The sequence below is a fragment of the Aedes albopictus genome, chromosome 1, assembly GCF_035046485.1.
Source record: "Aedes albopictus strain Foshan chromosome 1, AalbF5, whole genome shotgun sequence".
Taxonomy (NCBI): Eukaryota; Metazoa; Arthropoda; class Insecta; order Diptera; family Culicidae; genus Aedes; species Aedes albopictus.
In genome coordinates this window covers 301,993,373-302,137,551 of record NC_085136.1, presented here as the reverse complement: position 1 = coordinate 302,137,551, position 144,179 = coordinate 301,993,373, and the positions used below count along the sequence as shown (strand labels likewise).

At 41.5% G+C, this 144,179-nt stretch overlaps 2 protein-coding genes across 5 annotated transcripts; both read right to left on the bottom strand.

Moving 5' to 3' along the window:
• Window positions 1-44,479: 44,479 nt before the first annotated feature.
• LOC115267361 (GATA-binding factor C) lies at window positions 44,480-132,589 on the bottom strand. 2 transcript variants are annotated; one of them, XM_029874331.2, is made up of 7 exons: window positions 131,169-132,589; window positions 88,187-89,029; window positions 79,155-79,306; window positions 76,233-76,367; window positions 57,641-57,812; window positions 57,368-57,558; window positions 44,480-46,584 (listed from the first exon to the last, which is right to left on the bottom strand). In XM_029874331.2, the coding sequence occupies exons 1-7, from the start codon at window positions 131,407-131,409 to the stop codon at window positions 46,561-46,563; spliced, it is 1,758 nt and encodes a 585-aa protein (XP_029730191.2). In that variant the 5' UTR covers window positions 131,410-132,589; the 3' UTR covers window positions 44,480-46,560. The 2 variants fall into 2 exon arrangements, with proteins under 2 accessions (XP_029730191.2, XP_029730192.2); XM_029874332.2 differs by having other exon boundaries at window positions 88,544-89,029; window positions 131,169-132,588.
• Window positions 97,245-102,513, bottom strand: LOC134285721 (uncharacterized). 3 transcript variants are annotated; one of them, XM_062847049.1, is made up of 3 exons: window positions 102,247-102,513; window positions 102,126-102,192; window positions 97,245-102,066 (listed from the first exon to the last, which is right to left on the bottom strand). In XM_062847049.1, the coding sequence occupies exon 3, from the start codon at window positions 101,961-101,963 to the stop codon at window positions 97,245-97,247; it is 4,719 nt and encodes a 1,572-aa protein (XP_062703033.1). In that variant the 5' UTR covers window positions 101,964-102,066; window positions 102,126-102,192; window positions 102,247-102,513. The 3 variants fall into 3 exon arrangements, with proteins under 3 accessions (XP_062703033.1, XP_062703032.1, XP_062703034.1); XM_062847048.1 differs by having other exon boundaries at window positions 102,126-102,513; XM_062847050.1 differs by having other exon boundaries at window positions 97,245-102,192; window positions 102,247-102,346.
• Window positions 132,590-144,179: the final 11,590 nt, after the last annotated feature.

Here is a 144,179-nt window from a genome sequence, read left to right as displayed (position 1 = left end):
CCTAAGGTTGCTCATAGTTTCCGGCCGATACCACGAGGAGGTAGGGATAGGAGTTGCTGGGCAGAGGCTAGTGGATCCCAATGGGATTTGAATTGCGCAGCATACCCAGCCTTTACCGTGCCGGCACCCCTCCTCTTTCCGGATTCCTTCTGGGATTTCACAGGAACTCCATCTCAATTTTCTCTAAGAAATTTAATTTGTTCCAGGGCTCCTCCGGGAGTTTCTTGTGGAATTCTCAGATAGTTCTTTGAGAGTTGAGAGTTCCTTCAGAAGTTCCCTCTGGGGATCTTTCAGGAGTTTCTCCTGAGATTCTTAAACAGGTTCCGTCTGGGTTTCCTTCAAGAGCTCTTGCCAGAATTCCTCCAAAAAGTACTCGTGAGAAAGTTTCCCTGGGATTTCTTATGAAATACCTTCTGAGATAACTTCAGGAATACCTAAATTCCTTCAATATTTCATCCGAAATTTCTCTAGAAATTAATTTCGAGATTTCTGCACGAATTCCTTCTAGGATTACCCCAGCAATGTTTTTTGAGATTCCTCCGGAAAATTACTTCCATAGTTTCACCACAAATTTATCCTAGGATTCCTCTAGATTTCCTTCTGTGATTCCTCAGGGAGCTCCATCTAAGATTGTTCCTGGGGTTCCTACACAAATTCTCTGTGGAAACCTTTCTGATGTCGTTTTCGTTTTTGCGGTGGTGCTACACCGGTGTAGCACTTTTGCACCGAAAGTGTTCGTTTTTGATTTTCGTGCTACACCGGTGTAGCACTTTTTCTGCACCGCTCAAGATAGTGCAGCACTCAAAAATTCGAGAGTGTAGCAGGTGCGCATCGTGTCCACCAATCAGCGTTTGCAAAGTTGTCAATATTTTGGTTTTTATTCACGCACACCAACGCAACTGCACCGAAAATGTTCGTTTTTTCAGTGGAAAGTGTAGCACGAAGCGGTGTACCACCGCCGCAAAAACGAAAACGACATGAGATTCTTAAAACGTTAAGATATTCCGTCTGGAACTTGTAACCACAGACAAACAGACGTAACACTTAAGAAATTTTCATCGACCACGCTTTTAACGATCATTTTAAATTTTCATAGTTGTGGCTTTCACAACCAGAGGCGCACGCATCGTTTTTCTATGCGTTTGACGTTACACACTAGCGCCTTCTGTTGACGATATTGCACAACACAGTGTGTACGCACCACCCAGCATCGAGAACCCGTCAGCAGCAAGTGCCTTCGGTGACGAGTAGGTAGCGCCACAGTGGGATAGTAGGTAGAGAAAAGGTAGGCGAAAATTTGGTAATTCAGGCAGCGTAAAAGATGTAAATAAAGAAATAGTTATAGACTGAATTAGCCAGTGAGAGAATCGGTGCCATTGCAATTTGAAGAAAGTGCATTAGAAAAGTTAATTTGAAGTAAATTTGAGTTTGTTCACGGAGAAAAATCAATCCAGTTTGAAACAACAAACACGTTTGTTGAATTACAATCTAATAAAATAGTAGTTTCAATCCACCTTTTGTTTGTTCCAAACTATTAGTTTTGGTTTGAAATAATCACACTAATTAGTTGTTTCTACTGCCCAAAGTTATCAACAGTATTTGTAGTTTCAAACCAAAGATTTGTTGTTTTCAAATACCGCAAGGTGTTTGTATTTACTAAAATGTAGGTTGTTCCGGTTCAGGTAATAAGCTAAAATTTTGGTTAGATGCAACCGGCTTGGCAGTTGAAGCAAACTACTATGTTGTTTGGCGAAATGTTTACTGCCATTTTAGTTCAAAGCAAACCAGTTTGTTGGGTTGTTTCACTGTCCGTTTTCCCGCCTAACCGTCAACAGCAACCAAGATTTTGTCGTCCGTTCTCTCAAAAGAACAAACAAAAGCTTTGTAAACCATTTAGTGAAAACCATCTTTAAAAAACTGGAATCGCGCATTATGTATTTTCTAAGGTGAGTAATACGATTTGAATATGATTCTTTTTGGGATAATTTTTTTATGTTTTTCAATGTTTCGTAAACAGATTACAATAACTGGTGCTGGGGAGGATGACCCTGCTTTTGCGAGTTCTGCGACTATAAGGATTTAGCAGAAAACGGATCCTTTTGTTGTACCCATCCACCTCATGGTACCGAAAATATACCCTGGAAAACCACCATGCAATGAACCAGAGTGTGCCATGATCGAATTATAAAGCAACACTTCAATCTACAAGAAAAAACGGTTTGTTCGCCGAAAAGTGCGGCGGTCTAAGCACCGACGAAGTCTAAGCGCCGCATCAAACAATGGATGCGAGAGGACTCACAACTGAGCTTTTGAAGTTTTGCCTCGCGGATTTCGGCGATCAAGCATTTATTATTGGTATAAGTTAAGCTAAAAATTTTAAATAAATCTATTCTTTTAATGTTTTCTTTTAATATTTTTTAAAATTTTGTTTACTTTCAAGAAGCACCATTGAATATACGGGTAATTTCGACCGGACAGGTTGTTGTTTTAACCAATATATCGGTTTAATCTGAATGGCAGTCCGGTTTGAAAATAAACCGAAATTCGTTTGAAACACACCACGATATTTTGTTGAAATTACTGCCAAGGCGTTTGTTTTGGTGGCTGTCAAAACTGAAGAACCGACACATTAGTAGTTTCAACTGGATATTGGTAGAATCTAAACAGTAAATCTCCGGAAAAAATAACTTAAAATATTAGTTAACAACAACTACCCCGGGTAGTAATTTCAAACTAATATTTCGGTTGGGTCAAATTCAAACCAAATATCCGGTTAAATTAAACTGAAATTTGTTTGTGTTTACTATTTTTTTTTCTCCGTGTTGAAGAGGTGGAAATTGGAGCTGTATAAAGAAATAGTCCGGAGATTGTTTGAGTTGTTTCGGATTGTTTGTAAGTAGACTAGTATTAAAAATGTGATTCGATATTTATTGACATGAATTGTAGATCAGCTGGTGAGTCCCGAGCAGTCGAATATTACCTGTGAAGAACAAAACGGGGATCAAAAGGAAACTATAAAATGTAAGTTTGTAAATATTTGTGACACTGATAAATGATAATTAACGTTATAAATTTAGTTTTAAGCTGCTGTAAACAAAACACACTGCTGTGAAAATTGGTTTCTAAGTCGTCCGAACACAGTGATTCGTGCAACTTTCCCACCAGGTGATGGTAGTGTGAACTGGCCGATGGATTTCCATGAAAATCGTTCAAGGTGTTACGTCTGTTTGTCTGTGTTGTAACCGTCTGGTTACAAATTGTTGGTGTTTGTTTTGAATTTGATGTTGATTGATGGACCCTTGACGTTTCTTGTGTCAGAACAGTAGATGTATCACAGAAGCGTTACTGCTGTAAATGTGTTGTCGCTACCAAGAATGAAGATGGCTAATCAAATGAGGGTAGCGAAAATATAGACAAAGACGGAATGCGGAAAATTTAGAATTTTAGCGGCCATTGTCTTAATTGGGAAGCGATTCTAATCAGGCGTCCGTGTGCTTTGGATGTATTTCGTGCAGTGGTGAAAGTTATCCGTTTTGAGCAACTAAATACACCCCTTCCACCGGGGTTCCATACCGTCCAGCACACGGGTCGGCCCGCAAAGCCGTAACGCTTCCGCGCCCAACTCATAAAGGAGTTACGCCGTCCTCCATAGGACGAAGTCTCGGGCAAAGGCCCTAATCACCAAGGAAATTTCCCCTCTCGGTCGTCCAAGGTGGTTAGTCCACGGTCGGCCGATGTCGTCCACGAGAGAAGACGTCTGCATCCCCCCAGCGACGCCCGCTGCTCCCGTCGGCCGAGTACCGGCCCGCTCGCCTCGTCATCCGGCGAGATTTCCGGCCGCACAGCTGGACAGGAGTCGCTGTGTCGGCTAACGAACCCACCATCATCAAGCAGCAGCGGTATGTACCGGTACTACTGAGCATAGACAGATTACACTTAACAAATTTACACTAAGTTATTAAACAGAACAACACTGTGAAAGTTCCCGTGTTGTTTGTTTTTGAATTCCGCGAAAGCCCTTGATTACCCTGTAGCTAGCCGACGCTGGGATTGCCTGAGAGTCTCTTGTATCTTGAGTTGGCCCGGCACTGTATAATTGACCGATGCGTTTCACAATTGCAGAGATTTGTTCCGGGATTTCTAAAGGAGTTCCAGGAATCCTCCAGGAATTCCATCCTAGATTCCCAATATGTAGTTTCTTGTGGAATGTATTCAGATATTTTTTTTTACTTTCAGAAGGTATTCCAGGAAAATATGCCTGGGAATTCTGAAAATTTCACCTAGGAATCATCAGGGAATCCTCCAGAAGTTCTCTCGGGGATCGCTTCAGGAATTCATTTCAAGATTCCCAATAAAAAAATACTTCCGAAATTCCGTCTGCATTCCATCCAGGAATTTCATGCGAGATTCCTCCCGGAGTATGGTATTTCTTCAAAAATGTCTCCGAGATTCTTCCAGAAGGTTCTTCTGGGATTTTTTCAGTAACTACTTCTGGGATTTCTTCAAGGATTCCGAGAATTTCTTCATGGGATTCTGTCGGAAATCGCTTCTGGAATTTCTTCAATAGCTCCTTCTTGGATTCCTTCGAGAACTTCTTTCGGGATTGCTTTGGAAACTTTTCCGGCATTATTCCTGGAAACTCTTCTGGAATTCATTCAGAAAAGGTTTCCGGGATTTCTTCAGGAGCTCCTTCCAGAATTCATCTATGCATGTTTTTGGTTGGAATTCCTGCAGATCTTTTTGCTCCATAAGTTTCTTCTAAAGGACATACTCCAAGAGCTTATTAGGGAGTATTTTGAGCAATATCTCCTACAGCTTTTAGTTATGGCATTGCTCATGAAGCTCATACAGGATTTCGTTGAGGAAATACTCCAGAAAGGTTATTTTGGTTTTCCTCCAACAAGAGTTTCTGGAGGAATCTCAGATGGAACCGTTTAAGAATCTCAAAGGAAATTAGGAATCTCCGAAGAAGATTCAAAAGGAAGAAACTTCTATAGAAGTCCTGGAACAAATTTGAGGAGAATCCAGGAAAGATTACCTAGACCTCCTAGACCCGGATTCAATACCTGTGGAATCCCAGAAGGACCTCTTGGAGAGGTGGAACCATACCGTCATGAAGTCATGAATCAGCATACTTTCCCACGCACGTGGACCCCACATGTTGAATTAAATCATGAATAGCTGGCCAAATCGTAAGTCCGAATCATAAACAACACGGCCACGAAACGTCTTAAAAAATATATATCCAAGCAATTTGAGCAGATTTTGATTTTGTCATGTGTTTTCATGCAATCCTATTTTCAATATTAATTAATAAGTATATTCCAAATTGCTTCAGACTGTTCGGGCTGGAAACGAACCCATGACGCTTATGAAGCAATCATGGGCCCGGCTGCATTTATGAAATTTAGAGACGTTATAGGTGATTTCGGTGTCCTTCCAGGGGTATTAGGCATGGTTCAAGGGGTGTCAAGGGTCTTCCAGAGGATATCAACGGTGCTCCAGTGAGCTTCAAGCGCGTTCCAGGTGATTTAGGGGTTTTGAAGGGGTTTCAGAGGTATTCCAGGGGGTTGTCATGGGATTTCAGGAGCGTTCATGGTGATTTCAGTGGCGTTCCCAGGGCGTCAGGGATGTTTCATAGGATATCAGTGGTTTCCCATGGTGTTTCAGGAGCATTCCTGTAGTTTTCATGGGGCCTCAGGGGTGTTCTATCCAGGGTATTTCAGTAGCATCTAGGGGTTTTAAGGGTGTTCCAGGCAATCTCAAGGGTTTTCTGAGAGGAGGGGGGGGGTTAAGAGGCGTTCAAGGGGTTTGCAATCAATTTCAGAGGTTTTTCAGGGGATTCAAAGGGATTTCAAGAGGTTTCAGGGGTTCTCCAGGGCGGTTCAGGGATATTCCAGGTGTGTTTCTGTTTATTTCAGGAGCATTCCAGGGATTTTCAAGGAGTTCCAGGGGTGTTTCAGGAGTGTTCATGGTGATGTCAGGGAGCTTCGAGAGGGACAATTACGTTCCAAAGGATTTCAAATGATTCCAGTGGCTTTTCAGAGATGCGCTAGAAGTCTCAAGGGATTGCAGTAGCGAGTAGGATTTAATGGGATTTCAGCCTGAGCAACACTCATGTCATACGGCACTACAAGTTTCGGTTGTATAGTAGTTAAATTGTGCTGCCGTAACTCTTATATGAAATGTGTCTTGCTTGGCAGGGGCGTCTCCTCAATCAAAGTGTAGAATTAGCAATAAGTTAAAATACACAATAATAAAAAATAAAAAAAAAAAGATCCATACGGAAATTCCTTTAGGAAATTCTTCCAATTTTCTGAAAAGCCATTATACGCCTCTGAAGCCCCTCTTGGCAGCTCCTTTCCCTCTATTCCATGTAACGGTTAAGATGGGTGTGGTCTAGGGTATGGTCGTGAATAGTGACGTTCTTACTTTTGGTATTCTTGTTTGGATCAAGGTTAATTCCTGTGCCTTGTTCCTAAGAGAAGTATGAACAAGAATACCAAAGAGATTATGAATGTTGTTAATATTTCAACTTTGAAGTATACCGCAGCTATCCTAATGCTAACGCTACTTCTTAGATATTTTTAAAGTTGTTTCCATAGTCCTTCCGTGATTTTATCAAAAATCGGTACGATATATTTCAGTCAGTGAAATATTTACAAAATTCCTTGAAAAGTTTTTGATGTTCAAGGGATTTTGTAAGAAACTTTCCTCAAAAGCCGTTTAGGAAGATGGCTGACAATGCAATGCAATTCTTATCCTGAAGTAACTTCAGAGCTCCAGTTTGCCATGAACTTTTACTTCCTCGATGGAACAATGTCTGCTTCTCAGTAATTGGAGCAGTTTCCAGCATCTTATGGTTGGGAACCCTCTACCCACAAGCTTAACCACATTCATCGGTCTACGACAGTGAATGCGGAAAAAAAATCCCTAGAATTGTAATAATGAGAGGGTGAAATTTTTGTTCGGCACTTAATTTTATTGTTTGCAAGTCGTATGTCACGGCTCCGATAGTCCGGAAGGTACGGGCAAGAATTTCGGCGAACATAAAAGAGCACTAAAACGGTGGTGGTCATCATCCTGCCCAGAACACCGCACCGCTGCTGCCAACCGCGAACAATATGGAAGAAATGGCAAATTCGCCCATAATTATCTGATAATTCCTTCGTTAATTATACACATCGGAATACCTGACTGCTGGAAATGGTCGCCATGATTTAATTACGGCTTACCGGAGCGACATTAGATTCTAAACTCAAAACGACCCACAACCGTCAGAAGTGTGATAGCAAATTGATTTACGGAGATACCGAATCGCGAATCATGTAACCAGTCATCCGAATGCTAATTCCGTCGCTAATGATATATTTGCTTTATCCTGACAATCAAAACTGTCCTCCCCCTTCGAGAGACGGTTATATGGCGACGACCATCTAGAACTATGGAGGGAAAGCGACGCAAAACATAAGTCAACCGTCAGTCGACGCGACGCGATGGACGAGGGTGAGAGATTAGGAAAAGAGCATCGCGCAGCTATACGACATCGGAAGATTTCCCCCTTTTGTGGCTTGGAACTGTGTGAACGTCACGTGTTTGTTGGGTTTGGAAAACAATGGGAAAATATTAGTGGCACGGATCAAGCAAAGTCATTGAATCTATGTATTTGGCTGTGAGGAAATGAACAACACGTTCGGAGGATTTTCACCCCACTACTAGGGTAAACAGGTATAATATGCCCCCCTTAAGCAGAAATGGCAATATATCTAAAACTGGCGCCTTATTCCATCTATTGTCCACTGCAAATCATTGTCCCTAAAGTCAGTGAAGTGTTGCATGCGATTTTTTTCTTTGGAGAAGCGGCTATGGAAACTTTGAAACGTTTTTCGAAAACGTTCCAAAATCTACCTTTTCAAAACAAACGGGGCAATACGCCCCATCAAAAGAAAAACGTCCAGCCCCGTGATAAAACAGTCCCAGAGAATAATTCCACCACATGCATATCGTAGGAGGGTCTTTTACCAAGTGTTTAACTGCATAAGAGTTGCAAATTAATCCAAGTAAACAGAACTAGCTTCGTTTACAATGAAGTCAGCTTACAAGAGGTAAAATATTACGTCAAAAGCCTCGATTTCAGACTTTTGATAATTTTATTGCTTTTCTGTACCAATCAACTAACGGACCAGCTTGATGGCAATTATTCTTCAATATTTAAGATTTCTAATCGATCACGCATGTGAAGAACGCTTGAATCGCTAGAAAATGAAGGGGGGCGTTTTACCCCGGTGGGGCGCATTATACCCTTTTACCCTACTAGTGTGTAATTCATCCTCGTGGGAGAGCAATATATAGTAGAGTGCATCAGCGACTAAAGGTTTAAATCTTGTGTGAAGTAATGTTACGATTTATAAACCTTTTTGAAAAAAAATCCGATGTTAATAAAAGCCGTTTCCCATAAAGCCGTTGCGGTAAGCGCAAGGGTCTTCAAAATGACGGGTAACGGATTCGAAAAATGCCCTTCGATGAGCCCCTCCAACATCTCTGGATACTTCTTTGTAGGAGCCGTTTCAACTCTTGTCTTGGCCATCACGATCACCCCACGGACTCGCATTGGCAATCTGACAGAGACCCTCTAAGAAGGCCATTTTTGCTTCCCGGTCTTCAGCGCGAATTTGGCAGCGGCCCACTCAGAAACTGCCTGACAAAGAATTAGCTGCGTCACAGTGGTTCAGGTTCAGTTGCTTTACCTGCACTGTGATTTGTTTACTACGGCTTTCTTGAAGGCCGGGCACCTTAGACCACCCACCCGTTCACAGTGGAGAAAAATCAACCCAATAAGGCACCTAATTATTGCGGCTGATTGTGATCTTTGAAGTTCATCTTTTCCGAATGGAAAAATGTCAAGGAATCGATTGGTGATAGTTTCATTCACCGGAATTGTATGTGTCCATTTTGCCCCATTTTCCCCTAAAAATACTGTTTTTCTGGATTCAAAATTGGTTTCAACTGATCACGGCTAACCATTTTTTTTTTCTTTATGTAGAAATGACATTTGCATTCTGTGGGACACACCTCGGTTTGTGTCATTGACTGAAAGTGCCCATTTTGCCTCATTTTCCCCTAAAATTCTGTTCTTCTTAATTAAAAAAAATAGTTTCAACTGATTGCGGCCAACCATCCAATTTTTACCTGATGTAGAATTAACCGGCGCATTCTTTGGGGTGCACCTCGATCTATGTCATTGACTGGAAGTGGCCATTTTGCCTTATTTCCCCCCTAAAAATGCTGTTTTTCTTAATTAAAAATTAGAATCAACTCACTGCGGCTTACCTACCTTTTTTTTTCTAGATGTAGAATTGAAAGGTACATTTCATGAGGCACACCTCTACCCGTGTCATTGACTGGAAGTGCTCATTTTGCCCCATTTTCCTCTATAAATACTGTTTTTCTGGATTAAAAAATAGTTTTAACTGATTGCGGCTAACCAACCATTTTCAATCTGATGTAGAATTAACCGGCGCATACTTTGGGACGCACCTCGATCTGTGTCTTTGACTGGAAGTACCAATTTTGCCCCATTTTCCCCTAAAATACTATTTTTCTGAATAAAAGAAATGTTTCAACTGATTGCAGCCAACCAATCAATTTTTACTTGATGTTGAATTAATCGGCGCATATTTTGGGGCACACCTCGTTCTGTGTCTTTGAGTGGTGATGCCTATTTTGTTCCATTTTCCCCTAAAATACGGCTTTTCTGGAATAAAAAATAGTTTCAATTGATTGCAACTAATCAATATTTTTTCCTGATGCATGCTATGGGATACACCTTGCGCTATGCGTTAGTCTGAAATTGCTCGTTTCGCCCCATTTCCCCCTAAAATACTGTTATTCTAGGTTAAAAAGTTTGTTCCAATCAACTAAAACAGTGTTTTAGGGGAAAATAGGACAAAATGACCACCGGTGGGAGCGGACCTGGTGTGACGGTTAGAACACTTGACTATCACGCCGAGGACCTGGGATCGTATCCCACTCCCGAAATACTCACAAAATGTGGGTTCTTCCTTCGGAAGGGAAGTAAAGCGTGGGTCCCGAGATGAACTAGCCTAGGGTTAAAAATCTCGTTAATACAGACAAAAAAAAACAAAATGACCACTTCCAGTCAATGACACAAAGTTTGTCTGACAATATGCACTGATTAGTTATGCTTAAATTAGTTGAAATTGTTTCTCAGGCAAGAAAAACAGTGTTTTAGGGGAAAAAATGGGCACTTCTAGTCAATGACTCAGAACAAGTTGTGCCTCATATAATGCATCGATTAATTTCACATTAGGAAAAAAAATTGCTTGATTAAACGCAATTAGTTGAAACTAATTAGGGGAAAATGGGGCGAAACGGGTATTTTCAGACTAACGCATAGCGCGAGGTGTATCCCATAGTATGCATAGGGCGATTCTACATCGGGAAAATATATTGGTTAGCTGCAATCAATTGAAACTATTTTTAAATTCAGAAATTCCGTAGTTTAGGGGAAAATGGAGCAAAATGGGCAACACCACCCAAAGACACAGAACGAGGTGCACCTTAAAGTATGCGCCGGTTAATTCCACATCAAGTAAAAAATGATTGATTAGCCGCCATCAGTTGATACAATTGTTTAATTCAGAAAAATAGTATTTTGGGGAAAATGGGGCAAAATGGGTACTTCCAGTCAATGGCACAGATCAAGGTGTGCCCCAAAGTATGCGCCGCTTAATTCTACATCAGGTAAAAATTGGTTGGTTAGCCGCAATCAGTTAAAACTATTTTTTAATCCAGAAAAACAGTATTTATAGGGGAAAATGGAGCAAATTGGGCACTTCCAGTCAATGACACGGATCGAGGTGAGCCCAAGGGTGAGCCTCATGAAATGTACCTGTCTACATCAAGAAAAAAACGGTAGGTAAGCAGCAATCTGTTGATACTAATTTTTAAATCAGACAAACAGTATTTTTAGGGGATGATGAGGCAAAATATGTACTTTTAGTCAATGACACAAATCAAGGTGTGTCCCATAGAATGCACCTGTCAATTCTACATCAAGAAAAAGTGGTTGGTTAGCCGCAATCAGTTGAAAATATTTTTGAATCCAGAAAAACAGTATTTTAGGGGAAAATGAGGCAAAATGGGCGCTTTCAGTCAAAGACACAGATCGAGGTATGCCCCATAGAATGCACCTGTCAATTCTACATGAATTAAAAATTGGTTGGTTAGCCGCAATCAGATGAAATCATTATTTAATTCAGAAAAAACAGTGTATTTTAGGGGAAAATGGGGCAAAATGATCACTTGCTCCTGTCAGAGCCTTTGTAGTCCCATGACTTGTGTGTCCTGGTTCCTGAGCAGCCTACCTTGAGCTTACTGGAAAAACTTGTAATTAGAAGGCACGAAATGTTGCTAATTGACAAATTGAGAGATGAAATTTGTGAAAAAATCGCGTTCTGGTGGGATTCGAACCCACGACTCCGTATTCGCTAGACTGGCGCTTTAACCAACTAAGGCACAGAACAGGTAATGGTTCTGCGGAATAGAAAGCCATCTAATTACAAGTTTTTCCAGTATGTTTCAGACATACCAGCAAACCTGGTAAAATGCCAGTAAAATGGGCAATATGTATCATTAAACTCTTGCTTGCGTCACATGGCGCAGTTCGGTCGTCCGAGCGTCCGACCGTGCCGAGCTCTCTACGCATACTAATTAGACACCAGCAAAACAAACTGCCTGGTGGCTAGGTATGCGAAGTGCGAGAGTAAGTCTCGGCTTCATATAAATAATTCGCTCGCACTTGTCGTTAGTGGGCACAAACAGGAGTGTGTTGTGGATTGGCATCTAAGCCGAAAAGAGAGATGAGTTTGTGAAATAGGAGTGTTCACGGCGCGGCTTCGGAGTCAGTTTGGCTTTCTATTCCGCAGAACCATTACCTGTTCTGTGGCTTAGTTGGTTAAAGCGCCGGTCTAGCGAATACGGAGTCGTGGGTTCGAATCCCACCAGAACGCGATTTTTTTTTTTACAAATTTCATCTCTCAATTTGTCAATTAGCAACATTTCGTGCCTTCTAATTACAAGTTTTTCAAGTATGTTTCAGACATACCAGCAAACCTGGTAAAATGCCAGTAAAATGGGAAATATGTATCATTGTACCTTGAGCTTCCCTAGTTTAACGGACTTATTTGTGTCCGCCACCAGGTAGCTCTACCAAGGCTACCTGTATTCCTGCCAGGCCCTTCCGTAGCCGAACGACTGCGATGGCCACTTGTACCTCGCACTGTTGTAGCAGTGCCATGACAAGCTCTACCGCGTCAGTGATCTCATCTGGGTTCTTCACCTTCAGAGTCGCCTCAGCTGTCTGTAAGAGCCTTCACCTCGACCCCTTTGCCAAGGACCTCTTCCACCAGATTTTTGTAAGCGAGACCCTTGCGCTCCTTGACACGCTTGAGCTCTAGGATAATTTCACCCGTACGAGTACGTCTAATACTGCGCACTTCGGCTTCCAGATCCACGAGCTTGGCGTCGCTGCGCATCGCCTTCAAGACGTCCGGGTAATTAGACTGCTCGGTCTTGAAGACTAGCGCGCCGCCTTTCTCGCGCTTGGCACCTACTCTTTTACGCCTTCTTGGTTTGGCGTCCCTGACTTCCTCGACATGCGGCTGTTTCTTCTTCCTCTTCCGCTCGAACTTCGTCAAAAGGGGGTCGTCTCCTAGGTACGTTCTACTCTGTGGTTGCTGAGGACCCATCCGTGGTCTTAACTCCCTGTTTCCTTCGATCCGAGACACGCCGACCTTCTCAAACCCACTCTTCCCAGCTTTCCGGGACGCCTGACTGGGGTCCGACTTGCCGGTATTAATGCCGACCTTCAGGGTTAGTATTTTAATAGCCTTGCGGGCACCTCCAGACAGCTCCTCACCCGATGGCTGCCTCACCCGCGTCTGCGAGTGCTTGGACTTCCTGTGAAAGCGAAGGCCTCCACCTGGGTAGACTTCGTAAATTTTACTTTCGCCGGTCCCGCTGCTGCACGAGTCTCACGTGATCCTGTTTGGCATCGTCCATCGACTTACCAAGTCGCAACAGGGCCGTTTTCAAGTCGTTTTATGTTGGACTTCGTGGACGCAAAGTCGATGATCTTGCCAAGATGATGCTCAGCCACCTCTATCGCGGACAACCCGTCTCGCTTTTGGTTGAGGGCCCTCATCAACCACGGTCCGTCCACTATTCCCCTTCGGCAGACTAGCTGGCGAATAAATCGGAGCACCCTTGCTGAAGCTGCGTTCGCAGCTTCCCGCTCCTACCCTTTCGCTTCTCTTTAACGGATACCTTGCCAACTCACTTCTTGTGACGGGGTAAGCCTCGCCACTACCACTACCTCCTATTGTTTGGTTTTGATTTTGATTAGACTTCATTTTTGAATCCCACGATTTGCACGGGAACAACAGAGGTCCACCACATCAGAGCCCTGCATTAACGCGGAAAGGGACGAAATACTGTGGGCGGGGTCTTTTCTTCGGGTCGCGTGACACCTTGAATTGGGGTTAGTAGTCCTATTCTTAGTCGGTGACTACGCGGGGTTCATCAGGCCCCGGGACTGTAATCTCTGTGTCTCCAAGCAAACTGCGGTCTTAAAAGATTCACCGGTGGTCTTCTACGGACACGAGACATAGACTATGCTCTAAGAGGACCTGCAAGCACTCGGAGTTTTCAAGCGACACTTGTTTAGGATGATGTTCGGCGGGGTACAGATGGACGATGTGTGACGGCAAAGGCTGAATCACGAGCTCGCTGCACTCTACGGCGAACCTAGCATCTACAAGGCAGCCAAAGCCTGAAGGATACAGTAGGTAGGGCACATTTCAAGAACACCGGAAAACTTACTTGATGCACGATACTTGATGGGCTGTAACTCATAAGGTTGAAACTACGCCGAATGAAATCTCCACCTCCACTGGTCTTGGTCCTGGATCAATCGCTTCCAGTCGTCGTGAACGTTTAGAGTCCTTAGGTCATCTTCAACTGCAAAAAGCCAACGTGTGCGCGGCCTTACACGAAGCCGACGAACCCTCCCTTGCTTGTCGTACCTCCGGCATACCAGCTACGTGCCCAGCCCACCACAGCCGGCCGTGTGTTTCATTCGCTTCACCTTATCCATTTCTTTATATACTTGGTACAATTCGTAGTTCATGCGACGCCGCCAGATGTCGTCCTCCAGTTTACCGCCGAGTATTGTTCAGAGCTCTTTACGTTCGATGGCTTCGATGGCTCTCCAACCAACTTCTTTCGACGCTCACGTTTCATGGCCATATAGAGCGACCGGAAGAATCAGAATCTTGTACACAACGTGAGTTTTTTCTTCGTTTGCTGTTGATCACAACTGTGATGTTCATCACAGATCCGGTTCGTACAAGTAGACGAGGACCCAAGTAACACACTTGCCACAGAAGAGTCACGGCGGCGCAGGTTTTTGTTGTGCAGAAGTCACTGTGACTTACTTCTAGCAAGTAAGTGTTTATTTGTTAGAAATAAGTCATAGTGACTTCTGCGCAACAAAAACCTGCGCCACCGTGACTCTTCTGTGACAAGTGTGTTACTTGGGGAGTGCAGTGGGTAAGATGGTTGGATCAGGTAGAACGTGATCTGGCGAGTATCGGGCGTGATTGAGGATGCAGAGCGGTTGCCGCAATCCGAGTATTGTGGCGTACCTGGGGGAATTCCCAAAAGAATCTCTTGGGGATATCTCGAAGAAATTACTGAGACAAGTTTCAAAAGAATCCCTGGAAGGATCCCGAAGCAAGCTCTGGGAGAATCCCCGAAACAATCACTGAGTTACTTGCTTAGGGAATCCCTGACAGATATCATGGAAGGAATCTCTGGCAAATATTTTTGGATGGTATCAGATATCTATGTACCTGGATAATCCCTAGAAGAATCACAGGGATTCCCCTAAAAATCTTTGAAAAATTGATAGGAAAATACCTGAGGGGTTTCTTTAATAATTCATGAAGGAATGTCTGAGAGAACCTCTGAGAACATCTCTGGGGGAGTTTCTGAAGCAATCAGTGGAAACGCATGAAATATTCAAATATCACAAATATGAGTTCCTTCTTCATTTTTGAAGGAGGCATACGGATGATGTTGGGCTCTATAACCATTCATATGAACCAGCTAAGTTTTACTTGTTAAAACAATCAAAAACATCTAACTCCGTTGGTGGCAGTTTTGCTGAATCCAGGAACGAAAAAAAATGCAGCAAATACCGAGAACAAACGCCGCTCAAAACAATCGGAACACAGTTGTGAACAATTTGTACAAAATGCATTATATGCATATTATATTTATTCTCCGCGTCCCCCCTCGCTCTTACTTTCTATGCATAAAAATACACACATGCCTCCGCTCATCGCGACGGATGAGTTGTTGGTGGATCCATTTTTCGAAAGCTTGCGCGATTGCACACGCGGTTTTCGTATGGCAAAATGCAAATTGCATACCGCGAGCTCCCGCTCCCGCTTGTTGTGTTCACAAGTATGTATCAGCTAATAAAAAATCAATAAATTCCCAATGGGACAAAAAACGTGCAAAATTTTCAGCATAACTTGCCACGCCATTTTCGGAGGTATTTGTGTGCATGTGCACCGCATGGAGTCCGCGCATAAAATTGCAACGATTTTTTAGTAGGTACGCACACTTGCATTTCTCCATCATTTCCAATGCAAAATTATTATTGTTTCGTCGTTTTGTCGGTAATCAAAGCAGGCTTCGTTTCATGGTTGATCATAGTAAACGCGCGCGCGCGCGAACAGGAAAGTGACTAATCCCCTTAATCCCTAGAACCCATCAACGCCGACTTCCTTCCGAGAGAACACCGACCAGCAATGCTGTCTACTTCAGTCGTCCGCCGGTGCAGTGGCGGCGGCATCGTGCGTTTGAAGTCAATTGCAAATTGTACCCCTGCCGGTGTTCTTCGGAAGATGTCAACAACGCCCATCGTTTTAATTAAAATGCACTTCCACGGTGTGCCGTGTGCATTGGAATTAACTAATTTGATTAATTTGGGCGACACAAAGCCGTCATCAATGTGACGAATACCGGTCGCGGTCGGCGGCGGCAGCTCAGTAGATTATGAATTGCACTTTCGAGCTGTTTCAGCGGGAACCGACGACCATCACTTGGATTGGAGCTTCACAAATGATGACATTTCGGATTGCTGTGGCGGTACCTTAAAATCGCATAACACAATCGTCACAGTGGAAATGATTGACATTTTATGGAGCGGCGCCATCGCCGCTTTGAGACCCTTTTCCAAGCTGGAAACATGTGCCTTAGGAATATCATATCGTATCTTAGTGCTGCAACTGTTGATGCAAATGCTAAATATTATGCCGAAGATGTGTGCCAAATGAGACGGAAAACCCCTTGATTTGACATGTTTTGATCGGTAAATTAAAACAAATGGATTAATGTCGTATTCCTGATCATTCGTATTTCAACCCATTGACGCACATGGTGTCTCGCAATTTCAGTGTTCATAAACAGATGATTTTAGAAAATCTTGCATGAATTGCTTCAGAAATTATTCCATGAATTTCTTCAAAAGTCCTCTAGTAATTATTTCCAAAATTCTTTGAGAGATTCCTCTAGAAAATTTTCGAGGAATTCATTGTAAAACAATGCATTAATGTAATTTTCAGGAATTCATCAAAAAAACTTCCAGATATTTTTTAGAAGTTCCTCCAGAGATTCGTTTCAAAAATTTTCAGGGAATTTTTAAGAAATTCTGTCAGGAATGCCTTCGGAGATTTCTGTTAGAAATCCTTCAGGAATTCTGCAATTGATTTCTGTAGTTTTCACTTCTTAGTTCCTTTAGAAGTGTGACGAAAGTTTTTGTCTTTATCGTACAATACGTGTACTGGAAAGGCTATATGTTCACTTCAAAAATGACTTTTTGATAGAAGGTCCGGAGGATCAAGTCACATATACCAATCAACTCAGCTCGACGAATTGAGGTGATGTCTGTGTGTGTATGTATGTGGGTGTGTGTGAGTTTGTCTGTGTACAAAAAAAACTCACATCACTTTTTGGCAGTAAACCTCAACCGATTTTAATGACCGATGGTTTATGCATGCGACACATCAAATAGCGGCTTTTTCGATAACCTGATGAACAGTGATCTGAAAAATAGCCTTAGATCCAGCAGAGACTACCGGTTGTATTCCGGAACCTGTTCCGGGTGCCCCGCCGGAAATAACCAAATATGAAAGTGAATCAAACCCATGCATGCAACACATCAAATCGCGGCTCTTCAGATAATCTGATGAGTGGTTAGCAATAAAATGGATTCAGACCATATTTAGGAAAACCAGTAGTATTCCGGAACCAGTTCCGTGTGTCCCACCGGAAGTGGTCAAATGCAGATGAAAACCAAACCCATGCATACGATACATTAAATAGCGAGTTTTTTGATAACCTGAAGAACGATAAGCAGGAAAATAGCCTTAGATCACAGCAGATCGTGGAACCGGTTCCGGATGTCCCGTCGGAAGTGGTCAAACATAAAAGTGAACCAAACCCATGCATGCGACACATCAAATCGCTGCTCTTTGGATAACCTGATGAATGGTTAGCAAGACAAATGGTTTCAGACCATATTTGGGAAAACCAGTAGTATTCCGGAACTGGTTCCGGGTGTCCCGCCGGAAGTGGTCAAATGTAGATGGGAGCCAAACCCATGCATGCGACCCATTAAGTCGCGGCTTAACTGATGAACGGTTTGCAAGAACCGCATGTCGCGCTAGAAATGTACAAATGTAAAAATAAATCAAACCCTTGCATGCGACACATTACTTCGATAACCTGATGAACAGTAAGCAGGAAAATAATCTTAGACCATGGCTGAATCGGTAGTGTTCCGGAATCGATTCCAGGTGTCCCGCTGGAACTGGCCGAACATAAAAGTGAACCAAACCCATGCATGCGACACATTAAACCGCGACTTTTTCGATAACCTGATAAACGGTTTACAAGAAAATAGTCTCAGACCACATTAGAGACTACCGGTTGTGTATGTCCCGCCAAAATGTAAAATGAATTCACATCAATTTGCGGCTTTCCAGAAAACCTGTTGAACAGTTAGCATGAAACGAGTCTCAGACCATATTTGAGACAAGGTACTGTCTTTGAAACGGTTCCGGAGATCTCACAGGAAGTGGTAAAGAACAGTGAAAATAATCAATGCAAGCAATAAATATGTGTAAGATAACAAAATCTAGACAAAACTGAAGCAGGCTCATCAAAAAACACCTTTTCAAATTCCTGAGGTGTAAATATACAGTAAGATGGGGGTTGCATGGGAGAATTGAAATTCAATGGCATTAACCTCGAACAAAGTTTTTCAATCCCCTTTTGTGTGGAGCGGATCTGGTTGGATGGTTAGAACACTTGACTATCACTCCGAGGACCTGGGATCGAATCCCACTCCCGACAAACTTACAAAATGTGAGTTCTTCCTTCGGAAGGGAAGTAAAGCGTGGGTCCCGAGATGAACTAGCCCAGAACTAAAAATCTCGTTAATACAGATAAAAAAAATCCCCTTTTGCGTCTAAAATTACTACGCAAAATTTTGATCAGACTGGTTGCTCATCGCGCTCTGTGATATGGTTCAAATTTGAATTTGATCTAGTTAGAAAAAAATCACTTGCTAACATTTTTTGGTCGTATTTTATGAATCCAGTAACCAATGACAATAGAATATAGCCTAAAGTGTGCAGAAAAAAGTTTATCGAAGACTGTAAAGTGATTTTAGGTTGTGAAAAAAGTTAGATGTTAGCTTGTCATTATCGTCTTGGTATTGATCGGCCTTCAGTAATAGTCAACTAAGAGGTCTGATATTTTTCAGCTCTGCCTATACATTGAACATAACGTCGGAATATGTGCCATCAATAAGTTTTCCATCTCGATGATGGTTTGGATAAAATTCTTGCTTTTATAAATACAGTCAGGTTTTTTTTTACGCGGGGAAAAAAGTCTCACCATTTCTCGACGAACCATGTAAAAATAAGACGATTTTTTTTGTATGGAGTTTTACGCAGCCCCGTAAACGAAAACCGCGTGAAAAAGACCTGACTGTAAAGTATTCACAGGATTCAGGACTACGACTTACGTCGACGGAAATATCATGAGTACATATTCGACGTGAAAGGCACTATCACCACTAGGTGGATTAATCCGGGTTTTTAAAGATTACTTCAGTTCTTCCGATATTGCTCCAGGGGTTGCTTCAGAAAACCTTTCTGGAATTATTTCATAAATCTTCCTTCTTATTTTGGGAAATCATCCGCGAACTACAGAAATGCTTTTTGCGATTCTTTAGAAAATTTTATACGGTTGGAATGGAACAGAGAATCTTCCTCAGATTCATTCAGAAATTATTGCAAAGATTTCATCAGAAATTCCGCCATGGATCCTTTTGGTAATTTCCCTGGAGATTTCTTGAAATAGGGAAGTGGGACCATCTCGGCAGGTGTCCTGTTTTGAACAGTTTTCTGCTATAACTCAGCCAATTCTGAACCAATTGACACAATTTTTGAAACGCGATGAGATACGTATAGTATCTAGCCGTGTACAAAATTTCAAGTCAATTGGGTTAGAATTGACTGAGTTATAGCGAAGAGTGCCCAAAATACCGGCCGCTGTCCAAGTGGTTTGCTACCCTACTCTTAATGAGATTCCTCTATAACTTTGTCCAAGGGTTTCAAGTTCAAGGAAATCTTCTATGGATATCTTACAAACTCAATCCATGGATTCCTGCAGAAATTACTTCAGGAAAACGGTCTCATAATCTACCAAGGTTTGTTTTCAGAAATTCTGTCAGGGCGTCTTTAAGAAATTGCTTCAGAGCTTGCTTCAGATATTTTCTCATGAATTTCTCCAAGAAAATGTTTGGGAAGATTTCTATAGGGTTTTTCTGAAACTCCTTCAGTAATTGGTTTAGAATATCTTCTAGGTATTTAGAAAAAAATCATCGGAAACTTCTACAGGGATCCTTTAAAAAATCTTTCATAACTTCTTCCAGTGTTTCTTCAGAAAACTTTCAGGGATTCCTACCAAAACTCGTTCAAATATTTTTTACAGAAAGGCCACCCGATATTTGTGCAGGAATTGTTCCAGGCATTCCATTGAAAATTCCCGAATGATTGTATCCAGGAATAACTTTAGGGATTCATCCAGAAAGTCCTGCAAAAATTTCAAAAATCTTTGCAATAATTGCTTTTAGTGATTCAGGCAGGAATTCCTCTAGATTTCTGCAAAAATTGATTCACAAATTCCTTTCAGGATTTCCTCCAGATATTTGTCCATGTATTTCTCCAAAAAATCATCCAGCATTTCCTCTAAGGATCACTCCTATAATTTCTCCACGGATTCAAAAATAATTCCTAGGAATTTCTATGGAAATTCCATTAGAAATATCTCAAGAGTTTTTTTTAGAAATCCTTGCAGACTTTTAACCATGTGTTTCTCTAGGTAATCCTGACAGATTTTTATTTTCAGAAATTCGTCCACCGAGTTCTCCAGTTATACTTTCAGAAAATCCCCCAAGAATTTAAGAATTTTAATTAAGGATTTCTCTAGAATTTTTCCCATAAATTCCTCTTTTTTTCTAGGAATTCAACCAAGGGCTTCCCCAGAAGTTTCTCCAGGAATTTTGCCCAGAAATTCTTCAGAAATTCCTTCTCAGATTTCTTCAAGAGTATCTCTGTGATTTCATCAGATATTGTTTGTTTAAAAAAGTTTCCTTAGTGAATTTTCGGCAGTTTTGTTCTCTTCGTCAAGGTTTTTTTTTGAAAGCTGTTGAACTCAGAGTTGGCCTTAAATCCTTCTCGATCAAAATGAGTTATACGACCAAGTTTCAAGAAATTTGGGCGACAAAAACCCCACATGACGAAGAGAGTAAACCTACCGATAATACCCATGGTCACCCTAATACTTAAAAAATCTGTATCCATATTTTTTTTTTATTCCTTGAAAAAAGTTAACGAATAGATTCTGGAGTAACTTCTGCACTCTGCTGGAATGGTTGAGAGAATCTTTGGAAACAAAATTCTGAAAGAATACCTGATGAAAGTTCTGAGTAAATGCAAAGCAATGTCTGGAAAATACCTCGAACTAATGGAGAAGCCCCCTGGAGAAACTTTCAGAAGAATCACTTAAAAATTATCTAGGGGAGTTTCAAAATCTCGGTATAGAGAGAGTTATACCTGAAAGAACCTCTGGGGAAAATCAAGCAATAATTTGTGAAAAAAAAATCAATAAAAATTTCTGAATTTCTAAAAAATCTCCGAATCTATAAAAAAATCTTCTTGAATTGCACCTTCTGAAGGAATATTTTGAGAAATTCCTAAAATATTTTTTTGAGAAATTTCTAGATGAATTTTCGGAGAAACTGTACATGAAAACTTCAGTAAAAATTCTGAGAATAATTCCAGAGGAATTCCAGAAATGTTTAAAGAAATACATGAAGGAATATATCACATATATCTATAGCACCTTATGAATTCCCAGGTGAAATTTCGGAAGGCATTTTTGAGTAAATTCGTAGACCAGTTTCAATATAAATCTTGTGAGAAATTTCTTAAGAAACTCCTGAAAAAATACCAAGGAGTATTTGTGGGGGAATCCCAGAAAGAATATGTGAAGGATTCCCTGGAGAAATGTTCAAAGAAAATGCCTTGACATGAAGTGATACTAAGAGGAAGCTTTAGAGAAATTTCCTAAAATCATTATTGGAAATCCTGGTAGGAAATTCTCCCGGTAAAATTCTCGTATTTTTTTAGATAATCCTGTCGAAATCACTCAGAGATTCTTCATAAACAACGTAACGCTATTGATGGAGGGAAAAGGTCTAAAACAGTGTTACGTTTCATATAAAATTTCAAAATTTTCCATACAAAAGATTCCCGTTGAAATCCATGAAGGAATCCCGGAAGGATTCTCTACAGGAACCCAGGAACAAATATCTGGTAAAATCCTGAGTGGAATGCCGGCAGATTATCACAGGATTCTATGAATATGTCTTGACAGAAATCTTTGAATGATTACCAGGAGGAATGTGGAAAGTAATCCCAACAGAAATCCCTGAAGGAATACTAGCTAGAATTCCTCAAAGATATTTTTCAAGATTTTCTAAAACGATACCGGTAGAAATCTCTGAACTGGCTATATGAACATCTGATGATATCTTTAGAGGAACCACGATTGGAATCCCGGCTGAAAACTGAGCAGGAATCCCAGAAAAAATCACAACCCGAGTAGAGGAAAAGAGCTCAATAATAGCATATTTTGATATGGAGATCAAAAAGTGATGTGGGTTGGATTGACATAAGAGATAAAAGATCTAAAAATAAAATCAAAAATTTACTCCTTGAACATCATCATCAAATCATATTTAGATTTTGTAAGATCTAACCAATAGCAGCGAGCTATTCGTATGATCTTGAAATATGAAATTTTGATATTGTTCAGATGTTCCAGGAACAAATTTCAGATATTATTTTCAGAACATTTATCTCTTATGTCAATCAAACCAATATCATGTTTTGATCGTCAGTATTTTACCTCTACCCGGGAGAAGAAATCAAGGAAGGAACTTTTGAAGAAATGCATAAAAAAAACTCGATAAGAATTTATGAAAGAATCTCTACAAAATGCCAGATTGCCTGAAAAAATCTAAGCAGCAATCTCTTTTTTTTATCATTTATCCCTGAACAATGGAAAAATAGAGTGTGCGGTAGTTCGACAGCAGCAAAGCTTCGCGCGCAGGCTTTGCTAGATTTTTGCGATTTTCTTTTCTCTTCTCTCTGCGGGGCTCCGACGGCGGACGAAGTGTACGATGGACGTGTCGTGGCTCGAGTCGGTTCCGAATTTTTCGCTTCCCGTCGGCGCTAGTTCCCAATACACTTTGAGTTGATATTTTTTTTTTTTTGCATTAACACAAAAGAGTGGAAAATGTTAGTTCGGGCTCGCCGGTCGAGGAAAAAATCCGGGCGCCGACAAGTGAGTCGCGTTCAGTGTATTTCTGTGTGGAATAGACTAAAGGTTTCTGCTCCCTAGTGGAGTGGAGACGCGCGATAGAATTTTCTTTTTGGCTAGTTTTTGCGTCGAAAAGTGGTCGGTTGTTAACGGCGGTTTGTGTATATTGATCCATTGTCAAATCATATCACCAACCATAGGTGACTCCCGGACTGACAATGTACCTTACCCTACTAACAAAAAATTCCTTCCTGAGACAAACGTGGAGATGCAGCGATTCGCGGTCTTTTTAACAACGTTTGTCTTACTAACATTCCCTCCCATCCTCGATGACCGTAAGGACGTGGCCGGCGCCGTTATTGACCCTATTAAAGTTGAGAGCTCTCGAACTGTGTACATTGAGAATAGTAAGCTAGTCCCAAGCCCTATTCATTGGTTCCTTGTGCAATTTCGATTGATCTGGTCAATCACGGAGTAGCAACTACGAATTGTGCGGTCATCTATGCTCATGCTCATGCTCATGCTGCAATCCCTGAACAATGGAAAAATAATTACTGGTATATTACTTGGGGAGTTCCCTCAGGATTTTCCTCAGAGATTCTTTTGAAAACTTTCACACTGGTTGCATTGTTTCAGGAATCTTCTCAGGGATTTCTCAAGCTATCTTTCGAGATTATCTACTAGATTTTTTTTTTAAATGCTGCGGAAATTTTTTCAAGTATCCCTTCCAAGATTGCTTTAGCGAAGGTTCGTCCAAGATAATTCCAAAAGATTGCCGAGGCTCAGAGTTAATAATAGTTAATTGACTATGCTTTTATATTACAGAATTATTAATTATTCAGGATTTCAGGCAATCACGCGGTTCCATATAAGAGAATAGCAATCCCCTCGGCTGAAGGAGAAGGAACTCTGATTACTTCTCATTCATAGCACTTTCATTGGACATCAGTGTAGCTCATACGAAACAAGCAAATCCTGGCAGCTTCGGTAAATTCATGTGCGTACCAGCAAATATGCACAAACGGAACACTCAATTAATATTATTAGAACCAGAGATAACCCATGCAAAATTTTATGTCCACATTTACATACCAACATGAACGCCGGCGTACCAAATCTGAAAGCAAATAAATTTCATTTTAATGTGCCCCTGTGTTTAGATTTACAGCTTGTTATGCTCCACCCTGCCCCGCCCCGGTTCTAATCCTTCTGCTATGGAGCTCCACTGGGCTGGGCACTCGGGCTTCCATAACTCATAAATACCTACCGAAGGAAGAAATCTGTGGGAAGAACGCCCCCGAGCTGCCGGCCGAAGCCGAGAAGCGGTGGTGCAGGGACAAACGACGGAGCCTGAATTCGTGCTAAATCTTTTCCGATTATGATATGGAGATTATATGTTGATGCAAAATATTGCCTTTTGTTTCAATTTCGGGCTCCCTGCATATCACTTGATAGGTTAATTAATTATTTACTACACGCAAGAGGGTTGCATGCTCTGGTACCTAGTTGTAGTACAGCAAGTGCCGCCGGTTCAAATTTATATGCAAATTTGAAGCCGGCCGCCCACAACCCACAAGCCAACAAGGCACACATGTCACAGGCCCTTTCTTTCTGCGGCTGGTTGAGGCCTCAAGCCTTTGGAATTCGAAAATTTGAAATTCAATCTCCGAATGCTTCCGTTCCGCCCGTGTCTGTGTCATCATATCACACAAGTTAAATGGTGGACACCGGCCAATTGAAATTAATCAGATCTGACTGCTGGCACTTTCCTTCCTACCGGTTGCCGAGAAAAGGGACCAGATATCTCCATGTTTTATCACCATTTGGACAATGTTCAACCAAAATCATCGTTGTCTTGTAATGCGTTGGCATCTTGTCGTTACCTGCAGGTAATCAATTAACTCAAAAAATTTGCTCGCTTACCTTAGGGGTTGTGGGGGAAAAATGGGCATCTTGAAAAACTTCCTCACAGTGTAAAGTTTCGGAATATCATTCCATGTGGTAATAAATACATCCGAAATCTCCATGATACCCTTGTAACGAACCCTATGTAACGCACCTAACACTCTACAACACCTAAAAAAGCGCTCCTGTAACGTAAGTGTAACAAAACATTTCAAAAGTACATGAAAACTGAGCTTTCGATTAAGGTGAAACGTCAACAAATCCCATTGCAATTTTGCATACAAACTTTAGAGGCACAAAACTGACGAACGAGGCCTCAAACCAAGCCGCACTTGTTTATCCTGGCTTTACTCACTTGCAAAAAGAGGCAGCTTTTCCAAATCGAGCGCATTTGTTTACGAATTTTCAAGATTGGTGCTCTTGAAAACGTGAGTAGCGGTCCAAGTCGGCCATTGTGGCAGCCATATTGGTATTCTCTGAAGTTTCTCCTTAACGGATCGGAGTTTTTGAAATAAATTAGTTATTCCCGCTAAATAACGAATAAACCACTAGCTTTACGATCGACATCTTTAATCTCCGAAAATATGTATAGATGATTCGAAGGACATAGTCAATAATGCTATTTGCATAAATGTCCCAAAAAACTCAAAAGTTCAGAAATTTAGTCCGGGATTCCTTTGAAAATATTTGAATTTACTATAGAATTACTTTAGGAACTACTTTAGAAATTCCTCCTCAAGGGGTTCCTTCGGAAATTTAGAGAATCGTGTCAAGCACTTGATTGAGCTTACTTTATGCACTTCCCAAATCAAATCATCATGCACCAGATTTGTTTTCTGAAAATAATGTGTTCTTTCAAAAGTATCGCAATAAATTCTTTTACGAAATCTGAAATGAATTGCTACACCAATTCCTTTATGTTTTTTCACAAATTATTTCAGAGTTTGTTTGAGAAATTCGTCCAGGGATTACTTAATAAATTTCTCTATGCATTCGTTTGGAAACTTTTTTAGTAATCTATCAACTATGTCTTCAGAAATTCTTCTTAAAATCTTTCTAAAAAAATCTATCGGAAATTTTCTTCAAGAATTTGTATGGAAATTTCCTGTATATGTACTACAAATTCCACAAAGAATTCTTTCAAAGCATCTTGCATGATTTACTTCTGAAATCCCTCAATTTTATTTCCAAAAAATATCCATGAATTCCAGAAATGGCAGAATTTTCAAAAATTCGTTCAGAGATTTCTTCCGTAATTTCCCCAAGCAACACACTTGTTATATAAGAGTTACGGCAGCGCAAGTTGTAGTTATATAGAAGTTAATTCTACGTAATCCTAACATTGTATAAGATTTACGTCAAATTAACTTCTATACAACTAAAACTTGCGCTGCCAAAACTCTAATATGACATGTGTGTTGCTTGGGTCTTTAGACATTTGTTCAGAAATGTCTCCAGAGATTCCTTTAATAAAATGCTCAGCGATGCCTTCAGACACTATTCCAGAGTTTTTCATAACATGTTTCAAAAGTTCCTTCATAAATTTTTACTGGGGTTACTTTGGAAATTTTTTCAAGGATTTCACCAGAAACTCACACAGCAATTTCACCAGAAATTCCAGTAGGGATTCCTGCAGAAGTTTCACAAAGAGTAGTGTAAGAAAGTTATGTATGAGTTTCTGTGGAAACTGCTCCAGGGATTGCTTTAAAAAATCTCTTTTCTCTAGCCTTTTTTTTATTTTTTGGATTTTTTTTTTCGGAAATTTCTTTGATCTTTCTCTCAAACATGCATCCAAGGATTTAATCAACAACTTACTCTGGGGTTTGCTTTAGAAATAGACCGATGATTTTTTTTAAATCTGTATTGCTGTTCGTAAGTTTTCTTGGGATTTATTTAGAAATTCCTCAAGGGCCCCCCCAGGGATTCTTTCAGAAAATCTCCAATAACTTTTACTATAATTTCGACAAATAATGTCTACAGAAATATCCCCGGAATATCCTTCAGGGATTTCTTTACAAATTTCTGCAAAAAATCCTGAAGAAAATCTTGCACAGCTAGCTTCCGGCAAATACTTCAAGAATTCCTTACAAAAAATCCTGCAAAGATTGTTCCAGACATTCATCTACGAATTTCTTCATATTTTTTTTTATCATTCAGAAATTTATCATATCATTCAACACCTTCCATGAATTTTCTGAATAATGCTCCATGGTTTTTTTTTTTGAAAGAGATTCTGATATATTAAGAATCAGAAATTAAGAACTTCTTCAACATTTTCTCAGAAGCTTTCTCAAGAACTTTCTCCAAGGATTACTTTGCAAATTCTACAAGAGATTATTAAGAAAACTCCCAATATTTCTTCATATTCCTTTTTGAGATATTGCTACAGATTCTTTCAGAGATTCTGGAAGACTGGAGATTCTGGAAAGGCTGGAAACCATTTTTCTTCGGAAATTCACACAGAGATTTCATCAGAAACTCCGCCGGGTATTCCTCAATGTATTTTCTCAAAAATTTCTCCAGGATTTCTTTCAAGCGTATCTCCAGTAATTTCTCTACGGATTCCTCCAGAAGTTCATTAGAAACATTGTTTAAGATTTTTATAAGGGGATTTTACCAGGATTTATTCCTCAATAATATCTCAAGAGGTTTTGTTAGGTATTCCATCAGGGCAGTGGAGTAGCCATAAATTTGCTCCTGGGAGGGGTTTTCGATGATCAATAACTCGGGGATTTTTTTTATTAGCCTACGGATTTGGGCCGAAGAGTCTCAGATTTTCAGATGCTGGAGTACAGTCAAAGCAGCCATTAACAACGCAGCCGAGAGCACTATCGAGGACGTAGAACGGAGTCGACGAAACGATTGGTTCGACGAGGAGTGCAGAGCGGTTCTGCAGGAGAAAGATGCAGCGCGGGCGGTAATACTGCAGCATGGAACCCGACAGAATGAGGAGCGATACAGACAGAATCGGAAGCAGCAGACCCGTCTCTTCCGGGAGAAAAAGCGCCGCCTTGAAGAAGCGAAGTGCGAGGAAATGGAACTGCTATGCCGTTCACAAGAAACACGTAAGTTCTACCAGAAGCTCAACGCATCCCGCAAAGGCTACGTGCCGCAAGCCGAAATCTGCAGGGATAAGGACGGGGGCCTCTTGATGGACAAACGTGAGGTGATCAAAAGGTGGAAGCAGCACCTCGACGAGCACCTGAATGGCGAAGAGAATGTAGGCACGGAGGACCAAGGCAGCGGAGGAAATGACTATGTTGGTGCAGCAGAGGACGGGAACGAGCCAACTCCCACGCTGAGGGAAGTTAAGGATGCCATCCACCAGCTCAAAAACAACAAAGCGGTTGGTAAGGACGGTATCGCAGCAGAACTCATCAAGATGGGCCACGGTGTCAAAATTTTGATTATTATCGAACTTTCTTGTACCTCGGATTTTTCTTAATAGAATGTAAGAATTTCGGCTATAATGTATACACACAAAATTTCAAAATATTCTATCGGGGAAAACTTGAGTTAGCTGAGTTTCAATAATAACTATTTTAGCCCAAAAAACGTCCCATACAAAATGTATGGAAAAATTTTCGCCGGTGAAATATTTTCTAGTTTTCCGATTATGAATTTATAGCCCAAATACTAATCATTTTCAAAGAAAAATCCGAGGTACATGAATGTACGATAATAATCGAAATTTTGACACCGTGTGGGCCCGGAAAAGTTGGCCACCTGTCTGCACTAGTTAGTAGTCAAGATCTGGGAAACCGAACAGCTACCGGAGGAGTGGAAGGAAGGGATAATCTGTCCCATCCACAAGAAAGGCGACAAGTTAATGTGTGAGAACTTTCAAGCGATCACCATTTTGAACGCAGCCTACAGAGTGCTATCCCAGATCATCTTCCGTCGTCTTTCACCTAAAGCAAATGAGTTTGTGGGAAGTTAATAAGCCGGTTTCATCGACGGCCGGTCGACAACGGACCAGATCTTCACCGTACGGCAAATCCTCCAGAAATGCCGTGAATACCAGGTCCCAACGCACCACCTGTTCATCGACTTCAAAGCGGCATACGACAGTATCGACCGCACAGAGCTATGGAAAATCATGGCTTACCAGACTGATAACAGCAACGATGGACGGTGTGCAGAACAGCGTAAGGATTTCGGGTGAACTATCCAGTTCATTCGAATCTCGACGGGGATGGAATTTCCTGCCTACTATTCAATATCGCCCTGGAAGGTGTTATGCGACGAGCCGGGCTCAACAACCGGGGTACGATCTTCACGAAATCCGGCCAATTTGTCTGTTTTGCGGATGACATGGATATTATTGCTAGAACATTTGGAACGGTGGCAGAACTGTACACCCGCCTGAAACGCGAAGCAGCAAAGGTCGGACTGGTGGTGAATGCGGCTAAGACAAAGCACATGCTGGTAGGTGGGACTGAGCGAGACAGGACAAGCCTTGGCAGCAATGTTACGACAGACGGGGATACTTTCAAAGTGGTAGAAGAATTCGTCTACCTCGGTTCCTTGCTAACGGCTGACAATAACGTGAGCCTTGAAATACGAAGGCGCATCATCAGTGGAAGTCGTGCCTACTATGGGCTCCAGAAGAAACTGCGGTCAAAAAAGATTCACCCCCGCACCAAATGTACCATGTACAATACGTTAATAAGACCGGTGGCTCTCTACGGACACGAGACATGGACGATGTTCGAGGAGGACCTGCAAGCATTCGGAGTTTTCGAGCGACGGGTGCTAAGGACGATCTTCGGCGGCGTACAGGAGAACGGTGTGTGGCGGAGAAGGATGAACCACGAGCTCGCTGCACTTTACGGTGAACCCAGCATCCAGAAAGTGGCCAAAGCCGGAAGGATACGATGGGCAGGGCATGTTGCAAGAATGCTGGACAACAACCCTGCAAAGTTGGTGTTTGCTAACCATCCGGTTGGTACAAGAAGGCGTGGAGCGCAGAGAGCACGATGGGCGGACCAGGTGGAGCGTGATCTGGCGAGCATTGGGCGCGACCGGCGTTGGAGAGCAGCAGCTACAAATCGAGTATTATGGCGGCAAATTGTTGATTCAGTATTATCATGAATTTGATGTTAACTAAATAAATGAATAAATGAGTCTCAGATTTTCATGAAATTTTTTCCACCGGCAGGGTTTATGGATATATGTATAAAAAAAAAATGAGAAAAAAAAAATCAGAACCGCCTTTTCCGGAAAATGCCATATAAGCCGTTTGTTTGAAAAATCATAACGAAGCAGAAAATGAAAGCAAATTTTCTGAGATTAGATGATTTTTTCAAGCTCCAGATATTTGTTATTCAATCTTGAAATAAGTTTTGTTTGAAAAGCATAAACTGATGTCGTGTTATGCTTTTTTATATCAGCAATACAACAAAACTTAAGACTATGATCGAAGATTTGTCTTTACGATTGAAATATGTCGACTGAAATAAAGGTTTTCAAAGAAATGGCTTATATGTTCATTTTTCACAAAATTGGCCCAATTAACCCTCAAGAAATCTCTTCAGCGACACTTTCGGAAATATCTTTAGAGACTTCTCAAATATTCCTTGAATAACTCCAGAAAACTCAGCAGGGATTTTTCAAAAGTTGTTCCTTAAGGAAGTGCTTAAGAACTATATCGGAAATTAACTATAAACGTTCACAATTGCCTGAAAAATAATCTGTTCGAAATAAACATAACTTTATTTTTGGAGATACTATATAAATCTCTATATATAAATAAAGAATGGCAGTTCCAGTTTTCAAAAATTAATCATTTAACTTGGACTTTTATCTCAAAGATTGCACAAATGTTTTTAAAATTTTGGACACCTCCTAAAAAATTAAAATTACAAAAACTGTGGGAAAATATTCATTTTTTTCTCTTATTTTTGCGCAAATATATTCTTCTCCAGAATGCTCATAATATTTTTAACAAGAAAAATTCCTTCCGCAGTTTAGGGCAATTCTTAAAAATGAAAAAAGGTCATTTTTCGAGGAACTCTTTTTTTTATGCGTCTTCAAAGAGCGATTACGCAAATAAAAAATACATATAGTGGAAAATTTGCATTTTTTTCGATTGGGTATGTATTTAAATCTATTGAAGAGGTAGTTTTACCAAAAAACGAAATTTTATAACCTCTGAAGATATTTAAAACAAAGCGTCAAAGTTCGACCAAAAAGTAGGTGTTTTTTGGGATAGACCATATTCTTAATGTTGGAGGTTTTTCTATCCAAAATAAGAATTTTAAAAGTCAGTTCGGAGTGATATGTTATGTGTACATAACTGTTAGTAATAATCATTATTTTCCAGATTTTTCCCCGTACAAATTTTGTTTGTTACAAATGTTTGAAACGTTAAAAAAAATTAAAATAAAAACTGTTCGTACAGTTTGTTATTTTGTGTGGTAAACTCATAGACCCATATTTTCTATATATTTTCTATATTATTTTCTATTATATTTTCTATTATATATAAAGCCTGTATCCGCAATAATCGGGACACAGAAGCATGGCTGTAGCTCTGTAATGAATCGGTGAAATTTGGCCAAATAATTGACTGAGAGCTCTTTGGTATGTGTTTATTATTTGTGCCAAATTTCATAAAAATCGATGCATTACTTTTATCTGTGGATGAAAAACAAACAAACGTGGTTTTAAGCATTTTGTACAATCATGACTAATTTTCATTCACATAACAGATGGTTCTTTTACGCTACAGTTCAAAGTTCTATGATGATAATTATGAAATTTCGTTAGCATTTATGATACTTATAGATACACTTTCTTGCAAAATTTCATCAACTTTGATCAATTGGTTTGCAAGATACTGGTGTTGATGAAGGTGAGTGTTAGTGAAATTTTTTCGTGTTTTTCATGTGCGATGTTTGCCCATTCATAACTTTTGAATTTCTTTGCCAATTTTCATGAAATTTTCACAAAAGGTAGTTGATCATTTGTATATTATGCCTGCAAAATTTGATGATTATTGGTATAGTATTTTCAATAGTACGATCGAAACAATAAAGCGTGCTGACTAATTGCTGTCTGAGGAGCTAAAATCACGCTCAGTCCCAGTATATGTTTCGACTATAAAATTGTTGATAGTGTATCGATTTTTTTTGAAATTTTGCCTATGTAACAATTGTAGATTGAGAGGTTTGTGTTCAAAATTTCAGCAATTTCCTTTACCAAATTCAAAAGTTACAGCGCTGACAAGCAAAACTAGGGGCTGCATAAACTTCAATGGCGCACATTCTACTCTTTTATTGCTACAACAAAAAGTACTGCACCGATTCACATCGAATTTTGTAGGTAAAATCAACACATCTCAAGATGTTATTAGGCAAAATTTGATCAATTTTGGTGTATACATTGCAGAGTTACAGCTGTATTTCTGTGTCCCGATTATTGTGGATACAGGCTTTAATACTAAACATTTTCCAAATTTCTTGAAGCTGTTCTAAACTTAACTATATTGTAAATATTTCATAGAAGAACCGGAATGAAAAGACCAACCGTGCGTCGAGATAGAGCATATTGAATGTTTATAGTTAATTTCCGATACAGTTCTTAAGCGGTTTCTTCAGAGATTCTTCCAGGAATTCATCCATGGGAATGTACCATTGAAGGGGAACTGGAATCGAGGAACCTTGACAAACTACTACTACCATAAAAATACACTAAAAACAATTTATCACACATCTTATCAGTAATCCGCCGAAGCATTACAATAACAAATGCTGCCATTGCTAATGGATCTGTTAAAAAATATCGCCAGGTGATTACCCCTATAGGGTCTTGTACCATACGGGCACTTGCTGCCATACAAACATTTTTTGTTCAACATCACAATTAAGACAAGACATAATCAACAATCCCGACTAGGAAATCATATAGTGTTATGATGTTATAATATTTTTCTTTAGCTTATTATGTTATAAACTAGATGGAGGATGATTTTAAAATAACTAAAAATGTAACAACTAAAATTATAACAAAATTTGATATGAAGTTTATCCTCAGGATAACTAGTTTTTATCAAAATTTGATTTATTTTTGTAACATTAATTTTTAAATGTCGAAGACTCAAAATTAAATTATAATACCATAAGTTATCAAACAAATTTTTTTAACATAACGTGAAATAACTGAGTTATAGTATTTTGAAAACACCGAGGATGTTGAATATGATTATATCACAATGAGTACACGGTTTATTAGGATTATGTTATATTTTTGTTACAATTTTCTAGTCGGAATAGTACGCCACAATACTCGGTTTGTGGCTGCCTCTCTCCATCCTCAGTCGCACCCAATGCTCGCCAGGTCATGGCCTCCACATCTTTTTGTGCAAGCCGCATCAGTAGCAAACATCAGCTTTGTAGGGTTGCTATCCGGCATTCTTGCAACATACCCTGCCCACCGTATCATCCAGGCCTTGGCTCCTGTCTTGATGCTGGGTTCGCCGTAAAGTGCAGCGAGCTTGTGGTACACCCTTCTCTGCCACACACCGTTCTCCTGCACACCTCCGAAGATTGTCCTTAGCACGCGTCGCTTGAAAACTCCGAGTGCTTGCAGGTCCTCCTCGAGCATCGTCAATGTCTCGTGTCCGTAGAGAACCACCGGTCTTATTAGTGTTTTGTACATGGTGCATATGGATCTTTTTTGACCGCAGCTTCTTCTGCAGCTCATAGAAGGCCCGATTTCTACTGATGATGCGCCTTCGAATTTCACGACTTACATTGTTTTCTGCCGTCAGTAAGAATCCGAGATAGACGGATTCCTCCACCACCTCGAAGGTATCCCCGTCTATCATAACATTACTACCCAGATGGATCCGGTCGTGTTCGGTTCTGCCTGCCAGCATGTACTTTGTTTTTGAGACATTCACCACCAGTTCGACCTTTTCTGCTTAGCGTTTCAGGCCGGTGTACAGGTCTGCCACCGTTTCAAATGTTTTGGCGGTAATATCCATGTCGTCCGCAAAGCACACAAATTGACCAGATTTTGTGAAAATCATTCCCCGGCTGTTGGACCTGGCTCGCCGCATCACACCTTCCAAAGCGATGTTGAAGAGTAGGCATGAGAGTCCCTCACCTTGTCGCAGTCCCTGGCGAGATTCGAATGAACTGGATAGTGCACCCGAAACCCTTACGCAGTTTTGCACACCGTCCATCGTTGCTTTAATCAGTCTACTTAGACAGCTTCCCAAGTAAGCCGTTTTCGTCCATGGTTTTCCATACATAGATCTGCGCGGTGGAGCCTGTCGTATGCCGCTTTGAAGTCGATGAACAGGTGATGCATTGGGACCTGGTATTCACGTCATTTCTGGAGGATTTGCCGTACGGTGAAGATCTGGTCCGTTGTCAACCGGCCGTCAATGAAGCCAGCTTGATAACTTCCCACGAACTCATTCGTTTCAGGTGACAGACGACGGAAGATGATCTGGGATAGCACTTTGTAGGTAGCATTCAAAATAGTGGTCGCCCTGAAGTTCTCACATTCCAAATGATCGCCTTTCTTGTGAATGGGGCAGGTTACCCCTTCCTTCCACTCCTCCGGTAGCTGTTCGGTTTCCCAGATCCAGACTATCAGCCGTTGCAGACAGGTGGCGTATTTTTCTAGGCCTATCTTGATGAGTTCAGCTGCGATACCATCGTTACCAGCTGCTTTGTTGGGTTTGAGCTGGTGAATGGCATCCTTAACCTCCCTCAGCGTGGGAGTTAGTTCATTTCCATCCTCCGCTGCACTGCCGTCGTCATTCCACGCCTTTCAGGTGCTGATCGAAGTGCTGTTTCCACTTTTCGATCACCTCGTGCCCGTCCGTCAAGAGGCCTCCGTCTTTATCCCTGCATATTTCGGCTCGCGGCACGAAGCCGTTGCATGATGCGTTGGGCTTCTGGTAGAACTTCCGTGTTTTTTTTTGGGAACGACACAGCCGTTCCATTTCTTCGCACTCCGCTTCTTCCAGGCGGCACTTTTTCTCCCAAAAGAGGTGGGTCTGCTGTTTCTGCTTCTGTTTGTAACGTTCCACGTTCTGTCGGGTCCCTTGCTGCAGCATTACCGCCCGCGCTGCGTTCTTCTCCTCCAAAACCGTTCTGCACTCTTCGTCGAACCATTCGTTCCGTCGATTCCGTTCCACGTACCCGATGGTACTCTCGGCTGCGTTGTTGATGGCTGCTTTCACAGCAGTCCTCTAGAGAGGCCTCATCGAGCTCGCCCTCGTCTGGTAACGCGGGTTCGGGATTCTGCGCGTATGCTGAAGCGGCATACGGTTGTTTTAGCCACTCTAGGTTGTACGGTGGCGGGCGCCAGTACTGTACATTGTTGATGACGAAGAGTTTTGGGCGCAGTTTGACCATCACTGGGTAGTGGTCGGAGTCGATAATGTCGGAGAAGTGCTGTTCGTCAATCAGTGCGTGGTCCATATGAGATTCCGTCTGCTGTAGTAATCTCCAGATGTAAAAGATAAGGGAGAATATGTTGGAAAAAGGTTCTACGTATGGCCATGTTTTCGAAGGCGGCGAAATCAATGAGTCGCAGGCCGCTTTCGTTCGTCAGCTGGTGCGCGCTGAAGTTTCCAAACGTCGGTCTGAATTTTCTATGATGATCTTGACGTCGTTGCTTGGGCAGTGATCGTACTTGCGTTCGAACTGCGCGTAAAGTGCGTCCTTGTCATCATCAGTGCTTCCGGAGTGTGGACTGTGCACGTTTATTATGCTGATGTTGATGATTCGGCCCTTGATCCTCAGCCTGCACATTCTTTAGTCGATCGGCCACTAGCCGATCACGCGTCTGCACATGTTGCCCATCACAATGACAGTTGATCCAAGCTCAGTATGCGGAGTGTATGCGGATGCTCCCGATGAAGTTGAGAGATCTGCAGTTCAACGTATGTACCGTGTTTCCAATCACAAGCCCCTTTTCGTCGCTGTGGTCGTCGCCATTGGTAATGGCTCGCATCCTTCTCTTATTGATCTTGTTGATCATTTTATCCCGACTTCCCCGTAAAGTATCTCGGGTTGTAAGATAATCATTGCACACGCATCTACCAGGTCATCCAGGTAAGAGATCCAGTGGTCAATCAATCGCCCTGTGAATTTGTCTCAACTTCCAACCAAGTCTGAGAAACCGACCAGATGAAAATAACACAACCATATTAAGTTATGTTTTTGACACTTTCACCTGTTAGTAATGAGAGGTAATCAATACTATTACTGTTTGTTGATAATATGAAAAGCATAAAATGCAGATTATTGTAACACTAAATTAAATAAAGTCTGCCTAATAAAGGAAACAAAACTACATAAATGAATTACAAAATTGGTATTCCATCGGGTAGAGTTAGTATACGAGTGTTATTTGGCAAGTAATGTTTTGGTATTAGGGTTTGGTGTTTTACCTTTTATCAACACCAAGTATATAACAGTTCTTATTATCCCAGTTTAGACTCCTGATCGGGAAACAAGGTGACAGTGAATAAAAACCTCGCCCAAATTGTGCCCAACCGTCACCAAAAAAACGTATCGAATTTCGTGCTTGGTTATTAATGAACGTGAGGACTCCCATCGCTGCACAGTGAAGGAGCAGCAGATCCAATTAATCATTCACCGGCGGCGCAAAGATTGAGAATGGGGATTTTTGTTTTCGTTTTGGGGTAGCAGATAGCTCACCACTGAGAGATTGGGATTGGGAAGGTTGGGGAGACATGGTGGAGGATCGAAGCGGGAAGGTGTTCCAGGAAAGAAATATCACGTCCAGACTGATTCGTGTCATACATTTCAATCCATTATTCCCGCGTGCGATGGATTGGACTTGGGGGTAAACCAGTAGACATAGCTGAGAATTTCGGATAAAGGACTAAGGTTACCAGTTTGTTCGGTGATATGTAAATTATGTATCCAGGTTTTAAATGGCACACGGTCACTTACCAACATCCTCTATAGGCCTAGCTCGAAAGCAGCAAAAGACTCTTTGAAAATACGAACAAACACTGCAGCTCGTCATCGAATCTACGGTTGAGATCTACGGTGAAAAGCTAAACAATACTGTTGTGTCTATCATTCGAATGACGAGTACCGGCACCATCTGGCTACCCTATTTCCCCCAACCCATCCATTGCTTCATTCGTACGCTATGGTCGTCTGGATAGAGGTGACCAAGCACCTTAAAATTCATTCATAATTTCGACTTATCAAATCACTTCGATCTTAACGAAGGTATTTGACAACTCTCCTGTTACCTTTGATAGATTGATTATCTTCCAAACTGGTAGCTCGGGTCCGTTTCGACGGGAGCTTCTACCTTGCCAGCCAAAATTCCGTCAGAATTCCTTCCGGATCAGTTGAAGTTGTTTGACTCGGCTGCTACATGTCAGAAGACTATCCAGCAGTTGTTCATACCATTAAAGTGAGCCTCCAGTTGATCTTACTCAGTGGCGTAGAAAATTGCCCCGATTGTTTGTAATTGAGCTTCCCAGTAGCGCGTGGTTAAGGCCGATCTCTAACAGAAATACAAGTTGTACGTTACGTGCACTTGAGCTTTTAACGAATCGGTTAAATAGAATCTGGTTTTGACACGCAGCACAGTTCATCCTTTTCCGCCCAACAAATAGGTTCAAGCAATTTGTACTGAACGAGAAGTACAACTAACTGATCATCATCCCACCCGGCCGCCACACCACAGGAACTGAACGAAAACGAAAAACGTGAATTTGATGCGGGCCGTATGATGTTCAGTCAAGCGCGTGATATCGCCCTTCTGTGTGTTCGGGGGTTCGTTGTCTGCTCTGGCGTATTAACTGATAACGATTACTGGTAATGATGACGACGACAACGACGATGCTGTTGAGCTGTTTTATCCTTTCAATTCCGTTGTCGGTCCATTGTGTGTACCCTTTTGTGCAGCAAGTAGCACGAACAGAACGACGAATTGTCCAGAATCGATTTTGTCCCCCTGGCCGCCACCTTCCTGGTCTATTTTTAGAGGCTGTGAGTCTAAAGTTTCTTCCAATCAAATTTGCTTAAATCCAGCTGGATTACAGATTTATTCTTCGTAAAATTAAATCGAATCTTGCCACACTCTATGGAACTATAAATTTTGATTATCCTCACCTAACCCTCTCGCCATCGGTCAGTTTTGCAGCTTCTTGTTGGGAAAAAAATCTCTCTTCGATCTACTACGTACGAAGTGTAGGAAAAATCAATTTTGTTCTATCGATGGTGGTAGGGAAGGAGGCAGATCGGCAGTGTGGATGATTGGGTATCACTTTTACGTAAATCCCTAATTTCACGCTTGACCAGTGCGTTTCGATTATGGAGCTTTGCGATATCAATTTTCTTTCGCTCTCGAAGGATGTTAAAATGCTCTATTGGAGAGTGATGATGAAAGGATATCTACCGAGATTTTTCCTATCATCGTCTAAAGCATGGGAAACAAGGGCGTAGCCAGCTTTTCGGTCGGGAGGGGTCGGGACTTGGGGAGTACCCTTAGCACATTTTTTTTATAACGGAACACGATGCAATTGAATGTAATAATTTTATATTCAAAAACCATTGTTTAACCGTTCATCAGTCACGTTGGGAAACGCTCGCCTGTATTACACAAACCAGCGTGGTACTGATAGCGGTGGCCAATCTCTGGAAGATTAAGAATTTTCTTTACCTTACCCTTACCGGTCAGGCTAAGGCCGGGGTGGCCTCTGCTGTACATAGTAGCCGCCTCCATTCCACTCAGTCCATGGCTGTTTGTCTCCAGTTCCGCACTCTGCGTAAGGTCCGCAGATCGTCCTCCACTTGGTCGACCCACCTAGCTCGCTGCGCTCTACGTCTTCTTGTACCGGTCGGATGTCTCTCGAGAACCATTTTAGTCGGGTTGCTATCCGACATCCTGATGACGTGACCCGCCCATCGTAGCCTGCCGATTTTCGCGGTATGGACGATGGTTGGTTCTCTTAGCAGCTGATGCAGCTCGTGGTTCATTCGCCTTCTCCAAGTCCCGTTTTCCATCTGCACTCCGCCGTAGATGGTACGCAACATCTTCCGTTCAAAAACTCCGAGGGCGCGTTGTTGCTCTGCACGTAGGGTCCATGCTTCGTGCCCATAGATGACTGCCGGTTTGATTAGCGTTTTGAAAATTATTAACATCGTGTGACGGCAAGCTTTGTTCGATCGTAAGGTTCTGCGGAGTCCAAAGTAAGCTCAATTTCCTGCCACAATGCGCCTCTGAATTTCTCTGCTGGTGTCGTTGTCGGCGGTTACCAGTGAGCCCAAGTATGTACACGAATTCTTCAACCGCCTCGATTTCATCACCGTCGATATGAATTCGGGGTGGTGGGCGCGGTGATTCCTCCCTGGAGCCCTTTGCCATCATGTACTTTGTCTTCGACACATTAATGACTAATCCGAATCGCCTGGCTTCACTCTTTAGTCGGATGTACGTTTCCGCCATCGTCTCAAATTTACGAGCAATAATATCAATATCATAGGCGAAACCAAGCAGCTGAACGGACTTCGTGAAAATCGTCCCACTCGTGTTTATCCCCGCTCTCCTTATTATACCCTCTAAAGCAATGTTGATCAGCAAGCACTAAAGACCATCACCTTGCCGTAACCCTCTGCGAGATTCGAAGGGACTCGAGAGTGTCCCTGATACTCGAACTACGCACATCACTCGATCCATCGTCGCCTTGATCAACCGTATCAGTTTATCCGGGAATCCGTATTCGTGCATAATCTGCCATAGCTGTTCTCGATCGATTGTATCATACGCCGATTTGAAATCGATGAATAAGTGATGTGTGGGCACGTTGTATTCGCGGCATTTCTGCAACACCTGGCGGATGGCGAACATCTGGTCCGTTGTAGCGCGTTCACCCATAAATCCAGCTTGATATTGCCCCACGAACTCTCTTGCAATCGGTGATAGACGGCGGCATAAAATTTGAGAGAGTACCTTGTACGCAGCGTTCAGTAGTGTGAGCACGCGGTAGTTCCCGCAATCCAACTTGTCGCCCTTTTTGTAGATGGGACACACGGACCTCTCAAATCTTGGTAATGACCTAGTGTAGTGCTCTCCACCGTGTTTAAGAAGTTCGCTTGGTAGTTGATCTGCTCAACCTCTTGGAGGTCAGGGGCCAGAAGTCTTTTATCCTCCGCGCATCCTTCAAAATTTGGTACCACACCGGTGCTTGCCTAGCGATTGCTCGTGAGAAAAATTCCGTTATTGTCCTGGCACATGTCGGCTTGTGGCACAAAGCCTCTTCGCGAGCGGTTCAGCTTCTCATAGAACTTTCGTGTGTCCTTAGCGCGGTATAGCTCTTCCATCGCTTCGCGATCTCGTTCTTCCTGCTGGCGCTTCTTCATCCGGAAGACTGAGTTCTGCCTGTTCCGCGCCTGTCTATAACGTGCCTCATTCGCCCTTGTACAGTGTTGCAACATCACCTCGCTCATACTGCATTCTTCTCGTTTTTTTTTTCAACTATTCACATTCACCGTTGAGTTTTACTTCAATATCGAGTTTTACAACTTTTTAAAATATGAAATTTACTAAAATTCAAATATCTCGCGTTTTGTTCAACCGATTTCAAATCTTTTTTCATAAATTAAAAGCTGAATTAATTCCATTCGATTATCTGAAGGCAGGTTTTGCGGCAGATTGATAAAACTCAAGATATTGGCGAGTTTCAGGGACGATCTCTTTAAATTTTGGCAAAATTTCCAAAAAATGTTTGAAGAAATATATTTTTTTCAATAAGAAAAAAAAAACAGTTTAAAAATTCTTTCTCAACGTTTATTTGACATATCATATGTAGGCGAGTTACAATAAAAAATTCAGCTCAATCGGAGCATTGATTACGGAGAATAAGATGTGTGAAGTGAACAACTTTGCTTAAAAATAGAACAAAAATCGATTTCAAATCATCAACCTTGTATGGAAAGTCGAAAAATTTCCCGCTCTACAGTATTTTTTTTTTGCTTTGCGTTTTCGAACTCAGGGCATGATTCTACACCAAAAACGATCATCAGCTTAACGAGTTCAAAAATGCTGTGAACTAGTGTAATTATGGGTTAAATCCTATATTATTAAGATAGTTTATATCTTGAGAGAACTTTTCCGGAAGTCGTCCAGAAGACGCCCGGAAGACATCCAGAAGACGTCAGGAAGACGTCCAGAAGACGCCCAGAAGAAGCCCAGAAGAAGTCCGGAAGACGTCCAGAAGACATCATGAAGACGTCTAGAAGACGTATGGAAGACGTCCAGAAGGCGTTCAGAAAACGTCTAGAAGACGTCCGGAAGGCGTCAAGAAGACGTCTAGAAGAATTCCTGAAGACGTCTAGAAGACATCCAGAAGACGTCCGGCAGACGTCCAGAAGACATCCAGAAGACGTACAGAAGACGTCCAGAAGACGTCCAGAAGCCGTCCAGAAGCCGTCCAGAAGACGTCCAGAAGACGTCCAGAAGATATCCGGAAAACGTCCAGAAGACATCCGGAAAACGTTCAGAAGACATCCGGAAGACATCCAGAAAACATCCGGAAGACGTCTAGAAGACGTCCAGAAGACGTCCGGAAGACGTCCAGAAGACGTCCGGAAGACGTCCAGAAGACGTTCGGAAGACGTCCAGAAGGCGTCCGGAAGACGTCCAGAAGACGTCCGGAAGACGTCCAGAAGACGTCCGGAAGACGTCCAGAAGACGTCCGGAAGACGTCCAGAAGACGTCCGGAAGACGTCCAGAAGACGTCCGGAAGACGTCCAGAAGATGTCCAGAAGACGTCCGGAAGACGTCCAGAAGACGTCCAGAAGACGTCCGGAAGACGTTCAGAAGACGTCCGGAAGACGTCCAGAAGACGTCCGGAAGACGTCCAGAAGATGTCCAGAAGACGTCCGGAAGACGTCCAGAAGATGTCCAGAAGACGTCCGGAGGACGTCCAGAAGACGTCCGGAAGACGTTCAGAAGACGTCCGGAAGACGTTCAGAAGACGTCCAGGAGATGTCCAGAAGACGTCAAGAAGACGACTAGAAGAATTTCTGAAGACGTCTAGAAGACACCCAGAAGACGTCCGGAAGACGTCCAAAAGACGTTCGGAAGACGTCTAGAAGACGTTCGGAAGACGTCTAGAAGACTTCCTGAGGAAGTCTAGAAGACATCCAGAAGACATCCAGAAGACGTCCGGAAGACATCTAGAAGACACTCAGAAGACGTTCGGAAGAAGTACACAAGACGTCCGGAAGACGTCCAGAACACGTCTGAAAGGCTTCCGGAAGATGTCAAGAAGACGTCTAGAAGAATTCCTGAAGACGTCTAGTAGACATCCAGAACCAGAAGACGTCTAGAAGACGCCCACATGACGTTCGGCAGACGTCCGGAAGATGCCCGGAAGATGTCCAGAAGGCGTCCGGAAGACGTCAAGAAAACGTCTAGAAGAATTCTTGAAGAAGTCTAGAACACATCCAGAAGTCGTGCCGAAGACGTCCGAAAGGCATATAGAAGACGTTCGGAAGAAGTCCAGAAGATGTCTGGAAGACGTCCAGAAGACGTCCGAAAGACCTCCAGAAGACGTTCAATGGACGTCCGGAAAACGTCCGGAAGACTTCCGGAAGATTTCAAGAAGACGTTTGGAAAAAATCCTGAAGACGTCTAGAAGACATTCAGAAGACGTCCAGAAGACTTCCGCATGACGTTCAGAAGACGTCCAGATAGCGTCTGGAAGACGTTTAGAAGAAATTCTAAAGACGCTCGAAAGAAATTCCGGAGGTATTCTGAAGACGACAAAATGACGTCCGGAGATATCCAAAAGATGCCCGGAAACCGTCCGAAAGACGTCCAGAGAGTTCCGGAAACAGATCAGAAAACGCCCTTAAGACGTCCGGCAGACGTCAATAAGACGTCCAGATAACGTCCGGAAGACGTCAGCAAGTCGTCTAGACGACAACCGTAAAATATCCAGAAGACGTTCGGAAGACAATTCGAAGACGTCCGGAAGACAGCTGACAGTTTTAAACAGAGACAAGATGAAGGCGACGTTTGGAAGACGCCCAGGAGACATTTGGAATACAATCCATCGAAACAGAGCAGTAACGACGCGTCGCCTGCCATAATACCTAACTATAAATCAGATAGCTTTTGGCCTCTACAAAGTTTTATGAGAGTCGATTCGTAAAGGCACGACAGTATTCTTTCAGATATTATTAACCCTAGTAGGATGTTGGGGTCAATATGACCCAGACAGGCACGCTGTCATCATCGTGGTGCGAAAAGCGTAACATCTTAGGAGGGTTAAACCAAAATTGGAGAATTTTAGAAAAGCTTTGGATGTTGTGTGAAAAGAATAATCAAAGGATTCTTCAATTTAAACATTATATTACACGAGTGAGTGCAAAGTCGTTTTCGGTCTCGCACAAAAAAGGAGAAAAAAGATGCGATTATCGGAAAATTTTCAATCTTACATGGCGACCGTCAATGCCGTGTTACGGTCGCCATGTCACACAATTCACATGTGTTAAACCAGTGATCACAGACAAACAGACGTGGATGGTCATGAGTTCGATCCCAGCCCGGCATTTGCGCAATTTTTCGTCAGTTGCTCTTCCCCCCGAGAGTGGCTTATATCTGACCCTCTTCTGAGGATATGCTCTAACGGACCCGGATACTTGGATATCGGCTAACGGCAACTCATAATGGACCCCCAATCGGACTGGCAAAGGAACAAGAGCCAAACATCATCATCCTCATGCTGGTCATTCTATCATGGATAGGGTAGAAAAGTGACAGCAGCGCAAAGGCAACCAGTTAGATACAGCAGAATCAGAATAGAATACATTTAGGCGATGTAGAAAGTGTAAGTGCAGCTGCCTATTGGAATCGCTCACGCAGTGCCCTAGTGGACAATAGAGCTGTAAATTAGGTTGAGTGGTTAAAGATCAAAGTGAAGTCTCATCGTGGGGATTGAAGCATGTGATATCTCACCTTTCGAATCGAAAACGAATCCCACTAGGGGGACGATAAGATTTTTTTTTTCATTCACTGATTTTTCAGATTTTATTTATGTGTGTGTATGCCTCCTTATCACAATAGATCACAACAATTATTTAAATAATTCTTTATTTTTTTTTCATTATGGCAGTGGGTTCACATTCCAATTACAGAAGATGTCATATTCCCATTTTTTGTTTTGTTTTGTTTTTGAAAACTGATGCACTAGAAGAAATGTTTTATTTTTATTTTTTTCATACTGTTTTAGGTTTGTTTTGTTTTTTAAAGTGTGTTTTTGTTGTTGTTGAGAATTTTCTCTGTGTATTCAGTAGGTCTGTTGTTTAAAATCCGATATTTTGTGTTCCATATTGAGCGCTGAGTCTATACATTAAGGGTTGTATCCATTCATATAGTTATTTCTTTATTTAGTTGGTATTTACATCGCACTATGTAGCTATTTGTCCATCCAAACATTAAATATACACTTTGTACAGGTAGTATTTTTGATTACAACGTTTTCCATTGTGTTTTTCCTCGATTTTTGTGTTTTGTATGTTCATTATAAATCGTTTCAGTTTGTGCTTATTTCTATTCAATTATTTTATACAATTTTCAGTTTTTTTTTTCATGCAACATTCTCTGACTACTTCTTCTGTTGCATCTTCTTCGTCCCTACCTCTCTGCCTCAATTTGTGCTAACTAATGCAATTTCGAGCTACAACAGATGACAATAATAGTAATGTGTTGGGCAATAATATTAATACAGTTCCATAATATTAGACAATAAAATAAAATTTAATAAAATAAAAACTTCTTTCGCTCGCTCGCTAGCTTGACGCGACCGACGACACGAGCGAGCGACAATGAACCTAGGATGAATCTAAACTATCTAAATCTTTGCACTTTTTGACAGCGAACCCAGCGAGCCGTGGCGCGGAGCCACGGGTCGCTTTTGTATTTTTTTTTTTAAACCTCTGTCGGTGGGTTGCTGGTGGTTTATCTATATGTTACAAACACTCTTCCTTCGCTATTTTTTTTTGTTTTTTTTTCTCTTTTTTCATGGGTTTAAAAGTGGCGTGGTTGATGAGCTTGATGAGACCAGGAAGTGTGCCTTGTTGTGGGGGTAAGGGAGATGAGAATGGGAAGGTGGGAACGAAGACGGGAGGGAGTCATAACTCTTCCATCAAAAGCGCGTAATGTAAGCGATCTCAGCGAGCTGATAAGTGCGAATTTCTGCTCCTGTTTTGACAGATTGGGATTCTTTTTCGCGGTTGGCGCTAACGAACAGATAAACGGCTTTCCATCAGACGTTGGATAGGTTTCACTTAAGCCGTGATTAGCTCTATGAGCTGAAACAGTGGTTTACCCTTGTTTTACTTAAAAAGTTTGGTATCTGGTCTGATACCTAGATAAACAAATAAGAAATGCATGAAATCTTTTTTCAGTGTAGTTGTCAAATACTGGTAAGGTTTTCCTATAATATCATTGTATTTGCCTCACAATGTACATATTCATGCAATGGCAGGCAAAGAAAGCCCTTCAATTAATAACTGTGGAGATGCTCAAAGAACACTAAGTTAAAGAGAAACAGGCCACTTTCCAGTTGGATCGTCGAGCCAGAAAGAAGAAGAAGATATGCCGACACTTTTCGAAGCAGTTCAGTCACAACTATTTTTCATTAATTTTGAATCGTTTTGAAAGACAATTTCAAATTGCTGAGAAGTTTACATAAATTAGAATTCTTCAACATTTGAGATGAACTTTTCTCTGAGTGTGGTCTCAAAACAAGTGACCCGGAATAAAACAAGTTATCATTATTATTTTTTTAACTTAAATTTTAGAAGAAGGAAAAAACCCAGTGAGTGAGTTCCTTTAGAAGTCTTTCTCAAAAGGGAACAAAACCTTAAAAAAAAATAAAAAATAAATTAAAAAAAAAATAAAAAGAAAGAAACAGATTGAGAACCACTGTGCCAGTCTACCGTGGAAGTGTGACGGTTTATGCGTATCGCGATTTGCGATCTGCACCGCACTTATTTCCTGTCAAGATGGATGGAGCAAAACGGTGAATACGCGGTTTCGCGGCAGCACAGCAACGCCATCCATTCGTCAGTGCCAAAAAGTTCAATTACCGGTGAGGGGCTCGAGCGCGATTGATTAGCTAGGAGACTGCGCTTGTCAGCCGAGGAAGGATGCACCGACAAAGCGCGACGGGCGATAAATCAGCACAGTTAGGTAATTACATCATTTGGGATGGGTTAAGGGTGGTGGCCGGAAGTTTTGAGGAAGATAATAGTGGGCGTGTACGGAAATGCGGCGAACGTGCGCCGTTCAAGAGCGAGTTCTGTGGATTTCGCTAAAAATCCTAAAATTGTACTAATATCAAACTTATACAGCTGCGTGTGTTCGAGCCTGGGATGGGCGCTCGGACCAGATGAAGATGAGTAGTGTGTGAGTGTCGATGTGTTTGTGTGAACAGGTGTCGGAGAACCCATGGTAGGATTTTTTTCCTTTTCTAAACAACGGCGTGAAGTCCGTTTGAGGTCACACAAATGTGACCTCCTCAACTAGCGGTGGTGATGGTACGGTTGCGATTTCGGTTCGGATTTACTGTCCCATTAGTCACGTGTATTCCGATCGCCAACTCTGTAAAAATGGAGAGAAAATAAGGAAAAATTAGTATTTGCATTTGCAACTTCAGTCGATTTGATGAAATTATGATGTTTTAATTTATGATTGGATTTAGAATTGGATATGAATTGGATATGAATTGGTAAGGGCCCATATAGCCGAGGCGGTAAACGCACGGGTATTCAGCATGACCATGCTGAGGGTGACGGGTTCGATTCCCGGTCGGTCCAGGATCTTTTCGTAAAGGAAATTTCCTTGACTTCCTTGGGCATAGAGTATCTTCGTGCCTGCCACACGATATACGCATGCAAAATGGTCATTGGCAGAGGAAGCTCTCAGTTAATAACTGTGGAAGTGCTCATAGAACACTAAGCTGAGAAGCAGGCTTTGTCCCAGTGAGGACGTTACGCCAAGAAGAGAGAGAGAGAGAGAGATGAATTGGTTTTGGATTGGAATTGGATTGGACTTGGATTGGATTTGGATTGGAAATGGATTGGATATGGATTGGATATTCATTGAATTTGGATTGGATTGGGATTGGATTTTGATTAGATTTTGATTAGATTTGGATTGGATTTTGATTAGATTTTGATTAGATTTGGATTGGATTTGGATTGGATTTGGATTGGATTTTGATTGAATTTGGATTGGATTTGGATTGGATTTGGATTGGATTTGGATTGGATTTGGAATGGATTTGGAATGGATTTGGATTGGATTTGGATTGGATTTGGATTGGATTTGGATTGGATTTGGATTGGATTTTTATTGGATTTGGATTGGATTTGGATTGGATTTGGATTGGATTTGGATTGGATTTGGATTGGATTTGGATTGGATTTGGTCTGAAAATGGATTGGATTTGGTTTGGATTTGGACTGGGTATAGATTGTATTTGGATAGGATTTGGATTGGAATAGGATTGGATTTGGATTGAATTTGGATTGGATTTGGATTGGATTTGGATTGGATTTGGATTGGATTTGGATTGGATTTGGATTGAATTTGGATTGGATTTGGAATGGATTTGGATTGAATTTTGATTGGATTTGGACTGGATTTGGATTGGATTTGGATTGGATTTGGATTGGATTTGGATTGGATTTGGATTGGATTCGGATTGGATTTGGATTTGGATTTGGATTTGGATTGGATTTGGATTGGATTTGGATTGGATTTGGATTGGATTTGGATTGGATTTGGATTGGATTTGGATTGGATTTGGATTGGATTTGGATTGGATTTGGATTGGATTTGGATTGGATTTGGATTGTATTCGGATTGGATTTGGATTGGATTTGGATTGGATTTGGATTGGAAATGGATTGGATATGGATTGGATATTCATTGAATTTGGATTGGGATTGAATTTTGATTAGATTTGGATTGGATTTTGATTAGATTTTGATTAGATTTGGATTGGATTTGGATTGGATTTGGATTGGATTTGGATTGGATTTGGATTGGATTTGGATTGGATTTGGATTGGATTTGGATTGGATTTGGATTGGATTTGGATTGGATTTGGATTAGATTTGGATTGGATTTGGATTGGATTTGGATTGGATTTGGATTGGATTTGGATTGGATTTGGATTGGATTTGGATTGGATTTGGATTGGATTTGGATTGGATTTGGATTGGATTTGGATTGGATTTGGATTGGATTTGGATTGGATTTGGATTGGATTTGGATTGGATTTGGATTGGATTTGGATTGGATTTGGATTGGATTTGGATTGGATTTGGATTGGATTTGGATTAGATTTGGATTGGATTTGGATTGGATTTGGATTGGATTTGGATTGGATTTGGATTGAATTTGGATTGGATTTGGATTGGATTTGGATTGGATTTGGATTGGATTTGGATTGGATTTGGATTGGATTTGGATTGGATTTGGATTGGATTTGGATTGGATTTGGATTGGATTTGGATTGGATTTGGTGTTGCGAAGAGATTCTTTCGGAGTTCTCGTAGCAGAAACTCGTTGTTTCGAGTATGTTCAGCTCAAAGCTATAAATAATGTTTTTATTACAATCAAGTTCAGGTTACTATTTCAATGTGTGTACTCACATTTTAGTCTCCGACTGAGTTCACTTTAACCAATTCGCAAACAGAGACAAGATATGTTTCCTAATTCTACAAACAAGATTTCAATTAACCTCTTTACTTAAATAATATTATATTTAATTTACCACACCTCAAATCACTAGTATTTCACTGTAGATCCAAAACAAAGTCTCAATTTCCAGTGCTTTCAATTTTGCATATCATCTTTACTCATGTCAGTCAAGCCGTTGGGCCTAGGTAGTGGCTCACAATGGCTCACCGTAGGGTTGTTCGATACGATGGGCTGATGCGGTGAACATCCTCCCCCCCGTGTCGTCTGGACTTCCGGTTCAGCGTCACCAGGTATTCCGACGTCTAGCACAGCCAACTTCGTAGCGGGCCGTTTAAGGATTCCTCCTATAGTCTTCACCTCTGCTTGCCGTGTCACGCCGTCCTTGCCCGGAATAGTCCGGATCACTCGTCCACGTATCCATCTGTTCCTGACGGTTTCGTCCACCACGAGGACCAGATCGCCCACCTGAATCGGTCTTACGTCCTTAAACCACTTCGTCCGGCGGATAATGGTTGGCAAATATTCCAATACCCAACGCCGCCAAAAATTGTCCAGTGTGTGCTTAACCATATTCCAGCTACTTCGTAACGCCGTACCTACATCTGTTGGATACTTTTCAGGTTCGCGAACACCATTTGAGCTTAGCAACAAAAAGTGATTCGGGGTCAGCGATTCCTGGTCCGCCGTTTCCAAAGGGATGAACGTTAATGGTCGAGAGTTGACCATACTTTCTGCCTCAGCAAGCACGGTCGCAAACGATTCGTCATCCAGTTTTCGCTCTATAGGAATCGCTCGTAGTGCTGATTTGACAGAGCGAACCATACGTTCCCAGCAGCCCCCCATGTGAGGAGCTGCGGGGGGATTGAACCGCCACTGAGTGTTACCATTTGTGAAGGTGCTTCCCAGATCAGTGTAGATTCTGTTGATTTCATCTAGCAGTTCCCGGCTTGCTCCTACAAAGTTAGTCCCATTGTCGGAGTAGATTTCCAGTGGGGATCCCCTCCGGGCTATAAACCTTCTAACTGCCTTCTTAAACGCGTCGGTAGACAGACTAGCTACTACCTCTAGATGAATAGCCCTGATCGTAAGACAGGTAAAAAGGCACACCCATCGTTTAGCTGCGCTCCGTCCGACTTTCACCAAATATGGGCCAAAAAGATCAACGCCCACATAGGTGAACGGGCGAACATCTGGTTCTAACCGTACAGCTGGAAGCGGTCCCATTTTTGGAGCCACAGGCATTGCTTTGTGTATGCGGCACCACATGCAGCGTTTCCTGGTTAAACGTGTTTCGACTCGCAGGCGTGGCACATGGAACTTCTGACGTACCTCGTTGACGATGGTTTCATCATTGGCATGACCATATTTCCGGTGATAGAAATCTAGCAGCAACTCGGTGACCCGATGATTTCTTGGCAGAATGACGGGAAATTTAGCATCAAAGGTCAGTACATGAGCTTCTGCGCCCCTACTGCCTACTCGCAGCACTCCGAAATCATCAGCGAATGGTGAAAGTTTCGCAAGACAACTGGACGATCCCACTGACTTCTGGCTTCCTCGGCAACGTTCCAAGTTTTGCTTGAGGATTGCGACTTCGTCCGGAAACGCATCCGCCTGCGCTAGCATCCATAACGTCCTTTCCGCTTTCTGAATTTCCGCACTAGTCAGCCCCATAACATCAGCAGGTTTTTCCTTCCTTTTCGCTGACCGTAGACTATCCACGAAGTGATGAACATACGCCACTGAGCGCAGCATTCTGTCGAACCGCGAAAACCTTTCAGTATTCACCAATGGTTGTCTAACTAGGTGGCTGCACACATACGCTTCCCGTAGCTCCTTATCACTTTCATCGATACCTTCATCCGGAATCTTCAACCAATGTTCTTCGCTGTTGTAGAGAAATTCTGGTCCCTGGAACCAGCGACTGTCTATGTTGTATGAAGGTCCTTTGCCCCACTTCGTTGCTTCATCCGCCACGTTGATTTTCGTTGAAATCCATCGCCATTCTTCTAGACATGAAAGGTTCAATATCTCGTCGACCCTAAAGGCGACAAACTGGCGGTATCGTCGTGTATCCGACTTGATCCACGAACAAACTGTAGATGAATCACTCCAGAAGTAAGTTTTCTGGACCTTCAGCGAATGGTTTTCCTCGATAGTTTTCCGCAACCGAGCTCCTAGCAACGCCGCCATTAATTCCAGTCGAGGAATAGAAAGTCCTCGAAGCGGCGCGACCTTCGTCTTCGAAGCAACAAGTGCTACCCTGATCTGGCCTCGATCAATGATTCGAAAGTATGCTACTGCTGCGAAGGCTTGAGCGCTTGCATCGACGAACACGTGTAGCTCTAGGGTTTCAAGGCTTTTCGGCTCATACCCCGGGAAATAGCACCGAGGTATACGCAATTCACCCAGCTTCTTCAGCACAGCTATCCACTGCGACCAAGTTGCAGCAAGTTCGTTTGGAATTCGGCTGTCCCAATCGGTCTCGGTTCGCCAGACTTCTTGTATTAGAATCTTTCCTTGGATTACAAACGATGCCACCAGTCCTAAGGGATCATATATACTCATGACCAGTCGCAGCATTTCTCTTTTCGTAGGAGCTTGATCACTTTCTAGCAGGCTTCGTACTTTATCACAAGATTGCAGCGAAAATAAAAAGACGTCATCTTCTTGTAACCAGGCCATGCCCAACACTCGCTCGAATCCTTCCTTCTCCGGTAACATGTCCTTCGGCGGTTTCCGGTCTACTTCTCCAAGCTTCTCTAACACGTTCTTGTCACTTGACATCCAATTCCGAATGTAGAATCCAGCCCGCTTGTGCACCTCGATCACTTCTCTCGCTACTTCACACGCTTCTTCCGCAGTGTCGAAACTGTCTACGTAGTCGTCCACGTAGTGCCTTTTGATGACTGCCGCAGCTCCACGGGGTAGCTCATGTTCTTGCTCTTGCGCGTTCACATTTTTTTATGTATTGCGAATGAGCTGGTGAGCAAGCCGCACCAAAAATTGCCACGTCAGAAACCATGATTTTCATCGGAAGTTCCGGGGAATCCCGGTACGGAAACAACAAAGCGCTACGATCTTGCTGACGAATTGCGATTTGCAGAAACATCTCCTTGATATCAGCAGAAACTGCCACCTGTCGCTCCCGGTATGGAAACATTACGGACAACAACGGCGTAAGAAGATCGGGTCCCTTCAATAACATCGAGTTCAATGAAACGCCGTCAACCTTCGCTGCCGCATCCCAGATGACTCTAATCTTCCCTGGCTTCTTCTCATTCAAGACAACTCCAATCGGTAAAAACCATGTGCGCCGGAGGTCGAACCCTTCAACTTCTTCCGCTGTCGCTACGTGGATATACCCCTTGCTTATAAAACCCGCAATTTGCTGTCGAACGCTTTCATACAACTCCGGTTTCTTGGTTAAACGTTTTTCCAGGCACCTGAATCGATGTTCTGCCATCGGCCAACTGTTCGGCATCTCCACGTAGTCATGTTTCCACAACAGTCCCGTCTCGAACTTCTCGCCGCTCAATCGTCGTGTTGTGGATTTTAGGATTTCCAGTGCCCGTTGTTCTTCTGCTCCTTTCACAGCTGGTACAACCGCTATTCCCATGCTCTCGATGTCGAAGAAACGGCGAACGAACTCGTGCAGATCAACGACCGTTGGCTCCGCGATGTGGAACTGGCAATGCATCGAATTCATTTGAGGTTTCCGCAAACTGCCGCATACTGCCCATCCAATTCTTGTCTTCGTAGCTATAGGCTCGTTCAGTTTTCCCTCTCGCAGTTTCAGAGTTGCTAGGAGATGAGAGTTGCTCTGACCGATCAGGATTCCAGGTACCGCGGATCTGAAGCTCTTCACCGGTAGTTTATTGAGGTGCGTGTACCTTGATGCCAGCTCTGAATAGTCCATCGTCTGTGTTGGTAGGCCAAGATTATCTACGGTGTACACATCGGATAATTTGTATCGCTTGCTTCCGCCGGCTTCGCATATTTCCATCTCAACTACTTCCGCACCCGTAATCGTCTTGTTGATGCCCCCGGTCCATTCGATGTGCAACGTTTCCATCTCTCCATTGACCCCCAGAGCGTCTGTTATCGATCGTTCAATGAGCGTGACCGATGATCCATCGTCGAGGAACGCGAACGTGTTGACCCGACCAGATTTCCCAAACAAGGTAACCGGAAGAATACGGAAGAGCGTCGAGGAGGATAGTTGACGATGAACTGTTACAACAGCATTCGTAGCCTTCGTGTCCGATGGCGGCTCAAAATGAAGCAGCCGGTGATGTCGCTTAGGGCAGTCGTTGATTCCACAGAGTTCACCTCTGCATGGCCAACGAGCATGAGATGTTAGGCAACGAGCACAAAGTTTATGCACTTTCACTGCCTTCCATCTGCCATCCAAATCCAGTCGCTTGAAGGACGAGCAGTTCTCGATTTGGTGGTTCTCAGCGTTGCATACTGGGCACAATTTACCACTGCTCTTGTTGATCTCCCTCTCAATCTGCTTTCCACTGCTCGTTGCAGCTTTCTCTGCTTCTTCTCGTCGGCTGCCTTTCGGCTGGTTCGCTGAGACGTGTGCGTTCACGAAGGAGCGCTCCTTCTGCCGACTTCGTTCGTCCTTCACTGCTTTCTGCGGGATGCTGACAAGCGGAGTAACACCGCTCGCCGCCGAGGAAATTTTCGCCATGTATTCGCTGAAGACATTCAAATCTACCACCGGAACTTGCTCCTGATAGAGAGCCCAGCTGAACTTCACCGTCGCCGGTAGCTTGTCAACCAACTCTTGAAGAAGGATCGGGTTTGCCAAATGTCTTTCTAAACCAACCGCCTTCAAGTGCCCGCAGAGGTTCTGGACCACTAGACCGAAGCTAACAAGAGTCTCCAACCGGTCTGGTTTCGGTGGAGGTGTTGCGCGTACCTTGGCGATCATGTTGTTGACGATCTGTTCCGGGCGCCCATACAGTTGCTGAAGGGTGGACACAACCTGGGGCACGGTAGAAGGGTGGAGTAGGAAGCTACTGACGGAATCCTTCGCACTTCCCTTTAGACTTCGTTGTAGGCGGAGAAGATTCTCGGAATTGGTATACCCGCAAGTGTCCGTGGAATGCCGGTAGCTGCTAATGAACAGCGGCCAATCGATCGGATCACCAGAGAAAATGGGAAGCTCTTTAGTCACCACCTGCCTTGCCGCTAATTGTTGCGACGATGGTCCAAGCTGATCACCTGGAAAAGGCGATCGCAATGCCTGAGAATACGTGTGCGGATGGATAGTTGGTGCGGAAGTATAGAGATTCGAAGCGAAGGGAACTGAAGGTGGATTGTTCGTTTCCCAACCAGAGGATCCATGGTGCGCCATTGAATTCCGCTGACTGTTGGATAATTCAACGTCGACCGCTATAGGTGGTGGAGGAGGAGGAAAAGGGGAACCATCTACATCGCAAAGATTGAAATCACCTCTGTGAGACGTATCCAAGGGCTCAACCCACGACACCGGAGGAGGAGGCAACGGAGAAGAACAATGATCGTTTGTCGCGCGATCTTTCTCTCGATTTATAATCTCTTGTACCTCATCATGTAGATCCCAATATTCCTTCTCTGCTACATTCCGCAGACGAATGGCTTCGTACTCTCGCTGACGTCCCGCTTCGATTTGGGACTGCAGTTGCAGTTCTGTCCCACGCAGACACTGCAATTCGCTCTCCAGTTCCGCCATTTGAAGTCGAAGCGCTTCACATTCCTTGGTTCGTTCGATGAGCTGGCCGCGCAAATCTTCCTCCGAAAGGCGCGCCTGCTTCCGCTCTTCGTTCAGCCGTTTCTCCTGGTCTTCAATTTGTGACTTCATATCCGCTCGTTCACGATCCCACTGTCTGAGTTGACAACGCAAATTATCCTCTGATTGCCGCACTAGCTTCAGCTCGTTGGAATGTTGCAACTGAAGGCTTTTGATCTGGTGCACCAGCTCGACTTCCCTTTTCCTTCTCATGTCAACGTCCACTCGATGTTTCGCCACAAGCTCCTGGATCACTCGGTGTTCCGCTTCCATTTGTTGTGCATTCTGCCTTCGAAGCTCGCCGGTTTCGGCACTCCAGCGTTTGTAGCAGTGAGCCCCGAAACGATTTATTTTCGGGATTGCGCCAGCTGGTGCTACTTCTTCGACCTTCAATAGATCGGTATAGGGTTGCAGGTCAACTAACGGCAAATCGGACGACTGTTCATCTCGATTATCCGCATCCGCCCCGACTGCACCTTCGAGAGAATCCTCTGATTCGTCTCCAATCGTGATGCTCCCCAATGTGCGAGGGATCGACTTCACCTCTGATCCGGCACACGGTCGGTTTTCCCCGATGACCTGAGAAACTTTGGATGCTGTAGCCTTCAGTGGTGTTGAAGAGTATTGTACAACCTGCGGATTGGCTGCCGGTGCGTCGTCTGGTAGGTCCGAAATCGTAGCGATCGACGTAATTGTATTTTCTACGCCAACCTGACCGGAGCTTTTGGCTGCTTCGGTCTGCCTGATCCAGTCTACCGTGCGTTGCACACTTCTCTGGCTACTCTGCACGCTCCGCACACTTCCTTCTTCTCCATCCTGCTGGCTCAACAACTCATGCTTGCGAGCGATGAATTGTTTCTCGCGATCCAACTTTTCTCGAAGTTCCCGTTCCTGCAGAGCTCGCTCCATTTCGATTCTCTGCCGACTCAAATCTTCCATGAGCCTTTTCTCCTCTTCCAAGCGCTTCAATTCCCGATCAATTCTTGTCCGGCGAGCACTAGACGAGCTCGAAATCCCACTCATAATACTCGGTGTCTGCTCCGGTACAAGGGAATCACCACCAGGAACGCATTTGGTACATACAAACTTCGTCGTACGTACCGTTGTCGTGCTAACGTTAGCACACGAAAAGTGGTACCACAGAGAACACTTCTGACACTGTACCATGTACTTTTCCGAGTTATTCGGCCGATCACAACCGACACAGCCCCGTAACTCACCTCCGTCACTATCTATCATCGAAGGAACGAATAAATCCTCCGACGACTGCTGCGACATCCCATCTTCGTCACCCGGTGGAGTGGGGTCAGCATTCTCCTGCTGGATCGCCCTGGTCCGTGACCGAGTCTGTCGCACGTTAGACTGGAGGTCCATCTTTCTCGTGATAAAATCTTTGAGAATCTGTTGCGAAGAGATTCTTTCGGAGTTCTCGTAGCAGAAACTCGTTGTTTCGAGTATGTTCAGCTCAAAGCTATAAATAATGTTTTTATTACAATCAAGTTCAGGTTACTATTTCAATGTGTGTACTCACATTTTAGTCTCCGACTGAGTTCACTTTAACCAATTCGCAAACAGAGACAAGATATGTTTCCTAATTCTACAAACAAGATTTCAATTAACCTCTTTACTTAAATAATATTATATTTAATTTACCACACCTCAAATCACTAGTATTTCACTGTAGATCCAAAACAAAGTCTCAATTTCCAGTGCTTTCAATTTTGCATATCATCTTTACTCATGTCAGTCAAGCCGTTGGGCCTAGGTAGTGGCTCACAATGGCTCACCGTAGGGTTGTTCGATACGATGGGCTGATGCGGTGAACATTTGGATTGGATTTGGATTGGATTTGGATTGGATTTGGATTGGATTTGGATTGGATTTGGATTGGATTTGGATTGGATTTGGATTGGATTTGGATTGGATTTGGATTGGATTTGGATTGGATTTGGATTGGATTTGGATTGGATTTGGATTGGATTTGGATTGGATTTGGATTGGATTTGGATTGGATTTGGATTGGATTTGGATTGGATTTGGATTGGATTTGGATTGGATTTGGATTGAATTTGGATTGAATTTGGATTGGATTTGGATTGGATTTGGATTGGATTTGGATTGGATTTGGATTGGATTTGGATTGGATTTGGATTGGATTTGGATTGGATTTGGATTGGATTTGGATTGGATTTGGATTGGATTTGGATTGGATTTGGATTGGATTTGGATTGGATTTGGATTGGATTTGGATTGGATTTGGATTGGATTTGGATTGGATTTGGATTGGATTTGGATTGGATTTGGATTGGATTTGGATTGGATTTGGATTGGATTTGGATTGGATTTGGATTGGATTTGGATTGGATTTGGATTGGATTTGGATTGGATTTGGATTGGATTTGGATTGGATTTGGATTGGATTTGGATTGGATTTGGATTGGATTTGGATTGGATTTGGATTGGATTTGGATTGGATTTGGATTGGATTTGGATTGGATTTGGATTGGATTTGGATTGGATTTGGATTGGATTTGGATTGGATTTGGATTGGATTTGGATTGAATTTGGATTGGATTTGGATTGGATTTGGATTGGATTTGGATTGGATTTGGATTGGATTTGGATTGGATTTGGATTGGATTTGGATTGGATTGGATTTGGATTGGATTTGGATTGGATTTGAATTGGATTTGGATTGAATTAGGATTAGAATTGGAATGGGATTGGAATGGGATTGGAATTGTATTTGATTTAGGTTGAATTTGGATTGGATCTTGACCGAGATTGGTGTTGCTGGCCTTTGTAAAATTTTGTATTTTCAACGTTTCGGCTACCTCTCTGCACTTCTTCAGGGTACAAAAGATCAATTTAAAAGATTTTCAAGAAACTCACCATCGAATTCAGCCCCAGGTGGTACGCGGACTGTGGATGCGCCACGGCTCCCGTTCCCAGTGGGGCCGCACTGCTGAATCCGTTCTGTAGACTACTGGACGATCCGAGAGATCCCAGCCCCGTGGTGTACCATCCGCTGTGCATGTGCGAATGGGCGGGATGGAGGCCTCCGGATAGGTGGGCGTGTTGTCCTGTTTGAGATTGCGCGAGAAAAATAATTCAATAAGAAATATTTCTAGGAGGTCCAACAGATGTGGCAGAATGGAAACTTACCCATCGACGTTGGGAACGCCCCCGGGAAGGACTTGTTGTGGTCCAGAGGGTTCATGAGATCACCGAAGGAGAAGCTGTAGCCGGGCGTCGATTTCCGCTTCTTCGATTTGGCCGTCAATTTGCGATTCCTCGTCTGGATGCCCTCCTTTTTCATCGTTAGGGGTCGATCCACCTGGAAGCAGAGAGAGAGAACAAATGCAGGATCGGTCATGAGTAGTTCGATGAACAGTTCACAACTTTATCTCTTATTGTGAGGAAAGTATGTCTTATCATAGATAAAAAAATGCACAATCTAATGAAATGCTTCAGAACTATTTCAAATGGGTAACAAATATATTTTGATATTTTAGACATATGTTTGTTGAAATTGTTACAGCTGAATAACAATTTGGGGCAACTATTTGTCAAATGGTTATTATACAGTTGATGATCAAACTGAGTGTTTTCTTAAATAACATTTGTTTGCTACGATGATCAATCTACAGTTTTATCCTACAGTGTATTTTAAATGACTATGCATAAAATTATGAATAACCATCTGTCTTATAGTTATTGTAAAGTTTTAAGCATTTTAGGAAAAATAGACCAGGTGGTTCCGGCATTTTGAATGCAATGCGCTTTCTTGAGTCCACTAGAAAATTAAACAAGTTCAGATTTTTGCCTGAATTTCATTCGGCTCAGCTAAACCTCAAAACCACAATCTCTATCGTCCGAAACGATCCATCCACCTTATCAGATGGAAAACTCTTCTTGCGAAATCGCATTTATTTTCAGTTTCATAATTAGTGCCAAAAGATGCACCCGGGAAAGATTGCGGAACTTCAGTCCGCGTGCGTCGCCTTAGTAGTTAGATGCGGTTGAAATATTTCGAAATTAATCTTGGACCGCAAATCAGATCCCGTTCCGACTTTGGTAGCCCATCATCATCATCGCGTCGCCGTATGGATATCGTATGGGTAGTCATTCGGTCCGACATGGACCTGGCTCTGATGGAAGTGTGCTTGATGCGTGTGTGTGGTGCGCGATGACAGACGACGAGATTAATTGGCGTTTGGTACGGTGCATTTAGCTTCATTAGGGAAGAATTGGGACCACACCGCATCGCCGCCAGTTAGTCATTCCGTAATTTGAGTGTTTTTCAAGAGAGATAGTTTTATTTTAATTGCGCAATTTTGACGCAATTATTATTTAAAAAAATGCATCTTTTAGTTTAGTTAATGGGATGTTGAACAGAAAGAAAAATATATAAAATTTCTACACATGAAGTTTCGCAATTCTGTTTAGCAGAGCTTAAACCAGATTGCAAATAAGAGCTTTTACAAAAAAGATCCCAGCGATTGCGCTACACTTTTTTTCAGAAATTTTTCGGTAATTTCAACTACAAATTTTTCCCGATTTTTTGAGGAACTATATCATGAATTCCTTTTGAGGGCGAAGATGTCGTAATTGACATAATCATCATCATTGGAAATTTTAAAACAGATTTTTTGCCAACAACTGAAAGTTTCGTATAATAAACTTCTGAGAGTTTCGTATAAATAAACTTCTTAATAAGCAAGTTCTTAAAGAATTCCTGGAAGAAATTCTAGGAGAAATTCCGGAAAAAGTTCCCAAAAGAATCCCGGAAGAAGTTCCAAGAGAAATCCCAGAAAGTGTTTCCAAAGAGACCCCGGAAGAAGTTTCTGAAGAAAAAAAATCCAGAAGCAATTCCTAACAGAAGCTCAGAAGAAGTTCCCGGAGGAGTCCCTGAAGGAGCTCCGAAGGAATCTGAGAAGGAGTTTCCCAAAGAACTCTGGAAGTAGTTCCTGGAAAAATCCCGGAAGGAGTGCCTGGTGGAATTAAAGTAGAAATCCCGGAAGGAGTTCTTCGAGCAATCCCAGAAGTAGCTCCTTAAAGAAGTTCCTGTGGGGATCCCGGAGAAGCTTTCGGAGCAATACTAAAAGAAGTTCTTGTCAGGGATCCTGTATTCATGGATTCATGGAATCCATGGATTCATGGAAGGATCTCAGGAAAAAATCCCAAAAGGAACGCCGGGAAGAATTTTGTGTGGAATTCCTGGAGGGAATCCGTGACGGAATGTTGGAAAGAGTTTTTGAAGGAGTCTTTGGAAGGAATTACTAAATCAAGCTCCGAAAGTACTCCTAGAGGAATCCTGGGTGAAATTGCTAGAATTTCCAGGAATACATTCTGCAGGAAGTCCAAAAAAGGAATCCGGAGACATTTCAAAAGAATCTTGGATAGAATTTAAGGAGGATTCCCGAAACTCCTTGAGAAGTTCCGGAAGAAATTTCTTGAATTCCCAGAAAGAATATCTAAACCCTGGAAGGAGTTCCTGAAGGAATCTCAGCTTGAACCTTTAGGAAATCTCAGAAAGGATCCCAGAGGCAACTTTTAACGGAATCCCAAAAAGAATCTCCGATGGATCTCCCTGGAGAATCGCAGTAGGAAATCCTAGAAGGAGCCTAGAATAAATTTGTGGAGAAACCACGGAAGAAATCCCTGAAAGAATCTCAGGAAAATTGCTGGGGTAATCCTAGAAGAAATTTCGGGACGTTTCTCGAAATAAATTTCTGGAATAATTTTGGAAGGCATTCCTTAAGAAATCCCTGAAGTAATGTCAGAAGGCATTCCTTGAGAAATCCCTGAAAGAGTCTCTGGAAGAATCCCGCAAGTATTTCCTCAGGGAGCTGGAATTCTGGAAGGAATCCCGGGCGTAACATCTTAAGAAACCTCAGAAGTAACTCCTGGAAAACCTCAGAGCGAACTTCTGAAGGAATCCTTAATGAACCCCCAGAAGAATCTCTTCAAGAACTCCCTGGGAATCCCAAAAATAAAAGAAACTTCTGGAAAAGTCTTGGAAAAAATTTGCGGAGGAACCGCGAAGGATCTCTTGAAGAAACCCCGGATGGAATTCCTTCTTCGATTTCTCCAGCAACTTCTTAGAATTATTCAGGAGGTTCTTTATGAGATCCTTCGAGAGGTTTATCTAGGATTCCTTTAGAAGTTCCCTCGAGAATTCTTCCACGAGCTTCTCCTGGGGTGCCTTAAGTGGTTTCCTGTGGAATACCTCCAGGAGTTATTTCCAGGTTTGCACTGGGAACTCCTTCTTCTCCCGGGTCTTCTTCATGAGTTAATTCAGGGATTTCTCATGGAATTCCGGGATTCTTTTAGGAATTTGTTCCGGGATTTCCCCAGAAATTCTTGGGATTCTTTCTGGGATTCCTCAAGGATGTACTTTTGGGATTCTTACAGGAGTTTCTTTTGAGATTCCTTAAAAGGTTTCATCTAGGATTCCTCATGGAACTCTTTTAGGGGCTGTCCATAAACCACGTGGTCATTTTTTTGGGACTTATCAACCACCCCCCCCCTCCCCCCGCGTGGTCATGAGTCCATACAAATTTTTTTTATTCGTTCATACAAAACGGTCATTGGCCGAACAGCCCCCCCCCTCCTCATGACCACGTGGTTTATGGACAGCCCCTTAGGGATTTTTTCAGAGATCTCTTCCGGAATTTCTTCAAGAATGTCTTCTGAAATTTTTCCGGAGGTTTCAGGGTCCATCAAGAAATTCCTTCCATGAATTTGTTTCGAGATTCCATCATTATTTTTTCTCTTCAGGAATTCGTTCCTGCTTCAGGAATTCGTTCCTCTAAGAATTTGTTCCGAGATTCGCCCAGGAGTCCTGGCTGGGTTGTCCTCCATAAAAGCCCCCCTCCCCCCCCCGTGAAGAAACTTCTGGTGGTCCTAGAAAGCATTTTGGAAGAAATCTTAGAAAGAGCAATCCAAAAGAAGGCAGAAAAACTCCTTGAGAAGTTTCAACAGGAATTTCAAGAGAAATGTCAGAAGGAACTCATTTCGGAATCTCTAATGGTTCAATAAAAAAAATCCTGGGGAGATACAAAAAGGACTACCGTAGGAATCCTAGAGAGAACTTCGAGTGAAATCCAAGAAGGTACCCCTGGAAGAAATCTTAAATCACAATCTGGAGAAATCACAGAAAGAGCTCCTGGAGAAAATTCAGAAGATAGAGTCCTCAAATGAAAGAATCTCGGAAGGAACTCTTTGTAGAACCCGTGATGGGATTCCTTGAGGAAACTCAGAGGAACTCCTAATGGTATCCCTGAAGAAACTTCTAGGGGATTTTCAGAAGGAACTCCTGGAGGAACCTCGGAAAAAAATCCTGCAGAAATCTCAGAAATAATTACTAGACAATTCCTGGAGTCATCCCGAAAGTAGTTCTAAGAGTGCTCTTAGAAGGAATCTGTGAAGGAATGTCATAAGTAGTTCCTGGGGAATTTTCAGAAAAAAACTCTATGGAATAGAAAGAATTATATTGACCGAGAATCCTCCAGGAATTTCAGAAGTGTTTTATCTAGATTTTCAATATTCATCCAGGAGTTCCTCTAGGTCCCTCAGGGATCTTCTTCTGAGATTTTCCTCTGGTTTGTTCAGGATTCCTTCAGAAGTTTTTTTCCTGTGATTTTATGCAGTTAAAGAAAACTCCTAAGACTTCTAAAGGGATTCCGTCTGGGATTCCCCCAATGTTTAGTTTGCAATTCTTCTGGAATTCTTTACGTGATTCCGTCTACGATTTGCTTAGGAATATGTTTCAGAAGGCCGTGAGGCACTCTGCAAATTCTTCAGGAATTATTTTCGCGATTTCTTTATAAGTTCTTTCAGAGATTCCTCTCCAGGGATTTCCTAAGAAATTCCTTCTGGGATCCTAAAGGAAACATCTGGAGGAATCCCAGCAAGAGCTCCTGGAAAAATGTCAGAAGATGTACTTCTAAAATGGAGGAATCCTGAAAGGAACTCCTTGAATAATATTGACAGTAGTTCCACAAGGAATCCCAGAAAGAAGCTCCTCCCGGAGTTCTTTACAAGAATCCTCCATATTTTTTTTTTCTAAAATTTGTATTCCTAAATGAGATTCTTCTGACATTCCTGTAGAAGTTGGAACTTCATTCTTCTTCTTCTGGAATCTCATTTTTTCCTGGGTTTCGCCAGGTATTCTCCGAAAGTTCCTTTACGAAGGAAGGAGGGTTGCATTCCTGGAGGAATCCCAGGAATGGATGAATCTCAGAAGGAATTCCTGGAGAATTCTGGTAGAAAAGGAAGAATCCCAGAGGGAACTTCTAAAAGAATTCTAAAGAAGCAGCTCGGAACCCTACAAGCAAATCATAAATTAGCACACTTCTCGGTGTACGCTTACCCACATTTTGAATTGAATCACACTACATACAATCACCTTTATTCTGTAGAATTTCTCCAATGCGTAGTTACGATTCGACATTTTATCGGGATACCACAATAATTCCCATAAGTCTACTGAAAGTTTGCCCAAACCACGAAACATCTTCGAATCTCATAAATCAGGTATACCCAGAAACCCGCTCAACAAGTATGAATTGGCACATTGATTACTTTTGCTTGAACCCTATAGGGTTCATATGTATGTATACATTTCATTTTCTATCACATTATCCGAGGGAGTCTACAAACATGTTCTAAGTCCGAACAGTAAACAACAAGGCCACGAAGCGCTAAATACTTGGAATATTTTACCTTAGCAACCGTGATATGCAGTACCCTATTGATTATTGCACGAACTTATGCTGGCCTGCGTACTCTCAGACGAAATTTGACGTTATAGCGGTGTTCGCACCGGGGCCCCGAGCCCTCACATTTTACCGTTTTTGCTTCCTAAACAATACTTTTTGCTTCCTAAATATTACATTAGTTGCACTCATGTCGTTTTCGGTTTTAAACCTGGGTCAGAGCTTACGGGATGCTAACATAAGGCTGAATTTCAAAAGGCTGAATGCACAAAAGGCTGAACACGAAAGGCTGAAATTGTAAAAATGCAGGAAATGAGTTATAGTTCTTCTTCTTTTTTTTCTGGCGTAACGTCCCAATTGAGACAAAGCCTGCTTTCAGCTTCTATACGCATTTCAACAGTTATTAATTGAGAGCCTTCTCTGCCAATTGCATATGTATATCGTGTGACAGGCAGGAAGATACTTTATGCCCGCGGATGTCAAGGAATTTTCCATTACAAAAAGTTTCTGGCCCGAGGGAGAATCGCACCCGTCACCCTCAGAATGACTACCCGTTCACTAACCAGATCGGCTACATATATGAGTCCTAGTCATAGAATGTGCTTAGTGAAGAGGCTAATGATGCATACCAACTTACACAAAAATGACTGATGGTATTTCAATAGGAGATTTTTCCTTCTTTGAGCATGAGCTATTCTTTCGAGTCATGCTGTTTGGAGATTGGCTGCCATTACAGCTGCCAACAATGTGATCAGAGATTTTTCCTTCTTTTAAATATATGCTATTCTAAATACTGTCATAGTTATGTAGGCGATCAATAATGCATACTTTAGCGCGGAAAAAACAGTCCTAACGCTTTTCGATTTCGAACATAATAACGGCAGCATGTTCGTCCAATGAACCATCAACCAATAAGCGGTAGTGTGCGTCAAATGTCAAACTCAAGCAAAACCAATGCAAGCGTCAGGGCTGAGTGGTCGGCCAACTAGCAAATTTTCATAAAGATCATTATATCAGTGTACGATATGAATAATTAGAGTGTTTTGTCTGTGATGTTAGTGTTGCCTTTAGGCTCGCCGTTTGAAAACTTGTCGAATCATTATTTCAGCTTTATGTTATTTCAGCCTTTTGACATTTTCAGCCTTTTGTGATTCAGCCTTTTGTGATTCAGCCTCTTGTTATTTCAGGCTTTCGTGTTTCAGCCTTTTGTACGTAACCCGAGCTTACATTAACTCACAATAAACGAACGAAAACGGATCCGGGTCCGACCCAAATCGAGTCAACATGTAAACAGTGTGCATATCAATCGAACTGTCAGTTGCACATTTTCGTCAAATTCTTCCATTCAGCGATTAAACGTACGTAGAAATATTGTCGACCCGCCACCAAACCTGACGTCGCACAAGCAAGTCGTGACGCGACCCAACTCCCGACGTTTTTGAATCATGCCAAATGTAGTGCGCATCCTTCCCGTTGTTATCAGCAACACAGCGCGCACTAGATGCGAAACAGTTGCGACACTTGTGGACCAGGAAAATGGCATTTTTTGATTGAATGTCTGTCTTGATTCTAACAGGATAGACAATTATAGTTGGCAATCAATGCAGAACACTCCCAAGGGAGACCTTTATCTCTAATTTGCTTGAATGGGTGAAAATTTTGAATTTTTGGTTTTGTTTTGATGGATTGTTTACATCCATTTTGACAGATGGACCCCTTTTGAGTTAGATCGGAAAAAAATTGGCAGAGCGAACCTCGCTATGTTTGGGTCGGATCCGGATCTGACTAGATCGAATAAACGAACGTTTTGACAGCAGTTAGGGCGGATCCAGAGCAAAACTAGGTTCGCTCCATAAAAAAAACGAAAACGACATTAGAAAAGTGTGGTTGTTGGGACTTTCACGAGTCATAAATCTAGTAGGGCGTTCTCAAACTTGGAAAGGGCACGAATTTCTAAGACTAAAAGTTTAGACGTGAACTCCCTGTTTAACGGTAGCTGGACAAGCTGCGGAGAAAGTTTCCAATATTTTAGGCGGCACCAAAATCGACCTAGGCGTAAGGATCGAGAAGACGAGGGCTGTTTTTGCGAGTTTAAGAAATGTATTGTTTTCCCATAATATTAGTCGACACATCAAAGTCCGAATTTTCTACCCACACCTAAAATTTGTGTTGCTGTACGCCAGTGAAACCTGGTGCGTATCACTGGAGAACACTCAATGGCTGCAGGTGTTCATCAACAAATGTCTGGGGCATGTTTGCATGGTGATTTCACAATTGGATCTCATATGCGGAGCTTCTTCATAATAAAAGCCGTCCACAGAACTTTGGCCTGGTCTCAGGTCAAGTCGATAGAGGGCAATCTTCCAGAATGGAGAACAACGCAGACTTGACTTTGCACTTCCTACCGCTGGCATTGGCTTCTATGGAAGACTGGAGCTATATAATTAGATCAAGGCCTAGATTTAAGAAAGAAGCTTTACTTTTTTTTTGTATTTTAAAAAGAAGCTTTACCTCGCAATTACCTCTACGCTTTTTTCAGATGTTTATCTTGATCTGATAAGGTCAAACCTTATTAATACAAATGATCGTAATCGTGTGGCGTGATGACAAGCGTTTCCAATATCGTTATGCCCCGTGGGACACACTGCACTGTTAGCAATTTCCGAGGAAAGTCAACCCGGTTCACGCCACTCCGTCGTCAAGGCCGCAAATCCAAAACGCATCCTAACTGCATTAAGTTCCCATTCGTAAATATGTACCGCTTCGCAGAATGATCCACCGTCACCGCGCGCGGTCCGGTACACCATTTTGAATTATTCAAAAGCCACCTTTTATTTGACGACCATTATAATTAAAACACCCGATAAGTCATTTTTGTGCTTCACCTGCATTTTCTGAGCTACCAGGCAGCACAGAGGCAGTCACTACCAACTGTGTGGGAGCGAGAAAAAGAGCCCGTGGAAAACGGACCACGGAGTTTTCGTTCGTTCCTTCCAGTTCCGCATTGTGTTATTGTTGCCATTATTGTTATTAGGTTACAACAATCGCCTCCAACCGACGCCGATGATGATGAGTAGCAGGCAGTCAGTCAGTGGTAGTGCCGCGCGTATTACCGGCGTGACAGCGGGTAGGCAGCTTTCGCTGTCCATCGCATCCATCGCCCGGTCGGCCCGGCCATGCCTCCCACTTTGATTCGATTTTGATGAAGTTTTAATTTTTTTAATGCTTCATACCACACGTTTCCTCTGCCTACCTATACCGAGTCGGAATCATTGCGAACGATGGACGAAGCGGACGACGACGACGACGACCGAGCGACCGAATCGAGCAAATAGCAGTTTTGCATAAATTTGAATAATATTTTTTTCCATTAGATGTGCTTAATGAATGGAAAACACCACATTTTCCCTTTTGCATTTTTAGTCGAATACGTTGCTGGTTTTTGTTCGTTCTGTCTCTCGGTGCGTTTAGTTGGTCCCCCGAGTGCGCTTGTGTCCCTGATGGTTTTGGTTGGTGATCTCTTTCTCTCGCTTTCTGCGTACGAATGTGTGGTACGTGTGGCATTACCATTTATTACCTTTGTATTGCTTTCTTTTGGGGGGCTAACTGACATTTTCCTGTCCACCAATTTTAGTAACATTTTTTACATGGTCTGTTTTACATTGATACGTTACTTTTTCCACAATCCAGAATAGTGTCGTGCTTTTTTTGCTGTTTTATATAATTTACATTTCTACTAACTTACTTACTAACTTACATACTAACTCGCTTACTTACTTGCTTACTAACTTACTTACTATCTTACTTACTAGTTTACTTACTTACTAACTCACTAACTTACTTACTAACCTACTTACTAACTTACATACTATCTTACTTACTATGCCACAAAAGTTCAGCCTATTGGACGCAGTGGCTTAATTTCCCCAACAGGGGAGGAAAAAAAATCTTACTTACTAAGTTACTTACTAGTTTACTTACTAACTTACTCACTAACTTACATACTTACTTACTAACTAGCTTACTTACTAACTTATTTACTAACTTACTTACTAACTTACATACTAACTTACATACTAACTTACTTACTAACTTATTTACTAACTTACTTACTAACTTACTAGTTTACTTCCTAACTTACTCACAAACTTATTTACTAACTTACTTACTAATTAACTTCTCACTTACTTACTTACTTGCTTCCTCTCCTCTTCTTGGCGTAACGTCCTCACTGGGACAAAGCCTGCTTCTCAGCTTAGTGTTCTATGAGCACTTCCACAGTTTTTAACTGAGAGCTTCCTCTGCCAATGACCATTTTGCATGTGTATATCGTGTGGCAGGCACGAAGATACTCTATGCCCAAGGAAGTCAAGGAAATTTCCTTTACGAAAAGATCCTGGACCGACCGGGAATCGAACCCGTCACCCTCAGCATGGTCATGCTGAATACCCGTGCGTTTACCGCCTCGGCTATATGGGCCCTTGCTTATTAACTTATTTACTAACTTACTTACTAATTTTCTTACTAACTTACTTTTTATCCTTTTTTCTCTTACGTACTCTTGGTTTTTATTTTAAATGGTCCTTATGCTTTTACTCATTCATGATCTATAAGAGAAGAACCATCACATTTTAGTTAGCTTCATCATTTTTTCGAGAACTAATGCTGTCACTGCATACCGAAGACTCGGTAATGACAACGACAACGACGACAACGGAGGTGCATGGGATGTGCTGTGTGTGTTCATACCGAGAGAGCAATTAAAATTTTGCTTAGCCCAGTGGGTTTTCGATGCGATGGCGTCGGTGCGGTGGTGGACGTCGTAAAATTGGGTTTATAGTTTTGCGCGCAGATGATGGAATTACAACAACCGCCCGCCCCAAATCTAGCTACTGCACCAGTGCCAGTGACTGGCATGTCGTCTGTCATCGTCGTTCGCCATCCGTCCGTTCGGGACACGGTGGTGGTCGCCCGATTGGCTCGGGCGCTCGGGTTCGCCAGGCCCTGCTCGGGCCGTCACCCGGGTGCACATAAAACACAGTTAGCAGTTAATTTTCATTTTCGTTTTTCCTACGAAAAACAGTAAAAATCACGTTCACGTCATCGCTGCGCTTTAGCTGTGGGGGTCTTGCACACCGTGCGCTAGCTACCTTCACTATCTGTGGTCGTTGTCGCTCCCCCGTTGAGGGCGAGGTTCAGTTGGGCATATTGTTGATCTTATCGGGGAATGGTGGAGCAGAAATGGCTTCGCATGGACGCTGTCGCAGGTTTCTGGGAATTGTTGAAAAAGCCTCGGTAGATTTGAAATTTAAGCCTTACTCAATTTCCTACTTGTAAATTGTTGAGAATTTTAGCATCTGTGTTGAAGGGTAGAAAATTATCATTGGTTGAGCCAACAAGGTCGATTTTCGAAACAAAGCTCTTCCAGTACCTTTTAGCGTCCGAAAAAGTGGTGCAAAATTTGGGTACAATTCCCAGTCAGCAGAAAATATCAAAAGAAGATCAAATTATGCCATTAAAACTGAAACCCGATGAAACACATTGAAACGATTTAAGACTATACTGAAACTCAGTATTGAGTACCGCTGAAGCTCGTCTAAAACCCATTCATACCTCTTATCCCTCTGAAACCTTCTGAAACGCTCAGAAACGCCATAAAACATCTTAAACAACCTTTAAACGTCTCTGAAATCCCTCTGAAGCTCATATGAGAGCCAGTAAACCCCCTGGAACGCTTTGAAACACCCAGAAACGTCCCTGAAACCTGCTGAACACTTAAGAAGTACAGGAGCCCCCTTAAATCCATTTGAAACTCCCTGTAACTTTCTGAAACGCTTTGGAATGGCGTAGATTTCCTCTGAAATCTTCCTTAAACTCATCTGAAGCTCTATGAAGCCTCTGTGCAGTCTGAAAGCTTCTGAAAGCTTGAACCGTCTCTAAAAACTCCCTGAATCCCACACCAAGCACATCTGAGAACCGGTAAAGCTCCCTCAAGCCCTTACAAAGCCCCCTGAAATTCTTATGAACCCCATGAAACTTACGGAAACGCCCTGAAACGTCGTGGAAGACCTTCTGAAACTTCTAAAAATCCCTAAGACATTTCTATAGCCTGAAATCTTCCCCAATCCCCACTGAAACTCTCCTGAAGCGTTCTGAAACGATCTGAATCATCATGAAACGCTGTGAAGCTCCTCTTATCTCCCTAAAGCTCATCTTGAGCCAATGAAGCTCCTTAAAGTTTCTATTGAACCCCATGAACTGTTTTGAAACGCCCTGAACACTTAAAGGACCTGAGAAGCACCTAAAATCACTGAAACGCGTTGAACTGCAGTGAAATGTTTCTGAAACCCCCTTGAAACTAACCTGAAAGCCTGTTGAATCTATTTTTAGCTCAAGAATCTTTCTGAAACACCATCTGAAACGCCCTGAAACGTGATGAAACACTTTGGAATGCCTTGAAAAGCCTCTGCAATTCCCTCAGAACCCCTATGAAGCATACGTGAGGCTGAGACCCAGTGAAATTACGTAAAGCCCCTAGAAAAGCTCCTGACATGTTCTGAAGCGCCCCGAAACGCCTTGAAACCCTTCTGAGCCCCCTTGAAGCTCACTTAAGAGCCTCTCTGAGACCATCTAAAATGTTCAGCATGCCCAGAAATTGTAAAATCCGTGCCGAGAGCGACTTTAGATGTCAACCGCTATTTCCAAAAGTGCTTGAATTTAAATTGTTTTAAACAGGCTAAATAAAAAAATGTATAAAAAGAAGTTGTGAAAGAAAGGTTAAATATGGTTTTTATTAATTTAAAATGTTCATAAAAACCCTTGATTTTTTCCAGATTTTGCAGTAATTTCAAATTCATCACAATTTGTACTGAAATTCAAATTCGGCTTATAATAACTTTTCTGACGCTTATTGAGCGTTTTTGAAAAGCAATTTAAGAAAAATAAATCAAGAAAAAAAAGGAAAAAAGGATTTAGTTCAAAATTCTGACAAAGGTTTTGATAATTCAGTAACAAATGTGAAGAAATTCTTGAAAAAAATAAGACAAGATTTCAGCTGCCTAAGTATTTTAGACGCATCCATGTTTTTCTCAAGAATTCTCTCCCTACTCTGCTGGAAAATCGATAGGATTATTTTTTTTACAGCACTATCAGCATAAAATGGTTATGAAATTGTTATGAGTATTGGGCTAAATTTACGTACGTAATTCCACTAAACATTTCTCCAGAATTTCCACTCAACACTCTTGCCAAACTTGCACAAGGACAAGCTTTATGCTCAACCATTTATTCACAAATGTTGCCATGATTTTCTCCAGTACATTGTAAAAGCTCTGTCATTACTCTGGAAGTTTACACCGAAAGTTTAATTTTTTGACAAATTGCAGTCTGTGGCAAGTACCGGTAATCGTATCTCACTCCCAATAAACTCACGGTATGTGAGTTTTTCCTTCAGAAGGGAAGTAAAACTGTGGGTTCCGAAATGAATAAGCCTCGGGTTTAAAGTTTCGTTTATAAAAATAAGATAAAATAAATAAAAAAAAACAGTCAAACATTGACCTCGGTGTTCAAGCAGAAATGACTACAACAGTGCTCAGTAGGGTATCAGTCAGTCAATCACCATGAAGTTCGTAACAATGATTCCCAAAAATTTTACCAGAAGATTTTAAATAATTCTTGAATTCGTATTTCACTGATTAATCATTTATAAACTTCACAAACTCTTACCGGACATTCGTGAAATCCCTTGCAAATGCCTCCAAAGTTTTCTCTACAACTCTTAGAAAAGCCGGGGCTCGTGGCGCAATTGGTCACACGTTTGCTTCATAAGCAGATGGTTATGGGTTCGATTCCAGCCCCGGAACTTTCTTCAGTTGCTTTTTCCACCTGAGAGCAGCTGACACTGACCCTCTGAGCCTATGGCTCAAATGGACCCGGATACTTGGACCCCCAATCGGACTGGAAAAAGGAACAACCAACAGCTACACATCAGCTTCCTCATGCTCATCATCCTCCCATGATAGGGTAGAAAGTGAAAGCAGCGCAACAGCAACCAGAATTAGAATAGAATAAACTTAGGCGCTGTACAAATTTGTAAGGAGAGCTCCCAATTGGAATCGCTCACGTAGCGCCCTAGTGGACAAAAGAAAAAAAAACTTAGAAACTCCATGGATTCTTCAAGAATAATTCAAGCACCAATTTGTAAATAAAAGAAAATCGGGTTAAGTACGGTTCCTTTGAATTCCACTAAGAAATTTGCATCCTTTGACAGATACGTATTTCGACCTCAACTGTAAGGTCGTCTTCAGTGTCTTGTACTTGAGTCGAGTCAAGTACAAGACACTGAAGACGACCTTACAGTTGAGGTCGAAATACGTATCTGTCAAAGGATGCAAATTTCTTAGTGGAATTCAAAGGAACCGTACTTAACCCGATTTTCTTTTATTTACAGATATTCCCCTAACAAGCCCAGGTTAATCATCATCACCAATTTGTGCTGGAAATGTTCTGAAAATGTTATCTTTCGCTGCTGGATTTTATGCTGAAAATCTTTTACGATGTGCACCAACAATTATCTAACAGCGTATACTGATGTTTAATAAATGATAAAGTAATAAATGATAAAAAATTTTCAGAAATCTGCGTGAAAACTACTCCAAATAGTGCACCTAAAATAGAGTCAAAGATTTTTGTTATTTGTTTATTTTTATTTCCACAGGAACTCTCTCAAGCAATTGCCTCGTGAATGCGTAGTCTAATATGGCATACTCTCCAATAAAAGATCTCAAAGGCTATTTTCTGAGATACTAAAGGACATATTCAGCCCAACGCACACATGTGGAATTTGATAGTTTACAATTCAAGAATAGAGCAAATCTTATCAAATTTAAATGCTTTTCAAAAATTATACAGAATTTCTTTTTTTTATCTGTATTAACGTGATTTTAGCCCTTGGCTAGTTTATCTCGGGACCCACGTTTATCTTCCCTTCCGAAGAAGAACTCACATGTTTGTGAGTTTGTCGGGAGTGGGATTCGATCCCAGGTCCTCGGCGTGATAGTCAAGTGTTCTAACCATCACACCAGGTCCGCTCCACAATTATACAGAAATATTCTCAAATTATAAAAATAATTTTTATGGAAAATGCGCAAGATTTATCACCTATGAAATTCCAATAAATAGTTAAATTCTTCTATTTTTTTTTGCTAAACTTCTTTGAAAATAGAACAAAAATCAGTTAGGTATATTTTTAAATTCTTCCCAGAGTCCTTTTGGGAGAATTGTGAGAACTTGCTTGACATGATATCTAAACTTTCTAAACAGGAGTCAGTAGATCACTCCGTAATTGCACAGACTATATAACAGTTAAATTGCTAACACAGTTTTGAAACTGGACTTGGAGGATGACTATTCTCTGTGCTTGTGGTGTAACTATGTTGAGATTTCGATGAAAATCTAATGGAAGAATTGATGATTCTTGCTTGAATTGCCGCCGGGATTTCTTTTAGAAATTTTTTCTCAGTTACCCTACAAGTTTGTCGGAGTTTATTTTTATGGTATTTTTCAGTACACTTATTTCTACAGAGTTTTTTCTTACGAGTCCCATACACAGTTTTTTTCCGAGATTTTTTCGGTGTTCTTTCGGGATTTCTGAAAGTCATTGGTGAGATTTCTACAAGAGTTTCACCAAGAATTTCTGCTAGCGCTTTTCACGGAGTCTCTGTTAGAGTGAGTACCACCCGGGATTTCTTCCAGAGGTTTTCCCGATATGTTCCCAATGTTTCTCGATGGATTTCTCCTGGGAATCCTTCCAAAACTTATCCAAAATTTGATCAGGATTTTTTTTGGGGATGGCTCTCCGACAGTTTCTCTCGGGACTTTTGCAAGGTTCTTGCAGAAGTTCTTCCAGGGATTTCTTCCAGAGACTTTTCCTACATTTCTCTTGTTTTTGTCGCTAGATTTTGCCTGTACTTCCTCCCGGGATATCTTTTAGAGATTTTCAGAGTTTCTCGTTGATCTTTCTTTATCTCCCCTCCCTTGATAACTCCCAGAACTTTTTTATAAGGTGTCCCAATTTTTCTCAGGGTTTCTTTCTACACCTCTCTTGAGATTTCTTTGTGGATTATCTCAAAAGATTTCTCCAGGATTACTTTCAATGTTTCTTCAGGATTTTTTTTACAAGGAATGTTGTAAGTTACCCCAGCAGGCATTCCGAGAAAAACTCCCAAAAAATACCCTGCAAGAACTCCGGGAGCACCTTTTAAAGAAATCCTAAAAAGAACATCCAGAAAGTCTGGACAAATCTCTGAAAGAAATCACAGGAAGAATTCTTTGAGAAGTGTCAGCAATAGCTCCTGCAGAGATTGGAAAAGGCACCCTGGAAGAAAATCTTCGAGAAAGCCAAGGTAAATTCAGCAAAAAAAAGAAAACAGCGAGAGGCGTCTCAGGACCAACACCGGAAGGAATCCATTGAAAGAAGTCCGGAGAAAAAACTCCGAGAGACCCTAGAAGAAATGCCGTAAAAAATCTCTCGAAGAAATACTGGAAGGGAATTCCTATAAGAAATGTAGGATACCCATGAAAAGGATAAAAAGCTCAGAATTTAGGCACCCTGAAAAATTCTCAAGTAAAAATCCCAAAGAGAATAGTTCGAATCTTGGGAAAATGCCGGTGAATCTTCGAGGGAAGTTTAAAAACGAATACCAAGAAAAATGGGGCGATTATGCCTAGGGTTTTGAGCTAGGACATACGTGTTAAACTCCTGTGTCCCATCCCAGAAAGAGCAGATCAAATGAAATGACATTAACCTTCTTAGCACAGTCACTCCCATCGTTTTTGTTGCAAAACTTTTATACATTCTATACAGAGCAGCTGACGATATGTCGCTATTCCAAGGTATACTTCAATTGTATTCAATGATGATGCACAGTAGGCTGGTCGCTGTGTGTAATACATTTCCGATGTGTGGTACGCTCACCTTAATATAGAACGAAGCCACACATTGAATTTTCGAAAGGACAAATCTGAGGAATGTTTAATCTTCGAATGAATGTAATCAGTTTTGTACCTTTAAATTCCGCCCTATCGTGCTTATCCTTTGACAGATACGCGTATCTCGACTACCACTTGTAATCTTCCTCAGTGCCAGTTATCTATTTTTAATGCTTCTACGGAACCACAAGCTTCCAGGGAGAACTTTCAGTTTAATGGGAAAATATTCGTTTTAACAGTTCTTACTACAAACATGTTTTTAGTAAAACAATGTAGTTAAATTTGCAGACTCCACTTTTGAGCGTTAAATTTCGTCGAGATATTTCTTGACTATTTCAAGTTTTTCCCTGTTAAATTAAAATATCTAAGGATACACTTTTTTATGATTTTTCAATTGGTAGATACACTGTTTATATAGAATATGAAAAATTGGTTGTTTTTGCTTGTTTTGAAAACCTCCATTTGGCTAATGAGTTGGGACTGTCTAAATAGAATTTTTACCCAAATGGATTCAGTGGATTCCAGCGTGGCCTGGAATTTCGAAAATGGTCATGCGGGGTTTCAGAGGTCTTGCAAGGAAGTTTCAGGAGGAGGAAGGAGGTGTCAGACTCTATCAGAGGCGTTACATGGGGGCTTCAGAAGCGTTTCCAGAGGATTTCGAAGGCATTTCTAAAAGCTTCAGAGGATTTTGGACGCATTTCAGAGGCGCTATGCAGGCGTTATGTAGGCTATTTCGGGTGTTTCTGAGGGTCTCGAGTTCTTTACATGTGGCCCGAGGCGGTCTTACGGGGTTACTCAGGCGTTACGTAGGAGTTTTCAGGGGTTTCAGAGGGTCTCAGGTGCGTTACCTGGGGTCCAAGGGGGTATGAGCGGGATTTCGAGGGCACTTCAGGAAGCTTCAGAGGCGGGATTCAGAGGCGTTATGCAGGCATTTCAGGGGGTATCGGAGGGTCTCAGGAGCGTTACAGGGGGTTTTGTGGAGGGTTAAGGGTGCCTACAGTTTCTGAAAATATATTTATGCATGTTGATTCGATAACTTATACTCAAGTTTAAAGTTTTTAGAAAACCTTAAACAGTCCCACTCCCTCCCCTAATCGCTTTTTCCTGTGAATGACCTAAAATCTCTTTAACCCTACTCGTTATTTCCCGTAAACCAACCTTATCCCTAATATAAAACACTAAATCTGCTCTGAACACAATCAGATTCCATTTAGGTAATGTGACCTAAATAGAGGGAACTAAATAGATTTGACCTAAATGGAGGTTTGGGTGTAGAAGCCTTTGATCATCTTGGGCTACTTGACAAATATTGAGGGTGGAAGTCAGCTTCTTACAGAAAAATAATCAAAAATCGAAGGGTAAGGTTTTTGAAAAATTGAAATTATATAACATCTAACAAAAGTTCGCGATGAATATTACTCTCAGTGTATTTTTTTTCTAAAAGCCCTTCAAATATCCTCAAATATCTTCGGAGACATCAATTCAAAAAAAAAAACAAACCGTTTCGATCTATATTTTTTTGAAGAAGAAAATTAGGCATTGTTTTCTTACGCGTATCTCTAAAGTTAGATAAGGAAAAATGGTTAACTAGTGATATCTCACAAAATGTGTAATAGATTTCTTTTCGAAAATAGGAAATATCTACTGTTTGTCTACCAGATGACCGTTACGAAATTCTATCTCTAGGCGCAAGAATGCGATGCGCCATTCGAAACATCGATTCTGCCAAACAACTGCACCGGACCAGCTGCCAAGTTCACCCACCTGAAGCAATTCCGCGTTGAACAAAATTGCTGATCTGAATCGCATCCCCAAGCTAAGTAGGTACCTAATGAGCGCAAACCGCACAGCTGTAAGTTCTGTTTTACGACAACCGCGGCCTTCCTTGCCCAATGCGCTGATGGCGAAATTTTTCGAGGACGCACCATGACGATCGCGCAAGAACCAGATCCCCGCCGGAATCGTTTCGCCTTGCATTCTTTAGCACTACTGTAACAGTACAGTTGTAACCTACGACGAACATCGACAGACAAAAGCATACTCACATTATGCAACTTGTAGTACAATCCACAGGCATTGCAAACTGGTTCTCCGCTTTGGTTCCTCCTCCACAGCGAAGTGGTTGTCGTTTTGCAGTTGGCGCACGATGTTCCCGCCCGCCGGGCAGCACTCTGCTGGGACTGCGTTATGGGTTGGGAAAATGGGAGAGAAAAGAATCGAAAAAAACAGACAAGTGAGACAATTTTAATTACATTTTGGTCGCGTAGTGGATCGTGGATGTGCGAATTGCGTTCAAGTGTTTTGTAGGTTAGACTTCCCCTCGCGAGACTTTCCAATTCACACCACCGCCCGACCGCAGCGGATCATGAGGGTATGGACACATGTAGGTAACCCCAGCCAAGCCAGACATTCGGGAAAAGCAGCAGCGCAGCATCTCGTGTCAAGTGGCGGTTTTCGGACCGAAAGTCACGTACCTTCCCACTAGACTTCGTCTACTAGAGGAGACTGATTGCGGTGGGAACAGCGTGTTCGATGAAACATTTCTCACACATTGCTGACTGGCTGTTCCAGAGGCAGCCGGAGCAGCTGCCGCTGCTGTCGTCGTTGCGATCTCGTGCTTCATAAATTGAACGCTTTTGGTTTTCGCACAAAAATGTTGAGATCTGTTAACGAGACTTGGTGTTCCGTAGACACGCGCGTTACCAGACATCCAGGAAGGGCAATAAATACAACGATAAGCGCTCCATCAAGATTTGGTAGATCCCACAGAATCCTCCGGAGGGATTCTACAGAACTCCCCATAGAGATTCTATGAATCCCCCGACAGACTCTACGGAATCTCTTTGAAGGATACTACAGATTCACCCACAGGGATTCTTTGGAATTCCCCTGAGGGATTCTTCGAAATCCCCAGAAGGACTCTACGGAATCCCCCAACGAGATTCTAAGGAATCCCCCAGAGGGATTCTACGGAATCACCCAGAGGAATTCTTCGGAATCCCCGAGAGAAATTCTACGGAATCCCCCAGAGAGATTCTACGGAATTCCCCAGAGAGATTATACGAAATCTCCCAGAGAGATTCTACGGAATTCTTCAGAGAGACACTATGGAATTCCCCAGAGGGATTCTACGGAATCCCCCAGAGGGGTTCTTCGGAATCCCCCGAGAGATTCTACGGAATCCCCCAGAGAAATTCTACGGAATCCCCCAGAAGGACTCTATGAAATCCCCCAGCGAGACTCTAAGAAGGGATTCTTTGAAATCCTGCAGAGGGATTCTTCGGAATCCTCTAGAGGGATTCGACGGAATCCTCTAGAGGGATTCGACGGAATCCCCTAGACGAATTCGACGGACACCCTCAGAGGGATTCTACGGAATCCCCCAGAGGGATTCAACGGAATCCCCCAGAGGGATTCAGGGAATTAGTCAGAGGGATTCTACGGAATCCCCCTGAGGGATTCTACGGAATCCCCCTGAGGGATTCTACGGAATCCCCCTGAGGGATTCTACGGAATCCCCCTGAGGGATTCTACGTAATCCCCCTGAGGGATTCTACGTAATCCCCCTGAGGGATTCTACGTAATCCCCCTGAGGGATTCTACGTAATCCCCCTGAGGGATTCTACGGAATCCCCCTGAGGGATTCTACGGAATCCCCCTGAGGGATTCTACGGAATCTCCCAGAGAGATTCTACGGAATTCCTCAGAGAGACTCTATGGAATTCCCCTGAGGGATTCTACGGAATCCCCCTGAGGGATTCTACGGAATCCCCCTGAGGGATTCTACGGAATCCCCCAGAGGGATTCTACGGAATCCCCCAGAGGGATTCTACGGAATCCCCCAGAGGGATTCTACGGAATCCCCCAGAGGGATTCTACGGAATCCCCCAGAGGGATTCTACGGAATCCCCCAGAGGGATTCTACGGAATCCCCCAGAGGGATTCTACGGAATCCCCCAGAGGGATTCTACGGAATCCCCCAGAGGGATTCTACGGAATCCCCCAGAGGGATTCTACGGAATCCCCCAGAGGGATTCTACGGAATCCTCTAGAGGGATTCTACGGAATCCCCCAGAGGAATTCTACGGAATATCCCAGAGGGATTCTACGAAATCCCCCAGAGGGATTCTACGGAATCCCCCAGAGGGATTCTACGGAATCCCCCCGAGGGATTCTACGGAATCCCCCAGAGGGATTCTACGGAATCCAACAGAGGGATTCTACGGAATCCCCCAGAAGGATTTTACGGAATCCCCCAGAGGGATTCTACGGAATCCCCCAGAGGGATTCTACGGAATCTCCCTGAGGGATTCTTCGGAATCCCCCCGAGGAATTCAACGGAATCCACCAGAGGGATTCCACGGAATCCACCAGAGGGGTAGGATTCCGCCCCTTACTGTCTTCACCACTGGATAAGGTACATTGCCCTTCCTTCCACATCGAATCCAGGAGATTACTGCGCTCTCCGCCCCTCTTTCCGAAATGTAAGCTTATTCATTGATCGTCGATCGAAAGGACGTCCGTTGCGGATTGCCCTCCGCTTTGCGAATCCAATAATTCGCAGACACGCTCGCCTCAATTCGCCCATCCCATGGTGGTGGGAAAAAGGGGCAAAACCTTGTTAAATTTGATACTGCTCTCGCCGCAGTTATCAACAAAAGGCAATTCGTTTAAGCGCAAAGTGCACGTACCTATGTTTTTCCAATGCGGATTGGAAGGAGGACGGTACGGAAAATGGTTTGCACACTTTCTCACAACGCAACATCGTCGTGTCAGGAGCGACGGACGGAGAGGCGCGTTCGATTGTGATTCGATTTATTGCTTCAGCAGCGGGCAGCAAGGGTGCGAGGACGTTCAATTTGGGCAAGCCATGAAGGCCAGAAAATTCCCCAGACCAAGTGTCGATCTTTCACGAGTTTACACTCATGTACTTAGACTAGCCAGTAGCTATTGGATTGGATACTTACGGTAACTGGTTTCCGCTTCGGTTTGATCAACGGCCGGTTCTGGCCGTTCATCTTGTAGTAGAGCCCGCAGGCATTGCACAGGTAGTGTCCGGTGGCGTCCCGCCGCCACAGGGGCGTTGAGGTGGCACCGCAGTTGACGCACTCGCGGCCTTCTGCGGAAGCGTGTGGAGAAACAGAATAAAGATGGAAACAGGTCAGTTTAGTCAGTTTAGATGGGAAACAGGTGGCGTTAGAAATTGCACAATTTGGTGATGGGTCAAGGCAAGGGCGACATTAGGTAGGTGTGACGCAGGTGCGACGTGATGGTTACGACCGGTGTTAGCATGATACAACAATTCTGTGTAGACGTTCAGGTGTGCGCTACGGTGGTTTTTGAACTGGAAACTTGAAGGTCGGCAGAGCAGAGTTTAGATCACCGTTTACCGTTTAGATCAATTACATTAATTGAAGGCGGATTTGTCAGATGCATTATATCTTGTTTGATAATACAGTGTACTTTATAAAACTAACATCGCATCAATTAGTCAAAATGCTCTTATTTTAAACCAGTGGTTTTCAACCAATATTTTTTCAATCCCAGGTCCTCGGCGTGATAGTCACGTTCTTCAACCATCACAACAGGTCCGCTCCCATCATGTAGTTCGTGTAGATCGAAGAAAGTAGAAATGTCGGAAGCTGAGGCAGCGTATCTAGCCGTTTATATCTCATATTAAACTCCTCAGTGGATCCTCCAAAAGATTTGTGAAAAACGAATCTTGGTTCAGATGGGGTTTGAACTCACGACTCTATAGCGATAGAGTCCGGCGCTTTAACCAAGTAAGCCAAAGAAAATATTACGATTCTGTGGAAAAGAAAGTCAAACTGGGTTGGAAGTGCCATCTCCGTTTTTCGCAACTTTGTCTTTTTTTTCGGCTTAGATGTCAACATGCAAAACTCAATGTACACAGCACATGAGTAACACTCATACAGTGATCGAAAATTATTTCGTTTTATGACTCATTTTATGACGTTGACCACTCAACAATAGGGCGTCCGATCTTATCGTACAAACAGTTGGGAAAGTTCTGTGGAGTACTGAATTTGTAGTATTTGACAGAATTTTTGCATAGTGATCCAAAGCATTACTCAAACAGTAACAAATTATGCAGGGAAGCATAATATCCACACTGTTTACTTCACGCAGAAACGGCGATATGCAATCTCTTCATATAAAAAATCAGCTCTTTATTTCAAATTTAGTATTCCTCCGAACGCGTATGTGGGAGAATGACATCTAAACCGAAATAGAGGTTAACTTGTGAAAAACAGTTCCGATTAGAATGACGCTTACGATCCAGTTTGAGGGAACTTTTTCGGTGGCTTAGTTGGTTAAAGCGCCGCACTAGCGATACAGAGTCATGGGTTCGAGTCCCAAGAGAATTTTTTTTGGAAATTTTTTTGGCAAACTCATCTCCCAATTTGTAAATCAAACACACAACTGTGCCTTTAAATGTTGAGTTTTCTTGATTATTTCAAACATACCAGTCGACTGGATTTATGAGGCCATTATGAGGTCTATGAATGGATTCTTTGCAGCTTGACCGAAATATCCCTGAAGTTAAGCCCCTAGGAAGTACAACCAAAATTTTTCGAAGAAATTTCATTACAACTCCTATCAAGACGTTTAAAGATGTTGATATATATTGAGGACATTCTTGGCGTTAACTTGAATGAGAACTGATCCCATTCGCATTTCAAAAGTTTTTTCGAGGGAATGCCTTGTTTACTAACTAGCCGAGCTGCAATTTTGCGATATTTTTTTTTCTTTTTTTTTGTTTTAGTAACTCATATCCGGGAAAGTGTTAAGTGTAGCGACTCGAATGATGAAGCGCACCACCCACTCACCATCTCAATCTGATGGGTTCAATGTACAAATGCGATTCCCAACTCTAATGAAGATGACATTCCACCGTGTGATCAACACGATCTTCACAAGTTGATTCATATCGAGCCCTGATGAAGATCTAGCCACACGATTGAAACGGAGGCAATGATTTAGAACAATTAAAGCTTTTCTGTGACTGAATGCTGAAAAATATCAAGTCTCCGATTTAGCTTGCCTGCCATATTTGTCTTCCAATAGGAAACACGGGAAAGGAATAAAATCGCATGAGCGTGTTGTGTTGGCAGCGAGAGGTTGACAGCGTCAATGACATTTTATGTAGGTGAGGGTTCCGTGGTCGCGTTTAGGGTACTCACTCTCCCAAGCAATCGCTTGAGACTCTTTATACCAATGGTCTGTCAGAATGAGTAATGTATGAGTGACTGATACTTAGCAACACTGCTCACTAGAAATTATTCGTTTAGCAAACTCTTCTTCTGATCACCAGCAATGTTTTGCTGAAATTCAGATTTTTTTTTTGGCTGGACCATCAGCACGGCAAAATTCTGCAAAGATATTACTGAAAGCATTTGGTTAGCCAAATATTTGGGGGCAAATTATTTGAGATTTTTCACGAGATGTTTGTCTGGATTTTTTCCAAGAACAACAGAAAACATATCCATTAACTCAAGTATTTTTTATTTTTATTATTTATTATTATTATTATTCCAGATTATTATATTTATTTTAAATATTTATTTGGTTGTACAAGTTTACCCCTAAACCATCCCTTTAACCCCGTGGCTACGCCACTGCTCTTTGGCCGCCAATCGCCAGAGATGGTCAACCTCCGACCATCAAAACATTGACGAACCACTCCAAAGTAATTCAAAATAACTCTCGTCCGAGATGCATCCCAAAGATTCCCCTGAAGGACTTCCAGGAGAAATACTTAAACTATATTAGAAGAGTTCTGGAGAAATCTTTGAAAAAAAAAAATAAGGCGGTCCCTGATGGTACCACGGGAGCAACCTTTACAGAAATCCTGAAAAGAACTCCTGGAGAGTGTTCGGGATGAATCTTTTAAGAATTTTTGTAAATATTACCTGAAGTAATCCGTGCAGAAATTTCTGAAAGGTTCAGAAGAAAACTTTGGACGAATCACGAGAAACCCTTGGATGAACAAAATGAATGAATCTTGGAAAAATCTTGAAAAACAGTTTTAGCGGACTTCCTAGAAAAGATTTCTTGAAAATCTCAGAACATATCCATGAAGAAATTCTTGAAGAATGCCAGGAGAAATCTCAAAAGCAATCTATTAAGGGATCTTGAACATATTATTCATTCCCGGAGTTCTTGGAGAATTCCTTTCGGAATTCTGCGAGAATTCCTTTCGAGATTCTGGGAGAATTCCTTTCGAGATTCTGGGAGAATTCCTTTCGAGATTCTGGGAGAATTCCTTTCGGAATTCTGGGAGAATTCCTTTCGGAATTCTGGGAGAATGCCTTTCGGAATTCTGGGAGAATTCCTTTCGGAATTCTGGGAGAATTCCTTTCGGAATTCTGGGAGAATTCCTTTCGGAATTCTGGGAGAATTCCTTTTGGAATTCTGGGAGAATTCCTTTCGGAATTCTGGGAGAATTCCTTTCGGAATTCTGGGAGAATTCCTTTCGGAATTCTGGGAGAATTCCTTTCGGAATTCTGGGAGAATTCCTTTCGGAATTCTGGGAGAATTCCTTTCGGAATTCTGGGAGAATTCCTTTCGGAATTCTGGGAGAATTCCTTTCGGAATTCTGGTAGAATTCCTTTCGGATTTCTGGGAGAATTCCTTTCGGAATTCTGGGAGAATTCCTTTCGGAATTCTTGGAGAATTCCTTCCGGAATTCTTGGAGAATTCCTTCCGGAATTCTTGGAGAATTCCTTCCGGAATTCTTGGAGAATTCCTTCCGGAATTCTTGGAGAATTCCTTCCGGAATTCTTGGAGAATTCCTTCCGGAATTCTTGGAGAATTCCTTCCGGAATTCTTGGAGAATTCCTTCCGGAATTCTTGGAGAATTCCTTCCGGAATTCTTGGAGAATTCCTTCCGGAATTCTTGGAGAGTTCCTTCCGGAATTCTTGGAGAATTCCTTCCGGAATTCTTGGAGAATTCCTTCCGGAATTCTTGGAGAATTCCTTCCGGAATTCTTGGAGAATTCCTTCCGGAATTCTTGGAGAATTCCTTCCGGAATTCTTGGAGAATTCCTTCCGGAATTCTTGGAGAATTCCTTCCGGAATTCTTGGAGAATTCCTTCCGGAATTCTTGGAGAATTCCTTCCGGAATTCTTGGAGAATTCCTTCCGGAATTCTTGGAGAATTCCTTCCGGAATTCTTGGAGAATTCCTTCCGGAATTCTTGGAGAATTCCTTCCGGAATTCTTGGAGAATTCCTTCCGGAATTCTTGGAGAATTCCTTCTGGAATTCTTGCAGAATTACTTCCGGAATTCTTGGAGAATTCCTTCCGGAATTCTTGGAGAATTACTTCCGGAATTCTTGGAGAATTCCTTCCGGAATTCTTGGAGAATTTCTTCCGGAATTCTTGGAGAATTTCTTCCGGAATTCTTGGAGAATTTCTTCCGGAATTCTTGGAGAATTTCTTCCGGAATTCTTGGAGAATTCCTTCCGGAATTCTTGGAGAATTCCTTCCGGAATTCTTGGAGATTTCCTTCCCGAATTCTTGGAGAATTCCTTCCCGAATTCTAGGAGAATTCCTTCCGGAATTCTTGGAGAATTCCTTCCGGAATTCTTGGAGAATTCCTTCCGGAATTCTTGGAGAATTCCTTCCGGAATTCTTGGAGAATTACTTCCGGAATTCTTGGAGAATTACTTCCGGAATTCTTGGAGAATTCCTTCCGGAATTCTTGGAGAATTCCTTCCGGAATTCTTGGAGAATTCCTTCCGGAATTCTTGGAGAATTCCTTCCGGAATTCTTGGAGAATTCCTTCCGGAATTCTTGGAGAATTCCTTCCGGAATTCTTGGAGAATTCCTTCCGGAATTCTTGGAGAATTCCTTCCGGAATTCGTGGAGAATTCCTTCCGGGGTTCTTGGAGAATTCCTTCTGGAATTCTTAGAGAATTCCTTCCAGAATTTTAGGAGATTTTGTTTCGGGATTCTAGGAGAATTCCTTCCGGAATTCCAGAAGGATTCCTTCCGGAATTCCAGAAGGATTCCTTCCGGAATTCCAGAAGGATTCCTTCCGGAATTCTAGAAGGATTCCTTCCGGAATTCTAGAAGGATTCCTTCCGGAATTCTGCAAAAGTTCCTTCCGGAATTCTAAAAGAATTTCTTCCGGAATTGTACAAGAATTCCTTCCGGAATACTGAAAGATTTTTTTCCGGAATTCTAGGAGGATTCCTTCCGAAATTCTAGGAGAATTCCTTCCGGAATTCTAGGAGAATTGCTTTAGGAATTCTTGAACAATTTTAGTCGGAATTCTAGAGGAGTTTCTTTCAGAATTCTTTTCGGGATTCTGGGAGACATCTTTTCGGAATTCTTGGAGAACTCATTTTAGAATGCTTATAGAATTCCTTTTGGAGAATACCTTTCAAAATTCTGGGAGAATTTCTTCTTACTGAACACTTGAAGACTTCCTTCCGCAATTCTTGGAAAATTCCTTCCGGAATTCTTGGAGGATTCATTCCGGAATTTCTTTTGGGATTCATTCCAAAATTTCTGCCAAATTGCTTCCGGGGTTCCTCTTGAGATATCTTCGGAAGATACCTTTCAATTCTTCCGAAGTTGCCCCCTAAATTTTCCTAGTATGTTCTTGAATTAATGTTACTTTTGAGGAAACTTCCGAAATTCGTGTTGCAACTTTTCCTGAAGGTTTTTTCTTGGCATCCAAGAACTCTTTTCGGGGGCACCTTAAGTGCTTTTCGAGAATTCTTCTATACAGTATGTATGTACAGTACAGTATACATAATGTAGAGTTCCGGAAGATTCTCCAAGAGCGACTCCGTGATGAATTCTAGGATAAGTTCTCATAGAAATTCCGGCAGAAAACTTGTAATGAATGACACGAGGTAATTCTAGCATTAGAGAGTAGATTTTGGAGAAGTCCTCGTGAAGATTTTCGGGGAAAACTCCGAAAGAAATTCTTAAACAAACTCCCCAGGAGGATGCCCAAAAGGAACTCTGGGAGAAACCCTGGGAAGAACTCCGGCGCAAACCCCGGCGGGACCACTGGTCTAAGGATCTAAGGAAGAACTTCGAGCAAAATCTCCATGCCGAAAGAGAGATGGAATTGTGAAAAAAAGAGTGTTCATGGTGTGGCTTCGGAGTCAGTTTAGCTTCCTATTCCGCAGAATCGTTGCATGATCTGTGGCTTAGAAGGTTAAAGTGCCGGTGTAGCTAATACGGAGCTGGAGGTTTGAAACCTTCTGGTGGGTTTTTTTTTTGCAAATTTCATCTCTCAATTTGTCAATGGAGTGGACTTGGTGTGATGGTTTAAGCACATGACTATCATGCCAAGGACCTGGGATCGAATTCCACTCCCGACAAATTCCTACAATACGAGTTCTTCCTTCGGGAAGGAAGAAAAATGTGGGTCTCAAGATTAACTAGCCTAGGGCTAAAAATTTCGTTAAACTGCATTACGGTCATTATGACCCAAAACGCGATTTCAAGCATTATTATCTCTTTTTGTTTGTTATCTTATCGTTATAAAATTTCTAGATAATATTTTGCAGAAACCAAGCATTTAATAAATTTATTTTTTCTTAAGGTGAAACCAAAATGGCACCAAAAAAAAAGTTACGAATAATGCATTGGGGTCATTATGATCCAGAAATTCAAACTCTTATAGAATATGTTTTTGTACCAATTCAAATTACCAACTTATTTGTGGGCTTCGTGGCCGTGCCACTAGAGGTGTCAATCATCTAACCGTTTCGTAAGCTTCGGAGTGTGGGTTCGATTCCCGCTCCAGTCGGTGAAAACTTTTCGTCAAAACGGGAAATTCTCCACTGGAACACTGTGTGTTTCATGTGCTGTCCGTTGTCTCATGTTAGTAATGTTCAGTCTGTGCAACCTCTGGTTGAAGACGGTGTAGTGTCTTTTTTTATTTGAACAATAATTTTGTCAAGAATGTGTTGATATGTTGAAACAATGGTTTCTGGAATACTGGCAACCGGGAATCTGCTACACAGGGCACCATGTCGGACATATCTCGCGTTTTGGACCATTTACAAGGATACTGCCTACGGCAAAGTTGCTCACAAGACTAAGAACTTTTGCAAAGAAAACAATTTAGTTCGAGAAACACTCACTACGTGGCGCTAGTGTTCTAGTACTAGTTCGGTCTAAATGTAGTATATCTCGAGTTTTGGATCACTTAGAAGGATACTGTTTTCGGCAAATTTACTCAGAAGACTACGAGCTTTCACAAAGAAAACAATTTAGTTTGAAAATCACTTCCCAGCTAACACAAAGTCTTATATGATGTTGAATAGGATGCTATAGTGGAGGCCATTTAACCGCTTGTAAAGTGTGTGTATATCGCCTCAACTTTTACATCCTATGCAACATCATATGCGATCGTCTGTTGACTGGGTTAGTACTCTTGTGATCTTTCAGTTTAGTCTAAACGTCGTACATCTCGTGTTCTAGAACTATTCTAATTCGTTGGTTTTGATAATAAATATAAATCCTGAATATAAATATGGCAAACCACCTAAACGTACACATTACAAGAGACTGCTTACCAGCCGTCTAATTCTTAATTATACACATTCGACATCGTCATGTGCTTTGCGGACTAGGTGTAGACACAACATCGAAAACCGGTAATTGAGAAGCGATGCCCCAGTGCGAGTGCTGAAAAACAACAAAACTACTACTATGGGTACTTTGGACTTTGTATACGACGTGTTGACCCTCAAAATAAATATTTGGCGGCGTGTAGATTCCACAACAATGATTCATGGCGGTGTGTACTATTTTACATGTGATTGCTTCAACACCCTCACACATATAAATACAGATATAGACACGTTGTGCGTAAAACTGATAAGATCAAATAACTAATTTAACATGGAAAATAAAAGGTAATAAATCATAGAACTACAGCACTTATTGGTGGCAGTTGATTTGTGAGTTTAAATTGTGATTCATCTGTGAAGATGGGTAAGATAAGAACTCTAAGTTTTGATCTTTTAATCCAATTCTTTATTTTATACGGAGAGTGTTATACGTTGGCCCAAAATTGACTGAGTGTTGGCAAACATACGAATCTGATGTAATGACATTCAATTCAGATATAATTTTCTATACGACTTAACGTAACATCTCAAGTAATATTTTGATGACCAATCAGCCTTGTAGAGGTTTTGAGAACCTTCATTAAACCTTATACCTTTTATTTTGGTTTTATGATGAGTATTTCGCTAGTTTTACGGTTCTTTCAGTCTATATTATGCAGCTAAAACGCCTTTTGCATCTACTGTCCTACGTTTCGGTGTGTATTGCACCTTCTTCTGGGAATACATACCGAAATGTAGGACAGTAGATGCAAAAGGCGTTTTAGCTGTTTAATATAGACTGGAAGAGCCGTAAAACTAGCGAAACACTTGTCAATTGCAGTCGTTAGCAGTCAGTCATGGTTTTAGGATGGTTCTAATAATCTCTTCTAGTCCATTTGACTAAAAATGCTATACAATTTGTTAAAATATGTTAGATGCTATACTAGAGTTCTTATACTTTTGCTGACAGTCATTGCTTTACAAAAATGGTTTCAATTGGAACAAATTAGTGTAGAAAATAGCGTTTATGATAAGTGCACTTTAAAGCCTTTTAATCAATATAATCGACAAAGAACCGTTCGAAACTTAATGTTTTTACAAAACCATACGTAACCAACTTTTAAGTTTACTAACACATTTAGGAATTGTAAATCATAAACATGAAATACGCTGTAAATCAATATTTTATTGTAGCTTCTTTTCTTTGGTAAACTTCTACTTATACAACGTGAAATGCTTCACATGATTTGTAAGAAACTTCAAACAGCTGAAAAGATTGATTCGAGCGCGTACCGCAGACAACATAACACAAAAAAGCAAACAATATCGAACCAAAGAGACAAACACAGACATTACCTAAAAACTAAAGTAACCCCACACCGTGTCCATATCTTACCGGCACTGGATTTCGCTTTGGCCCGTTGCGCCTTCATGTGGGAGCTGTTCATCAGTGGTGGCCGGGAGCTTTGCTGGTAGGATCCCCCGTTACCACCAAGGCCCCCGCCTCCGCCACCACCGCCACCGCCGCCACCGATCCCGTGGCCACTTTGGTGGAACCCGTAGCCCCCGGTGTGGTCGTACCCGCCGCCACTGCCGCCGTGCGTCTGGTCGAACATCCCAAACGAGTTGGCCGCGTTGTGGTACGCCCCACTGGTGGCCGCACTACTACTTCCGCTTCCGCTACTTCCCCCATGACTATTGGCACTGGACCCGGAACTGCTGTTGTTGTTGTTATGGCTATTGCCGTTCGTACCTTCCCGATGTTTTGGCTGGTTCTGTTCCACCTCCGGTACTCCGGTCCGATCGCTGAGCGATCCCCCGGTGAGGCAGGGTTTCACGTCGATCCCGCAGTTGTCCGCCTGGGACGACAGGCTGGAGTTGTTGTTGTTGTTCTGCGAACCGGAACCGGTCGCGTTCAGCCCGCTGGACGACGACGTCTGGCTCTGGTGCATAAAGCTGTTCAGGGTGGTTTGGTACTCCGTCGGGGTGGTCTGCACCGAGTCCGGCGTGGAGTCCTTCGGCGGGGTTGGCGGGAACGAGAACAGATGCTGACCGGCAGCCGATTGGCTGCTCTGCAGCTGGCTCTGCTTGGTTTCGTGCGGGTCCTGCGGGCAGCTGAAGGGACTGCTCCAGCTGCCGCTGGCCGCGAACGGTTTGGTGGACTCGTTGAACCAGGACAGCGGGCTGGGAAAGTGCGGCCGGCACACCTGGGAGGTCATGTGCGGTGACATCCGGGAGGCTGTTTGGGGGAGAGAGATATAATCGGAGTTAGTCAAAGTTAATAAGCAGTCAGTAATCTTCTAGTTTAGGCTAAGGTCTAAGAAAGGGGCAGATTGATGATGCTTTCGCTCGCCCATTGCTGCAACTGATTCATTTGCGCTTGTTCTTGTTATCAATACGGGCACTACAACACTGGAGAGTTCCTAGTTCAACTAATTTCCATCAAATGGGATTTTCTGCGACCGTAAAAACATCGAATGAAATCCTTCACACAATCGAACCCATTAGTCGGTTCCCCTATACCCTTCCCACGACTCTCACCCTCCACTATGGTGGGTGCTCGAGCCTGATGTCTTAATTGAAGCTAATTACCACTTTACAACGAAACCGGCTCATAGGAACCGCGATCGAGCTGCTGCCGGTCATGCATGACGGCTGCCTGATGTAGACTGGTCTTGCGGTCGTCCCGAATCCGGCGTCCGTCGACCGGCCGGCGCGGCGCGGCGCAGCGCGGCACATTCGAAGAACCATGTCAAAGTCAAACTGTCTGCACATCAAAAGTAAAGGAGTGCGCCACCGAAATCGTCTTATTCCTCCCTCCCATTCCATCGGAATTGAAATCGAAATCGCGTCGTCGTCGTCCTCATCGTTCGGCGATCTCCCCAATCTCCATTTTCATCTCGACGACCGCATCGTCATCATCGCCACCACCACCATCGCGAGCCAAACAATCAAACTGTCATAATTCGATTTAACCCGGAGCTACTTGCTTACTTCTGTTTATCCAAAACCATATGACGTGTTGGCTTAATTGAACGGATTAAATGGAAGCCGATCATCGGCGGCGAGGCGCGCGAAAACCCTCTGCGGTTGCAGCCCATTAGCTGCTTGCTGGAGTGCTGGACCTGGCTCTGCAAAAGGGGGAACCGCCGCCTCTAAATGTGGGGTTGGGGTGAGGGAGTCCTCCAGTCCAGCAGTGAAATTACAGGTCCAGCTTAATAGACGCATTAAAACAAATAGGTTTCTTCCCGATCGACCGATGCCGGGGACGCGACGAAGGAGGAGAAGAGGTCGGCGAACAACCAAAGAGTTTGAGTCCCCCCCAAAACAGAACGAAACTGGAGCAGGCCAAATTTGAAGGTGAGAGTGTGGGACAGGGGTTCCTAAACGTGTAAGTTTGGGTTATGTGTTTTACTGCTTTGTTCTGGAGAACATCCAGATCCAAAGGTTGGGGTCTTGTTCAGGGCTGGAACATCAAATTTTCACTTATAATGATGTTTATTACCGTTTAATACGTGAAAGTTACATCACGCAAGATGCAGCATGTCTTTTGTGTTCCGAAGCAAGACAGTAATACGGTGTACACTATGGTAATGCAATGTTGTAGTATATTATACAGGGTGTATGTCTACTCATAAGACAAAATCAAATTCCTGAGTTTTCAAGGTTTTTCCAGGGAGGACTTTTAAAAATTTATAATTCAAAAATTGGGGAATTTAAGTTAAATTTATATACTTTTCAAAAACAATACATAACTATCCTCTAAAATTAGTGAAAGTTTAAAGGTAAAATGCCCAAGTTTCCATCCTAGAAATCGCACTAAATAGCTAAATTCTTCCAAATACCTTTAACAACAAACTCGGTCGAAAATACAGGTTACCTAACCGTTACACACTAAGATTCAGATGTTCCAGCTCAGTAATTTTTTCACTGAGTTCAGTATTTTTTCCATCTTTTTACTGAGTTTTCAACAGCAGATTTATTTCGGTACACTCGGTAATCGTATTTACCGTTCACCAGTAACGATATTTACCGTGCTTCAGTAACTTTTGACAGTTTGTGAGCTGAGCTCGGTAACTCATTTACAGAATATCCGCAAAATAAATAACCGAGCGTACCGAGTTAAATCTGCTGTTGAAAACTCAGTAAAAAGATGGGGAAAATACCGAGCTGATCTTAGTGTGTAAATTGCTAGTACAGTTTTGAAACTGGACTGGATGTCTGTTATCTGTGCTGGTGGTGTAGTAATGTTGAGATTTAGTTGAAAATCTAATGGAGAATAGCATATCAAAAATTAAAAAGAAAAACTGGTGATACCGATTGAATAGTTAGGCCACAGACAAACAGACGTAACTCTTAGAGGAAATTCACCAAAAACTTTTGCCCGGTGTCATTTTCATGAGCACACAGCCACCTGTTGGTAGAACCGCGCGCGACACTGTCGGCCATGATGAATTTGGATTTGACGTTTTGCTGACACGCACACTACTACACAAACTGCCTGTAATTTTCGTTTGCATCATTCAGCAACGTGTACACTGTCAACGTCAACGTCAAAACGATCGAACACTATCGCATCTGGTGGAACGATCGCGCAAATCACATGAAATTTGAATTGATCGTTAAATGCATGTGTCAAGCCGTTTTGAAGAGTGTTACGTCTGTGGTTAGGCTATTCCGATAAATAGTTCAAAAAAAAAAGTGTTCGAGGTTCTTTCGAGATTTCTGAGGGTTGTTCTCTAAATTTCCAGCAGAGTTTCTTCCATAATTTCTTTTAAGTTTTTCACGGGGTCTTTGCTGAGGTACCACCCGGGTTTTGTTTTCAGAGGTTTCGTTCAAAATCTTATCCAAAGCTACTTCATGAATCTCTTTAAGTTGTTTTCCGGGATAGCTTCCCAACAGTTTCTCTCAGGATTTTTGCGAGGTTCTTGAAGAAGTTGTTCCAGGGATTTCTTCTAGAGAGTTTCCGATAAGTAACCCGATTTCCTTTTTCCCGTACTTAACCCGATTTCCTAACTAACACGCCCAGGTTTTCATCATCATCAACGAGTTTCCGATGTTTTTCTTGGATATCCTCACTGGATTTCGTCGGATGTTCCTCCCAGAATTTCTCTCAGAGTTTTAGGGTTCCTCCTTAATGACAAACGTCATGAAATCCCGCTTAAACAATGCATCAGAACTTAAAACGCACAAATCTCTCGAAGAAAGTTTCAAACAACAGTGCATTTTATTATTCTGTTCTTGCTCACTTGTAATAAGCTTAAAATAAGAAGCTCAGGTACGCTGGTTTTGTTTACAAAGAGATTTGTGCCCTCAAAATCGTGGGTAGGTGTCAAAGTCGGCCATTGTGGCGCCCGTTTTGGGATTCTAACAAGTCTGTCCCTAAATGTCCTTAATATTTCATGCCATGACTACTCCCATTTTTTTTTTCGGGATGTCCCAGTTTTCTCTGGATTTCTTCAAAACTACTCCTTGAGTTTTTCCAATAGATCTTTGAGGGGGTTCTCACAAGTTTTTTCGTTTATTCCTTCCGATTTTCTCCGGGAATTTCTCACAAGAAAATTTTATACGCTATCACAGGAGACATTCCGAGAAAAGCTCCTGAAAAATCCCTGAAAATCTCGTGGAGCAATTATTCACGAAAATGAGGGAATGATTTCGATAAAATCGGAAAAAAATCTCATGTGGATTACTGCAGGAAATGGGGTGAGCAACTACGAGGAAAAGCCTGGAAAAAACTGAAAGAAAAACGCTTTTACGGAAATCCCGGAATGGCACTAGAAAACTTAGGAGAAAGCCCCAGATAAATTCAAAAAAACTCTGAGAGATATCCCAGGACCAACTCAGGTAAAACTAAAAAATACATCCCGCAAGAACCTTTAGGAAATATTCCAGCTAGAACAGCTCCTCCTCTCTCTCCTCTTCTTGGCGTAACGTCCTCACTGGGACAAAGCCTGCGTCTCAGCTTAGTGTTCTATGAGCACTTCCACAGTTTTTAACTGAGAGCTTCCTCTGCCAATGACCATTTTTGCATGTGTATATCGTGTGGCAGGCACGAAGATACTCTATGCCCAAGGAAGTCAAGGAAATTTCCTTTACGAAAAGATCCTGGACCGACCGGGAATCGAACCCGTCACCCTCAGCATGGTCATGCTGAATACCCGTGCGTTTACCGCCTCGGCTATATGGGCAGAACAGCTGTAGAAATCCAAAGCGCGACTCTGAAGAAGGCTCACGGAAATTTCTAGAAGAAATTGCAGGAAAACTGCTAAAGAAATCCCGAATTCACTCGGCGCGAGAATTTCCAATTTGAATCGTCTAATTTTGGTTAGAAACAACCCCGCTCTTGTGTCGATATTATCGGACCGAGTAAATTCGGTTCATCGGTGCATAAGTCCATATCCATTCAATTGTCTGTATGTGAGTGTTTCACCCGTGGTGGCGTAAAGGGCACTCACTCTCACAAGCCACCACCGCTTGAGACGAATGGCCTGCTGTGCAAGAGCAGTGCAGTGTGTGGATGATTCGGAGTGAGACTTGAATGGAACTCGCGGACTCTATCAGTTCTCACAACGACCGCCACAGCCATTCCATATCCTTGTTGAGTGCAAACTGAAATCTTCCAAGAAAGAAGTCAACTTTCCAGTCGAATGTCTACAAGATTTGCAATAGGAATTATCTGTAAAATCGTTTGGATTTGAAATTGCAATCTGCTTGTATGCAACACAGAAAACCTTCAAGCTGTTGTAAAAATGAGAGTAATATGATGGGGTCCTTTTGTTACACGTGATATGATGTAACATTTTTTAACTGTGTCACATATATGCCATTCCTCGAGTGCTGTACTACAGATTACCGAATTTTTATTTAGATTTGCCTGAACTTCAGCACAATATACTATCTTCTATACTAAGCTCGATGTCTTAGAAAACTTAAAATAAATGAAATTGTTGAAATCAGGTAATCTCAGACAATCTTTTCAAGCAAAATCACATTAGTACGTATAGCTTGAAGATATGAGTATTGATTTCTAACAATAAAACTTTTATTCGAGAGTTTAAATCAACACAGTTCAAAATTGTTACTTACTTTCTCCATCGGATTGTACCATTACAGTTTGAAGTATGGAGCTTGCTTACAATTTTGCGTGCAAGAAATTCTTTTATGTAAAATTGAATGAAATTAAATGGAAATTTGAACTTACTAATATTCAAGTAGAGTGGAGTTTTCAGAATTTCTTTCTGTGATGTTACCAAAGCAACGAGCTCTATGTTCTCATTTAAAATCTTCGACGTCTCGAGGTCGATATGATCAACATTCGCGATGTAAATGAGGTCGTTCTTTCAAAGAAAAACGAAGAAAAATCAGAGTTTCTTAATTGCCTAGTGCTCACTGAGAGGGGTCCTATTACATTCATATAACCTGTAAACAAAAACACTCCGTCATATCGCACATATTTTTCCATCAGTTTTCAAATTCAGAGCTTGCTCTCAGTATGAAGCTTGTGTACAACATTCCATACAAGAAAATGTTTGAATAGGAAGTTATATGCCAAATTTGTTTACGTCGGGTGTAATTTTCAGAAATTTTTGCTGTACATGTAACATTTTGATGGGCAATTATTCTTGTAGAGGTTTTTAGAACCGTCTCAAAACCTAATTGCTTTTATTTTGGTTTAATGATGGTTCTCAGCACCTCATCTAATCTATTCGAATATAAAAGTGTTGCTTGGGATACATTACAGCCCCGTAGATCTACAACGAAAACTTGGTCCCTGTACGAATATACGAAGAATTGGAACACAAGCCGGCGATTATACAGCGGAACAACAATTAACTATTGGTCTGTCTCAAGAGCAAACTTATGTGTCTCTGACAGATTTTGGGCCGCTGAATCCGAATCCGAGCTCAGATTTGCTCCATCACGTCATTTTATGTTAGTAAGTAAACTTGCATGCAACTTTTAGAGTGTGACTTGTATGGAAAATATCGTACCTAACATAAATCGTCGGCGCGGTTTATTCTGGGATTTTAACGACCATACAGTCTTTTTATGTTTGAAATCGAGGACTATTATTTGCACCGATTACGAACAGTCTATTGTCAAACTGAATTAACGTAAACTTCTACCAACAAACACAAATTGAACAGGGCAGTTAAGATGTTAGTAGGCAGGGTCAAATATTAGACCAGCTACAAAACAATGCACAAACATCTGTGTTCAAAGGAACAAAGGGCTCTTTCCGATTCCTCGTAGCAGCTCACAAACTCCAGTAAGTAGGGTGTGAAGACAGCTTTAAGCTGGAAGTTTTATTTCATTTTAGATTGGGTGTTTGTTACAATTTCATTTTGGTACTCACAATTTTCGGTCTTTGAGCCTATTGAATATGATTTTGGTGTTCGTATCCCTCGTGTTCACTGTACAATCTATGTTTAGTTTAAGGTTAGAAATAGATTCGCTTTAGATTTAATACAACTTACGACTGTGATAATCTTCCAACTGTGATAACACGTCTGACTGTGATACACTTAGGATAAGTTAGTTTAAGTTCAAAGATATGGATATTAGCTTTAAGAGTAACTGAAAATACATAAAAATTCAATAAATTGCAGTTCAGATTTTAACAATTTTAACGAACCACGCTCTCGCACTACGTCTTGCTTCTTTGTCTATGGAGTGACAATCATCTCATTATTCCTAGACTTCGTTTTGACATCTCCCGACGGGTGACATCTCAGGCCGTTCCGAGAATATTCAGGTACGGTCACACTGCGGAACAGTGCTGGCAGCTACATCCTCCCCCCCGTAACACTGGCCACCGGTTCCAGTTTTACCACCTGACTCAACCTCCAACACAGCCAACTTTGCCACCGGTCTACGTAACAACCCCTTCGCAGTCTGTACAACAGCTTGCCTAACTCGACCGTCTTCAGCTGTCAGAACTTCTTTAACTCGTCCACGGGTCCATCCGTTCCTTCTGGTATCGTCCACAATGAGTACCAGATCTCCTGCAGCTACCGGTGCTATTTCCCCGAACCATTTCATGCGCCTTGTTAGCATCGGAAGGTATTCTCGAACCCATCGCTTCCAGAAAACGTCTAGCTGATGTTGTATAAGGGTCCATGAATTCTTGATTGCTGTGGCAGGATCGCTGCATGGCACGGCAGGCTGGCGTACACCTCTGGAACTTCCGAGAAGGAAGTGATTTGGCGTGAGTGATTCTCCTTCAGCGGCGTCTAACGGTAAGTACGTGAGCGGTCTGCTATTGACAATCCCTTCAGCTTCGACGACCAAAGTTTCCAAGCCTTCATCGTCCAACTTTCGATCACTATTGTACGCTGATTCCATGGCACACTTTACAGATCGCACCATCCTTTCCCACGCGCCGCCCATGTGAGGTGCTCCTGGGGGGATGAAGATCCATTTGGTGTCTGTATTGGTGAATGTTGCCGATAAATCGCTGTGTAACGCTCTAATCTGTTCTCGTAAGATACGCTCGGCGCCAAGGAAGTTTGTACCATTATCAGTATATATCTCTGCCGGTGCACCACGGCGGCAGACGAAACGGCGAACGCATTTCACGCATGATTGAGTTGAGAGACTGTAGGCAACCTCAACATGGACGGCACGAGTAGTTAAGCAAGTGAATAAGCAGATCCAACGTTTGGCAGCACTCCTTCCTACTTTCACCAGCAAGGTTCCGAAGAAATCGATGCCGGTGTAAGTGAATGGACGGGCGAATGACGACAACCGGGCAACAGGCAGTGGAGCCATTCGTGGAACTTTAGGAGTCGCCTTCATCACCTTACACCACTGGCATGCGGCAGTGACTTGCTTCACCACCGTCCTTAATCGAAAGATGTGGAAAAACTGGCGAATCTCGTTCACCACCGTTTCTGAATTCCCGTGTTGAAATGTTCGATGAAAGTCCTCTACCACAAGTTTTGTTACCGGATGCCTCCTTGGAAGTATAACCGGAAACCGCGCATCAAACGCCACATGTGGTGCGGCACCAATCCTTCCATCGACGCGCAGCACTCCATATTCGTCAACTGCCGGTGTCAACTGATATAAACTGCTAGTCCTTGGCAACTCCACTGATCCTTTCAAAAACAGAGCCATCTCTTCGGGGTACTCCTGCCACTGCACGATTCGCATCAAAGTGTTCTTTGCTTTCTGCAACTCATCCTGGCTTAGGTACTGTAGCTCTAACTTTTCGTTTCGACATTTACGCCTACAATTATCTAAGAAACGATGGATATATGCCATCGCACCAAGCAGTCGCCGCCACTTCGAGAAGCGTGTGAAGTCTAATACACTTTCCTGCGTCATCGATCCTTGGATAACAAAGCACGTCCGCAGTTCCTCTTCCGGATTCATTGACTGTTGAGCTTGCTTTGGCCAGTTCTCTTCAGAGTCTCCCAGGAACTTTGGGCCTCTGAACCATTCGTTGTTCACGTCCGGACATGCATTTTTCCCCATTTCGTTGCTGCGTCTGCTGGGTTTAAATTGCTGGGAACCCATCGCCATTCTGCTACATCCGTCGCTGACAGTAACTCTCCTATACGGCACGCTACGTACTGCTTGTACCGACGATGATCAGCCCGTAGCCAGGCCAATACTGTTGCGGAATCGCTCCACAGGAATCGCTTCTTAAATTTTACGCTGTGACTCTCTTGAACGAAAGACAGCAAACGGCTTCCCAAAACAGCAGCTTGCAACTCCAAGCGCGGTATTGAGAGTGGTTTTAGGGGCGCGACCTTTGTTTTTGCGGCAACTATTGAGCATTCAGGTTCTCCATTATCGTTGATTACTCGGAAGTACGCCACGGCAGCGAAAGCGGCTTCGCTCGCATCGACAAAAACGTGCAGCTGAAGTTGTTCATACGTCCGTACAGTGGCTTGCTTGAAGTAACATCGAGGAACATGCAGCTCGCCGATCTTGGGAAACAGACCGGTCCATCTTCTCCAGCGCTCGAAGATATCTCCTGATACCATCTCATCCCACTGCAGTCCAGATCGCCACACATCCTGGAGAAGTATCTTTCCGTGAACCAGGAATACGCTCAAAAGTCCCAATGGGTCAAAGATTCCCATCAAGCATCTCAACATTTGTCGCTTTGTAGGCCGCTTCCCGCTATCTAACACCAGTTGGACCTCCTCCTTCATCTTCATCGAAAAGCAAAGCTCGTCTTCCGCAGTGTGCCACAACATGCCCAAAACTCGGTCACTACTATCACCTGTATTCAAACACAGGCTTTTGCTTGCTTTAGGATCCTCCTCGTTCAAGCCACGTAAAACTTTTTCACTATTCGACAGCCAATTCCTAAGTTCAAAGCCTCCTCTCTGGTGTATTGATCGGATTTCGTTCGACACCCGTTCAGCCTCTTCATCATCCTCAAAGCTATCAAGATAATCGTCCACGTAGTGATTCTCTATGATTCCTTCGGCTGCCCGTGGAAAGATGTCCAAAAACTCCTCGGCGTTTTTGTTTTTCACGTATTGCGCCGACGCCGGCGAACAAGTAGATCCAAATGTTGCAACGTCCATAAGGTAGATTTCTATTGGCTTTGACGGGTCGTCACGGAAAAGAAATCGTTGAGAATGGCGATCGGTTTCACGAATCTGCAACTGATGAAACATTTCTCTGATATCTGCAGAGACGCCCACTTTGAATTGACGGAAACGTGACAGAACTGCAGGAAGCGAAACCAGTTGATCCGGACCTTTTAGTAGCATCGAGTTTAAGGCTATTCCGTCCACTTTTGCGGCTGCGTCCCATATTAGCCGAACTTTGCCCGGCTTTCGTGGGTTTGTCACTACACCCAAGGGCAGGTACCACACGCGTTTCGGATCTGCTTGGACTAACTCTTCTCTCGTCGCTCGATGGGCATATCCTTTCGTCTGATATTCCGAAATCTGGTTCTTCAGGTTCACCGCCAGCTCTGGATCTCGGACCATCTTGCGTTCCAAACACTCAAATCTTTTTACCGCCATGTTGTAACTGTCTGGGAACTCAACAGTGTCATACTTCCATAATAAACCTGTTTGGAACCGTCCACCAACTCGAACCGTGGTTTCTTCTAGAATCCTCCTAGCTCGCTTGTCCTCTTCGGATTCCAACATCTCCGGTAACTTTACTCCTGCATCTTCCATCGTGAAATATTCTTTCACAATGTTATGCAACTCTTGGTCGTTAGAGCATTCGCAGGTATGGTAGTTCAATGAGTGTGTCACCTTCTCACCACAACCACCGAAGATGCACCATCCCAGTCGGGTTTTCACTGCAATAGGTTCACCTTTCTTCCCTTCTCTCACTTTTAGTGGGACTGTCAGATTCGCGTTGTTGACTCCTATCAACAGCCGTGGAACCGCTTTTTTGTAGCTAACTACCGGCAATCCCTTCAAATAATGGTATTGTTGGGACAGGTCATCGTACTCAAGACTTTGTTCTGGTAAAGTCAGCTCTTCTACAGTCCGGACGTCATTGAGAGAGAATTCTTGTTGACCGCTCGCTCCCTTCACCACGATGCTCACGTGCTTCGATTCTGATTCGATTCTGGTGACGTTACCTGTCCATTTCAGACACAGCGGTTTCTTCGATCCTTCGATTCCGAGCTGCCTCACCAGACTGGTTTCGATGAGCGATAGATCCGAACCATCGTCTAAGAAGGCGAAGGTTTCGACGGTTGTTCGTGGCCCGGAAATGATCACAGGAATAACGCGGAAAAGAAGTGCTGGTTTATACCGTCGATGCATGTGATTCTGTGCCGTCGATAACGGTTGTAAAGACTGAGAGCTGGCATTGGGTTGATTGGAATGCAGCAGGGGATGATGGCGATAATGACATCCTTCTATCACACACTGCATTGCATTCTTGCAACTCCTCCTTCCATGAGCGTTCAGGCAACTCCGACACAGTCCATTATTCTGTGCGAACTTCCAGCGTTCGTCAACCGTGTATGATTTGAAGATAGAACACTCTGCTAGTCGATGCCATGGCTTCTTGCAGCAAACACACACTCGTTCTCTCACAATCTCTCGCACTGGTTCACGAATATCACTTGTTTCGCTGGTGTGAGCGTTTATCGTCCCCTTCTGTTTCGCTTTATGTTGGCTGTCGCTGCTTCCGCCGGTGTACATGGTTACTCTGCTGACCGCCGTGATGACTCCAAACATGAAATCACCGAACGCCTTCAGGTTGACCACTGGATGCAGTTGCATGTAGTCCGCCCACTGCATTTTGGTATGAGCGGGCAACTTTTCCACTAACTCCATCAGCAAGGTAGGGTTGGATAGATGTTCCCGCTGACCAGCTGCCTCCAGATGGTCGCACAGGCTGCGCACAGCCATGCCGAAATCGATGATGGTCTCCAACTTTTCTGCTTTCGGAGCTGGAACACTTCTCACCTTTTGTAGTAGAGCATTTATCAACAATTCAGGCCGTCCATACAGCAAACGAAGGGTATCAATCACTTGGGGCACAGATTCCGGAAGTAATAATCGACTTTTAACAGATTCGTACGCGGGCCCTTTCAAACAGCGTTGAAGTCGCGCGAGGTTTTCAGCACTGTTGAAACCACATGACAGAGAACTATTCATAAAGGTACTGATGAATATCGGCCAGTCAGCAGGGTCGCCCGAAAAAGTCGGTAGATCACGTGACATCACTTGACGCGCGGCTAACTGCGAGGGTGAGGGGGTGAATTGGTCTACAAGTGGTAGTCCCGACGAAGGGGGAACTTGACCGACGGATAGAATATGCGGCAGTCCCGACGGAGGGGGAACTTGGCCAGTGGGTAGAACCGGTGTTGCATGTGGCAAATGGCCAACTTGCGACAGTCTCAACGAAAGGGGTACCTGACCGCAGAATTGAGCCGGATTTACTTGTGGCAAATAGCCAGTATGTGCCAGTCCCGACGTAGGGGGAACTTGGCCGGTAGATAGAACCGGATTCACTTGTGGCAAATGGCCAGCTTGCGCCAGTCCCGGCGGAGGGGGAACTTGGCCGGTGGGTAGAACCGGATTAACATGTGGCCCATGGCCAACATTCGGCAGTCCCATTGATGGGGGAGCTGACCCGGAAGATAGCATCGGATTTGCCGATGGTGTTATGCCAATACTCGTTTCTGATGGTAAATGAGTGTTGGCTCCGTATACATGGAAAGAAGAAACCATGGCTGACGGTGCCAGGCTTCCGAACTGTTTCGTAATGTGTTGGAGGGAGTTTTCGAATTTCGGGGGTATGAATTGATCACTAATAGGATCATGAGGTGGCTTACCTTGTGCTACGGGGATCTCATGGGGAAGGGTTTTACCTACAGCGTCAGCTACCTCCTTTTGTTTCGGAACCACTTTAGGGATCGCGCCGGTGTGCTGCTGCTGGTTCTTCAATGCCCGGCTTGGTTCCGGATAACTGGGTGCTTTCACTGTCGAGTTCAAGGATGGTTGGTGGAAACTGTACCCTCGATGTCCCTCTGTGGCGACAGTGTTACGCCGATCATTGTTTATCGCCTCTCCCTGAGGAACTCTCTCAGATACCAGCTTTCCCTGGCTAGCATCAGACTGCGCCTGCGTATTTGGTCCCACTGGAGGTAGTTTTGAAGCGATGATATTCGACATATCCACAGATGGCATTAAACCGTCCTCTCTAGAATCCATTCGTGAAGCCGGAGGAACTGCAACGGGTTCCGTCGGTGAGCCCATTGGCGGAAGACCTTGGGCACCATCGGTCTGCTCCGCACATTTCTGTTGCCACTGCTTCACCTTATCTAGGCTCGTTCGTCGGCTGATCCTGCTTCTGTTGCTGCTAGTTTCATCGATCTCGTTCAGTTCCTCTTGCAGAAGCTTGTATTTTTCGGCCAGATGTCGTTGCTCCATTGCTTGTTGCTCTTCCAACTGCTGCTTCTTCAGAGCTAATCGGGCCGCTCTTACGCTGGATGTCGTTGTCCTAGAAGAAACACTCATCGGCAGGCAATGACTACAGGTCCACGATCGATCTGCCACCGAGGTCGTAACTTCCGCACACGTCATATGCCACCATCCGCTGCATTGATCGCATTGTACGCAATCGTCAATCGACTCCGGGCGATCGCAGCACATACAGTCGGTCGTCTGATTATTCGCCGGTGTTGCCGGATCGGAATTGTTCGCTACTTGATCCGGGTTAGCCATGACGAAAATTCTTAAAGATTTGTTCAAAGGAACAAAGGGCTCTTTCCGATTCCTCGTAGCAGCTCACAAACTCCAGTAAGTAGGGTGTGAAGACAGCTTTAAGCTGGAAGTTTTATTTCATTTTAGATTGGGTGTTTGTTACAATTTCATTTTGGTACTCACAATTTTCGGTCTTTGAGCCTATTGAATATGATTTTGGTGTTCGTATCCCTCGTGTTCACTGTACAATCTATGTTTAGTTTAAGGTTAGAAATAGATTCGCTTTAGATTTAATACAACTTACGACTGTGATAATCTTCCAACTGTGATAACACGTCTGACTGTGATACACTTAGGATAAGTTAGTTTAAGTTCAAAGATATGGATATTAGCTTTAAGAGTAACTGAAAATACATAAAAATTCAATAAATTGCAGTTCAGATTTTAACAATTTTAACGAACCACGCTCTCGCACTACGTCTTGCTTCTTTGTCTATGGAGTGACAATCATCTCATTATTCCTAGACTTCGTTTTGACATCTCCCGACGGGTGACATCTCAGGCCGTTCCGAGAATATTCAGGTACGGTCACACTGCGGAACAGTGCTGGCAGCTACAATCTGGTTTAACTCTTTCAAACATTCACAAGTGCCTTACAGATGCTTGCTCTTGAGTTCATGTCTTGTGAAATATGTGACCCTGTGTGGTCGGCTTCTTACAGCCAAACGAAATATTAGACCAAAAAAGAAAAATAACTTAACCCTAAATAAGACACACAGACCCTGTGTCGAAACTTTGGCAACAAAAAGATTAACCACGTGAAATAGGGTATTTTTCCAATTGTTGCACGGCTAAAACCTCGCCTATTGTTGCACATTCTATGTTATTCTTATGAGGTGTGCAATAATAGGCGAATTTTTGGCCGTGCAACAATTGGGAAATTACCCTACTACATAAGAGATTTGGATCCCAATATAATAAAGATCGAAAACTCATTACTTTCTTTGAGCTTGAGTTTGAGTATGATTTACCGCCCGTAGTCGCTACTCCAGTATCGCCAGATAGCTACACTCACACAAGGAACCAATGAGATAGCTGCTTGGGACCAGCAGGTATCTTAAGTGTGTAAGATTTGGTAATCTTCTATTTTCAGACAACAGTGGCTCCTGCTACGTCAGGTTGCTGGATAATGTGGGAAGAGGAGGGAAGTGATAATTGCAATCGCTTGTTGCAAAAAGATCGTTGAGTTCACGATGACCAAAAGAGGCTAACAATATTCTCTCGTTTTTCGATCATGACGGAGCGTGACATGGTTGTAAACAAGGCAATTGTTTTAATCCTTCAAATCATGAATATATGTCCTCTCTATCTATTAAATACAACGACTAGCCTAAATTTGCTTGAACCACGTGAAAATTCGTTTCATTTTGTGACGATGAAAAGGCCTATTTGTTCATCGTCATAGGATGGTCATGACCAATAACAGGACTGGTCAGAGTATTGTTGGGAAATGTTTATTTTTGGCATAGGGGTTCACGCATTAGCGCGTGAATGACATGCGTAAAGTGATAGATTGTGTAAACGTTACTGTGAACACACTCTACGCAGGGGCGGAAACGAAATCTGCAAACAAGCGTTAGATTGTCCCCCAGTATGACATCGCAGGCTGGCAATCGACCAGAATGGAAATCTTTCAATTCGGCCCTCTGCACCACCGTGGGTTCCCAGGACTGAAAGTAAGTAAGTTACTGTGGAGTGGCAGAGTTCGCTTTGCATAACTTGTCGGCATTATATGATAGATTGAGACTAGGCTGTGAAAGTAGGATGGAAGAGGCGAAACGGCTTTTTCAATCCGTTTCTAGTTCTACCAATGACTTTAAAGTAAAAACACAAAACCTGGGATGATTTTTGGCTTGGCAGTCGCAATTGCAATCAAATATTCTCCTTCATCCGACGTTTCAATGTTTATTAATAATAACCCAAGTTACAGAAATAGCTGAATAACAGTTTCTTGAGCTAAAGTTTGATTAAAAGTGGTTTGTTCCACTCTTGTACATCAAAAATTTTTACTGGGAAACATAGAAACGTCGAATGATGGATTTTTTTTTTAATTTTTATTTTTGTGTATTTTAACTTAAATGCTAATTCTACACTCACGAATGACGGAGCATATCTGATCGTTTGATTGCAATAGGAGGCAATCAGTGAAGTACTAGATTGAAAGTAGTGAGCTGGATTTTTGTATGGTGAGATGATCAATTCTCCATTTTTGCAATGAAATGGTGCAAACAGCGTAGGTTATATGATTTATTGGCTAATTTGATGCTATTTGAGCAAAAGTTTGAATAACTGTGTTGTTGTATTATTTTTTCCTGCAACTTCAGCAACACAGTTATCCAAACTTTTGCTCAAACAGCATCAAATTAGTCAATAAATCATATAACCTACGCTGTTTGTACGATTTCATTGCAGAAATGGAGAATTGATCATCTCACCATACAAAAATCCAGCTCACTACTTTCAATCTAGTACTTCACTGATTGCCTCCTATTGCGACTGCCAAGCCGAAAATTCGTCCCAGGTTTCCAGATTCCTTAGCCGATAGCTACCTCCATATAAGCACAAAGTAGGCGGAAAGGGATGAGCCAGGGATTGAACTCTAGACCTTCTGCATATCAATCAGAAAGCGGTAGCCACTTGACCACCAAACTCGTCAGATAGAAAACTCATTCCTTTTTATACAAAAACCTCAAAGCTATTCAAAATTATTTTGAAAAATAATTAATTTATTACTTTTGATGACAGTCATAATCACGTGGAAGGAATTCTATCACTGCTTCAACTGAAGCAAGTATCACCCTTAAGAAGGAGGTCCAAATGACTGTCCAAAGCATTAGAACGATATTTCACTTTCTTGGGCGTACAGGGATGTTGTACGAGCAGAATAGAACATGTTATGTTTATAATAGGATTACCAGCACGCAAGGTGCAAACAGTTCTTTCTGGTACCTTGCGTGATTTAAGATGTTCTGTATCTAGATTGTTTTCAGCTACTTATGTTAGTCTAAACAGATCAACAATTGGCAAATTACCCTAACTCTGCATTTTCACGGTGGTCTCGGATAGGCGGTAGCTAGGGTGTACATTTTGGAATCACCTACGGTAAAGACAATAGAAATACACTAGAACTCCAATGGCGCTGTAATCACTTTTCCTATTTATTTAAATTTATAACTTTTGTTGTAATTATTGATTGTTTTTAAGTGTCCAGCTTGAAGAGAATCTTTTGTTTTGGTAAACAAAATTTATTTGACACTTCTAGTACCGCTACTGACGCTGTAAGGGCGTGGCAAACTAGATGTTAGTCACACGAACAGTCGCGACATTTGCCTTCTGTGGCTAGTTATTCTACTGTAAAGACCTTCCTACCCCAACCGAAGCACAAAACGATTTCAATCGGGTCGGAACCCCTTCATATTGAAGCACCCCTGGAGCCCCCGAAGAAAGCCAAACAGCCAAGATCGCGATCGGTTGGTTGGGGCCCTCTTGTTAATAACAAAGAATTGTTTGATCCAAATATAACCAGCCATCAGCCATTAGCCGCCGCGGCACGTTTCGTGTTAATCCACTAAAAGGTTTTCGGGCTCTCCCCGGACTGTCTCCCATGCACATATATCTGCGCCGTTATTAGAGAGAAGGTTTACCGCCGTTGCCGCTGCCGCGGCCGCCGCCGAGCCACCACGCCGCCTTATTGGGATCTCTCACCTTTCTTAGGATGAGGACGACGACGCGACGCCAAGATCTCTCCGAAGCCCGCCGAAGTGGGTGGACCACCGCGACAGGCTGTTTCCCCGGAAAGTGTACTCCTCGGGAGAAAAGTTGCCAAATCATGCTAAATAAAATCGAATTATGTGCTGCAGCGCACACCCCGGCAATCGAAAGCGATGCGATGAGGACGACCGCGGGTCGTCGGTTTGAGTTCGGGTTCGTCGTCTGTCGATTTCTTCTCGATACAGCCACCAGCAAGCGCAGGAATGACAGCTGGGGAGAGTGCTTACATAGACTAAGGATGTAAGAATTGATTCGGCGCGGTTGGCAGGGATGTTTGACTGATATAGCTGCTTAGGATATTTAACAACGTGGAAATGTTTTGAAATATGACGAGGTCTCCATTTAGCGTAGTGGTTAAGGCTATGGATCGCCAATCCGGAGACGGCAGGTTCGATTCCCGCTCAGGTCGGGAAAATTTTCTCGACTTCCTGGGCATAGAGTATCATTGTGCTTGCCTCACAATATACAAATTCATGCAATGGCAGGCAAAGAAAGCCCTTCAATTAATAACTGTGGAAGTGCTCAAAGAACACTTGAAGCGAGACAGACCAAGTCACAGTGCGGACGTAGAGCCATAAAGAAGAAGAAGAAGATGGTGAGTTCTAGCAGGTTTGTTGGAAGATAGCTGAGTACACAGCCAAGTTAGGGGCTGTCCATTAATTACGTAAGGCTTTATGGGGGGAGGGGGGGTATGAGAAATCTTACGCGCCATAAAAAAATTTTTGGGTTGTCATACAAAAAATCTTACAAGGGGGGGAGGGGGTGTTAAAAAATCGTAAAAATTCCCTTACGTAATTAATGGACAGCCCCTTACCTAGATAAAAATACATATTAGATTGAATTATCTCATATAGTATATAGGTGTATGAAGTAATTTTCTGAATTGCTGGTCAATAGTAAAGCTTTTCAAGTTTCCTATCCCAGCATGGAAACCACAACGCGTCGAAATAAAGTTCTCAATTTTATTGGACGCCTCACTCACGACATGATTACCACCCGTAATCATAGTGAGTCGAATGACTATAGGTTAAAGACTCACGAAAATAAATAAATAACAACAACAACAACAACCCGTAATCATAATTACTGCGCCGCATGCCAACCAGAAGTTTGAACCTGCTCGACAACAGCAACGAAATCATAACTTCCCGAGAGAAGAGTTACGATCCCGTGCATCTCCCAGACCATCGGAGACCGCAAGCAACAAAAGCTCCCAGCCAGCCCGGCTAAGATTTACGTTGAGTGAAATTTCGTGTCGGCACTTCACGGCTGCGTGCTCAATTAGAGTTTTACAAAACTAATTCGAACGCCAAACGCAATCTGGGAGGTTCATCTCTTCTCCAACCGGGTGTTCCGCAACCAACTGAACCCCGAGGCAACAACAAAAACGACGCTTCGAAGTGATATTATTTTGTTGCACTTAAACAATTAAATTGAGCTTAAAAACTTCAAGTACGCAACGGATCCCACTTCCTCTCCCGGTGCTGCTGCTGCTGCCCATCACCGGAAGAGCCTTGCAGCTGCCCATCACCGCCACCCGCTGTATTCTTCCTCAGTTGCCTGACAGTTCAGCCCCGGCGACGGCGACCACTCTACCCACTAAGTAGATCTGCATCTTGATGGCCGCACGTAACCGAATTTATTCAACCGAAACCAAACTCCTCACCTACAAACACACAAATGCATCAGTTTCGTGAGGTGGTCGATGTGTGACTACCATCAACCGGACGACGTCGACGACGAAGGCGGTGGTGCAAACAAGTTGGAACGAAGGGAGGAAGCCTCCCTAGCGCCACTACTGCCGGGCCGTCGTAACGTAAACGCGAACGAAAAATATGGTTATCGACGAAGGAACCGTCCAGTCACGCACCCCCATCATCATCGTCAAGGCGGCAGCGGAGCGGAATGGCAGCGCACAGGCAGCGCCGCCGCGGCAACAATGAGAAACGAAAAATATAGGTAGGGTAGAAGCTTCAGTTTTGGCCAGTCCGGAGTTTTGGCCATAGTGTGGTATTGAGCCTGTTGCGATCTAAATCGGCGTAAATTTATTTTTTACTAATAGATCCTAATACAATATGATGATTACAGCTGTGAAAACCACACATTTTGATTAAAAACTGGAAGAAAAAAATATATTTCCTTAAAAAATCAGCTCCCATATATCTATTTTGGCCAGGGTGCTTCTAATTTGGCCACTCCCATAAGAAATACACGTGATTGGCCAAAATAGAAACCAAACTTAAGAATATGGCCAAAACTGCGGCAGAGCTTCTATTTTGGCCAGTGTTACTTTTAATTAAAAAATCAAGTATTGGTTTGATTTCTGCATTTTTCCTTCAAAATATAGATTGAAACCTTTCATTTGACGCATTGGTTGTTTTCATAGGATTATTGGTTATTTTTATAAAAATGATTTCCCTTAGACTGGCCAAAACCGGTGCCCGCACCCTACATATTAAAAAACTGTAACTTTGTTGTGTGAGAGACCGGCGCGGTGAATGAGAACCCCTCAGCTGGTTTGTTGTCCATTACAGCCCGGAGGTGATTGCTACCGGCGGCAGGCGGTGGCAGTTGGGCCGATTTTCCGAGCACACCACGGTCGTTCATCGTCAAGAACGATGACCAGTGACTTCATTTTATTCGGAGGAATACATGATGGAATTTCCTTTCGATGGGGAGGGAAAATTCGGGTGGACGTCCACTGTTGAGGAAGGGAGACCGTGATCGATTTTGAGCGCCATATTTGGGACGTATTCTATTTTTTTCCAAAGTGGCTCAGACACACAAGGCCTTCCAGGTAGTTTTGGAGTTCAGATGAGCTGGCCGGATCATCATCCACGTCTTACAATTTTCAGTTGTAGCAACTAGCAAGTCAAAGAACAAAGGTCCTTTACACAATCATAACATAGCCGAAAATTGCAGATATTTTAGATTTTTGAAATGTTTTTATGTTCAGGTCACTTATTCTACTATAAAATAACTCATATTTTACCTGTTAGTTGGTCAACTACATACAGGGGATAGATAAAATGATCGGGACAGGTAAAATATTCCCTTCTCATTTTTTTTTTCAACAGCTGTTACTTTTTGAAAAATTTTCACTGTAAGTTAATCAACTAGATATGTATCAGTGGACAAAATTTGGAAAAGATCGGATTATTCTGATCGAAGTTATAAAGATTCTAGGAAAAGATATAGTTATCCGATAGCCAACTTTGAGCTGATATATCTCCGGATTTAATGAACCAAATGCAATGAAATTTTGACCATTTATGACTTATATAATGTGCTTTGAAAAACTTTTGAGTTAACTTGAAATTATTAACACGGAAGAAAATTATAACGTTTAGATTGTTTTCCTAAAAAAACATCAAATTTTCTTAAATTTCAGCATCGTTTCCAAATTTAAGATGCCAATTATAGTTCATTTTAATTCCCTCTAACTGTCTTGAATACAGCTATGTTTTGGAAAAAAGTTACAACATAGCCGGTAATTCATTAAAGAAGTAATGGGATGCATGTTAAAAATAGACCAATTTAGTTGAGTTGAGTCAAACGTTTTTCAGAGCTCATTATATAGGTCATAAATGGACAAAATTTTATTGCATTCAGTTCATTTAATCAGGAAATATAACAGCTCAAAATTGGCTATCGGATAGTACTACCTTTTTCTAAAATGCTTATAACTTCGTGCAGAATAGCCCGATCTTTTCCAAATTTTGTCCACTGATACACAACTGATTGATCAACTTACAGTGAAAATTTGAGAATATTTGATGCACTTTTCGAAAAATTAGAGCTAATTGGACATTTTTTGAAAGGTGTAAATTTTACCTGTCTGTCCCGATTATTTTGTCTATCCCCTGTAGTTGTCTATCATTGGTTCAAATTTGGGAAAGATCGGGCTATTCTACATGTAGTTAGAAAGATTCTAGTAAAAGTCATTATTATCCGATAGCAAAATTTGAACTGTTATATCTCCGAATTCCAATAACCGAATGCAATGAAATTTTGAGAGTTTATTACTTGAGTTTCTATGTAAGTCGCTTAAAAATTTTTCAAAACTTATTTCTCTTATACGAGTATAATTACGAATATATTTTGCATTTCAAGAATCTCACCATTTGTATTTCAAGAATCAGACCAGTACAATAATAAGGAATGACACATCCTTACATAAATGATGCATAAATTCCTTTAAGGCATCTTAGAGTATTTTTTGTTTTCTGGATTTTTCCTTCGACTGAATTTTGTTTTGGAAAATAATTTTAGGAAACTTCTAACGATCTATTTTACCAATTTTCGGCGATTAAATCAATTAGATTTACCAAAAGTTTTTTTCTGAAGTTTAATCGAAATATTTCCCAGAAGATACGTTATAAAATTTTCAGTAACCATTAGACAAACCGTGGACCAAGACGAATTACTTGAGAAATTTCTTTTTGAATTTTTGTTGGAATCTCTCAAATTCTTCCCGATGGAATAACTGAATTAAATAATGCAGGAATGTCGGAAGGAATTCTGCTGGAAAATCCACTCCAGATGAAAATCCGGAAGATATTTCAGCAAGAATTTCCAATGAAATTCACGTAGTAATTCATGCAGGAATTCCTAAAGTAGTTCGCGAAGAGATGACTGAAGGAATGCCTGTAAGAATTTGTGGAGAACCACTGGAAGTATCTCTGAAGGAATCTCTGCAAAAGTTTCTCAACGAATTTCTTGAAGATTCTCTAAAAAATATATAGAATGTTTATGAAGGAATCCCTGAAAATTTTCTGGAAGGCTTTCATAAAAAAAATCATTTGAAGAAATTTTGTATAAAATCAATGACTGATTTTTGAACGGATTATCTAGAGAAATGTCTAAAGGAATTCCAAATGTATGATTTACTGAAGGAACTTATAAGGAAATTTATGAATGGTTTTCTAGGAGACTTCTAGCAGTAATTTATGGAGCAATCTCTACTGAACATGGAACAATTTTGGAATGAATCTATGGAAGGTTTTCTAAGCGATATTAGAGCTTTCTTCCTTCATAGGAAATCTATAGAAGACTTTCTGAAGAGCTTCGTTCAAATTACTTAATTTAAAGAAATTTATAGATGATTTTCTAATACAATATCTGGAAGAATTTTTCAAGAAATCCTCAGGGGCATTTCTGAAGGAATTCCTGGAGGGATTTTTAATGGAATCTTAGGAGGGTTTTCTATAGGAATCCATGGAGGAATTACTGAGGAAGTCTATTGAAAAGTTTCAAAGTAATCCTTAAAGATATTTTTGCAGGAATCTCTATAAGAATTTCTGAAGGGAACTCTTGAAAGTTTCTAAAGAAATTTATTGAAGGTTTTCAAGAAGAAGCGCAGGAAAAAAGAGATATTAAGAAATAGAAAGTTAAGGAATTTTTGAAGGAATCGAGGATTTAGGAGGATAAATCATTGTAGAAAATTTACAAATTTATCACTAAATGTTTTTTTTTTTGAAAGACTGCCTGCCACAATTTCTTGATGATTACACTAGTTTACAGCATTTTTGAACTCGATATGCTGATGATCTTTTTTGGTGTAGAACCATGCTCTGAGTTCGAAAACGCGAAGGAAAAAAATTACAGTAGAGCGGAATTTTTTTCGACTTTTCATACAAGGTTGATGATTTGAAATCGATTTTTGTACTATGTTTAAGCAAAGTCGCTCACTTCACACATCTCATTCTCCGTAAGCAATGCGCCGATTGGGCTGATTTTTTTACTGTAACCCGCCTACATATGATATGTCAATTAAACGTTGAGAATGAATTTTTAAATTGTCTTTTTCTTATTGAAAAAAAATACATTTCTTTATATATTTTTGAAAAATTTGCTAAAATTTAAGGAGATTGTCCCCAAAACTCGCCAATATCTTGAATTTCATCAATCTGACGCAAAACCTGCATTCAGATGATCGAAAGGTATTATATTCAGCTTTTAATTTATGGAAAAAGATTTAAAATCGGTTGAACAAAGCGCAAGATATTTGAATGTCATAAAATTCTATATTTTAAAAAGTTGTAAAACTCGATATTGAGCTAAAACCTAAAAACTGTTCTACTTTAAATATTTTGAAGCACGGTTTCGCAATCAGCACTAAATTATGCTTCAAAAATTTTGGTCGTTGACAGAAGTTCACGACTTTCGTTTTATTTTGTAAACTAGTGTTATCTAATTAAATCCGTAGAAAAATATCAGGAGGAATCCTTTATGAAATAATTCCTAGATATCTGCATGACAGTTTAAAGAAATAAAAGAAATATTTCAATGAAGTCGGTGAAAATCCTCGGAAGTAACTTCAAGACATTTCCAGTGAGAATGTTTAGGAATTTTTAGAGAGATACTTTCACCAGAACTTTGAAATCGTTGTTCATTAAAAAAACTAAAATTGTTTCTCAAAATGAACTATATGGTGGATAAATTCCCAGGTAACATATTATAAATCTCAAATACTGAAAATAGTGAAAACTTGATAACATTCAAGAAAACAATAGCATCATCCTGATTTTTTCTAGCCTTAGGCGTTTTCGGCGCCCCTCTGAGGATGGCGCCCTTGGCGGGGGCCAACCTGGCCAACCGCACGCTACGGCTCTGTACACAACTAGATGGTGAACTTACAGTAAAATATTAAGAATATTTGATGCACTTTCGGAAAAGTAACAGCTAGTCGAATAGGTTTTGAAAAGTAAAAATTTTACTTGTCCCAATCATTTTGATTATCCCCTGTACATGCCATCGACAGCCCTATGTCCAGTTAAAGAAAAAACGACTAACCAGAATTTTCCTTTTGAAGAAGACTCGAAATAGAGTCGAAACGTTGCGACAAATCTAAAACAATCATTTGAATTCCCGAAGAACGCAGCGCCGATAAAAGTAGCTATAATCTCTTATATCAGCCGAACTCTTTTAACCCGGGAGCGGTCGCGTCGTGTACTGAGTACACGTACCATGAAAAATACACGCTTGTGGTACAAAGCGTGAGCGAGGTGTCGCTGCAAGTAGTCGAAGACGCGACTGCTCGAGGGTTAAGTACCTATGTGCTGTCAAGTGGTAAGTTCAATAGCTGTTTGAGAATATCCAAGAACTTCCTTGAGTATGCGTTAGCGAATCTAAAGGCGTCATCAGTCTGAAATGCCTTCAAGCCTTACTTAAACCACTTGAAACGCCTTGAAAAAAAAAAGTAAAAAAGGAAAAATCACTGATAAAACACTAACAAATTCTTGATCGAATAAATAGAATAAAAAAGCCTATGTTTGAAAGAAAAAAAGATGATGATCACATTAGCAGTTAGAATGCCAAAAAGTTCCCTAGTATCAACGCCAGAAAGAACAACATATGCTCTAAGAAGGAGTATCTTTGATGAAAATGTGGATGGTTGGCACTGTTAATTACCCAGAGCGGGTGTCCAGATAGGCTAATGGATAAATCAGTCGGGGTAATGTCCTGAAACCTCATAAAACGCCCTGAATCGCTTTGAAATGCATTAACACTCGCCTGAATCCACCTGATAACTTCGAGAAACTCACGTGAGAGCCTACGAGGTCCCTTAAACCCCTGAAACGCCCTCAGATGCATTGAAACACCATGAAACACGCCTGAATTCCACCTGAATCCTCCGTGAAGCTCACCTGAGAGCCTGTGATGCCCCTAAAAGCCTCCTGAAACCTTCTTAAACGTCCTTGAACGCCTTTTAACGCCTATGGAAGCCTTATGAAACTGTTTCCCTTTAATCCACCTTCAGCTAGTTGCCCTGATTATACTACTTGACAACTTGGGAAATTTATTCCGATAATAAACTAAATCCATTTGGGTAAAATTCTATTTATTACCTCAAAGCTTACAAAATTGTTTATTTTTTTCAGTTCTCCGTCAATCTTGAAAATGAACATGAAATGTTCACATTACTTTTTCCACAATATTAGGTGCGTTAGGGGAGGGAAGTAGGTATTGGTGAATGCCCACGGGGAGGGATGTTTTAAAAATATTTCCAAGGAATTTCCTAAAATTCCTTGTGTTTTTTCGTAGTACTAACTTCAAATGTTCCAAAATAAAGCTATGTAGATTATGCTGTTTCAGTTGATTGATTGATTCAGGGTTGTTTTTTTTTCCTAAAATTCCCAGTTTTTAAGGTTTTTCAATGTGTTGCTCCTGTCAATCTTATTCATATTTCATGCTGTTTTTCTTAGTTCCGTTCTTTTATTATTCGAATAATTGATCTATGCGTTAGGTTAGGAGGTACCCTTCCCAGGCTTGATAATCCTCCTCGAAATCAAAAGAGTTTTGCAACATGCTCTAGAGCGGTGTTTTGCTTTTGCCTCGTCGCGAGGGAGCGAACGAACCCCAAACAGAGAGGCAATAAAAACTGAGCGAGGAAGAGGGGAACGAAAAAAGAGCCGATGATTATTTCGGGTTTTTGAGTGCGATTTTCGCCTCGAGAGTCTATCTTTGTATGGGAGTGGAACTCGCGAGAGCTTTTTGAGTGTGAGTGGACGTGAGAAACACAACAAGAAATTATGAGTGTTGGACGAACTCCTCGCTGCGCGGCAAGCTCGCGCTCGCTGCTGTTGAGGATTTGCGTTGTGATTCCTGAGTTTTATTTTCACTCCTCAGAAAATCGCCGAAATCGCTTCCTCATTTTCTCGCGATGGAGTTTCTGTCAAGCGTGACCCTTCCTGAAAAAAATCCCCAAACTCTATTCAAAAATTCCTTCACATATTTTTCGTGTATTAAAAAATGGATCACGTTCACCTTCTTGCCATTTCTACGTTATTTTTCTAAAACTATAACTGGTTTTACAATTTAGTTTTTTTTTTATTAGAAAATCATTTTAATGTAATTTGTTTTTTTAAATCTCATTAGCTTTTACAAAGAATCATGAATGATAATGAATGAAAATTTTGTTTGAACTTCTAGTCAATTTCAAAATGTATCATCGGTCAGAACTTGTTGAGAAATTTTTCAAAAGAAAAAAAACTTTACTAAGTTTAATAGAAAAAAAAACTTTCGGAATGCTGGCTTTCTCAGTCTTGGGTAAATCAAAACGGCAAGTTTTGCTTTTCCCGACGCTTTTTATTAAGCCTTTTTCAAAGGGGAAGCTGTTAACCGTTCCTCGTTACATAAAGTATTGCCGGATTTTTGGGAGGGAGCTTCTTGTATACAATTTTGTACATTAGTTCAACAATTTTGGGACACTGGGACACTATGGCAATTATCAACGACATGCACTACACTAGACGATAGACGCACGAGTCAAGTACAAGACACTGAAGACGACCTTAAAGTTGAGGTCGAAATACGTATCTGTCAAAGGATGCAAATTCTTAGTGGAATTCAAAGGAACAGTACATAACGTGATTTTCTTTTTATTTACAGATATTCCCCTAACAAGCCCAGGTTAATGCATAAAGTTTGTTTTATCTTTTTTTTATTTGTGGATTTTAACATTGTTCCTAGATCTTCACATGTTGCACAGAGTGATCATTTCTGTTTTTCAAGCCAACTCATTGCTCCATGACCGTGCCTTCAAAATCAAAAGAAGCGGTGCATGACAAACCAGATGTATTCTGATTTGTGTATGAAAAGGTTTATCTGATAGCTGACATTGCAAGCAGACCGTTGACGCGTAAATTTCGTTTTTGAAGATGTCGATTTATTGTTTGATGATTTCTAGTGATGCGAAAATCTTCTTGAATGCAGTTGTGTGCAGATTTTTGTGTACGGATTTAAAAAAAAATTAAATCCAATTACAGAAATCCCTTTGAAGGCTGTGATGAATAAAAAAAGAACAACGTAAAACTGTAAAAACTATTTTTATTCGGGCTGAAAATCTCTCTAATAAAGATACCAAACCAAAAAACTATTTTTATTATTCATGATAACAAAGATAAAAAAATACTAGAAGAACTTCTATCGAAATTTAAGGTCAGAATCGTAAAAAAAAAAGAAATGGCTTTCATCAAGATAACAGTGATATGATCTTGTACCGACTTTTCGAATCCTCTAAGCAGAATACCGTCTTCGAATGAGTGTAATCAGTTTCGTCAGTTATAACTGACACTGAGGAAGATTACAAGTGGTAGTCGAAATACGCGTATCTGTCAAAGGATAAGCAAAATAGGGCGGAATTAAAAGGTACGAAACTGATTACACTCATTCGAAAAAAGTGATATGATATTGATATGAAATAAATTATTCAAGACTTTTCGAGCATTGTAGATCTAGGTCAAAAACATTGGCGTAGCTAGCTTTTTCTTTTATCTAACTCACTCTCCTAAACATACACAAGAAAGATCGAGATGCAAGAGGGGGCCTGTGCCCCCTCTTTCATCCTTCTCTTTCTCGTGTTTGTTTAGGAGAGTGCTAGCTACGCTAATGGTCAAAACGGCTAAGCGTTTACCAAGCATAATCAGGAGTCAAATCATTGGCGGCGTTTTGAACTGCTGTTCGCAAAAATCGTTCCAAACAATAGTCATTGCCTGTGCAATTTTGCTGGATGTTCAAATCAATTCTGGAAACCAGGCAATAATGGAACTTCATGTAAGTTGCAATCAATATAGCCTTCCACTTATCACAGTTCCATCGAGAAAATGCCATAAATTGAATAAACTCAAAAGCAATGTTAGTTGAGCTATTTAACTAATAGTAAGGGAAGGAATGTTAGTAATTAATCATTCCTTTTTTAGACCGGTTTAAACACTGTGTCTCAACCAAGATCACAGGATGGACAGTTTGTTAGGAAGGATGATCCATTGAATCCCAACTTTAACTTTGGTAAGTGATTAGACCAAGAATAACGATTCTTCAAATTATTATTTATCGCAACGTATACATTCAACTTGACAGTTAGTTTTCCAGACTGCCAATAAAATATTTTAAGATAAATGGAAATAATGCAGAAAATAGTAAAGTCAAGTTAGAAGTCAAGCATGTTCATTGTTCAGTTTAAATTAAGTAAAATGTACCATGATTCAGAATCGGTCATAATATTGGTTAAGATATTGGAAAGTACGTTTAAAACAGTTGAGAAACACATTTTTGGTAGTTCAAAAGGGCACTAGCATAATTTTATTATATGAAACATAAAGATTGCTAATAAATGGTGCAATTGATGATATAAACGTAAGGAGCATCCAATCAAAGAAAGTCTGCATAAGAAAGTCTAACTATGGATGATTGCATGCTTCTGACTAAAAATTAAACCTCAAACCAGTTGCAACATCCTTGATTCAATCCTTCCCGAAAAATGTTTTACCGCTCTTCTTCCTGAAGCACCTTCTTTTCGGCATTATCCACCGTTTCACTTTCTCGCACCTTTGCTCTATATCCTACGCCACTTGAAATTCAAGTACTTCCTAACCTAATCCCTTCCCAGCATGCAGCAAATTCAGGGGAAACAAACCACCCAGTAATCCTTCCCGCTCGCCCACCCCCGCACTGTGAAAGGCTCGCTCACTCATGAAAGGACCTCAACGGGATTCCATTCTTGTATGCTCCTAGCACCAGCAGCAAGCAGCACCAACAAACATAGAAACATCATTAGGAGTAAGTAGCGCTGGCGCCAAAAATTTGGCCCTTTGCTTGGTTTCAACCTGTTCCAGACAGTTAAAGCCATCACCAGTAGGAGCAGCAGCAGCAGCTTTGCACTTTTAAGACAAAGCCCACAAAGAACGGATTAGCACCCGAGGGACAATGGCAAGGGGAAAAGGATTCGAGCGATCCTGGCCTACGGCCAGGGCTACCTAGAATTTCGAATTCCATTTCGTCGTCCGTCACATCTCGCATCGCAGAAGAGTGATCGGTGCCACAATCGGTGCCTATCGGTCGGAATCACCCGCTATGAAATTGGGTGCTAAACACCCAATCAAAGTCATGTTCGCCGGGCTTATCAGCAAATTCGACGAATGGCTTACCGCACGTACTGCCTGCCTGCCTGCCTACGCAATACTAATGGTCATGTACAGAGATTCGGGTACCGAGATAGCGGCCTCTCAAGCGAATAACGAAACAATGATCCCTATCAGGGCGCGGGGCTCAATTTGTTTGCAGTCGCACGACGACCACTACTGACTGACTGGGCCACTCGAGGCTCAGGCTAATCTTAAAAATGCGTTAAATATCCAACAATTAGAGAACTTTCTTCGATGGTCACGCTGCTGTAGCTACACAGGCGTTGTTGAAGGAAAGATTGCGGGGTCTACCGCACAGCTCACTTCCCGAAGATCTCATCAGCATATTTCGTCCATTAGAGGGCAGTTCTGCATAAAGAAACGACAACTGGAGCCCGAGGTGCCGACCGCGCGCCCTAGCTACATTCTCTATAGCATTCGAAATGGTGAGGGGGCAATAGTACACGGAAAACTACATTTCTTGGGAGGGTTTGGATTGATGCCGTAGGAAAGCGTCCACGCTTGACCTTCATTGCCGTCATTTCTTTACATGTACTACAGTTGTGCGAAGCGAAGTACTGTTACCATGAGACGAAATGTGGGTTTCATGAAGAAGTAATCATTCAAATTTCGGTAAAACATAACAAATGGCTAATTGCAAACCCCAAATTTACAATAAGTAACGGTTTGCAACGTTTGCAGTAAGAACAATGTAAGACTCGAGGGGATATTGGGGTAAGAGCTCATTCACTCAATATGCCCAATAACAAACTTACTTTCTAGTGAATCAATTCCTGTTTTTGGGCCAAATTATTCCATTTTCATTTCCCAAAAAAGTTTATGAGGATTTTGTAGTTTTGTATTTAAGAAAATTACAGATATTTCGTTGGAAATTCTTCGAAAACGCATGGTCACTACATATGGGGTCTTGCGAATTTAAAGTTGTCTTTTTAACCTCTTGAACATACATAGTTTCAAATGTACATATTACCACAAATTCATTTATTAAACCAGAATTCTTAAATTCATCGAATAGAAAGAAGAAAAGAATTAATCGGATTTGGTTTGAAGAAACTTTTTTAAATGTTCTAGTGACATTACTTAAAAATCAGCGCAGATATCTAGAAAAAACTTATGCTTAATTTTTCAGTAATTTGACAAAATTTCTTTTTTTTTCTTTACTAATGAATAGTCAATACCGACTCGCTATTGACACATTGTCTTCATAATTATTTTGGGTAATCCAGAAAGTCCTCGCTCGGTTCGGTGTTCAGTTTGGACCCTCGTAGGTTTAGAAATTAAAATGAAGATGAACTTGATCTTTACAATTGGCATAATTTGAAAATGCTTTTGAATGTTCACATTTTTGGAACACTAAATTATATGTTACATGTAGTGGATAAGAGCTCGAAGTCTAAATGATACTCTTTCTCTCTTTTTTCTTGACTAGACGTCCCCACTAAATTTGTTAAAGCCTGCTTCTCATGTTAGTGTTCTATGAGCACTTTCACAACTAGTTATTATCTTAGAGCTTTCAATGATCATGTACACATTAGTTTATCTTGTGGTAGGCACAAAGATACACAAAGAAGTCCAAGTTATTTTCATTGGGAAAAGACCTTGGGCCGACACGGAATCGAACCATTATCTGCTGAATACCTGTGCGTTTGCCGCATGGGATTTACTGGCTCATTCTAAAACTAGCTGTACCTGACAAAGTGTTGTCTTCTCTACTGCTTTTTTCAAGTAACATTTTTAGTCGAAAAGACTGAAAGAGATTCTAAGAACCATCACAAAACCAAAATGGAAGGTATTAAGTTTTATAACGGTTCTCAAAACTTCTACAAGGCTAATTGGTTATCACAATGTTAAATACTTGGGAAGTGTTCTTCCTCATATAGAAGCTTCCTTGGGTGAAAACTAACAGAACAATACTGAGACTACTCAATTTAGACGATCTGTTTTCGAGTAATTCTATTGAATTCATTTTTACAGTAACACAAATTCATGACTTGTGGTTCGTGTGCACTATTTTGACTGTAGAACTGTCAATTAGGCTGCGGCTTATTATTCAAAAGTTGTTGAAACCTTGAATTCGTAAGCTCTTTTGGATTCAAATGACACAAAAAGAGAAACCTCTGCGTTTAAGCCAAAAATATTGAGATTTAGAGGTCACGCAGTCGCTTCAAAGTTGAATTTTCGAGTAATAAAAAGGTGTTTTCACTTCAAGTACCTTAACTTTCTCAATTTTCAACCGATTCTCAATCTTTTTTTATGAATTTCTCACAAATTAAATTTCGAATAAACTTGTAGAACATCATTTTTTTTCCAAAGTCACGCTAAATATGAGTTTTTGAAGATCCAATTCATTTTTTTCTTCTTATTACAAAAAATTTTAATTTTAGAGTCCAATAACTTTTTAACCGTTTGACCAATTTTAATTTTTTTAGCTTGCTTTTGTAGATATTTTTGTTGCCTATCTTTGTCCTAAACAAACTTTTCATGAAAGTAGTCATTTTTATGATACTTTTCACCAAAAACTGCCAAAACATGCCTTAAAACTTGATTTTTTCATGAAAAATTGGAGTTTTTGACGATTATTTGCAATTTTTTACTCTAAACCAGATACTTAGCATCATATTTAGGGATATAAAACATATTGGGATTTTTTTTTCTCGCATTTCGAACATGGAAATTTTTTGATTCAGAACACTCCAAAAACTGAAGTTTAAGGCCTCCATATGATTATTTAGAATATTTTTTTCACTTTGAGCTCGAAACTAAGCATGAAAACTATCAAAATTTTGACAAAATTCTGAATTTTCCAATGAATTACGTGTTTCTGAACGGTTTTTGGTAAATAAAAGAAAATCGGGTTAAGTACGGTTCCTTTGAATTCCACTAAGAATTTGCATCCTTTGACAGATACGTATTTCGACCTCAACTGTAAGGTCGTCTTCAGTGTCTTGTACTTGACTCGAGTCGAGTCAAGTACAAGACACTGAAGACGACCTTACAGTTGAGGTCGAAATACGTATCGGTCAAAGGATGCAAATTCTTAGTGGAATTCAAAGGAACCGTACTTAACCCGATTTTCTTTTATTTACAGATATTCCCCTAACAAGCCCAGGTTTTTGGTATTTATCTATTTTGAAACGTTTTTTTAAGGTACGGTTTATTCACAGCATTCTTAGGCAACAAAAATATCTACAAAAATTTAAAAATTGGTCAAACGGTTAAAAAGTTATAGGACGCTAAAGTTAATTTTTTTTGTGAAAAGATGAAAAACATGAATTATATCTTCAAAAACTCATATGTTGCGTGACTTTGGAAAAAAATGATGTTCTACGAGTTTATTCGAAATTTAATTTGTGAGAATTTCATAAAAAAAGATTGAAAATTGGTTTAAAATTGAGGAAGTTATGGCACTAGATGTGAAAACACCTTTTTATTACTCGAAAATTCAACTTTGAAGCGACCTCTAAATCTCAATATTTTTGGCTTAAACTCAGAGCTTACGAATTTCATGTTTCAACAACTTTTGAAAAATAAGGCGCAGCCTATTGTCAATACTGTTCCAATTTTAATAAAGTTAAACTTTTATAATGTATTATTTTTAGTTAAATTTTAAGCCATTTTGGCAAAACTCTTTCTAAGATAGAAAACATTGAACGTCACAATACAATAAATCATCATCGTCTTTTAGCCACATATACGATCACAACTTTTTGGTCGTTTGGCCAAATCGCATGAAATATTGGAAAAAATCTCTCATCATTCAAACAGTAAAATGTTCACTTTAATCGGTTGGGTATTTTTGTCTTTGGAGTAAACTGTGAAAAAATGTTTTTATCTTCTGTTTGTACAAGATTAAAAAAGACCTTTTCTCACGTCGTAGATTGGTGCAGATAATACTTAACCGATTCCATATTTTGGTGGCATCATCTTTACACCTTTACAATATACGTTGCTGGTTAAAAATCGGTTATTTTGATCTATGCGATTCAAATGTAATACACTACTACCCGAGCAAAGCTTGACAGCAAATTGAAAACTAATTTTGATGTTGTGATATTGCAAATTATGATAACTCAGGTAGTTGTCATTTTGGTCGTTTAAACGGTTAAAACATCAAAAATGAGAGCAGAAAAATGTTCCCGTAACAGCAAGCTGAAAACAATTCCTGCCATCAGTGATATCAAATTGATAACTGTTTTTGCTATCAGTGCGAAAAAACGGAAAAATCGTTGAATGTAGAGTTTTTCGAATTATATGAAAACTTGAATGCAATATGTTAATTGCCCTGATGGTGTATCATTAATTGTATTATACAAGGTCCAATAGAAGTTTTGAAATTACTAAAAAAACTTTGATATTTATATTAATTTGAAGTGACAGCAACACGAAATCAAAATTTGAAATCAAATTGAATCAAGACAATCTGATATCAATATGTGATATCAATTTGCTGCTAATTACAAATCGTGTTTTCGATTTGCTATCATTTTGTTGTTAGACTTCGCTCGGGTAGCTATCCCAGAAAACTTGGCACTACCTGCCTAGTACGTTTTTTTTTGACATGCAGCTCCATAGAGAAGTCCTCTGAAAAATTAATGGTACCGTCGTTGGGAGTGAGTATGGATCGAGAACGCACGATTTCACATTCAGTGTTCAATAACTTTTGCTTCTTTGCATGAAAAAGTCCTTTGATCACTGGAATGTGATCTTTGGTAATGCATGAATAAAATATATCATTCCACCTAAAAGTGTGATGTTTCATCGAACCTTAAAAGTGGCGTTCTGAAAAGGTATGATTTCAAAGCTTTTTTTCAATAATTTATCAAAAATAAACTAATTGCTTTAGTAAACTAATTTTTCGATAGAAGCTTCTGGCAACTACTAGGATCCAATCTTGCCTCTGATTCATTATCACCCCCAATGACCGTAAAGGAGCCAGTATAGTTTAAGAACTTTTTTCTGTCCAAAAAAAATAAATAAACTCGCGCTCACACCGATCGATTCAATAGTTTCCGAGTCTATAACCCGAGCAGAGTAAAAAAGCTCAATAATAGCATATTTTGATACGGAGATCAAAAAGTGATATTTGTTTGTTTGAGATAAGAGGAAAAAATACTGAAAATAATATCTCAATTTTACTTCTGAAACATCATCATCATAGCCCATTTAGCTCTTGGTAAGATCTAACCAATAGCAGTGAGCTATTTGATTGATCTTTATATATCAAATTTTGCTATTATTTGGATGGTTCAAGAACAAATTTTTGCTATTGTTTTCAGTAGTTTTACCTCTTATCTCAAACAAACCAATATCACATTTTGATCGTCAGTACTTGACCTCTGCCCGGGAAGGGTCAAACAATCTGACAGAAACTTGTTTATATTTACGGATTTTTTCTTGATGCAGTTTAGCTTGGGACACGCTCAACAGAAAAGTTTCCACCTTTATATCACATTTTTTGTTATTTTTTTTTACATGGCTTGTGTTTTTTTAACTTTCATTAACTTTTAAAATAGTTTCAGTAGCTTCAATAATTAAGTCGAATGAAAATCTTTTTCTGGCATGTTTTGAAAGTATGTATCACTATCCAGTAGGAACTTTTTTGCCATATTTTTTCCAGATGTTTTGTTCTATTTTTTAATGTTTTCTGTTCTAAGCACACACTTAGAAAAAGTCACCGAATTCGGTAATGGTTCACCGAAATTTGAACCACTGAGCGTTTGGTAAATATTTCTACCAGAAAATATCAGTAAAGCTAGTCAATTCCACCAAACTTCAGTAACATCTTATCGATTATCTGTCAAATTTTATGAAGTGCGATAAAATTTTACTGATTTTAGTTTTTTTTTTACAGAACGCTCAGCGGTTGAGATTTTGGTAAAACATTACTGAAGTTGGTATTTTTCTCATTGTGCATCGCCTCTACACACCTAGAAAAAAACCACGTAATTTTAAGTGTCCTGAACCTGACATATCTGCGTCTTTAAAGACACAAATTTAGATGTCAAAACATGTAAATTTACGTTTTTGGGGACACCCCAAAATGAAACTTGTTTGTTCTTAGCGTCTTGCAATCGCTAGAACCGAATCGATACATGCAACAAATCAAAATATTGAACTGGATTCGAACACTGGTCCGCGGATTGAGAGACACGGACTATAGCTCCCGACCGAGTTGTCACCGAGTTGAGAGTCATACGATAAATATGAAACTGTTTCTACGTACCTGGTCGGACAGGTTTGTTGACATTTTGTGCAACCAACTCAAACTTACAGGATAGATGTGAATTTGAGTCATATTTGCCATTCAGTCATGAAATGTTTACGTACGTTGATGGTTTACATCACGTGCAAATTTCAGAATTTTTAAGCGTGTATTTTAAATTTCTTCTCAAAGTCAGTACATTTATTGTTGCAATGTGATGAATTGGCTGAACACAACAACATTATTGTTTTTTTAATACACCCGGTCAGTATAACTCTAGATTTAACAGTAATAAACAATTAACAAGTTTCTTGTTGATTTGGGATTGAAAAATCGGGTTTCTTATGGTTTTGTCATTAAGTATCGACTCACTTTTTTATTAAAATAACATAATATGATAGGAATGTACTTTTCTCGTCTGAACGAGAATGATTCAAAGTTTCTGAAAAAAATCAAAAATAAACATTATGAAAAATATGTGGGAGTTTAAAAATGAAGTGAGCTGGAAAAATCTTCAAAACATGCATTGTTAACCTATGATTCTTTAATTTTTAGATCCTTTAGTAAGGTTTCCGTGCCCGATGAACGTTGTTTCGGGACTTTCAAGTGTTTTGAAACTTTGACTGGATTCAAGAGCAAACGGATTGGTGATGGAAATATCCGTCATTGCTCCGTAGTTCCTAAGGTGGTAGTCGCAGATATGATGGACTAGAAAGTTACCATTGTGTTTGTTTACTTGCAGTGTTTAATCTGATTGTTTTTAAGTTACGACCAAGATGGTGAGATGTCAAAAAATGTCTTTCGATGATTTGGCAATTCCACTGGCCCAAGTTAAGAAATGATTATCAACGAGCTTGTTATTTTTTTGATAACTGAACAGTGTTATGGATGAATGCCATGACATTTTTTCCATTACATTTCGTGACATTTTACAACTCTGGAGACTTCAGTGCAACGTGAATAGAAATTTTTTTATTTGCTTCTTTGCCACCAATGATGTAGGCAGTGAAAAACAAATTAACACTCAAGAAAATCAAAGTTTAAAAAAACTGACGGTATAGAGAAGAAATGGCTTAGATCAGGGGTTCTCAAACTTTTCCATCTTGCGACCCACTTTGAATTATAATAGGATTTGGCGACCTACCAGCAAGTTTTTCCACAAAAGTCTTTTCAGGAAGTTGGGACAGTTTTTTTTAATAAATAAATTTTATCGCATTCGTTGTTGTTAGATAGGCTTATTTATGACAAAAGTGTCAAATTAAAGGTTGCGATAAGCTTGCGTAACGTTACATTTACTTTTGGTATTTTAATCTTTCTTTAATTTATTTTTCTGAGAATAGTCAAAATAAGGTAAAATTGCACAAGTCATCTGCTTCTGTAAACTTTGCGTCAAAACTTTTGATAAATTGGTTCGTTTCAAATAAAAAATGAACCATTCACAATTTTTTAGGAATTCGGTTACACATTTTAGGAAACATAAAATATCCACAAAATTATTTGAAGATATGATGACCACTTTATTTAAGTGGCTTCTGCAGTTATTCAAGATTTTTCTCAAATGAGGGCGCAACGCGTTGTCATTTTAAATCACTTGTTTTTTTCTCGTGCACAGCTTTTAAATCCATTGAATAGATTGGACTGATAAAGCGACACTATATTTACGGTGAGTATGTCAAGAATTATAGTATGTACTGTTGGATGGTCAGATAAGTCTTTCTAAAAGTTTCAATCTTGTCCTTCGTACACACTTCTTTAACTTATTTTATAAGAGTCACTTATGTTCTGAATTTCAAAGCTAAATTTCACCGAAGTTCTCGAAAATATACATATGTTTCGATAACCAACACTTCAATGGTTTGTAATCAAAATTCAGTAAATGTCTGCCTGATTTTCGGTATTCTGGTTTTTTTTTCAATTTTGAACTTTGCATAGTAAACTGCAAGCACCAATCCAACTTGAACTCATCTTTCAAGAACAGAAAATAAATAAATTTCATCGTTCCAGAATCGATTTCAGAATGCAGAATAGTTTCAATACTCGATAGGTCTATGACTGCGACTCATAATACACAAGTTTGGGAATAAGGGAAGTCTCATTTATATTTTTTCTTTCGTTTTTGTAAATGTTTTTAACATAAGTTAAGGAAGTTAAGGAAGATATTTATTACAATAATGTCTAAACCTTCGCGTCCCACTAAAAATCAGCTCGCGACCCATAGTTTGAGAAACGCTGGCTTAGATATTTTTCAGTGGAATTCACGCTGTGACTACTATTTATAAATTTAAAAACATTTCACTTTAAAAAAAATAAATAAAAATAAAAATGAATGGCTTAAAAAATGGTCAGTACTTTTAATTCCAGTACTTGTGCATATCTACGGACGGATATAAACACTTTTTCAGCGTGGAGTGCTCGATTCGATTGACGATGATGAAGGAAATATTATAAGAAAAAAAAAGTTCTTCAAAAGTGTTCTCGTTGCATCAAAATTCATACATTTTGTAAGAATACATGAGTATCCTTAAAGTATAGAATTAGCATAAGTTTAAATACTCATTAATAAAGATAAAAAAGATCCAAGAATTTATGGCTCAATTTCTTTTAGCAAAAAAAAAAAAACAATTTCAAGCGTTATTTTTAATGTTATCTCTGGAGAAATTACTGGTCAATTTTCTTGAATTTTGATAGCATTTAAGCATAAAAATCCAACCCGACTGTTCTGGCGATATTTTATGACACAGTACAAATTCTCTAGTGCTAGTTTTAGCGGGTATTCTTAATAAAAAAAAAATGACGAAATTTGGTCGGAAACTTCATATCAGGTCTCTGTAAACACAAGTTTTGGCTATATTATATTTCCCCAAGATTTCTGACAATTTTTCCAAAAATTTCTTCTGAAATTTTCTTGCAAAATCTTTGAATTCTGGCCATAAATGTTATTTTTCTTCGATAACACAGTTCCTTATTGCTATAGAAAGTAGAACCAAAGCTTTAAAAATAATTCGCCTCTAGAATGCTTTACAGTTATGCATACTTAAAAAATAATCGCGGGCTCGGCTTTTCGCACACAGCCGACTGCTCAGCAAACTCGCCGACAGTTGCCGAATCTTAGTAATGAACTATCAAAGTTACTGAGATCACGGTAATGATGTTGTTTGCCGAGCACTCGGCTGTGCGGATTTCGGCAAAAGCTTGAGAAAATGCTGAGTTCACGGTAGTCCAGAACAAGTATTTGGGTTTCGATTGAGTTTTCTTGGTTAAATTGATTCCTGGAATTCATAATATACTTTTGAATTTCGATTGAAATATCTACACTCAGCCTAAGATTATCATAAGGTCTAACTTATGAAATGGCTTTTAATAAATTCATAACGATTAGAACAAATTTGATAAGGTCGATTTGATTCACGACGCAGAATCAACTCACAGCTTGGCTTCTATACACATTTAGCAACACAATTTTCTCAAGCGTCGATGGCCGTGTGGGTTGGGCACGAGCTCAATGATCTTGACGTTCATGGATCGAATCCAGTCTGCATTATTTTACAATTTTTCTGCTCTTCTCATAAGTTAATTTTATGTAAATAGATCCTTATAACTATGATCAATTTTCATAAGGTATTCCAATGGCACTCCTATTTTACATTGGAATTCCTACAAAATTCATGCAAATGCATTTCAGAGATGTTACGGAAGTGTCGATTTGAAAGCCGCAAAATTCACGTCAAGCCATTTGAAACCCGCACACGTCATTAAATCCGTATCAGTGCAAAAACATATGATTTCGATTAATCAAATCCAAATAAAGGGAATTTTTTAAATAAAATAAAAAAAAATTCAAGCTTTTATTGTTTTTTTTTGTGAATTCCAGATAAAACGCATTTCTATTAACAAAATACAGATTTGGAACATTTCCTTTTCATGACTTCAAATGACAACTTCTGCATTAAAAAAGTGCTGGAAATGATTATTTCTGGCCAAGTTGTTGACATATCTTGCAGTAAAAACAGTGGTTGACATCCTGAAGTAAAGTCTACAGAAAGTCCCAAAATATCTATCAGTCGAATTTCCTGAAAAAATCCAGAAATATTTTAAGAAATTCATGGAATAATTTATGGAGATTTTGTTACGCAGATTCAGATAATACAGTGCTAGTGCAATTTCCAGAAAAAAAAATTATGATGGCATCGTCAATAAATTTCATTCTTTAAGGAGAAATTTCCGAAAAGGAAAAATTTCAGAATGAATTTGTGGAAAAGATTCTGAACATTAGAAAAATATGTTTAGAAACAAATAGATTCTTGATAAACTCATGAAATGCATTTATGGCCACACTCTTTGAATTCCTGTAAATATTTTAGCAAAAGTACCGTCAAGGCGCCATTCAGCGTGAGCCTGCGAATATTTTTTCATTATATTCATATTACGATTGAATGGTACGACAGTTTCCCTTCAATTTTACCAATACAACGCCAATGAATTGTTACCATGTCAAAACGCTCATTAGAAACTTTTTAAAGTACCATTTTAACACTTTGTGTGTTTACATGAAACAATTTTCTGCTCGTTCACTGCATTCATAGTGAAAAAACCATAACTGCGCTAAGGTGATTTAAGCGATAAACTAAATGTAGTAACGTTTTTATTCAACCAAGAAGCAATTAAGTTCACATATTAGGTATGTATTTTGCATTACCGAAGAAAGTTTAACAAGAAAGTACGATTACTCGTACTTTTTATTTGAAACAAAAAGGCACGGTAAATGGGTACCCTAAAAATCAATGGTCTCCATTCACCGTGCCCCATATTGTTCCATATGCCTAGAAAAAATGAAAATTTGAGCATTCGGTTTTCCAATTAAATCCGGCAAGTTATTACTTGAAATGAATAAAAACGAAGAAAATTCACTAGGTTGGGTTGTTTTGATCTTTTTTAAACAAAATAGAATAAAATTTCTGACATACGGTGAATGGGTCCCTACTACCACGGTGAATGGTGACCTACCACGGAATCAGGCGACCTTACTACCCTCTACTAATTGTACAATATCACCAATTTTTTTGAAAATGTTTCTACTTTTGTGAATATTACATTAATTTTAACCTCTAATGAAAGCAATTAACTGCGGCATCAACAATGTTTATAAGATTGGTGTCAAATGACAGCCCTTATTCGCCCCAAATCCTCTTAGATCCACGGTGAATGGTGCCTTGACGGTATCTTCAGTTCGAGGAAGCTTTAACGGTTTCTCATAAAAATTGTAAGAAGTTTCGCCAAGAATTCTACATACCAAGAAACCCGTCAATAAGTGCACCAGCATTTCTGCCAACAAGTCCCCCGATTCTACCTTCACATAGCCACAAAAAAGTAAGAGAAATTCTCCCGTGACTCAACGGAGGATTATCTATTGTTGTGATAATTATGTCAAAAGTAAAAAAACGCTCTTTCTCACAGTGCATCAAGAAAGTCCTGCAGGTTCTTTTTAAATAATGTTTGAAATCCATGATTAATCCACAGTTTTTCCAAAGCTTCTTTCAGCGAATTCTCCAAAAATGAAAGGCATTATAACAATATAATAGCATAGTATCTGTACAGTACCAGAAAACCAATCAATTGAGTTATTTCAAAAAATAAGTCTCACGAAACCTAAATGCAATATTTTTAGAAATCTATATACGGGTGAACAAAATATATTAAGAAATTCTACCAAAATTTTCCATCTAAATTAGTATTTGCAGCTTACATAATGGGTTAGAGAAGTTACAAAATTATATAAAATTCTAGACATTTGCAGCATGAATGTTCTAGTTTTCCAGTATTTATTTCCCTTCGGCCGTCGTCACAAGGCAATTGAATGTTTGTTTCATGTTCGTAACTTTTAGAACCACTAAACAGTTCTTTTGTAAAAAAGGCCGCATGATAAACCCTTATTTTAGAAAAAAAAATGAACCATCCTAGGGCTGAAAATCTCTATAATAAAGTAATAATAATATTTCCAATTGGTAGGTCTCATATCATAATAACAAACATTATCGTGTATGGCTTAAAGGAATCAAAGGAATCAGGCAAAAATGAGATGAGATCAGAAAGTTTACACAAAAAAAGCTGTGAGCAGAGTATGAGTATTCTTCTTCAGCATATGCTCCTAAGTTCATCCTATTTCAAAAACAGACGATTTAAGCACCGACTATTTTCGTTTTTTTGTAATCACTCAACAAAATATACAAAAAAAAAAAAAACAAATAGCACATGTTAACTATGTTTTTGATAAAATGAAAATTTGATCGCTTTGCCTAAGATGAGTTCCGTTCCCTACTAAGTAAATAAATTGAAAAATGCACTCTCAATAAAAAAAAATCTTTGACCATCAGAATCGTTGTTTTAACGTATTACACATAATTTTCATCTGTATCAATCATAAGAAGTTTGGTTAACAGACAGAATACGGGAACATTTGACTTGCACTTATTATACATACACCGCTGTTTTGAAGTACGAAATGCCAACGGAGTTAGTACAGTCAATAAACTATCAAAGTTCGAATGAAGGATTGAGTACCATTTTTTCCTTTCTTTTTTATATTAAATGATGATTATTATTAATTATCCCGATTATTAGCTGTACAAGAGTGGAACAAACCACTCTTAAGCAAACTTTAATTTGCTAGCTCTATTTCTTGGAATTTTTATTAGTTTTAAAAAGTAATATCAATATGAGTTTTTATCTTTTCCATTACTTTTGATGAATAAGGAAACATTAATCAAGCATATGAAGAGCTGAAATGTAGAAAACATTGTGGCGGTTTGTGCTGAAAAGATAGTCAGCATATTTTTCACTGGAGATGACCACTTTCCATAGCTTAAACTACATTTGATTCTCTGGATTTGTACTTTTCTAAGTTTGAATTCCTTAGATATCTAAGAAGACACTATCTACACCTAATAAGTAAAAGTTGTAGTGGAAAGTTTTAAGCACTTTTATTCGCATTCGCAATTAAAATCTGTATTTCAATTACTTTATTGCGAATGCAAATACATAAAAAAAATACGGAAGCATTACAGCGGCATCGTTCATCAATCAACGTTTCCGCCTTGCTTCATCGACCGCCGGCAAGCCCGACTTAACACTTCCCGAACTTAGCGCAAACTATAAATCTCACATAACAACACCCGCGCATCATAACAAAACAACAACAATGCAGCAGCATCCGCATCATCTTCTTCTTCCCACAACGCGCGCAAAGTTGATTGAGGAAAAAACACTCACCGTGCGTTCCGTAGCCCGTGGGGTAGTACCGCCGGTGCGCTGCGGCCGCCGCTGCACCGTTCTCGAACCGATAGAATGCGTTCATGTCGGACGCGTCGACGCCGGCACCGGCACCGGACTGCTGACCGAGCGAGGCCGCCGCAGCCGCCGCTGCAGCTGCCGACGGCCCGAGCGAACTCTCCGCCGCTAGCCGCTGGTTGTCGTACCAACCGCGGGCCTCCACTGCCGATGCATCCATCATCTTCTACAGCTCTCGATCTCACACTCACTGTTGTTTAACACTTGTTGTAGGAAACACCACTGATAACACTTGTAAGGTGTGCACGACTGGCGTGCACTAGGTTTCTTTTACGTTTTGGATGATTTGGTGTCACACTAATCAATTCTTCGTTGAGACTTTGTTTTTTTTTGGTCACTTCAAATCGCTTTGGCTGGCAGTCCAGCCTTCTGCCTGCACGGCGTTGATTCTAATTCAGTACCGCAGTACGCACATTGATCAATCGCCATATCTCGCAGTCGTTCAACCTCATTCAATCCAGTTTGATCCTTTTGTAGGCATTCACGCCTAGCCCTAGCCCTAGCACACTTGGTTTCTTCGTTTACTTTAATGGATTAACACTTTGCATGATTAAAGTGGCGCAACCGTATCGTACGGTTCCCGATCGGCACACTGCTTCACCGCACTGGTGTCACTCCCTCGCAAACCCAAACCGGAGAAAAAGTATCCTTCGTCACAGAAGCAGGCCTTGCTGAACGTAGTAGGCCTGCTGTCTTCCGTTGCTTGGTTCTTCGGGTGCAATCTGCACACACTGTGTGTTCACACGGCGACACGATAGCTACGGTTGCTTGGATTATAACTAGGTTCAACCGTGCAATACGGCGGGCACGGGTTCTGCGAATCTCCGCTGCTCGTTAGGGACTTCTAGACACACCGTCAGAATACCCGGGAGGAGATTAATCTTATAGCACACTTTGTTTTGTTTTCACGCGGACACCCCCGAACAGGACACACCGTCGAAGGAAGATTCGAATCGGAATCGAATCACGCACAGGCACAGCACAACACAGCGCGCACGGCACGACGACCGTTTGGGACACCAGGGAACAAAACAACCAGAAAGACGAACGACAACGACGACGACGACGGGGTCGGGGATCGAAAATCCTCCGCAACGGCACCAGGTATCTCTGTCTCTTCTTACTCGGCAACGAAGCAGCACACAAAAAAACCGCGCAACCACGACGACGGCCTGGGGTCGACTGAAGCTATTAATTGTTGAACTATGGTTGTGTAATACACCTACCCACTCAGGGCTCTCCGTTGGCTGGCTGTTGGGCTGCGGAACCCATACACTTGTACCTGCTGCTGCCGACGAATATCGGAAAAGCACGGTCCGGATTGGGGTGTTGTAGCCTGCCTTCCAACCGCCTGCTGCGTTGGTGTTAAGCGAGCCTCCTCGTCGCCTACTACACCAACAACAACGGTGTCCGAGCACACCAACACGCTTCGTAAACCGCGGAATACAGCGAAGCGAAGGTGCATCCAGTTAGCATTGAAGGAACGGTACGCGAATATGGTGCGAACGTAGAGAGAAGAAACACGCAACACAAAAGGGGCGGAGCCTACTGCGCGCGAGCTGGTTGCGAGCGAGCATAGCTCTTCTTTGGATTAGGGAAGGCATTGCAAGAGGCGTGCGCTACGCATACAACCAAACGGCGAGGACCGGCGAACGGGTATGGCAAGCAAAAAACCATGCAGGCAGTGGCAGATGCTCGTGTTGTATTATTCTCTTTTCTCTTGTTTCTCCCTTTTTTCCTCCGGGCCACGGGCGAGAAGCTTTTGTAAGAGCATGATTTTCCACCCGTCTGAAGCCTTGTGTGTATCGGGGGTTTGCGGGTGACATTGGCCAAGTTGCATGCAGCATTGGCCAAGAAGGCATCGCATCATCGGTGGTGCAGCATAAGAGGAAACATTTTCTCTTTTGTTCTTCTTCGCTGGCTTCGTCGTTGTTCGTGTCGTGTCAGCGACAGTTTTGTGACGGCTTCTCTCCCCCGCACTACGGACAAATAATGGGCCCTTGTGCGGGGTGAAGCAGTCGGAGGTAATGGGAAACAATAAGATTTTTGTGAGTGGCGTTTTGCCCTCTGTTAACGGAACCGAAATCTTCTTCTTTTTGTGGTTGGCGCTAGGTGTTACAAATGTATGTTTTGACTGTCGAATGTGTTAATTTTGGGATCGGGTGATTTTGTTCCGATTCGGTATCTATTGTTCTTGTTGGCTGTATCTGCGACACGGCGCAGTAAAAGCTGAACTTTTAAAAATCTTTGATGAATAGAATTTACGATTGAGTTATGAACTCCCAGAGGTCTTAAAACCAAAATTAAATAGATAAGCTTTTAGGACTTCTTCAAAACTTTTTGTTCTTTAAAAATTATATGTTTCTTCGATAAATGACACCTGATTACCAAAATGCCGTAGATTGGTTTCGCCATTGAACTTCTTAATGGAGAGTTTCCACTGTGCATCGGCACTGCAGACGACACCTTTCTCGCCGTACATACATAAAATCATAATTGTAAAAATCTCTCATTTTCGTGTCTTCGTTGTTGACTTTCCGGCAAGACAATTTCCAACCTTTTTGGGGATTCGAGTAAAGATAAGTAGAGAAAGAGAGAGTAAGCGCGGTGTGTAGGCAGGTAGGTATAATCAGCACAATTTTACGCGCCATTTAATTACAAATTTTCGGCTCCGACGATCGGCGGCCGCGGCCGCGGCCTGACTTGGCACTCGGTGGGTATCATATTCATTGGCGACCCCAGCCAGCAGCCTAATACATATAATTCAAGTTTAATGAATATAAAAAGTGGACTAATTTGATTTTTTAATTTTGCTGGAACTCCTGCGGTGCACCGCGCATACTCTGGTGTTTGGTGAAATTTTTAGTGTTTGAGAGCTTAGAGCGCCGTAAAGTTTTACGAGCCGCGCCTGTAAAAAATCATTTATCTGCTACCTCTATGAAACAAAATGTTTGTTTCTGTGATGCGACGCTGCTGCTGGTCGCTGCCCGCGGTGCTTAACATCCGTCGGTGTACTAATGTGATTATTGCTGAAATTGCTCTGAGGATGCCGGCCGGGAATTTTAAGTAACGTTAAAGCTAGTTTTTATTATATTGTAGCTTATAAAATTGTTGTGTATTTTTTAATGTTGTCGTAGTCAATTTTTGAGTTTGAATTTGTATGCCCTTATAGGTAATTTGAAATGCAGAAAACATTAGCAAGCGGCATAAAACATGTTCTCCTGTTGGGCCATATTGAGGAGAATGTAAAATTAGTAGTTGGCAACACTGACAAGCTTTAAAGAATCAAATGAAGCGGTTTTTATACGCTTTGGCAATAATTAATTTAAGGACGATGTAACGAGCCCTGCAGAATCGAATGAAACACATTATCCGAGATTCGAAATATTATTCTATGTTTCTCTTTTAAAATAGTGGTCTGTTACACTCAATTCGTTCGGGCTGCAAAACGGTGAGTCGATAAGGAGAGCGTCCAATATAGCTCTGGTCCTCACAAGTTCCTACCTCATGCTTCCACGGGTCAAGCGATGACAAAGACCGCCAGCTAAGAGTTGTGTGCTTAGCTGGTAGTGCAGCCTGGGCACTGTTGTCCTTCTGACTTCAGCTAGATTGAGGAGGTACGACCCGAGCGTCTGTTCACCAAGGAGGTGCGGCTCAAACAGCGTCTGTTCTGGCATCCAGCGGCTGAGTAAGAAACGCTGCACCACGCCCAGCTAGATCCAAGGTGGTAGCCCCATCAGCGTGGTCGTCCCAGTGTTGGTTGCGACGTTAAACAGAACTGGCAAGATGGCTTGCCGGCGAGACAGGAGTGTTGGCGTAGACCCAATAACCCATCCGTAAAAATCCCCATTGCGAATAACATAGGAGAAAAAACGACTCGATACAATCGGCGAAGATCCACGCGAAGGACTACGATTGGAAATTTGGAACATGGAATTGCAAATCACTTGGTTTCGCAGAATGTGCCAGGAAAAACTAACGAAGAATTACATCCCCCCCAACTTCGACATCGTGGCGTTGCAGGAACTTTGTTGGACTGGACAGAAAGTGTGGAAAAGCGGGCATCGAGCGGCTACCTTCTACCAAAGCTGTGGCACCACCAATGAACTGGGAACAGGATTTATAGTGTTGGGCAAGATGCGGCAACGTGTGATCGGGTGGCAGCCGATCAACGCAAGGATGTGCATGTTGAGAGTTAAGGGCCGTTTCTTCAACGACAGCATCATCAACGTCCACGAACAACGCCCACACGAAGGGAGACCCGATGACGAGAAAGAAGCGTTCTACGCGCAGTTAGAGCAAACATACGATGGTGGCTCGCCGCGTGACGTGAAAATCGTTGTCGGCGACATGAACGCGCAGGTAGGAAGGGAGGAAATGTACAGACCGGTAATCGGGCGAAACAGCCTGCACGCCGTATCGAATGATAACGGCCAGCGATGCGTAAACTTTGCAGCCTCCCGTGGTATGGTAGTCCGAAGCACCTTCTTCCCCCGCAAAGATATCCACAAAGCCACCTGGAGATCACCCGACCAACAAACAGAAAACCAAATCGACCACGTTCTAATCGACGGTAAATTCTTCTCAGATATAATCAACGTCCGCACATACCGCAGTGCGAATATAGATTCGGATCACTACTTGGTGGCTGTATGCATGCGCTCAAAACTTTCGACAGTTATCAACACGCGTCGAAGTCGAACGCCGCGGCTCAACATCGAGCAACTTCGTAACGTAGAAGTGGCTCAAGACTACGCGCAGCAGTTAGCAGTGGCCCTACCAACGGAAGAGCAGCTTGGCGCAGCTACACTTGAAGATGGCTGGAGGGACATCTGATCCGCCATAGGTAGTACCTCGGCTACCACACTAGGCTTCTCGACTCCGAATCACAGAAACGACTGGTACGACGGCGAATGTGAACAGTTGAAAAACGAGAAGAATGCAGCATGGGCGAGAATGCTGCAACACCGTACGAGAGCGAATGAGGCACGTTACAAACTGGCGCGGAACAGGCAGAACTCAGTCTTCCGGATGAAGAAGCGCCAGCAGGAAGAACGAGATCGCGAAGCGATGAAAGAGCTGTACCGCGCTAAGGACACACGAAAGTTCTACGAGAAGCTGAACCGCTCGCGCAGAGGCTTTGTGCCACAAGCCGACATGTGCCGAGATAATCACGGGAATATTCTCACGAGCGAGCGTAAGGTGGTCGAGAGGTGGCGGCAGCATTACGATGAGCACCTCAATGGCGACGTTGCAAGTACCGAAGGTGGCGTGGTAATCGATCTAGGAGTATGCACTGCACAGGACGAAAGACTTCCGGCCCCTGACCTTCAAGAGATTGAGGAGCAGGTTGGCCGGTTGAAAAACAACAAAGCCGCTGGAGCAGATCAACTACCAAGCGAGTTTCTAAAATACGGTGGAGAAGCACTGGTGAGAGCACTACACTGGGTCATTACCAAGATTTGGGAGGAGGAAGTATTACCGGAGGAATGGATGGAAGGTATCGTGTGTCCCATCTACAAAAAGGGCGACAAGTTGGATTGCGGGAACTATCGCGCGATCACACTACTGAGCGCTGCCTACAAGATACTCTCTCAAATTTTATGCCGCCGTCTATCACTGATTGCAAGAGAGTTCGTGGGGCAATATCAGGCTGGGTTTATGGGTGAACGCGCTACAACGGACCAGATGTTCGCCATCCGCCAGGTGTTGCAGAAATGCCGCGAGTACAACGTGCCCACACATCACTTGTTCATCGATTTCAAATCGGCGTATGATACAATCGATCGAGAACAGCTATGGCAGATTATGCACGAATACGGATTCCCGGATAAACTGATACGGTTGATCAAGGCGACGATGGATCGAGTGATGTGCGTAGTTCGAGTATCAGGGACACTCTCGAGTCCCTTCGAATCTCGTAGAGGGTTACGGCAAGGTGATGGTCTTTCGTGCTTGCTGTTCAACATTGCTTTGGAGGGTGTAATAAGAAGAGCGGGGATAAACACGAGTGGGACGATTTTCACGAAGTTCGTTCAGCTGCTTGGTTTCGCCGATGATATTGATATTATTGCTCGTAAATTTGAGACGATGGCGGAAACGTACATCCGACTAAAGAGTGAAGCCAGGCGAATCGGACTAGTCATTAATGTGTCGAAGACAAAGTACATGATGGCAAAGGGCTCCAGGGAGGAATCACCGCGCCCGCCACCCCGAATTCATATCGACGGTGATGAAATCGAGGCGGTTGAAGAATTCGTGTACTTGGGCTCACTGGTGACCGCCGACAACGACACCAGCAGAGAAATTCAGAGGCGCATTGTGGCAGGAAATCGTTCTTACTTTGGACTCCGCAGAACTCTACGTTCGAATAAAGTTCGCCGTAACACGAAGTTAACCATCTACAAAACGCTGATGAGACCGGTCGTCCTGTATGGGCACGAAACATGGACCCTACGTGCAGAGGACCAACGCGCCCTTGGAGTTTTCGAACGGAAGGTGTTGCGTACCATCTACGGCGGAGTGCAGATGGAAGACGGGACATGGAGAAGGCGAATGAACCACGAGCTGCATCAGCTGCTGAGAGAACCAACCATCGTCCATACCGCGAAAATCGGGAGGCTACGGTGGGCGGGTCACGTCATCAGGATGTTGGATAGTAACCCGACTAAAATGGTTCTCGAGAATCATCCGACCGGTACAAGAAGACGTGGAGCGCAGCGAGCTAGGTGGGTCGACCAAGTGGAGGAAGATCTGCGGACCCTACGCAGAGTGCGGAACTGGATACAAACAGCCATGGACCGAGTGGAGTGGAGGCGGCTACTATGTACAGCAGAGGCCACCCCGGCCTTAGCCTGACCGGTCGTCGTCGTTGGTTCCGGAGAGACGTAGGATTTGGCGACCATAGGAATGTGTTTAGTGAGTCGAGGAGAGAGTAGTCCTAGCTTTTACTATTATAGTAGAATACGGCCTCAGCCCCACACTACCCTAACCTTGTTATTAGGGTATCTGTTTGCAGAATATCCCCCTATGGTTTAGAAGGAAAAAAGCCTATACAAGATACAGCTTAACTTTAAAAATAAGAAAAGTTAAAATAGTCAGGCAAAATTTTGGTCTCAGCTCAACCATTCCAAACAAAGCGCAGAATGGAAAAGCTTACACTGTGAAATTTATTACCTCCCCAAAGGCTTATCCATAAAAAGCAATGCCGTTATCACAGAGAACAAACATCAATTAGGCCATATGGAACATTTTCGTAAAAATTTACAAGACATCTTGGACCCTTTTCAAATGTTGCTCCGGAACTGTGTAGTTATGGGTGGAAAATATGATCCAAAATAGTCCACTAGTCCAATAGTGACTTCTTACCAAATGATGTATTGTTTTGGTTATTTCGTGTCAAGAGAGTATTCGTGATTTGTGTTACGTGAAATGTAGAATTGTTGCATGGCAGACAATAAAGAGCCTGGATACAGCAAAGACAATAAACGTCAAGATTGAATCAAGCGATTTTCTGTCATCCCCATAGTTCCAATCGAGCAGGAGACCTGTTAAAACGACAAGTATTCGCCACCTTAGTATACTCGTATTTAGTGCAGGTTCCACCTAGCTATAAACTCCCGTTAGAATAAGGGTAGGATAAGGTCAGGCTTTACCACCCTGAAAACAACTATCATTAAACTAAACACCGAGTAGTTGTAAAAGCCACCACCAGAGGGAAGTGGAAGGAGTGGAAGTGAAGTGAACTACAGATAATACCAGCAATATCATATTTCGAAACCACAGCCTCTTTACGCTACAGAACACCGCTGTTTTTACTTTAAAGTGCCCGACCGATTTAAGTACGTCGTCCCCGTGACCGTCTGGGCATACGCTAGCACCAGGAAACTGAATGAAGTATCTACGCGCTGCCATCTCACGCAATACCGAGGACGTTGAGAAGAGCAGGATTAGTTAAGTGCTGCAGGAGAGGGTCTATCTAGAGGGAGATAAAGTCAGGTTAGCTTGAGAAAGTGGGATTGAGGAAGTGTCAAAAATACAGATGAGTAAAGACCCGATTAAAGTCTTGTTGTTCGTAAGTGCTGTGGATCCCTAAATGAGTGAGTTCTTTGCCCGCTAGTTACGTGCCGTGAGCGTCTCGACTCTGAGTCGGGGAGTCTCAGTACTGCTCCCGACAGACTCACCCGGAAGTTACAATATTATTATTTGTCCTTAGTGCTAAAATAGTGCTATTATAGAACTGAAGTTTTAGCTCTATAGAGCCGAAATGGGAGAAATATAGCACTAATGATAACTTGGGCAACTAGATCTAAACTAGGGCTAAATAAGTTAATTGTATACTTATGTGACTGAGTTTTTTAAATGTTTTCCTGTGCACAATATTTTGATTTCGTGTGTATTTATTGTTTCCCGCATAAAACACGCCAAGTTTCTGTGCAAGGTGATCGACAACGAATCTTCGAGCTCTACAAAACCCTACCAATAATGTTGCCACAACACAATCCTCAACCAACGACAACTTTACGACCAAATAATGACATCATTAGACAAATTTGTCTGCCACTATAAAATGTCATAAAACAGCTTGAGGAGCCTCCCGTCACAGTTGCTCATCTATCGAACAACTCCTAATAAAGTCGATAGGGAACGCGCAACTAATAAAGCATTCAAAAAATATATACATTTTTATTTCGAAAAGTGACGAACCTCCCCTATCGTCCCGCACCATCGCCTTAAATCTTTCGCCCTCGGAATCGGCCGGGGGAACTGTAACCGATAGAATCCCAAAAAGCCCAAGGCCCCTCGGCTAGGTGCGCTGGTGGGGCGTGCCGGGAAACCAAAATTAGGACCACACCGTCGTCGTCGTCGTCGTCCGTTTCAGACACCTACCTTCAACATTCAGCCAGTTCTTTCACTGGCAGTCTTGGGCGAAGGGGACACCTTCTGGTAAAATATGCATCATCCATCCGGTGCGTAATGAATATTCGATCAACTTTTCGTGAGTTTTGGTGTGATTAAAATGTGGACTGGAGGTCGGATGAATCCTAGATATGGACGGGAGCTCTGTGCGAGCTGGTGCGAGTACCCTTATATTGCTGGTTCTCCTTGGGCGGTGGCTCGTGATGTGCGTAACTCTGGTAGCAGTTGATCGATACGGTACAGGATCGCTTCGGTATTTGGACGTTTTAAGTTTCGACACATTCACTGAACAATACTTCTTTGTTTATTTTCCTGGCCTACACTACTTGACTGGGGTGGAGCTTATATGACAGTTTAGTGAAGCCAGCCCAAGGAAATCATGGAGGTTTTACCATGAATACTTCCGAATCGACCGTGAATAGAGCCCACTCAACTTCAAAGTGGTCTTACCGACCATAAGCATTTACCGGTTTGTTATATGAACCAATTGTGCGATTTGTCATATGGACCATGTATCGACTCTAGTCTGTATCTCGATTCCGGGATGCACTTGACATCGAGTTCCAGCCGTCCGTCAGTGGCAGGGCAAAATTTATAAGCTATTTATGTTAATCGAAAACGAGCACTTAGACACATGCTGGAATTTTATGGTATTGTTATTACGCACTATGTGACCGCACTGCTCAATCAGGTGTAGAAAGGACGAGTCGTTTTTCACCGTGCAAGGCATGTTCTCACGATCACTGCTCGGACGGAATAAGCCCGAAAGAAACGAAACATCACGCATCATTCATTGCAGGCGATATAGATGGGAGGTGAAAAATTCGTTGTTTATTCTCGCTGCTGGAATCATAAATCATTCCACCTAAACTGCCCGTAAATACCATCCATAATTAAAAGGATTAGAACAATCCGAAGTAGGTACTCGTTTCGAGCGGAAGTCATCCTCCCTCCTTTAGTGTGCTTCGAAAGAAAACGTCGCTTCCAATGATTTCCCCTCCCTTATGAAGTAGCGAGTTATTCAGCGAACGGCCGTTAACACGTGTCAATGGTTTATTAGCTTACGCTTAGATGGAAAGATTTAGCACTCTCTTATCCCCTGGCTAGTTCGAACCCACGCGTTTGACTTTTGCATTTATGCGTGTGGAAAATCTAATGCAGAAGAAATTGGGATCGAGAGCTACGGCCGCCTCGGCGGCGGCGGCGGTAGTGGTGGATGAACAATTCTAGTTTCACAGGATAAATGAACATCACCCTGCAAGTTTGGTTGCTTTTGGGCTGTGCGTTGATGATGAGGAGGATGATGCATCAAAATCGGATTTATTTTACATATGTTTCGAATATCCTCGTGGGAGACGAGTTATGGCAAATGTGAATGATGGTCTTTTGGATGTTAATATTTTTTTTCTACTTGCGGTGCTCGTCACTGTGTCCAGAATTTAAGCAATTTCTTTCTGAAGTCTTTCAGCATTAGTTTTTGGATTTTTTGAAAAAGAAATGTCTTTGGAAACTGTGTCTCTGTAACCTGAAAAATTGATTTCGCTTTTTTTTGAAGAATTTCCTTAGAAATTTCTGTGAACATTCCTTCGGCAATTCTTTCGAGAAATTTCCGTGCAGTTTCTTTGGAAACTCCTTTAATCAATTTTTCGGCAATAGAATTTGGAACTTTTTCTTTTTTTTTTAATTTCTGCTTGAATTCCTGCAACAATTTCTTTGGGAATCCCTTCAGAAATTCTTTCCTATTGCTAATTCTTTTTAACCTTTAGAATTTGTTCGGCACTGTTCTGGAAACCCCTCAATTTCTACGGGAGTTTGATGGGCAAATTCTTTCAACATTTCCATTGGAAAATGATTCTGTGGAACCCTTGCGAATTCTTCTGGTAAAGTATTCGAAAATGTTTTTCAGAAATTTTGTTAATTTTCGGGGTTTTCTTGAGCATTTTTTGTATACTACTTTTTAATGACAATGAATTTATTGCGTTTTTTCGGCTTTATCAGTACGTTTAATTGACAAATTGAGTGATAACTGGTTCTTCGAATCCAATTTGACTTTCTATTTCGCAGAAACGTAACTTTTTCTGTGACTTAGTTGGTTAAAGCACCGAACTAACGATACGGAGTCGTGGGTTCGAATCCCACCAACACCTTTTGTAATTTGTTCACATATGTATCTCTCAATTAGTTACTGCCTTCAAATATTAAAATTTTAACGTCTTATTTAGGTAATTCTTTTGAAATTTTGCTTGGCAATTCTTTTGGAACCTTTTTCGACAATTATTTTCGGAATTGATTTAGTTTACTATATGTATCAAAACACCTGCGGCATTTCTTTTGGAAGTTGTTTTGGCCATTGATTTTGACGTGTATCAGGCAACTCCTACGGTATGTTTTTTTTTTATTATTTCAGCAAGTTATTTGGGAGTTTCGCCGGTAATCCTTTTGGTCATTTGTTTGGCAATTATTTTGGGAATTTTTCATAATTTCTTTCGAAAATAATTTGACAGATACATTGAAAACTCTTTAGCCAATTAATTCCCAAATTTTCTGCTAATTTATCTGGCATTTCCTTTCAGAATTCAAGCAAGCTGATATTAATTTGGAAATGCCATTTGGTATACACTTACAAAAAAAAATACAAGAATTAACAATGGATTGGCTGAAGGAAATCTCGAATGCATTACCAAAGGAAATCTTAAAATCCAAACTAATTGTCAGAAAAGTTCTCAAAGAATTTGCAAAAAAAAAAAATCAAAACAATTTCCAAAAACGTTTGCATGGAAATAGAAACGCATGAAGGTACCGTAAACAAATAACATTCCAAAGAAATAGCCACAAAAGTTTTGAAAGGAAATCCAAAAATAATTACCGAAGGACATAACAAAGTTATTTTCAAAGAAATTGCTGAAAGAGTTGCTGAAGAAATAAAAAAATACTGCTACAAGTTTACAAAGCCACTTCCGAAAGAATTGTTTTCTAGATGAAAGTATTGCCAAAAAAACTTGGCAAAAAGCAATTTCTTTCTAAGTGGTGAAAAACGCGAGATATATATTGCTTAAAACAAACTGGTAGCTCATTACAATACTAGTGCCACGTGGTGAGCGATTCTCGAACTAAATTGTTTTCTAGATGAAAGCGTTGGTCTAGTTGTCCAGAGCACTAGATATACAACGTTCGTTCTTAACTGCAAGCTCCAAAGAATACTGCAAGCTCCAAAACGTCAGTGATCTAGAACACTAGCGTCACGTTGTGAGTGAATCTGGAACTAAATTGTATCTATGTGAAAGCTTTTATTTTTATGACAATCTTATCTGAAGACAGTACCCTTCTGAATGATCCAGACGGTGAGATATACAACGATATCTGCTGCAAAAAAGAAGGAGAGCTAATCAGAGCCAATATTGTGCATAAGGAAATGTAATCATCAGGGGCGTACAATTTCGTTTCAATGATACACTTTCATGCAACATTTGAATGAGTCACTTCAAGTGTTTCATACATTTTTCTAATGACTCGGTCGTTAAAAAAACTTTTCCACTCATCGTAGCACTCGGTAGTCTCCCACCCGGTCGCATTGCTTGTGCTTCACCCGTCAGAGCATTAGTGTCTCACTGGTGCGCGCTAGTCTCTCAATGGTTACGGGCGCCGGTTAATTGGATTTAAGTGGTCGAATTTGTTATCCTCTTTCATAAAACATAATTATCATTCTATTGGCGTGCACCACTATTTAAAAATGTGGTTTAAATAGTGTTTTTTAGCATGTTGAAGTATTTCAATGACTCATAAATGAAACGAAAATCCAAGTGTATCATTCTTGGTATCATCCCATGTTTCATACACACTTGTTTCTGTAGCAGCAACGAACGAGTGTGTTGGTGGGTGAGAGACGAAGCATCACAACAGTCCGTTCGCATGGGAAACGATTTGCTACAGTCGTCGTACGTCATGTTTTCCTTTCGAAATTGCACGACCCTGGTAATCATGATGGTACTCAAGTAACATTTTAATGAGCAATAA

Bases quoted from the DNA above. Each gene is read 5' to 3' on its own strand.
- LOC134285721 (XM_062847048.1), bottom strand. From the start codon at position 101,963: ATGGCTAACCCGGATCAAGTAGCGAACAATTCCGATCCGGCAACACCG.
- LOC115267361 (XM_029874331.2), bottom strand. From the start codon at position 131,409: ATGATGGATGCATCGGCAGTGGAGGCCCGCGGTTGGTACGACAACCAG. The intron at 76,368-79,154 runs GTAAGTATCCAA...CCCATAACGCAG, and splicing joins CGAAGCGGAAACCAGTTACC to TCCCAGCAGAGTGCTGCCCG. The intron at 57,559-57,640 runs GTAAGTTTCCAT...AATCTCAAACAG, and splicing joins GGCGTTCCCAACGTCGATGG to GACAACACGCCCACCTATCC.